Here is a 144,179-nt window from a genome sequence, read left to right on the forward strand (position 1 = left end):
CATCTAATATGAATTATCAACACATTTCCCAGAGTTATTTACAGTTATTCTCAGTTCTAACTAGAATTAAAGATGTGGCCTACTTTTATAGGCATTTCTAGCACTACTAACCATGCAAGAAAGTGTATTTGGGGGTGGCATCTGTGAAATCATACTAGTTGATTATTTCTTCTCTTGGTCTACAAAGTAATTGTCCAACTGAATAGTGACTTTGATGAGAGTCAGAAATTTTGTGTTCTCAGACAAATGACGTGAGATCTCCTTGACATCATGCAGTTACAATCTTCCTATTAGTTTGTCTCCTGCAAACTGGCTACCATCTCCTTGAGAAGAGCCACGTCATATGTAGACATTATTTTTATTTCCAAGAGCTAGAACTGAGGCTAGCATAAAGTATAATAATTACTATAGAAAAACACTCATTGGTGTTTCACTGTGAGCTGCACAGTTCAAAGCACATTACGCGTATTATCTCATTTAATCCTTAAGACAAACATTTGACATGGGCTTTGCCATTATCGCCCCTTCAGGGTGGAAAACAGCAATACCAAGTATGCAAGGCTATGAAAACTCATGGCTACAAAGAAGCCTCTCCCTGGAGTTGGGCAGTGCCACAACCCATGCAGAATTAGTAGCAGTCTTCTCAGTCAATGCTTTCAGAAACAAATACAATGGTCAACTGAATATTAGGCTTTCGAGGATTGACCACAAGATGGCAGAGTAGAAAGACATGAGCTGACTCCTTACAAAAACACCAAAATCACAACCAACTGCTGAACAACCATCAACAACAACAAAAACCTGCCGGAACCTACCAAAAAAATACCCTACATCCAAAGACGACGAAGAAGCCACAAGACAATAGGAGGGGTGCTGCTGCTGCTGCTGCTGCTAAGTCGCTTCAGTCGTGTCCGACTCTGTGCGACCCCATAGACGGCAGCCCACCAGGCTCCCCCGTCCCTGGGATTCTCCAGGCAAGAACACTGGAGTGGGTTGCCATTTCCTTCTCCAATGCATGAAGGTGAAAAGTGAAAGTGAAGTTGCTCAGTCGTGTCCGACTCTTCACGACCCCATAGGACTGCAGCCTATCAGGCTCCTCCAGTCACAATAAAATGAATACAGAGGATCAGATGGCTGGATGGCATCACTGACTCGATGGACGTGAGTCTGAGTGAACTCCAGGAGTTGGTGATGGACAGGGAGGCCTGGCGTGCTGCGATTCATGGGGTCGCAAAGAGTCAGACACGACTGAGCGACTGATCTGATCTGACCTGATCTGATCAGATGTATTGGCAATTTTGAAGAATATTTTTAGAGGTCTTGATGCCTTGAACCAAAGAACATGTTATAGACAAAGACAGCCATCTGCTTAGTGTCCTTCAAAACTTATTGTCCAGGTAACCATTTAATCTGACAGAAAATTGTCACTAGCATTGCTCTGATGACCATATGGTCTAATGAGAATGAGAAAACTAAAGGAGACTAATAGGACAGGCTGTTTGAAGTAAAGATAGGCCAGAAAACCTGAGAATATCATCAGTTACTCTACTACACACTCGAGGCTATTTTAGTGCTTGATTATTTCACAGAAAATCTTGCACATTTTTTTTAAAGTAATATCATATTAGAACAATTGAAAGTCAACCAATAGAACCATACATTACACAAATTCACAGCATTTATCCAAATTGATATTTTGTCCATGATCTCAGAATCAAAAGGATATTCGAATAATCCTGAGAGAAGTTATTAAAGTCTGCATTTCTCTTTTTTAAAGGAATTTGTATACTCTGTTGTGTGTGAATGCTGTTATTATCATCACTCTCCTATCTCATGGTAAATAGTAAGAGAAGGTCAATATAACAATAAGAGGTTTGAATGCAGAGGGAGGAAACAGGTCATGAAGAATTAGTAACTTAAAATGAGTTAGTGTGAATTAGGGATGGATTTACTGAATAGAAGTCAATAATAATCTCATATTCAAGGTCGTATTCTAGCTTCTACTAATGAACTAATCATGTTAGCACAAATGCAGCACAGTTCATAAACGATCACCAACATTTAGTTTTATCACAGATCTCAATCACCAAGGATGACATTAGGTGTATCTAAATAGATAATCAAAGAGATTTTCTGAGAGTGTTTATAGCACCTATGGGTTGCCAGAATGGGCATCATTTCAAATATTGTTTCAGAGAAATAGAATAACCCTGAACTTAGGGAGACACCTACAGGCACAGTTGATAAAATAAAATAAAAAGGAGGATCCGAGAGTCAGAAAACAATATTTAATCAGGAAAACCAAAATAATCTTCTTTGAAAATACTTTTGAATGCTGAGAACATTTTTTATAATAAGCACAAATTAGACAAGAATATCTTAGTAACAAATGTGTGTATATATATTATCTCTCAACTTCAGGCTAGTTATAAAAATCAAACTTTGTCAAATGGTCTAAAGCATGGTCCATAATTGTTGAAAATGGGTCAGGATTTATTGATTGGTAGAAATAACATTAGTTGCTGTCATCATCATCATCTTCATCATTTTTATTGAGTATCTATCAAATAGCAACAAGTTTATTTAGGTATTCCTCACTTTGGTAAGTTTTTTCCCCTATTTAAAATAAAAATAATTCTGGTAGAACAAACATGGTCTATGCTAGCATATTTACGCTTTAACATAGGCTTCCCTGGTGGCTCAGTCAGTAAAGAATCCACCTGCAATGCTGGAGACATGGGTTCAATCCCTGGGTTGGGAAAATTCTCTGGAGAAGGAAAAGGCAACCACGCCAGTATTCTTGCCTGGGAAATCCCATGGAGAGGAGTCTAGTGGGCAATAGTTCACGGGATCGCAGAGTCAGATATGACTTACCAACTAAACCACCAGCCACCAGGACCTGTTTTTTAAAAAGGATTGTTTAATAGTATAAAGTGGATAGGAATGTACAGATACTAGTGGAGGGTGGTAGTTACATCTAACATAGTCTTGTCTGTGAATATAGAACTGTTAACAACCCTCCCCCCTACCTCCATTACAAAACTCCCCACTCCCTGAAACAGAAATCAGAGGGGGAATTCATCCTTTGTTCATGTTACTTTATCTCTCCTGATTCCATGCAGGTTTTAATCAGAAAGTTTGAAGGTTTCCTCTTCAAACCTCTCCTCCGCTTGATATTACTACTATAATATTTATATAACACAAATTTCCATTAAATTGCAGGGAAAGAATTTAGACATCATTCTAAAGCCCGACACACTTCCAAAGAAAGAAAAGCTTCTAAAGCTCTGATATTGACCCAAAAAATCATTAGAAAACAAATCCTATAATTCAACCTTTTCCTAATGTTGACATTAGGTCTGTGTATCCAGTTGTGAAATCATTGCACATTAAAAAAGAGCCCACAAAAGAACAACTAAAATGAGTGATGGAACAGCAGATTCCACACAGCAAATACCTAAGGATCAAGAGCCTACCTTTTTTTTTTTTAGATAAAAGTCAGATTCTGTCAATTCAATATTCCAATATAAGATCATAGCCTCTCCATCTTTCCCATCTCCAAACAGCACCTAAGCAGATAAGCTTAGATACTTAGAATTTCTCTGGTATATTATTGTAACAGTCTCTTATCTCCAGTCTTACCTCCATTAAAAGGCATCCTTCACACAGCTGCTGTGCTAAAATTCAAATCTCATCAGATTATTTCCCTGGTAAAAATCCTTATATGATTATCTTTATCTTCAGGATAAAGTCTGAAACCCTTAACTGTACAAGCCGCTGTATGAGTTCAGCCCCTGCCTATCTTTCCAGTTGCATGCCTTAGCATTCATTCCTTTTAAAATAATAACCCTAACATTTATAAAACAGATGCCATATGCCAGGGTTATCCTAAATATTTTTAATGGTGGTAAAAACATACCACATAAGCACTTCCCAGGTAGCACTAGCGGTAAAGATCCCACCTATCAATGTGGGTTTGATCCCGGGGCTGGGAAGATCCCCTGGAGGAGGGCATGGCAACCCACTCCAGTATTCCTGCCTGGAAAACCCCAGGGAGAGAGGAGCCTGGTGGGCTACAGCCCATAGGGTCACAGAGTTGGACATGACTGAAGCAACTTAGCATGCAGCACACATACACAATATAAAGTTTACCATGTTAACCATTTTTAAGCATATATTTCTGTGGCTTTAAATACATTTATATTGTGCAATTATCACAATTCATCTCTGGAACTTTTTTATCTTCCCTAACTGAACCTCTATACTCATTAAACATTAATTCCCCATTCCCTGTTCTCTCCAGGCCCTAGCAAGTACCATTCTACTTTCTGGCTGTATGTATTTGACTCTTCTAGGTATAATACCTCATATAAGTGAAATTGGGCTTCCCAGGTGGCGCTAGTGGTAAAGAACCTGCCTGCCAATGCAGGAGATATAAGAGACACAGGTTCAATCCCTGGGTCGGGAAGATCCCTTGAAAGAGGGCATGGCAACCCACTCCAGTATTCTTGCCTGGAGAATCCCATGGACAGGGGAGCCTGGCAGGCTATAGTCCATAGAGTTGCAAAGATTTGGACAGGACTGAAGTGATTTAGCATGCATGCATACGTAAATGAAATCATTCAATATTTGTCCTTTTGTGACTGAAGTATTTCATTTAGCATAATGTTTTCAAGATTCATCTGCTATGTGTCAGAATTCCCTTTTTAAGGTTGAATAGTATTCTATTGTATGTATTTATCACATTTTGCTTATTCATTCATCTGTCAGTGGTCACTTGGTTGCTTCTACCTTTTGGCTCCTGTAAATAATGCTGCCATGAACATTAATACACACATATTAATGTACAAGTATCTGTTTGAGTCCCTGCTCTGAATTCTTTTGGATATATACCCAGAAGCAGAACTGCTGGGTGATATGGTAATTCTGTTTAATTTTTTTGAGCACTGTCATCTTCGATGGTGGTGGTTAGTTGCTAAGTTGTGTCTAACTCTTAGCAACCCCATGGACTGTAGCCCAACAGGCTCCTCTGTCCATGGGATTCTCCAGGCAAAAATACTGGAGTGATCTGCCATTTCCTCCTCCATAGTAGCTGCATAATTGTGCATCTCCCTCAGCAGTGTCAAAGAGCTCTGTGATAGTTAATTTTACATGTTAACTCAATGTGGTACCCAGATTAAACATTACTTCTAGGTGTGTCTGTGAGTGTGTTTCTAGATAAGATTAGCATTTGAGTTAGTGGACTTGGCAAAGTAGACTGCCCTCCCCAATGTGAGTAAGCACCATGAAATCTGCTAAAGGCCTGAACAAAAACAAAAGGTAGGGAAAGAAGGAATTCACCACTTTTTTCCCATCTTACTAATTTGAGCTGAGACATTGCATACACAATAGCCCTTCTACACTCTTAGCTCATATCATCATTCTGGAGGAAGTCATCCTAAGAGCCTAAGAACTTTCATTTTAGATCAAGAAGATCCACTCTCCTGGGTCTTAAGCCAAGCCCAGAAATAACAGGGTCACATGTTCATGTCTAAGATAAAAGCAAAGTCACCTAAAGAATTTCTGCCATTTCTTTTCTGCCTCCCCATTCCAACTTTGGGTCTGACTTAATACCTGTATCAAAGTAATTCTGGTAGAATTTGACTGAGGGCCACAATCACAATATATTCCCATCATAAATATTCCTACTATTTTTGCCAAGAATAGGTATAATTACTGTATTTACATATGGATTATATATTCTGGTTTTTAAGTCAGTTAAAACTAAATTAAAGAATATGACTAGTCAAGGCTATGGTTTTTCCAGTAGTCATGTATGCATGTGAGAGTTGGACTATAAAGAAAGCTGAGCGCCCAAGAATTGATGCTTTTGAACTGTGGTGTTGAGTAGACTCTTACGAGTCCCTTGGAGTGCAAGGAGATCCAACCAGTCCATCCTAAAGGAGATCAGTCCTGGGTGTTCACTGGAAGGACTGATGTTGAAGCTGAAACTCCAATACTTTGGCCACCTGATGTGAAGTGCTGACTCCTTGGAAAAGACCCTGATGCTAGGAAAGATTGAAGGTGGGAGGAGAAGGGGATGACAGAGGATGAGATGGTTGGATGGCATCACCGACTCAATGGACATGAGTCTGGGTGGACTCCGGGAGTTGGTGATGGACAGGGAGGCCCGGCATGCTGCGGTTCATGGGGTCGCAAAGAGTCGGACATGACTCAGCGACTAAACTGAACTACACTGAAAGAATAGGACTAGTCAGATTGCTTCAGGTATTGTTTAATTCTTAAAATAGAAAGTAAGCAGATTTATAAGAAATATTCCAAAGAAATATCACAACTGTTAAAAATAATACCTTTCTTTCAAGTGTCTGACAAAGTACTCAGCATGTATTACAGAGTTTTTAAGGATAATTTTAATTTTTAAAATTAAAATGAAACTATACACATACACATAGCATGACAGCATTCTTATAAGTCAGGTATTTTCATGTAAAGCTTTCAGGAAAGCACATATTAGGTGTTGAATAATTTGAAGAACATGGCCTCTTTGATCATTACTGAAAGAATAGATCAGAAAAAAGCTAACCCCAAAACAGGATGTTATATAGACTGTTGCTTCTTTTCCAAACACTTTTCAATATCATCAAGCACTTGAACGGCAGCCTTTGGAATTCGAGTCCCAGGACCAAATACATTGGAAACACCAACTTCAAACAGAAATTCATAATCCTGTTGAAAGAATTTATTTTATTAATAGAAGAGACAATATTTCTATTTCAAGAAAGTGAAACAAAAGGACAATGAATGCTGTCCTTTCTTCTTTATCCTCAGTGCCTCAAACTTTGTTATGTGATACACTACTGGCATTTGGGGCTGAAAAATCCTCCATGACTGGGCCTGCCTAACCCTGACCCTTACCCTCCAAGACATTAAAAGAATAAAAGACATTCTGCTCATTTTCCAAAACCTCAGTGTTTTGTTCGTGGTGGGAAGCTGCATGGTCCACCAGGTGAAAACTTCTGGACCCTACACCATATTACCTTACCTAAATTTTTACCACTTGCCATTATTTGTGTTAAATTCAGTATCACATTATAGGTTCAGATTTACAAGGCTACTTATTTCCTCCAAGGTGCTTTGTCTGCAGTTAGGGAATGGCAGTACTTTGAATTTGGCTTCATGCTGGAATTAGATTTTCTATAAATGAAAATTGTTGTTGTTGTTCAGTCACTCAGCTGTGTCCAACTCTTTGTGACCCCATGGGCTGCAGCACGTCAGGCTTCCCTATCCTTGACTATCTCCTGGAGTTTGTTCAAACTCATGTTAACTCATTTGAAAAAAATTCTCTGTTGTTGTTGCTGCTGTTTGTTTGTTTTAAAGACAAAGTTTGAGTGAAAAGATTCCCAGGGCACAAGTACTGTTCCAGGCTTTAGACTGTTTCAACATCAGAGTATTTGTAGCTATAATATCAAGTTGAGGAGATGCTTTAAAGCCCCAATCCTCATTCACTAGGGTGATCATATTTCCAGGACATCCTGGCTTGTGCTTTCTATTGCAATACCTTTTTTCCATGAGTTTTTTTTCTGTTGTTTTTTGTGGTTTTTTTTTTAGCTATAATGGACATTAGTTTCAGGTGTACAATCTAATGATTCAGTATGTGCATACACTGTAAGATGATCACCGTGGTAGATCTAGTTAACATCTATTACCATAAATAAGTAAAAAAATTTTGTGTGTGCACATATGAGTTCAGAACTTTTAAGATTTACTGAAAACCGTGTAACACTGTGAGCTCTTAGTAACTCTCTTCGTTTCTTAGTACTATGTCCTTAAGCGTTTCCCTGGTGGCTCAGTGGTAAAGAATCTCTCTGCCAATGCAAGAGACGTGGGTTCAATCCCTGGGTTGGGAAGATCTCTTGGAGAAGGAAATGGCAACCCACTCCAGTATTCCTGCCTGAGAAATCTCATGGACAGAGGAGCCTGGAAGTCTAAAGTCATGGGGTAGCAAAAGAATCGGACGCTACCTAGCAACCAAACAACAACAATGTCCTTAGTCCTTGGTCTCTAAGTTACTACTTAGTTACATACTACTTTCTTAGTAACTTTCAAATATGCAGTACAGTACTATTAACCCGAAGAAGGAAGTGGCACCCCACTCCAGTGCTCTTGCCTGGAAAATCCCATGAACGGAGGAGCCTGGAAGGCTGTAGTCCACGGGGTCGCTGAGGGTCGGACACGACTGAGCGACTTCACTTTCACTTTTCACTTTCACGCATTGGAGAAGGAAATGGCAACCCACTCCAGTGCTCTTGCCTGGAGAATCCCAGGGACGGGGAGCCTGGTGGGCTGCCGTCTATGGGGTCGCACAGAGTCGGACACGACTGAAGTGACTTAGTAGTACTATTAACCATGGTCACCACACTGTACATATATTCCCAGAACTTATTTATTTTATAACTGAAAGTCTGTAATTTTGGCCCCCTTTGCTCGTTTCACCCACCCTCTACCTGCTGCCTCTAGCAACTGTTCTTTCATATAAGATCATGCCGTATTTGTATTTCTCTGTCTGACTTATTTGACTTAGTATAAAGCCCTCAAGGTCCACCCACGTTGTCATAAATGGCAAGAATTCTTTTATGGCTGAATGATATTCCTCTGTGTATGTGTATGTGTCACATTTTCTTTACTTATTCATCCACTGATGGACATTTAGGTTATTTCCATGTCTTGGCTACTGTAAATAATGCTGCTATGAACATGGGAGGGGGTGAATATATATCAAGCTAGTGTTTTTGTTTTCTTCAGATAAATATCCAGCATTAGGATTGCTGGATCATATGTAGCTCTATTTTTAACTTTTTGAAAAATCTCTGTACTGTTCACCATAGTGGCTGCACCAATTTACATTCCCACCAACAGTGCATAAGAGTTCCCTTTTCTACATATCCTTGACAACACCTGTTATTTCTTGTCTTTTTTATGACAGCTATTCTAATAGATATGAGGTGATATCTCATTGTGGTTTTGATTTGCACATCCTTGATAATTAGTAATGCTGAGCATCTTTTCATGTACCTGTTGACCATTTGTCTTCTTTGAAAAAATGTCTATTCAGATTCTCTGCCCAGTTTTTAATTGAATTATTTGTTTTTGCAACACCCTTTTCAGTAGTATCCATTTTTCATTCTCAAAATTGATCACATGAGATGATAGATTACATGGTCATGCCAATTATCCCCTAACTACTTCTTTTCTGTCTCTATTATTTCCTTGTAATATTCTTATAATACTATAAGTCTGCATTGGCACTTTACATGTCTTATTGCTATAAGCTCCACAATGGCAATGGTTAAATCATTTTGATTAACAGCCATACATTAGTGCTCTCTAATTTAAAAGCTAAGAGACTTTCAGCTGAATAATAGCAACATTTTATATATTTACTGAAAACAAGTAATGAGAAAAATGCATGGGTGTTAACTGATATCATTATATTAAAAAAAGATGCCCATATTAACACACAAGTGTGTCATTATAAAAAATGATCCTTCGTCTTTAAACTCAAGAGGAAAAAGCATGGCAAACACCTACAGATGTTCTGCTACTGCTGCTGCTAAGTCGCGTCAGTCGTGTCCAACTCTGTGTGACCCCATAGACAGCAGCCCGCTAAGGCTCCTCTGTCCCTGGGATTCTCCAGGCAAGAATAATGGAGTGAGTTGCCATTTCCTTCTCCAATGCATGAAAGTGGAAAGTGAAAGGGAAGTCGCTCGGTTGTGCCCGACTCTTATCGACCTCATGGACTGCAGCCTACCAGGCTCCTCTGTCCATGGGATTTTCCAGGCAAGAGTACTGGAGTGAGGTGCCATTACCTTCTCCACAGATGTTCTAGGTAATTTAAATATCCAGAGACTTCTATGATATATACGTCTTGAAAGTGTCAGCCCCTTGTATTACAGGCCTGCATTTCTTCTCAATTTGTTTTTTTTAACATCAAAAACGTTTTGTATTTGGGGTATAACCAATTAAGAATGTTGTGGTAGCTTCAGATGAATAGCAAAGGGACTCAGCCATGCATATACATATATCCATTCTCCCCCCAAACCCCTACCATCCAGGCTGGCATAAATTTGTATTTCAATGCCACTACTTTGTACTGCCTAATTATTTTGAGTCTTACATTTTAATATCATGCCTAAGAGCTTAGGTATTAATATTATGGGCTCTAAAACTGCAATACAGATCAAGTGTTCCATAGTCAGACAGTAATAAAGAATTAAAGCCCTTTATATTCTCAAATAATAAACTATACTTATCAAAATAAGAGGCAAAGGTGCTAACAAAAATAGTTTTGTGTTGACTAATAAAAATTAAATAGTCACTCAGTCGTATCTGACTCTGTGACCCCATGGACTGTGCCCACCAGGCTCGTCTGTCCATGGAATTCTCAAGAATACTAGAGAGGGTAGGCATTCTCTTCTCCAGAAATACTAGAGTGGGTAGGCATTCTCTTCTCCAGGGGATCTTCCCCATCCAGGGACTAAACCTGGGTGGGTCTCCTGCACTGGAGGCAGATCCTTTACCATCTGAGCCACCAGGGAACAAAATCACTTTTGTGGTGACTATACCACATTAAGTACTGTGTTGTTAGAAAGAAGTAATATACAGCTGGGTTGCCAGTCCCACATTATAACCAACCTCACAAGCTCATACATATGTATTTTCTCATTTCATAAGTAGTATATACATTCATTATTTTATATTCTGAATTGTAACAGAAGGAGAAAAACTGAAAACATGGGCACAAGGTCACACTTCACTGACAGATTCCTGCTATATAATAGTGGGGTCTTTGTAGTACGTATGGTCATTTACTTAGGAGCAATCTCATTTATAGTTCTTGTAACTCAATATTTTTTCCATTCTCGGTAAAAACACAATTTGATATCATTAAAAACTGGATTGGAAATAGACCCAGGTTATATCTTAACTATTTTAACTGATTGGTAAGGTCATATATTTGGGTCGGGAAGATCCCCTGGAAAAGGGATAGGCTACCCACTCCAGTATTCACAGGCTTCCCTGGTGACTCAGATGGTGAAGAAATCTACCTGCAATGTGGGAGACCTGGGTTTGATCCCTGGGTTGGGAAGATCCCCGGAAGGAGGACATGGCAACTCACTCCAGTATTCTTGCCTGGAGAATCCCCATGGACAGAGGAGTCTGGTGGGCTACAGTCCATTGGGTCACAAAGAGTGGGACATGACTAAGCAACGAAGACCTCACAGCACAAGGTCATATATGGACAGAGTCCCTGTCTCCTTAATAAATTAATTAACATTATTGTTACCTAGCATCCATTTATCTTTTCCTAAGAGGATCCACATTCTTGTTCTAGAATCCACATCTCCATTCAGCCATAATTTTCAGGACAGGCTGATTCCATTTATTTCTGAATTAGGTGTTTTTGGCTCTCAGAAAACTATATCCCAATTGAATTAGCTTCATGAAAAGGGGGGTTTTATAGGACCATGTAACTGATACAGTGCTAAGTTAGGGCAGCATTCAGGGATGGGGATGTGGAGGAAAAGAACAAGGTAGCAACTCTGAAACAACAGAAGCTAGTGCTACAGACTGATCAACTAAGGGACTGACTCCACTGCCAGGACGAGGGGTGTTCACTCCTTCCCTGGGGAGGGCTGATATCCTCACTGTGTGTTCACCATTCTTCTCTATTCCCAGTTGTGAGATGTTATTACTTTCAGCCTGTTCCTTTTCCATCGGTGCTTACTGAATATGAAGAAGACAGATCTCTATCTAGGTGACTAATTTGTAGGGAGGCAACTCTCTCATAGAAGCATTATATATTATTAAATTATGCATACTGAGGGCTTCCCAGGTGATGCTAGTGGTGAAGAACCCGCCTGCCAATGCAGGTAGACCTAAGAGACGCAGGTTCGATCCCTGGGTCGGGAAGATTCCCTGAAGGAGGTAATGGCAACCACTCCAGTGTTCTTGCCTAGAGAATCCCATAGACAGAGGACGGACTACAGTCCATGGGGTCACAAAGAGTTGGACACGACTGAAGCAACTTAGCATGCATGCATGCATACTGAATTATAATACAGTCTAAAGAGAAAACAACATTGACCACTTTTATAGAATTTACTTAGTAGAAGCACTAGGAAATAATTTGGTTCAAATTTGGCTCTAACTCTGCAACACATTTTTAGAGAAAATATACAGTAAATTAAATAATTACATACAAACTACTGTTACTCAGCAGTCCCAGTACAGTACCAGAAAATGTAGGAGATGAAAATACCTGCGGTGGTATCACTCCCCCACACATGACAAGAATATCTGGCCGTCCAAGGGCGTTGAGTTCCTTGATGAGCTCAGGAACTAGGGTCTTGTGCCCAGCAGCGAGGGTGCTCACACCCACAGTGTGCACATCTGCATCCACAGCCTGCTGGGCCACCTCCCGGGGAGTCTGAACAGTTACAAAGTAAAGACGCAAATCATTATTAATCCCAAAAAGTGTTTCTAAAGTGTTACAACTACTTCGGTGGACATTCCAAAATTGTGCTCATTAAAAATCTTGATGTGAAGATAACTTCATATTTCACCATTCTCAAATACCACCTCATCCCATTGTTGTATAAACACCAGTGCTGTGTCTGCTTCCAGCTCTACCATTTACCAGTTAAGCTATATCAAGATGAAGTTCCCTGCAAAATCTTTAAGATAAAGGGGAGATATAGGCAAACTATATTATCTCGTCATCATAATTTTTTAAAAAATACATCTGTTGTCTTCATTACCAACATTAAAGAGAGGTAACATGTGATAGGATCTAAAGAATTAAAGACTGAACTTAAAATGCAACATAAAGAAGTGAACGTTAGGATTAAAACTGAATGAGAAGACAGAAGATGGTGGACTACGAAGCATCAGGACCTTGTTCTCCCATGGAAATATGAAATTAATGGTAATATATGGAGCAAAATAGGGCTTCCCTGGTGGCTCAGAGAGTAAAAGAATCTGCCTGCAATGCAGGAGATGCACATTCAATCCCTGGGTCAGGAAGATCTCCTGGAGAAGGGAATGGCTACTCACTCTAGTATTCTTGCCTGAAGAATTCCATGGACAGAGGAGCCAGGCAAGCTACAGTCCATGGGGTCAAAAAGAGTCAGACGCATCTGAGCAACTGACAATCTCATTTTCACTTCATGGAGCAAAATAACAGGAACTGTAGACATTAGTTAAGGAGCTATAGCAACCAGGGAAGTGCATAAACAAGAGAAGGGATGGTTCAGGTGAGGCCATGTCTCTTATTTATTATCTTAGTTTACTACTGGGATATAAAATTATAAAGGATGTTTTCAAACATTCAATTATGAATTAACAAAGATCATATCTCCTTTGTTATGAGTTCATCACATTGCTTTGATAATGTACATGAATTTAAATCATTTCATATTAAAAAAAGTATCTACATGTCTCTCATGGTACATATAATGTAAATCAAGACAATTGGGAAGGATAAGGCCATCTGAGAAACCACTGCATAATTATAAGCAGAAAAAATACTATAAAAATTTGTGAATTTTCTTGGAGTTTGGCAAGATTTTAAGACTCGTAGTTTTAGTGCAAAAACAAACGATTCTATACTCATGAATGGAACTACATTTAAGAAGATCCCAAGGAAAGTCATATAGTGGTAAAACCTTGAGTCTGCAAAAAATATTAACATGAAATTAAAACCTTTTAAAAATGTGCATATTCTTGCTATTCATTTCTTAAAGATAAGGCATTTAATTTAAGCATGATTTGTTACTCATATCATCCATGCTTCCAAAATTTATTAGATTAAAACTCCATTTGAATAATTCAGTTCCATGCCTTATGTTTATATAAGTCAAACTGGAAATTATCAAATGTTGCAATTTTAAAAACATCAAATCTATTATTTTTATTAAATCAGTCATCAGAGTACTACATGATTGTACCTTCAGCCACAGATAACTATAACTATTTTTAAAAATGATGCAGAATTATGGTAACAAAGCTGATGGTACTAAAAGACAAATTAAATTTTTAGAGATGGTATTTAATGGGGAAATGAACTTTCAATTATTTGTAAAATTCCTTTAGGTTCCAATGGCTGACAACAATTTTTAAAAATTATTTTATTTTATGAAAAAAACATTTCCTAAAAGCTAACCACTAAATATTTGCATTATATTTGATCGCTATTTAAAATAAGCAAACAAACTAAAGCAAAGAGATAGCAAATTGTGAGTAAGAAAGTAGAATGGAAAAGTATTCAACTTAGAAGACTGAAAGCAAACTAAATACATTGTATACGATTCATTTAATCTTAAATATAGTTGAGATTCTTAACAAAACTCACCTTAAATGTGTGAGACTCTAAACACATTTACATATTTATCTAGCAATACAGTTTAAGAACACATACCCAGAAGTCTGGGCTAACTCTTTATTGTGAGAATTTTTCCTAGCTTTTCTGAGTAATATCTTAAAATCCCAAATGGGAAACTCTAATGGGAGACTTAAAGGCTGGGTCTCTTGAGTAAGGTGCATTTCTTTCCCAGTAAAAATTCAATGAATACTCTGTAGTCTTCATTCCAGTTGGCCTATCTGCAGCATATAACAACAGGACTTGAAACTCCTCCCAACAGTTTTCAATACCTGAAAAAGAGGACCAATATCCACATCAAAACCAAGATCAGCAAATCCTGTAGCAATAACTTTGGCTCCTCTATCATGTCCATCTTGTCCCATTTTTGCCACAAGAAGACGAGGTCTGCGACCTTCACGTTCCATGAACTTCTCAACCCTAAGGAACATTTTAAAATATATTTTAAGGCTTAAGAGTCCTAAAAAAAAAAAAAGAAAAGACAGTTTAGTGTTAGCAGGTGTGAGTATCACTTCTAGAAAGAAACCTTCAGGACAGGAAGTCAGTAAAGAAATAGCATCACAGACCTTCAAGATTATGATGTTGTAGAAGAGTTATATTTAAGGGGCTAGCAAATAAAAATGAGAATAAAGGCATTAGATACCAAAAAATTAAATAAAATAAAATATAACAGTTATATAATAATTGCCCAAAGGTAAGATATAAAACTATAATTTATTTTCAGCGTATCTTTCAAGTTTATATAAAAACAACTAATCTGTTTATTCATATTTTATTAATATCTTGTTTTACATCAAGAACTCAATTAAAGCCTGAGTATGTTTACCATCTCCCACCCTAGAAGAAAATTTGAAAGACTCTAAGCCTGTAACACTGAGAACATCACAGTGAAGCAATATGAGAAAACAACTTTACAACTTCTTAAGACAGTCTCCAGAGTACAATATGCAGAAATAGTAAAATATTAACTAAAAAACGCCTTCAGAATTATTTATACATATACTTGACTCACTAGCTGTTTTGGACTGTCCATATCTCACTTACCACTCACAAGTGTGAACTCCTCCAAGTGGCCTCAATGTGATATGTTATGATAATGTATAATCAAAATAGTTTCTTGCTTAAGTCAATAAATGTACACCCCAGATGAAAAAGCACTAAGAAACAAATTTACTTTTGTTAAAAGAAAAAAACACGTGCCATTTTGATGACTTTCACCTTGGTTGTTCTGATATTTACCTCATATATGAGTAGAGACATAATTGTGGAAAATTTATTACAGAGGTTGAGAAAACCAATCATCAGAAAGGTACTACTCACACTACAGAAACATGATCAATTTATATTAATTCATATTTCCAACTCATGTTGGACCATGTTACTTACTATCAGTTCAGTAATGACTGATTTTAACTTATTCATAGATGGCAACCAAATATTTACTTTCAAATAGGAAAAGTAAAGATTTTATAATTATTTGAGTGATTAAACAATATAAATAAAATTTAAGCAAATATAAAAGTGTACCATCTTAAGGAGATTGAAATCTAAGTCCCTGGAGGATGTGAAGCAATATCAACATTAAACAAACATTTGCTTTAAATGAGAAACTCTTAAAGGGGACTATGGTCAAAGTTTCAAAATATTATTATAGTAAAGCTACAGATTAAGGAGCAAAGTATAAGTCAAATACCAATATTTTCCAGTTGTATGTGAGAAAATTAAGCCCACAGTAGGTACATGAGGATTGTGTTAACAGAAAAGATGACATTCTAGTTTAAGAAATCTCACACATTACCTTTTGATAGCAAATGCTATCTCTTTACTTTCTCCAAATTCCTGGCGATAGGCTCCACTCACCATACGGTCATTAGCTTTATGTTCACCAAATACCTTTTTCATGGCATATGTGATTTCTCCAACTGTACATCTAAAATATTAAATGGAGGTTCTGATAACATCACTATTTGGGATATAATATTTATCTTAATATTCAATATACTTAGACATATTTTATTACCTCTGTCAAAAATAGGCTGTCAAAAACCTAAATCTGAATGCTCTTTACCGCATTCATGACTGCATCTTTCCTCAGAATACTTATTTAAAAAAAATACTCTGGATGCCTTTATACAATGTGATCTCTTTCAACATTTGTCAACTGAAAAATGACCAAATGACCTAAAAACTACTAATAGACAAGTATCTAAAGATTACTGAGCAATTCAGTGCTTAGCAATATAAATAGGCAAAGAGCAATATTCCCAGTGAGATTTTTTTGACAAAAAGTAAATCTTTTATTAATAGCATATTCCATTTTTGTTTATTAATTCATTCAACATGTACTGAGTACCTAATATGGGGCAAGCACTGGCAAGTGCTAGGATATAGTGATAAATACAACCAAAAAAAAAAAAAAAAACGCTGGATGGCATCACTGACTCGATGGACGTGAGTCTGAGTGAACTCCGGGAGTTGGTGATGGACAGGGAGGCCTGGCGTGCTGCGATTCATGGGGTCGCAGAGAGTTGAACATGACTGAGCGACTGAAATGACTGACTGACTGACTAACTGACTGACCCTTGCAGAGCATATCATCCAGTCAGAATATACACACAGTACACTAACAAACAAATAAATTAATTTTATATGGTAATAAGTACTATGAAGACATTAAAATAGGAAAAATAGAATGAGGTGCTTGGGAAAGCTGTTTTAAAGCAGTTGAAGACATGAAGATACAGCTTTTGAACTAAGATCTAAATGATGAGAAAGAGAAACTCAAGGGAACATAAGAGGGAAAAGTGTTTGAAAAAGGAAATGCCAAATGAATGACTCTGAGAAGTAGGAAAATATATTTTATGGGCTAAAAATAGAAAGAAGGTAATTGGGGACACTAATAAAGGAAGCAGGATAAGACAAGGTCAGAGAAGTAGGCAAGAGTTACATTCAGCCGTCTTACAAGTCATAGTAAGATTAGGTTTTAATTTAAAAGAAATGGGAGAACATTGAAGGATTTTAAGCAGAGAAGTCTTCTTATTTCTTTTAAGAAATTAAAACTGAAAAACAAACAAAAAAGTAACATACTATTCATTCTATCCCTTAAGCAGCTGAAACAACTTAAAAGTTCATTATATTAATTATATTAAGCAATAAACAATAAAAGCAAAACCAATTTCTTTAGTGACTTTATCATATATTGGGAGAAAAGATTTTGCGGGTCACTTGCTTTTCTGCATGTTCTATAAGGCAAAGATGTCTACATAGTACATAGCTCAGAAAGAAAGAGATACTGTCCACCTTTGACAAAGGGCAGGTTTGCTTACTGTGAGCATAATAATGTCTTCCTATACTTGAGAGAACATCAAATTTGAACCTGTAAATCAGTGATATTACAAGAGCTTCAAATGTCCTGAGCCACAGGGAAATACAGCTATTAATATACTCCATGCAAAATGGATGAATGTTTTTAAAGCACAGATATTTAAAAAAAAAAAAAAAAACAAGAATTAATTTTATTTTGGTTTCCAATTATTTTCTTTGAGGTTCACATGGTTTATAGAATCAATCTCTTATTTAAGACTGATTCTGAAAAACTAAACTGGTCAACTTTTAGTATTTGGAAAACTTCCAACTTATATATCCTTTACCTTGCTCGAGTTGCATCTACAGCAAGAGCGAGAATATTCCCATCTCCACTGGCAGCACATGCAGTCAGAGCATCCAGACACCGTTCAGCCAAAGCCTGATCCCTACTGGATTTGACCTTACAGAAACAGGTAAGGAAAGGGACAGTTTGTGTGATTATAAAATAAAATAGAGATCAGATTATACACACACACACACACACACACACACATATACACATATATATACACACACGTTTCATATGGAAACTGTTCCAAAATCCTAACTTTAAAAGCAAAAGAAAAAAAAGAGAAAGAGATAACATATATCCTACATTTGGTATTCATTTCATTTATTCACTCCTTCAACGTTTAAGAACTTCCTAAAGTAATGCCAAATTCTGTCTAACACTGATAATTCAGAAACAAGCAGGGCAATAATAAACAATAGTGCTGACCCTCCCAAGTACTTAAGAGATCAAACTTAGAAATATCTTAGTTATATAATACTTTATTAGCTCTGGACCCAACCACATGCCTAAACAAAGTTACCTAAAATTCAACTTTTTAAAAGTTTTCACATCTGTATGAGTCTAAAATATGATGCTGCTTAAGTATGCAGGTCAGGAAGCAACAGTTAGAACTGGACATGGAACAACAGACTGGTTCCAAATAGGAAAAGGAGTTCGTCAAGGCTGTATATTGTCACCCTGTTTATTTCACTTATATGCAGAGTACATCATGAGAGACGCTGGACTGGAAGAAACACAAGCGGGAATCAAGATTGCCAGGAGAAATATCAATAACCTCAGATATGCAGATGACACCACCCTTATGGCAGAAAGTGAAGAGGAACTCAAAAGCCTCTTGATGAAAGTGAAAGTGGAGAGTGAAAAAGTTGGCTTAAGGCTCAACATTCAGAAAACGAAGATCATGGCATCCGGTCCCACCACTTCATGGGAAATAGATGGGGAAACAGTGGAAACAGTGTCAGACTTTATTTTTCTGGGCTCCAAAATCACTACAGATGGTGACTGCAGCCATGAAATTAAAAGACGCTTACTCCTTGGAAGGAAAGTTATGCCCAACCTAGATGGCATATTCGAAAGCAGAGACATTACTTTGCCAACAAAGGTCCGCCTAGTCAAGGCTATGGTTTTTCCTGTGGTCATGTATGGATATGAGAGTTGGACTGTGAAGAAGGCTGAGCACCGAAGAATTGATGCTTTTGCACTGTGGTGTTGGAGAAGACTCTTGAGAGTCCCTTGGACTGCAAGGAGATCCAACCAGTCCATTCTGAAGGAGATCAGCCCTGGGATTTCTTTGGAAGGAATGATGCTAAAGCTGAAACTCCAGTACTTTGGCCACCTCATGCGAAGAGTTGACTCACTGGAAAAGACTCTGATGCTGGGAGGGATTGGGGGCAGGAGGAGAAGGGGACGACAGAGGATGAGATGGCTGGATGGCATCACTGACTCGATGGACGTGAGTCTGAGTGAACTCTGGGAGTTGGTGATGGACAGGGAGGCCTGGCGTGCTGCGATTCATGGGGTCGCAAAGAGCTGGACACGACTGAGCGACTGATCTGATCTGATCTGAAGATGCCACTAAAATTTTAACATATTTATAAGCAGAGGGGGATTAGGAAATTCATATTAAAGGCAAAGAACAAACCACATCCATTATCATTACTGAATTTCTCTCTTATCTAAAAATAAGTTATATTATCATTTATGGTAACTGTGTGCCCTCAAGCTGTAAGTTTAAGAAAGTTTAAGTAAAAGAGAGGAAACAAGGAGTTTTCCAAATATAATAAATATTGAGACTTTTGTGGTCACTAGAAATATAATGCTACATCCTAAATAAAACTCTTTTTAAAAAAAGGCAAAAATGTGGGAGAGGAACAATAAACTCCTGAATGAGGGTATAAAAAGAAATAATATCATTAAACATCTGCCATTAACTCTAATAGAAAAAACAAATGGAAGATGAATGTTGTGCATATACTCTAACTGGACAAAGTCTATTAGATTCTTAAAAGAATACTTAAACTAAGGGGGGGAAAGTCCTATCTTAATCACAAGGATAGTAAACAGAGAAAATCATTAAGGAACTTCAACTTTCCCACCTTAGAAATAGCAGTGATTACTAAAGCCAGAGATTATGAGACAAAGTAGCTCCATATAATAGAAATATATAGTTACAACAATAAGAATTAATATGTTTTATCTATTTTAGTACTTTGTATACTTTGGTTCCTCTCAGTAAGAAACTGGAAATAAAAAATTATACCAGTACTCTAGTTTCAATCAAAATAAACATCTTTCATTCTAAATTATATCTTACTGAAACACTATTCAAATATATTTGAATTAAAAAAAAAAATGAAAGCAAATAATTATTTCATAGTAGTATCAGGAACACAAAAATAAATTACAGTGAGAAGACCTGGGTTCAAACATGGACTCTGAATTCAATCTTGTTTTCAACTTTGAGCTCAAATCAATAAATTATTGATTTGTTATTATTATGGAGCAGTTTCTAATAAGAACATACAAGTTTCACAGAGGCAGACATTATGATTAAAAGGGTGAATGTTTAATATCAACAGACTTAGATTTGAGTCTTGCTTAATTATTTATCCTGAGCAAGTTTCTCAATCTCCCTTATCTTTAGTTCCTTTCTCTCTAAAATGTTGGGAAATAATACATACCTCACATGGTTGTTGTAACAATAGAGCAGGACACATGAGGGCTTGGACAGCGCCCAGCATACCAAAAAAAACACTCAAATATGATACCTGTTATTACCTTCTTAAGTTTTTCAATCTGCTTATTACGCACTGAAGTATTATCAATTGCCAAAACATCCACAGATTCTTCTTTTTCCAACTGGTACTTATTTACTCCAACAATTACTTCAGAACCTGTCAATTTCCCAGAGGAAAATAATATGTATATTCTATTCACAAATAATTGTCTAACAGTAATGCTCTGATCACCACATACTTTTCTTATAAGTTTGATATTTTTAAGTAGTATTCTTAACTCCTAATAGACATCAATAAAGATCAGCAAATACCAATATGGAATAGGGGTAGAAGGGGAAAAGACAAGTATATATCAAAATATCTGAAAGGGAGGGCTTTTATTATTCTCTCAAACTTTCCCAGAGCTTCTGATAAACTCTCTTCTAACACTACAAAATTAAGACAGTAGCAGCAGCTACCATCTAAGATTTATAAGGTAGAAGACAAATGTGCAAGAGCTTTTCTGGTAGTTTAATTCCCTTACAGCCAACCACTTTTAAACAACAACAACAAAAAAGCCTTTAAAAATTCATAAATGATAAACTAGAATTACAAACTCTGCTTTATAATGCCTCCAAATATACTTTATACATGTTTTCCCATGTGTATCCAGGCATGCAAAAATACAACACAGAGATAGATACATATAGATTCATGAGAAACATTTTATCCAAGTTTCACTTATCCATAACTTTTGTTCTATTAACTATATGCGCTATCTTCAAATAGAAATTAATATTTCTTTTTAAATACTTCATTTCACATAAAACCTTTTCTACTTTGTCTTACCAGAATCTATTCTAGCTTGTCTTCGGGCAGCACATTCTTCAATTCGAAGCTTAGGTATTCCCTCCGCTACAGCTTTGGCCATTCCACCCATCTCCTCAATTTCATTAATGAGCTAATAAGAAAAATACATTAATAAAATTAGAAGAGAATATGAAAATATTTTAATAAATAGTACAAACATGTTATGCTATGTAAATACTAAAGTTAATAAAATTATAAATTATTTTAGTGGTAAATTTAATGTTTCTTGAGAAAAGAAGTAATAAGAGCATTGATTAGAAATTCTGCAGAGCTAACAATATTGTGTGATAGGTGGCTCAGACGGTAAAGAGTCTGTCTACAATCCAGGAGACCTGGGTTTAATCTCTGGGCCGGGAAGATTCCCTGGAGAAGGAAATGGCAACTCACTCTAGTACTCTTGCCTAGAAAATCACATGGATGGAGTAGCCTGGTGCAGGCTACTCCATCCATGGGGTCGCAAAGAGTCAGACATGACTGAGCGACTTCACTTCAGAAGAGCGTAAACCTTAAAAAGTTCTCATTACAAGCAAAACTATCTGTAACTATGTGTAGTAATGGATGTTAACCAAACTTATTCAGATAATTTTTTAACAATATATACAAATATTAAATCCTTACACTGTACACTTTAAACTAACACAATGTAAATATGCAAATTACATCAATTAAAAAGGACATTCTGTGTTTAAAATCATTTAAAAAGACAACAGAAGGGGAGAGACGACCTAAGATGGCGGAGGACGGGGAGGCCACTTGCTCCCCCACAAATTCATCAAAAGATCATTTGAACGCTGAGCAACTTCCACAGAACAACTTCTGAATGCTGGCAGAGGACACCAGGCACCCAGAAAGGCAGCCTGTTCTCTTCGAAAGGAGGCAGGACAAAATATAAAGGACAAAAAGTGAGACAAGAGTTAGGGACAGAGACCCGTCCTGGGGAGGTGGCGTGAAGGAGAAATTTCCAAACAGTAAGAAACTCTCTCACAGGTGGGTCTGTGGGGAGTTTTGGAATCTCAGAGGGCAACATAACAGGGAGAAGAAAAAAAAAGCCCACAGAATACACGCCTAACCGCAACTGCCAGTGGAGAAGTAGCCCAGACACTTGTATCTGCCACCAGCAAGTGGGGGCTGGACAGGGAGGCATGGGCTGCATAATTGGTGCTTAGGTTAAGGACAGGACATGAATGCCCTGAGGACAATCTGAGGGAGCTAACATGAGATAGCAACCCAAACTGTGGGATAGCCAGAGAGGAAAAAAAAAGAGAACTTTACTGCAAAAGGCTCTAACGTGCAGACTGGCCCGTTCACACAGCAAAGGATTGAGCGAATACCAAAGGATAGCTAGTCGGCTGCATACAGGCCCCTATCCCTTGCCGGAGGCAGAGAGGCAGGCCTGTGACAGCCTGAACCAAAAGGCAAGGGGCTGCTGCAATCTCGGCCCCAGAGACCGGCATTCTCCACCAAACTGTGAGCAGGCTCCCAGCTGCTAACCACATCTTCCTGGGATCCTGGAACAGTTGACATCGGCCAGGAGGGTCACAGCCTGAGATCAGCTCCCCAGGGAGACACCCGGCACACCTGAGATAATGCTCTCGTGGCGCACCCAGGAAACCAAGCAGCCAAGACCAGGGAGATGATTAAGACGCACAGCCCACCTGGGACAGTGCACTCACCAAGCACCTGGTCGCCTGATCTGCTCAGACCTGGGAAGGGCACAAAACGCATGCCTAACCAAGTCTGTGCACTTGCAGAGTACCCCAGAACCTGAGCAGCTTAGCCCTGGGAAGCACACACTGCCTTGAGCTGGAGCAAACCCAGTGTGGTCCATCCACAGCAAGCACTCCCCACACATGCCAGCGATGTCTGTTTGCAGTACCCTGCCTCCCCATAACACAACTGAACAAGTGAGCCTAAACAAGTGACCACCTTTGCACCCTTGTGTCAGGATGGAATTTAGACACTGAAGAAACTTGCAAACAGAGGAAGCCAAAATAAACAAGAGGGAACCACTCTGAAGTGACAGGTGAAACAGATTAAAACCCTGTCATTAACATTTACTAAGCACTGGAGGCAGCCTATAGAACTTGAGAACAAGTACAAGCTGGAACAAGGAACTATCTGAAACTGAAATGACCCCACACTGCTCTCAACAGCTCCAAAGAAATTCCTAGATATATTTTTACTATGATCACTTTTTAATTTTTTTAATTAAGTTATTAATTACTCCTCTAATTTTCATTTTTATAACCTACAATTACCTTGCAAAAAAATAAAAAGACCCTATTTTTAAAGCAAATTTCATATATATATATTTTATAACGATTGGTTTTGTATTTTTAATATGTATTTTTGAGAATCTAACCTCTACTCTAGAGTTTTAATCTTTGCTTTTTGGTATTTGTTATCAGTTTTGTACCTTTAAGAATCTAATCCTCAAAAAAAAAAAAGAATCTAATCTTCAGTACCCATTTTCACTTAGGGGTGTGATTACTGGCTTGATTGCTCTCTCCCCTTTTAACTCTACACCTTTTCTCCCCCAGGTCACCTCTATCTCCTCCGTTCCCCTTCTCTTCTCTACTTAACTCCATGAATCTCTCTAGGTGTTCTGGGCTGTGGAGAACACTTAGGGAACTGCTTACTGGCTAGATTGCTCTCTCCTCTTTTGACTCCCCCTTTCTCCTCCAGATCACCTCCATCTCCCTCCTCCCTCTTCTCTTCTCTATGTAACTCTGTGAATCTCTCCAGGTGCTCCAGACTGTGGAGAACACTTAGGGAACTGATTATTGGCTAGCTTGCTCTCTCCCCTTTTGACTCCCCCTTTCTCCTCCTGGTCACCTCTATCTCCCTCCTCCCTCCTCTCTTCTCCACGTAGCTCTGTGAATCTCTCTGGGTGTCCCTCACTGTGGAGAATTGTTTCACCATCAACGAAGATGTTTTATCATCTAGGATGTTTTATCATGTGCTGTATGGATAGAGACATCTTGAGGCTACTGTAAGAATAAGACTGAAAGCCAGAGGCAGGAGGCTTAAATCCAAAACTGACAACATCAGAGAACTTCCGACTCCAGGGAATACTAATAGACAAGAACTCACCCAAAAGCCTCCATACCTACACTGAAACCAAACTCCACCCAAGAGCCAACAATTCCAGAGCAAGACATACCACACTAATTCTCCAGCAATGCAGGAACATAGCCCTGAGCATTAATATACAGGCTGCCCAAAGTCACACCAAACCCATAGACACTCCAAAACTCACTACTGGACACTTCATTGCACTTCAGAGAGAAGAGATCCAGCTCCACCCACCAGAACACAGACACAAGCTCTCCTAACCAGGAAACCTTGACAAGCCACTAGTCCAACCCCACCCACAGGGAGCAGGCTCCACAATAAAAAGGAACCACACACTTCCAGCCTACAGAAAGGGCACCGCAAACACAGCAATCTAAACAAAATGAAAAGGCAGAGAAATATTCAGCAGGTAAAGGAACATGACAACTGCCCACCAAACCAAACCAAAGAGGAGACAGGGAGTCTACCTGAAAAATAATTCAGAATAATGATAGTAAAGATGATGGAAAGTCTTGAAAACAAAATGGAGTTACAGATAAACAGACTAGAGACAAGGATTGAGAAGATGCAAGAAATGTTTAACAAGGACCTAGAAGAAATAAAGAAGAGTCAATTGATAAGGAATAATGCAATAACTGAGATCAAAAGCAGTCTGGCGGGAACCAACAGTAGAATAACTGAGGCAGAAGATAGGATAAGTGAGGTGGAAGATACAATGTTGGAAATAAATGAAGGAGAGAGGGAAAAAGAAAAGAAGAATTAAAAGAAGTGAGAACAACCTCAGAGACCTCTGGGACAATGTTAAATGCCCCAGTATTCGAATCATAGGAGTCCCAGAAGAAATAGACAAAAAGAAAGGGCATGAGAAAATACCTGAGGAGATAATAGTTGAAAATGTCCCTAAAATGGCGAAGGAAATAGCCACCTAAGTCCAAGAAACCCATAGAGTCCCAAACAGGATAAACCCAAGGTGAAGCACCCCAAGACACACATTAATCAAACTAACGAAGATCAAACAGAAAGAGCAAATATTAAAAGCAGCAAAGGAAAAAAGCACAATAACACACAAGAGGATCCCCATAAGGATAACAGCTGATCTCTCAATAGAAACTCTTCAGGCCATAAGGGAATGGCAGGACATATTTAAAGTAATGAAAGAGAAAAATCTACAACCCAGATTACTATACTCAGCAATGATCCCATTCAAATATAAAGGAGAAATCAAAAGCTTTACAGACAAGCAAAAGCTGAGAGAATGCAGCACCACCAAACCAATTCTTCAACAAATGCTAAAGGACCTTCTCTAGACAGAAAACACAGAAAAGGATAAACTTGAACCCAAAACAACAAAGTAAATGGCAATGGGATCTACTTATCAATAATTACCTTGAACGTAAATGGGTTGAATGCCCCAACCAAAAGACAAAGACTGGCTGAATGGATACAAAAACAAGACCCCTATATATGCTGTCTACAAGAGACCCACCTGAAACCAAGGGACACATACAGACTGAAAGTGAAGGGCTGGAAAAAGATATTTAATGCAAATGGAGACCAAAAGAAAGCAGGAGTAGCAATACTCATATCAGATAAAACAGACTTTGAAATAAAGGCCATGAAAAGAAGGACACTACATAATGATCAAAGGATCAATCCAAGAAGATATAACAATTATAAATATATATGCATCCAACATAGGAGTACCTCAATATGTAAGGCAAATGTTAACAAGTATGAAAGAGGAAATTAACAGTAACACAATAATAATGGGAGACTATATCCCACTCACACTGAAGGATAGATCAACCAAACATAAAATGAGCAAGGAAACATAAACTTTAAATGATATAATGGGCCAGTTAGACCTAATTGATATCTATAGGACATTTCACCCCAAAACAATAAATTTCACCTTTTTCTCAAGTACACACAAAACATTCTCCAGTATAGACCACATCCTGGCCTATAAATCTAGCCTTGGTAAATTCAAAAAAATTGAAATCATTTCAAGCATCTTTTCTGATCACAATGTGGTAAGATTAGATATCAACTACAGGAAAAAAAAAAAAAAAACTATTAAAAATACAAACATATGGAGGCTAAACAACATGCTTCTGAATAACCAATAAATCACGGAAGAAATAAAAAAGGAAATCAAAATATGCATAGAAACAAACAAAAATGAAAACACGGCAACCCAAAACCTATGGGATTCAGTAAAAGCAGTGCTAAGGGGAAGGTTCATGGCAATACAAGCTTACTTCAAGAAACAAAAGAAAAATCAAATAAATAACCTAACTTTACACCTAAAGCAAATAGAAAAAGAAGAAATGAAGAACCCCAGGGTTAGTAGAAGGAAAGGAATCATAAAAATTAGAGCAGAAATAAATGAAAAAGAAACAAAGGAGGCTTTAGCAAAAATCAACAAAACTAAAAGCTGGTTCTTTGAAAAGATAAATAAAATAAACAAACCATTAGCCAGATTCATCAAGAAACAAAGGGAGAAGAATCAAATCAACAAAATTAGAAATGAAAATGGAGAAATCACAACAGACAACACAGAAATACAAAGGATCCTAAGAGACTACTATCACAACTATATGCCAATAAAATGGACAACTTGGAAGAAATGGACGAATTCTTAGAAAAGTAAAACCTTCCAAAACTGAACCAGGAAGAAACAGAAAATCTTAACAGACCCATCACAAATACGGAAATTGAAACTAATCAAAAATCTTCCAACAAACAAAAGCCCAGGACCAGATGGCTTCACAGGTGAATTCTACCAAAAATTTAAAGAAGAGCTAACACCCATCCTACTTAAACTCTTCCAGAAAATTGCAGAGAAAGATGAACTCCCAAACTCATTCTATGAGGCCACCATCACCCTAATACCAAAATCAGAAAAGATGCCACAAAAAAAGAAAACTATAGGCCAATATCACTGACGAAGATAGATGCAAAAATCCTCAACAAAATTCTAGCAAATAGAATCCAACAACATATTAAAAAGATCATACATCATGACCAAGTGGGCTTTATCCCAGGGATGCAAGGTTTCTTCAATATTTGCAAATCAATCAATGTGATACACCACATTAACAAATTGAAAGATAAAAACCATATGATTATCTCAATATATGCAGAGAAAGCCTTTGACAAAATTCAATACCCATTTATGATACAAAAAACTCTTCAGAAAGCAGGCATAGAAGGAACATACCTCAACATAATAAAAGCCATATATGATAAACCACAGCAAATATTATCCACAATGGTGAAAAACTGAAAGCATTTCCCCTCAAGTCAGGAACAAGACAAGGGTGCCCACTTTCACTACTATTCAACACAGTTTTGGAAGTCCTAGCTATAGCAATCAGAGAAGAAAAAGAAATAAAAGGAATCCAGATGGAAAAAAAAGAAGTAAAACTCTGTTTGCAGATGACATGATCCTCTACATAGAAAATCCTAAAGACACCACCAGAAAATTACTAGAGATAATCAATGAATATAGTAAAGTTGCAGGATATGAAATTAATACACAGAAATCCCTTGCACTCCTATACACTAACAATGAAAAAACAGAAAGAGAAATTAAGGAAACAATCCCATTCACCATTGCAATAAAAAGAATAAAATACTTAGGAATAAACCTACCTAAAGAAACAAAAGACCTATATATAAAAAACTACAAAACACTGATGAAAGAAATCAAAGATGACACAAATAGATGGAGAAATATACCATGTTCATGGATCAGAAGAATCAACATAATGAAAACGAGCATACTATCCAAAGCAATCTATCGATTCAGTGCAATCCCTATCAAGCTACCAATGGTATTTTTCACAGAACTAGAACAAATAATTTCACAATTTGTATGGAAATACAAAAAAAAATCTCAAATAGCCAAAGCAATTTTGAGAATGAAGAATGGAACTGGAGGAATCAACCTGCCTGACTTCAGGCTCTACTACAAAGCCACAGTCATCAAGATAGTATGGTACTGGCACAAAGACAGAAATATAGACCAATGGAACAAAATAGAAAGCCCAGAAATAAATCCACGCACCTATGGACACCTTATCTTTGACAAAGGAAGCAAAAACATACAATGGAGAAAAGATAATCTCTTTAACAAGTGGTGCTGGGAAAACTGGTCAACCACCTGTAAAAGAATGAAACTAGAACACTTTCTAACACCATACACAAAAATTAACTCAAAATGTTAAGTTAATTAACACAAAAATTAACTTAAAGACCTAAATGTAAGACCAGAAACTATAAAACTCCTAGAAGAAAACATAGGCAAAACACTCTCTGACATAAATCACAGGAAGATCCTCTATGACCCACCTCCCAAAGTAATGAAAATAAACGCAAAAATAAACAAATGAGACCTAATTAAACTTAAAAGCTTTTGCATAATGAAGGAAACTATAAGCAAGGTGAAAAGACAGCCTTCAGAATGGGAGAAAATAATAGCAAATGAAGCAACTGACAAGAACTAATCGCAAAAGCAGCTCATGCAGCTCAATACCAGAAAAATAAATGACCCAATCAAAAAATGGGCCAAAGAACTAAACAGATATTTGTCCAAAGAAGACATATAGATGGCTAACAAACACATGAAAAGATGCTCAACATCATTCCTTATCAGAGAAATGCAAATCAAAACCACAATGAGGTACCATCTCATGCCAGTCAGCAATGGCTGCTATCAAAGTCTACAAACAATAAACACTGGAGAGGGTGTGGAGAAAAGGGAACCCTCTTACACTGTTGGTGAGAATGCAAACTAGTACAGCCACTATGGAGAACAGTGTGGAGATTCCTTAAAAAACTGCAAACAGAACTGCCATACAACCCAGCCATCCTACTGCTGGGCATACACACTGAGGAAACCAGAACTGAAAGAGACACGTATACCCCAATGTTCATCGCAGCAATGTTTACAATAGCTAGGACATGGAAGCCAGACACGCCTGAAGCAACTTAGCATCAGCAGCAGCAGCAGCAGGACACGGAAGCAACCTAGATGTCCATCGGCAGACAAATGGTTAAGAAATCTGTGGTACATATACAAAATGGAATATTACTCAGCTATTAAAAAGAATGCATGTGAATCAGTTCTAATGAGGTGGATAAAACTGGAGCCTATTATACAGAGTGAAGTAAGTCAGAAAGAAAAACACCAATACAGTATTAGCATATACATATATGATATTTAGAAAGATGGTAACAATAACCCTATACGTGAGACAGCAAAAGAGACACAGATATAAAGAACAGACTTTTGGACCTTTTGGGAGAAGGAGAGGGTGGGATGATTTGAGAGAATAACATTGAAACATGTATATTACCATACGTGAAATAGATGACCAGTCCAAGTTTGATGTGTGAAACAGGGTACTCAAAGCTGGTGCACTGGGACAACCCAGAGAGATGGGATGGGGAAGGAGATGGGAGGGGGTTTAGGATGGGGACACATGTACAACAGTGGCTGAGTCATGTCAATGTATGGCAAAAACCACCACAATATTGTAATTAGCCTTCAATTAAAATAAATTAATTAATTTAAAAAACCAAAACAAAAACAAAATCAAGAAAACAACAAAACAAAAAAGACAACAAAGAACTAACAAGTCCATTTTGGAAAACACAACACCTCTCACTTGTTTTAGAAGCCAACTAAAGATAACACTAACTGTGTAGTCTTTAATTTTAGTTATATAAATAAAATCTCCTTGGTTACATAAATAAAGACTCTAAAAAACAATTTCAAAATGCCATTTTATTTTTGATTTGAGAAATAGAGTAATGATACAACTCTATCTTTACTGACATCAAGAAACATCTACACCTTCAATCACAGCCTCATATATACATGAGATAGTAGAAGATGGATGGTGGAATGGGATATGACTTTTCAGAAAGGAGCAAGGTCAAACTGGCTTTCCCCTGACGAATTTAAGAAAGAGAAACCTACACTAGATTCAACAGAAGCCGAGAATCTTTTAGGAAGCTAAAAAGATGGAAACTACTTGAGAGTTTGTAACTACCTTTTCCGTTTCTGTCAGGAAAACCAAAACTTACTAGACTAGAGAAGCACTGGACTGTGAAACCTCAAGTGCCGGAAGAGGCAAGGATAAGATGTGTATGAAACGAAACCCTGCATTCTGAATAAAACTCAAACAAAACGGTGCACTGAGGAAACAGTGACAACACAGGATATATGAGAAGACTCCAAAAGATATAATTATCCTCAGAAAAAGAAGAAGAGATTCTGTATTAATGAAACAAATAGTATGATATGCAAGCAGAAAAAGCAGGATATAAAAGTGACCTCTTAGAAATTAAAAACATATGTGAATTTTAAAGTATGTAAGTAGAAAGATAAAGCTGAGGACTCTTAAAAAAAAAAAAAAAAAACAGGAAAAAACCCCTCAAAGATGCATTATAAGAATGTCAGAACATGATCTCTAAAGTTCTAAAAAAGAGAAACCACAGAAAAATGACAGGAAAGAAATTACCAAAGAAATAATATATGACAATTTCCCAGAGCCAAGAAAACATGAAAAAGCGGCCAGGTGAAAAAATGTCCACCAAAGGTCAAGGACAATGTAGGGAAAAATACACATACCAAAGATATATCAATACAAAAATAAAGAAGAGATCCTAAAGCTTTCAGAAAGAAAGAGCCTGGGTGAGAATGACATCAGATTTCTGAGCAGAAATACTGGAAGCTGGAATAAAAAGTAGGTGAAAACTTACATATTTGCTTACAAACTCTCAAATGAAAAATTCCAAACCCAGACTATCAAATATGAAAGTAGAATAAAGACATTTCAAGCGTCCAAAGTTTCAAATAATTCATTTCCCATGCACCATTTTTAGGAGGTTCTCATAAGATGTGCTTCAGAACAACAAGGGATAATCAACAAAGAGACAGGACTCAGGATACAGATTCAACATAGCAGAGGTGAAAAGAATTCCCAGAGTAATGACAAAGGGAAGTCCAAGGATAGTAATGGTCCAGAGAGAAACCAGTCTAAATTGAATGAGAATTTAGGGGGCTTCAGGAAGGTTTTACACTGAGATATAATTATAATACATGAGTACTATGGTATGATGGGAAAGAAGGGGCAAGATCCAGCTAAAATACCACACCACCACACTAGCAGAGCAATAGATAAGGTCTAAAACGGACTGAGTCAGGACAAACAGTACACACGTGTAATTTTAAAATATGGAGACAGAAACAAACAAAAAATGTAGCTCACTCAAGGAAGCATGAAAACAAGCAAGTGGAGGACGAAGGACTGCTTATTTTATTATAGCCTTTTAACCTTAGTTGTTTTTATAACTCTTTGAATAATATAAATAAAAATATATTTTTAAATTAAATTTCAGTTCTAAATAAAGTCAAATCTAAAATTCCCCTTTTCTCTCACTTCATAAATTCTGATACAAATCTATAAATGATCTCATTTATAAATCAAAAATCTATAAATCTTCATAAATCTGTAAATCTTGACAGCAAAGTTTCAAAGAGGAGAAACTCACCTTCAAGGCAGCATCATAAATATCATTTGTGAGAGATTCCATCATATATGAACCTCCCCAAGGATCAGCCACTTTGGGAATCCCAGATTCTTCTTGAATAATGATTTGTGTGTTCCTGGCAATTCGAGCACTTTTCACAGTTGGCAAACCCAGGGCTTCATCAAAAGAATTTGTGTGCAAAGACTGAGTACCTCCAAACACTGCTGCCATTGCTTCTATTGTGGTACGAATGATGTTATTGTAAGGGTCCTAAAACATTTAGTAAAAAGCAAAACAAGCCAATTGATATATACTGCAGCTGTAAATGATGATACGATTAGGAGTGCCTGATGCATACTTTCTTTGCCAAAATCTGCCTTAGTCTTCAGACTATCAAATAAACAAATAAGGAAACAAACTAGACTTAGAATTAAGAGCCCAGGTGCCTAGTCTGTGCTTAAGCAATAAAACATTGCCTCTTATAATCATTTGAAATACTAAATATTTGTTGTGCTTATTTTTTATCACCTAAATAATCTTCTATATGAGCATCATGAATGCAATACATTGTCTACTTAGATTATTAATATCCTTCATCTCATAATTCACTATTTCCTAATTACCTTAAGTATCTACTCTAATGAGGTGGCCAAAACTGGTGATGATTTATTAATAAAACAGATAAAGAATGGACTATGAGACAGGAAATATGACTTCTAGTTTATTCTGTTCCTAACTGTGATCTTGGCAAGTCACTAGACCTTTCTGAACTTTAGTTTGCTGCTGCTGCTGCTAAGTCTCTTCAGTCGTGTCCGACTCTGTGCGACCCCATAGACAGCAGCCCACCAGGCTCCCCCGTCCCTGGGATTCTCCAGGCAAGAACACTGGAGTGGGTTGCCATTTCCTTCTCCAACGCATGAAAGTGAAAAGTGAAAGGGAAGTCACTCAGTCGTGTCCGACTCTTCACGACCCCATGGACTGCAGCCTACCAGGCTCCTCCGCCCATGGGATTTTCCAGGCAAGAGGACTGGAGTGGGTTGCCATTGCCTTCTCCAGAACTTTAGTTTACTTAGCTGTAAAAATGAGGGGATTAAGCAAAAAAGATTACTGAAATTCCTTCCAAAACTGAAATCTGTATTTTTCCATTTATAAGTACCTGAAGTCATATGTAATATGGATACTTCTAGTTTTTATTTGCTTTTAAATGTATAAAAGCAATGTAACTTTAAAGTTATAACTTATTTTTGATATATCAAAATAATTCAATATATTAAGAAAATGCATGTTAAAAAGATCACCACTATATAATTTTTTAATTAAGTGAAATGAAAATAGATTATCCAAGTGACAATAGTTTTTAAGTGGTTTATTTGCATGGATGCTTACTTAAACATATAACACATACATAAAAAGTATGTATAACACCAACTTTAATGAGGAAGTTTTGTGTTAAGAATTTTAATCATTAAAATTACTTAAGATGATATTAAATTATAACTGTACTTCTTCCTCATCATCACTTATTTTTTACTGTTAAAAAAGTAAAACACACAGCCATACAAGCTAAGATTTAAATGATTTTATATTGTTAACCACTAGAGGGAGCAAATTTTATTATAATTTGTATAAAACATTAAATATGCATTATGCTTCAGAAAAACTCAGAGAAGGCAATGGCACACCACTCCAGCACTCTTGCCTGGAAAATCCCATGAACGGAGGAGCCTGGTAGGCTGCAGTCCATGGGGTGATGAAGAGTTGGACACTACTGAGTGATTTCACTTTCACTTTCATGCATTGGAGAAGGAAATGGCAACCTACTCCAGTGTTCTTGCCTGGAGAATCCCAGGGACGGGGGAGCCTGGTGGGCTGCCGTCTATGGGGTCGCACAGAGTTGGACACGACTGAAACGACTTAGCAGCAGCAGCAGCATGATGTCTGCACAGGGAGGTGTCACCTTCTCAACTTTAGTCAGACACTTAACAAATTGTGACCAGTTTTTAGTTACTGCACTTTTTTTATTTAGCTAGCTGTGCTGGGTCTTATGGAGAAGGCAATGGCACCCCACTCCAGTATTCTTGCCTGGAAAATCATGGACAGAGGACCCTGGTAGGCTGCAGTCCATGGGGTTGCTAAGAGTTGGACACAACTGAGCGACTTCACTTTCACTTCAGAACAATTGTGATTTTCAAATATTAGCAGAAAAGTTCTTAAATGCATTTCTTGCCTAGGCCAAGTTGCTTAGAAGAAAATAAATGACTTCTTAAAATTCATACATACTTGCTCAGTAAGTGACCATCCTGACGTCTGACAATGTGCTCTTAGGAGAAGAGATTTAGAGTTTTTAGGCTGAAACATTTTCTCTATTAAGTGAGCCCAGAGTCTTCTCCCAGCTCTCATTTTTGCTATTTCCATATAAAAGTTCATTCCAATTCCCCAGAAGAAAGACAACCTAAAATAGTAATGTTAAGTCCAAAATCTGATTATAAAATGGAAAATAAAACTAAATGCATCACACAGACATACACAAAAGCTCAGATTTTAATTTCAAATAACTTAATTTGAATTAAAATCAAAGCATATATACTTCAATAACCTTAAACCTATAATAGAAGACTTGTCTTTTAAAAGAAAAAAGACAAATCTGTCTTGAAAATTATATTTACATTTTTGAATTATTTTTCAAAATGTGTCAGTTAATTATTTTCAGAATAGCAGAGAACGAAATTCCTCTAATTTACAAAGAAGTATGGCACCCCACTCCAGTACTTTTGCCTAGAAAATCCCATGGACGGACGAGCCTGGTAGGCTGCAGTCCATGGGGTCTCGAAGAGTAGGACACGACTGAGCGACTTCACTTTCACTTTTCACTTTCATGTACTGGAGAAGGCAATGGCACCCCGATCCAGTACTCTTGCCTGGAGAATCCCAGGGACGGGGAAGGCTGGTGGGCTGCTGTCTATGGGGTCACACAGAGTCGGACACGACTGAAGCGACTTAGCAGCAGCAGCAGCATGGTCAAGCTTAACTCTGCATTTTATTAATAATTATAAAGACTACTGGCTTATTCCCTAAAAGAATCTGGTATATTTATACACACAAATTCATTTTATCAATATATTTTGCTATACACTCATAAAATAGTCCTATAAACTTTTTAACGTTGAGGTAATATTTGAGTTTAATTTACTCACCTTGGTGCAAATTCATCAATGGTCAAGCCAGCTTGGAGTCCAGTTCTGCAGTACTCCAAACCATCTGCTATAGTATAGGCCAGTTCCAGAATGGCATCAGCCCCTGCTTCCTGCATATGGTATCCACTAATTGAAATTGAATTAAATTTTGGCATGTGCTATATAAAATAATAAAAAACACAACTTTAAATAAAAATATAAAAAAGGTTCTATTAAATTTATTTTGTATGAGACAATACTACTTGAAAATGATGTTCAATTCAGATATAATATTAACTGAAAATATTTAATGTTTAGTTACATTCATTTTTCAATTTAAATGGCTCATCCAATGAACCACAAAGGACTACATGTACCTGTTTTATTTCCTAGTGAAAAGGAATCATCAACCATTGATCAGCACCAAAAGTTAAACATTGAATTAGTTGGCTGAGATTAGGAATGTAACCTTTGGCTCAAGAACTGAATGATAACATCTTTAATTAGAAATTGATGCCTCTGACCTCATATGAGGTCCTAAGACTTCAAGTCTTTGGGCATATGTGCTGAAGATGTATAAATTTAATTATTGTTAACTAGTTATTAATTATCCGAACATGAATAAGTACACAGTGGGGGGAAAAAAGAAAACGATTCAGTGCTAGTACTGTATGTGAAAACTAAACAGGAAAAACGCATGACTTAAAATTCAAAGATTTCAGTTTGATTTACTATGACATTTAATGCTTAGGATATCTCAGACAGGTTCCTTCTATCACAATCACTAATCCACTATTCCCCTAAAATGTCATGTTAGATAGGGTACATATCACACAGGACCTGCAGAACCAAAAAAAAAAACAAAAACTATTATCCTTCCAAGAATTAATCAAAAATAAATAATAAATACTAAATCACAGACACTCATTACAGTGGGTTCAGAATATGAACTCAAGTCAGAGTACTCAAATTCTAGTCATATCACTTAACTAGCCAGGGGACTGTAAGCTAGTTTCTCAACCTTGTTATCCTGTGCCTTCCCAAAGTATAAAACAGATATCATAATTCTACCTTTCTCATGGAGTTGTAGGATTAAAAGAAATGACTCACCAAAACCACTTAGTATTATGCCTATATATAAAGTATTGAAAAAAAAGTTAGTTGTTGGTATGGTATGGATTATCTGTATTTTATACTTGCAAATACTTTTTATAACCAACAGCTCTTGAAAAAACGTTCATCACAAAGTAATAAGGGGACTGAATTACATGGCCTTGACAGACTACTTGAGTATACTTAGAGTTACAAAGAAAGCAGCAAGGAAACCAACAGGTGCTTCCCTACTGAGAGCAGTTTAATAGAATTTCTTTAAGAATAACAGAAATATTAGAATACCGGAATAGTATTCAGTCTTAAAAAGGAAGCAAATTCTGACACAAGCTACAATGTAGATGAACCTGAAGGACAGTATGCTAAGTGAAATAAGCCAGACACAAAAAGATACTCTATGATTCCACTTACAAGTACAAACAGAAAGTAGAATGGTATTTGCCAGGGGCCGAAGGGAGGGCAGAATGGAAAGTATTTAACAGACAGAGATTCACTTTTGCAAGATGAAAACAATCCTGGAGATAGATGATGGTGATGGTTACACAACAAAGTGAATGGAGTTAAAGCCACTGAATGGTTTATTTGGAAATGACTCAGATGGTAAATTTTATGTTATATGTGTCTTGCCACAAGTAAATTTTTTTAAAGGAATAACATAAAAGTTTACAAAGTACTTCAATATAACATATTTCATCAATATCTGAAACTAGCACATTTATCACTTACATGAAGAATTATATAAAGCAATCTTGAACTTGCAGGTGACATTAGAATCTTTCACAAGGTTAAAAGTCCAAGTCCATGATAGCAGATTGCTACTATCTACCCCAAGAACCATTCTCCACTTTCCTCTTGTATATGAACCATGCAGTCAGAGTGCCAATGTGTTCTACATTTCCAATCTCCTCTCTGTGTGTCCACTGAGATGTAAATAGAAGTTTGGTTTTTTCCTTCTGGAAGTTCACCTTTAACCAGAGGGGTGGAGTCCCTCTCCTCAAACAAAGTCCACCTCCCTACTTCCTTAATCATGAGTTGGCACACTAAAAATAGAGGAGAAAGCCAAATGAAAGGATACAGGAATCCTTATGGCTGTGGAGCTTCCATATAACCAAGACCTTGACAGCCTACCTTCCAACTTCTCTTAGATGAAAGAGAACTTCTCTTAGTATCTTCATTTACTTAAAGGTACTACTATTTGTGTGTGTGTTTGTCATATACTGCTCAACTAAATCCTCCTATGCATGTCTGTGAAATTGAAAAAGGTGATAGGCATGTATAATTCTAAACAATTCACATGGGCAGATGGAATCTATGAAAAAAAAAACAAAATGGAAAAGTGTAAAGGCTAAATATCAAATGAGAGTAGGCAATACTAGCAAGGGTACTGAGAGAATGGCAATTATAAGAAGTAAAGAGATTTAAATAAAAAACATTTGATGACATAATAATTTGCCCTTTACTGTGAAATAATGGTCTAATTTTAAGGTAGATAAGAAAAGAGCACTGTCACCAAAAAGTAAAGTGTGAATGACGGGGGAAAGTATAAATGAATTACTTAGAAGAAATGAAGCTTTATGTTTCCCTGTGGAAGGATTGCTGCTAATATAGAAATACTATAAGAACCTTCTTTTCCTACCACTCTGGGGAAAATGAACCTACTTCAGGGGTGAAATATTAGGGATCTTATTGTGGTTGCAGATACAAGTGATATCTTCTAATCCCGTTTTCTTGCAGAAACAAAGTTGCTATTTTGATTCTCATCTATCTGACACCAGTGTCTATTCACAATTCTGAAATCTGGAGAGAAATAAAGAAGTGTAAATAATGAGCCCTCCCTGATTCTAACAATTATCAGAGAATAAAAATTTTAACAATAAAGAAACTACAATAAAGGCCTACTGTTCAGACTCCTATAGGTAATGACAGACCATAAAACTAGTACATTAAAGACTAAAAAATAAAAACTAACAATATACATACAAACACAAATCCCACATCCTGACTATACTATAACTACTACTCAGACTCAATTACCAAATTCAAATTAGGTTATGGCATTTTATAAAAATTCCTACATTCTAAGAACTATAGTAAAACCTATAATAACAAAGGATACCTTTGCTGTATATTGGAAGATGTCAGCAATAATTTTCATGGATGGTTCTGGAGGAAAAATATAAGTATTTCTGACCATAAATTCCTTTAGTATATCATTTTGGATTGTACCAGTAAGTTTCTCTTTAGGTACGCCTTGCTCTTCTCCAGTTACTATAAAAGTTGCAAGAACTGGAATAACTGCTCCATTCATGGTCATGGAAACTGACATTTTTTCTAAAGGAATTCCATCAAAAAGAATTTTGGTGTCTTCCACAGTGTCAATAGCAACTCCAGCCATTCCAACATCACCACGAACTCGAGGGTTGTCTGAATCATAGCCACGATGTGTTGCCAGATCAAAGGCAACTGATAATCCTTGTTGACCAGCTAAATATATAAGGAAAAATAAGGTAGGATTAAACAGTCTGGCATCAAAGTAAACTGATTTTAACACTACTAAAAGTCCTGACTCATCTCATCACAGTCTACTTTGATAATAAACAATCTTTATGCTCAAAACAAACTTACATAAAGAGACTTTAGCTCCTAAGAGTCTGTTGTTTCCCATGTACTAAAAAACACACAAAGTGAATTCCAGACTTCACTATAATAAAGAATAGAAGGAATAAAACAGATTGATCTCATGTCCATCTGAGGATTTTTTTATCTTAACAATTCGTGATAGAAATATTTTTAAGATTCATGGGAAGATATGGCTGTTTATATACAGTTAACATTATTTAGTACTTGTATGCTCATTTAGTTTTGCTCTTGTCTTGGCCGTTGAAACTTAATGGGAAATAGAATTATAAAAACCACTCAAAAAACTAAAATCTGTACCACATTATTTGTTTATTCCTTTCTTTGGTCATCTCATAAACCATTTTCCCCTCCCACTCCTATCCTGACAGTTTTAATTAAAAGCTTTTCAAAGGCAAAGCCAATGTCTCAGAATTTTCTTCATATAACTTCACCTAATTCCTTTTATACAACGTGCATTTAGGTATTGTTTTCTTTCAAGAATTGAGCACTTTATTCCGGGTTATCTATTTTTTTGACCATGTAAATTGAAAAACATTTTTTCTTTGAGAGTATAGCCTTGACCTCTAGATTATAAAGTGATTATTAGCTCTATAGAGATTAACTAGCCTCCCTCCAAAAAGCCAAGATGAGGAAGTGTTATGTTTGACCATAAATACTACGTCTCAAATTAAAATCTCACCCTTGATATTGTCCTTATAGAACTTGTTGCTCTCTTCCACAGTACTGAAACCAGCATACTGGCGGATGGTCCAGGGCCTGAAAGTGTACATGGTGGGATACGGTCCGCGTGTGAACGGCTTCATGCCTGGAAGTTCTTCAGGGAAGTCCTTGGTATCCCGGCTGGAATATAAGGGCTTTATGGAGATCCCCTCTGGGGTGTGCCATATTAGTTCTTCTGGGTTTTTGCCTTTCAACTGCTTTTTAGCCAGGGCAGCCCATTCTGGATGAAGGGGCTGTTGCTGATGCAGAAGTCGTTGCCAGATAAGCCTGGAGCCTGATGACCCTTTCAGCTGCCTCAGGTGATTAGGTGAAAGCAAAAAAAGCCGAGTCTTAGCCCTCAACATGATGGAACATGGAACACGCCAAACAAGAACAAGAACTGACCTAGAAAAAGAAGCACAGTGCATATGTATTTGCAAGACTGGCAAAACAGGAGCTTACTGGTGAGAAAGAAAAAGAGAAAAAAGAGTATATGAGTATGATTTCATCTCTTCTCCTTTTCTGTTCCCTACACGTAATATTTTATAACTTTGGTCCCTCATGTCCACAACTACTATCATTGTTCTGGTCTAGTCCTCTTCCTCAAGAGCCTCTCCGGTGGTTGTGTTGACCAGGCTTAGGCCCCTCTCATCCATTCTGCACACTGACACCAATGCAGAGATGATCATGTCACACTTCTCTGAACATTTTCCAAAGATTTTCCATCATGTAGAGGATGCAGCATAGCCTCCTAATTAATTTTTCACTCAGAAGGTTTTTATTTAACATCTATATTATGACAGACATTGTACTGGATGCTGGAGAAAAAAGGGGTGAATAAAACAGACATTTAAGCCCCCTATGCCCTGATCCCTGCTTATCTTTCAGAATTACCTCTGCCTTTGACCCACTCCAGTACTCTTGCCTAGAAAATTCCATGGATGGAGGAGCCTGGTGGGCTACAGTCCATGGGGTCACAAAGAGTCAGACACAACTGAGTGACTTCACTTCACTTCTTTGACCTCTACACATTTTGTTTTCTAGAATTTCTGGATTACCTACAGTGCCCTGCATGTGTCAAAGTTCCGTGACTTGCCCCTGCTCTTCCATTGACCTAGAATGCACTACTTTGGCTAAGGCATAACCTCTGGTATGCAGGGCTTTCTATGTGACAGGTACTGTTTAAGGACTTCATGTAGAGCAGCAATTTTAATCCTCAAAACACCACCAAGAAATAGGAATTTATACTAATATTATCCCCATTTTACAGATGAGGAAACTCAGGCACAGAAGAGCTAGTATTTAATCCTGGAAAGCAAAGTATTTGACTAATACATTCACAGCCTGTCCTTGAAACTACAAGCTGGATTAAATGGCCTCTTCAGTATTCCATACCACAGAGCTCTGTTTCCCTCTTTATAAATCTACCATCTCCCACAGTTCAATAGATTAGAACACTGCTTTTTATGTTCATATAAGATATAGTTCTATGTTTTGTTTCATACAAAATATATGTATATAAAATTTCATATATATATATATATTCTCTTCTATTCCATAAACTGATCTAATATCAGAGCTATATATTCCTGATAATTACCCAGAGTCTTACACTACATAACTAAGTCCAATTTCATCATTTTACAGACGTAGAAATTAAAGTCCAAAGAAATACAGAAATAAAGTAGCTTATCAAAATTCCATACAGAAAAGCAGTACTGAAATTTCTGAATTATTTAATGCTTATCAGAGTCATACAGTCTCAACATGCAGAGCCTAGTATTTAAAAGGATTTTGAGTGGAAATTTTTATTAATATATTCATGATTCCCTACAATACATAAAACAAGTAAAGTGAGTTCAAAATTCTATTTTCCATACCATTTTTCATCTATCAATTTAGTGAATTTTAAACAAAAATAGGAATACCCAACATTTGTTAGGGAATTATAAAACAAAAAGGAATCCAATTGGTGGGAGTATTAACTGAGATAAACTATGTAAAAAAGCAAATTGGTAACATGCACAATCTCTGAATGATCATGCCATTCCACTGAGGATCATTACTCCTGGGAAAATTATTAGACAAAATACACATTCCCTAGTGGTTTTACTTATAGTTAGGAAAACTAAGAAACATTATCAATGAAGAAATAAATAAATTCAGTATTTAAAAATTATAGAATTTTATGTAGCTGTAAAAATATGTTTAGGAATTGGGCAAAACTAATCTTTGATGTCAGAAGAGTGGTTATGTGTGGTGACTAGTTAAGACAGGAAGAAAGAAAGGAGCTCTAGGGTGATGGTCTTGATCTGAATTCCTATTACATAGATGTGTTCAGTTTGTGGAAATTCATCAAATTTTACAAATATGATACGTGCATTTACCTATAAGTATATTATACATAACATATTATACATAAGTTAAAATGTAAAATGTTATGCATAGTGTCTTTAAAAAGGAGATAGGCTCAAGAAGCATTAAAAGATGTGTCCTAGGTAAAAATTGCAAATACAACAAAAACAATTCCTATTTTTTTAAACTAGTATGCCTTTTATTCTATTAAACTCGTGGAATCCTAGACCTCCATCTTCTTCTGAGCCATAAACTACAGGCACTAGCTTAAAAGGCCGATGAGAAGAAATAACTTATAACTGAACTACTAGGGTAGTAATGTTATAAAAAGTAATCTAATAAAATGGATAAAAAACAAGCTCCTACTGTATAGCATGTGGGACTATATTCAATATTCTGTGATAAACCATAATGAAAAGAACATGAAAAAATGTACATATATGTATAACTGAGAGGCTTCACTGTACAGCAGTAATTAACACTCAGGGTAACTCTAGTGGTAAAAAATCTGCCTGCCAATGCGGGAGACACAGAAATGTGGGTTTGATCCCTGGAGAAGGAAATGGAACCCACTCCAGTATTCTTGTCTGGGAAATCCCATGGACAGAGGAGCCTAGTGGGCAACAGTCCATGGCATCCCAAATAGTAGGATATGACTGAGCACACATGCAGAGTACACAGTAATTAACATAACATTGTAATTCAACTATACTTCAATAAAAAATACATTTTTAAAAAAGTAATCTGAAAACTGCCTGAGAGTACGTTGCAGAAGATAATATCACAATCATTTCATGCAAAGTGCAGGTTCAGTTCAGTCGCTTAGTCGTGTCCAACTCTTTGCGACCCCATGGACTACAGCACTCCAGGACTCCCTGTCCATCACCAACTCCCAGAGTTTACTCAAACTCATGTCCATTGAGTCAGTGATGCCATCCAATCTCATCCTCTGTCGTCTCCTTCTCCTCTGGCCTTCAATCTTTCCCAGCATCAGGGTCTCTTCAAATGAGTCAGTTCTTCGCAACAGGTGGCCAAAGTATTGAAATTTCAGATTCAGCATCAGTCCTTCCAATGAATATTCAGGACTGATTTCCCTTAGGATGGACTGGTTGGATCTCCTTGTTGTCCAAGGGACTCTCAAGAGTCTTCTCCAACACCACAGTTCAAAAGCATCAATTCTTCGATGCTCAGCTTTCTTTATAGTCCAACTCTCACATCCATACATGACTACTGGAAAAACCATTGCTTTGACTAGACAGACCTTTGTTGGCAAAGTAATGTCTTGCTTTTTAAAAGCTGTCTAGGTTGGTCATAACTTTTCTTCCAAGGAGCAAGCGTCTCTAAATTTCATGGCTGAAGTCACCATCTGCAGTGATTTTGGAGCCCAAAAAAATAAAGTCTGTCACTGTTTCCACTGTTGCCCCATCTATTTGTCATGAAGTGATGGGACTGAATGCCATGATCTTAGTTTTCTGAATGTTGAGCTTTAAGCCAACTTTTTCACTCTTCTCTTCCACTTTCATCAAGAGGCTCTTTAGTTCTTCTTCACTTTCTGCCTTAAGGGTGATATCATCTGCATATCTGTGGTTATTGATATTTCTCCCAGCAATCTTGATTCCAGCTTGTACTTCTTCCAGCCCAGTGTTTCTCATGATGTATTCTGCATATAAGTTAAATAAGCAGGGTGACAATATACAGCATCGACATACTCCTTTCCTGATTTGGAACCAGTCTGTTGTCCTATGTCCAGTTCTAACTGTTACTTCCTGACCTGCATATAGATTACTCAGGAGGCAGATCAGGTGGTCTGGTATTCCCATCTCTTGAAGAATTGTCCACCGTTTGTTGTGATCCACACAGTTAAAGGCTTTGGCATAGTCAATAAAGCAGAGGCAGATGTTTTTCTGGAACTCTCTTGCTTTTTCGATGATCCAGTGGATGTTGGCAATTTGATACCTGGCTCCTCTGCCTTTTCTCAATCCAGCTTGAATATATGGAAGTTCACAGTTCACATACTAAAGCCTGGCTTGGAGAATTTTGAGCATTACTTTGCATGCATGTGAGATGAGTGCAATTGTGCAGTAGTTTGAGCATTCTTTGGCATTGCCTTTCTTTGGGATTGGAATGAAAACTGACCTTTTCCAGTCCTGTGGCCACTGCTGAGTTTTCCAAATTTGCTGGCATATTGAGTGCAGCACTTTCACAGCATCATCTTTCAGGATTGGAATAGCTCAACTGGAATTCCATCACCTCCACTAGCTTTGTTCGTAGTGATGCTTTCTAAGGCCCACTTGACTTCACATTCCTGGATGTCTGGCTCTAAGTGAGTGATCACACCATTGTGGTTATCTGGGTCAAGAAGATCTGTTTTGTGTAGTTCTGTGTATTCTTGCCACCTCTTCTTAATATCTTCTGCTTCTGTTAGGTCCCTACCATTTCTGTCCTTTATTGTGCCCACCTTTGCATGAAATGTTTCCTTGGTATCTCTAATTTTCTTGAAGAGATCTCTAGTCTTTCCCATTCTATTGTTTTCCTCTATTTCTTTGCATTGATCACTTGAGGAAGGCTTTCTTATCTCTCCTTGCTATTCTTTGGAACTCTGCATTCAAATGAGTATATCTTTCCTTTTCTCCTTTGCCTTTAGCTTCTCTTCTTTTCATAGCTGTTTGTAAGCCCTCCTCAGACAACCATTTTGCATTTTTGCATTTCTTTTTTGGGGAGATGGTCTTGATCACTGTCTCCTGCACAATGTCACAAACCTCCGAACCTCCGGCCATAGTCCTTCAGGCAACTCTTTGTCTATCAGATCTAATCCCTTGAATCTATTTGTTACTTCCACTGTAAGGGATTTGATTTAGGTCATACCTGAATGGTCTAATGGTTTTCCCTACTTTCTTCAATTTAACTCTGAATTTGGCAATAAGGAGTTCATGATTTGAGCTACAGTCAGCTCCCGGTCTTGTTTTTGCTGACTGTATAGAGCTTCTCCATCTTTGGCTGCAAAGAATATAATCAACCTAATTTCAGTGTTGACCATCTGGTGATGTCCATGTGTAGAGTCATCCCTTATATTGTTGGAAGAGGGTGTTTGCTATGACCAGTGCGTTCTCTTGGCAAAACTCTGTTAGCCTTTGCCCTGCTTCATTCTGTACTCCAGGGCCAAATTTGCCCGTTACTCCAGGTATTTCTTGACTTCCTACTTTTGCATTCCAGTTCCCTATAATGAAAAGGACATCTTTTTGGGGTGTTAGTTCTAGAAGGTCTTATAGGTCTTCATAGAACCGTTCAGCTTCACCTTCTTCAGCTTATTGGTTGGAGCATAGACTTGGATCACTGTGATACTGAATGGTTTGCCTTGGAAACAAATAACAGATCATTTTGTCGTTTTTGAGATTGCATCCAAGTACTGAATTTCAGACTCTTTTGTTGACGATGATGGCTACTCCATTTCTTCTAAGGGATTCTTGCCCACAGTAGTAGATACAGTGGTCATCTGAGTTAAATTCACCCATTCCAGTCCATTTTAGTTCGCTGATTCCTAAAATGTTGATGTTCACTCTTGCCATCTCCTTTTTGACCACTTCCAATTTACAACCAGTCCATCCTAAAGGAAATCAGTCCTGGGTGTTCATTGGAAGGACTAATGCTAAAGCTGAAACTCCAATACGTTGGCCACCTCATGCGAAGAGTTGACTCATTGGAAAAGACCTTGATGCTAGGAAAGATTGAAGGCGGAAGGAGAAGGGGACAACAGAGGATGAGATGGCTGGATGGCATCACCGACTTGATGGACACGAGTTTGAGTAAACTCCGGGAGTTGGTGATGGACAGGGAGGCCTGGCATGCTGCAATTCATGGGGTCACAAGGAGTCGGACACGACTGAGTGGCTGAACCGAACAGAGATGAATTTACCTTGATTCATGGACCTAACATTCCAGGTTTCTATGCAATATTGCTCTTTACACTGTTGCAGGTAGAGCTTTACAAAATGCAGGTAGGGCTTTCCTAAACCTGGATAAATGATAGGAAACAGCCCTATGTAGGTGAGTTCCTGAAAATCGCATGGCAAATTGGTAAAGACTGGAAATAGACATCATTTTTAGATAAGAACACAACTTTGGCTGATGGAAACAGGATTTCTGAAATTTTCTCAAAAGATCCATCAACAGACACTTTAAGCAACCAAAGAAATAATATGCAAAGCAAATATAATAAGTTACAAGTGATTAAAATGTGTGAAAGAGCAACAGTGAAGCAACATTTGCCCTAATGATGAAGCAACATCTGCCACACCCTCAAAAAAATACGGGTAAAACACCTACATACAGTTCTGAATCAAATCCCTTTCAAATTTGTTTACACGGGATTCTACTTTAACAGCTAGCCGCCTCCAATGTTCGGCCAACTTAGGTGAGAGAGGACAACACAGAGCATGCAAATTAAATTTAGTATCAGCATAAATAAGTCTTTAAACATAAAATACTGGGAGAAAAATCAACAAGTGACTTAAAATTTAACACACACAAATATATTACTCAGAGTTTGGTGCGTATAAAAGATTGCTCTCTTTCCAGATAAAAACGAGAACAAGTTAGCAATTTACACTTTCGTGTACGTTTAGACCTGTCTTTCCACTTCTCCCCATCACCTACATCTGTACACTGAAAGAAACTTCCAATTCCGCCACCTCTCACAAAAAAAAAAAAAAAAAAAAAAAACCCTCACAACCACCGCGGCCTCGAAGGAGGCAGCTCTGGAGAGAGCATATCCCTCTAGAACCCTATAATCGCTCTCTGCCCAGAGGAACTCCGGGGTTCCTGGGTAACCAGGGAAGACGGCAATATGGCCTCTGGGACATTAAAAGCACCTTCTTTTCTGCAGTACCTCCGAACTTTCACGGACCTCACTGAAAGAGAGAGGACAGTGGAGCATCTAAACCTAAGAAGAGGGTAGAGCAGCGTGGGATCCCTTCTCAGCAGTAAAGAAGGAGGAAGTTGGGAGTTGGGAAGAGAGAAAGGACAACTTTCTCCGGGGACAACTAAGGGTGGGGAGGAGCCTGAAAAATGGAGGGATCTGAAAGGCAGACGTGCCTCAAGGTGCACGGTCTTACTCACGGGTCGGCCTGTCTCAGACCGAAGCCTTGGAAGAAGACGGCTGGACCTAGGCACCCCGAGCTCTGCAAATCAAAAGTCCCCAAAGCAGGGTCCAGGACCAAGCAAGTGCAAAGGCCAACGGGATGGGATGGGATGGGGGCGTCGGCCGACCGCCCTCTTTCCAACCAATCCCGTCACGCTCTCGTGGGCGCGCTCCTGATGACGTTGGGGGCGTGGACAGATGCCCGCCGCTCCCCCCAGGCGTTTCCGGTTTCTATGTGCTCACTTCCGGGCTTCCGCAGGTTTGGATGGTTTGGGCGCGAAATTCTCTGAGCACAGCTCCTGAAAGGATTCAAGGATCAGTTTTTGGTGAGTAGTCAAAGCGCTTCGCTCGCCGGTGGCTCCAGTTTGGGAGATAAGTTTTGCGGCCAACACGTTTGTGGCAAACTTGGCGGGTTGTGTTTGAGGAGTTTCAGGTGTTTCAAAAGGAGAGGGGGAGACCCGAACAGGTTTGCCTTTCGCAGCCAGGGATAAACAAAGTACTGTTTGATTCGCAAACAGGGAATGAAGCCACCCATGTTTCCACCCTCCCTTCCCCGAATCATCCTCATCTTCGTCCTGCTTCCTTACTCTTGCCCGCAGTCAGTCTTGGAGCGAAGTGCAGCGTTAGTGATGAGTGCCTTTGCGCCTTAAGGAAACTGCGGTTGGCAGCGTCGCTACCCCGAGGCATCAGTTGCAAAAAGTAAACACTGCGTATTTGCAAGTTTTGGCAGATGTCGTGTTCACCTATTGTACCTTAGAGAATTAGGTTGGTGGTTTCCACGAGTTTCAGCAAGCTGACAAAGAAAAACAAGACAACCTAGAATGCTTCCCTGTTTCCTACAGGGTAAAGAATACATTCTTTACTGCAGTACGTAGTCTGGCCGCAAACTACAGTTCGAGTCTTTCTTCTGCCCGTTGCCTCTGCACATGTCAAAGCCTCTCTGAATTTTCCCTGAACAGACTGACTTCTTTTGACCTGCCAATGGGCCTTTTTTCCTCTCAGCTACTTTACTTCCCTTTCTTCTGGCTAAATATTTCAAAGTGTAATTCATATACTATTTTTTTTCTCTGAGTACTGTATATCCCCCCATGCACACACCAGTTTGAGATATGCACTCGTCTAACATTTATTGCACTGTGTATAATTGACTATACACGGAAACTGTTTTCATATCTGTCTCTGCCTACTACCACTTGTGGTTGTTATTAGGTCACTAAGTCGTGACCATCCAATTCTTTGATGCCCCGTGGACTGCAGCACACCAGGCTCCCCTGTCCTTCACTGTCTCCTGGAGTTTGCTCAAATTTGTGTCTGTTGAGTCAGTGATGCTATCCAGCCGTCTCATCCTCTGCCTCCCCCTTCTTCTTTTGCCTTCAGTCTTGCCCAGCATCAGGGTCTTTTCCAGTGAATCAGCTCTTGACATCAGTTGGCCAAAGTACTGGAGCTTTAGCTTCAGCATCAGTCCTTCCAATGAATATTGGGGTTGATTTTCTTTAGCATTGACTGGTTTGACCTCCTTGCAGTTCAAGGGACTCTCAAAAGTCTTCTCCAACACCACAGTTCAAAAGCATCAATTCTAAAGAGCTCAACCTTTTTTATGGTCCAACTCTCACATCCATATGTGACTACCAGAAAAACCATAGCTTGACTGTATGGACCTTTGTCAGCAAAGTGATGTCTCTGCTTTTTAATAGGCTGTTTATCATAGCTTTTCTTCCAAGGAGCAAGCATCTTTTAATGTCGTGGCTGGAGACATCATCCTCAGTGATTTTGAAGCCCAAAAAAATAAAATCTGTCACTGCTTCCATTTTTTTCCCTCTGTTTGCCATAAAGTGATGGGACTGGAAGCCATGATCTTAGTTTTTTGTATGTTGAGTTTCAAACCAACTTTTTCACTCTCCTCTTTTATCCTCATCAGGAACCTCTTTAGTTTCTTTGCTATATGGCTTATTGCTTCAAGTATGTATCAATGAAAATAGAGCTTTCCAGATGGTCTGTGGTAAATGACCAATTTTTTTGTTATTGTTGCTTTAATTTTTAATCCGTCACCACAACTGCTACTTTTGTAAAATACAATAAAAAAAAATTACTAGTCAAATCCATGAAACATACAAGGAAGAACCCCAGTGTAAGCCATAAATTTGGGGTGATATGTATCATTGTTGGTTCATGGATTGTAGTAAATGCACCGCTCTGGTAAGGGATTAGATAGTAGGGAAGGTGGGGTGGATATATTCAAATTTTATATTCAAATTCTGCTTAGTTTCTCTAAAACTTATCTTAAAAAGTCTCTCTTTAAATGAATTACCAGAAAAATTAAACTTTAAAAAAATAAAGCCAGTTATTTTTTGACCAGACCGAACATTCTTAAAATTGTTGTCAAGTTGCTATAAAAGTTTCTAAATAAACATTTTTAATTTCTGTACTTAAAAGGACTGTAGCACTGAATTACATGTTATTGAATAAAGAATATCAAGAAAAATGATTAACAAAACCAAACTATAAATAAGTGCCAAATGAGAGAGACCATAAGAGCCTACAGACTTTTAGAGAGCAATGAGGGAAAGTGGTTAGGAAGGTTTTCAGAAGCAGATGGCCCACAGTCTGAGAGGAGGGTGGGCACAGACAAGAGAGTGGAGCTCAGGTAGAACTAGTGCATTATTCACAGTGTGTTCAGAAAATCAAGTCTAGCTGGAGAGGGAGATTCATTTGAGGAGTCGTGGGAGAGAAGTATGGAAAGCTTGGCAAGGCTAGGTTGTTGAGGACTGCAAATGTCATGGTAAAGAGTTTGGGTATTATGAGGTGGGTATTATTTAAGGGTTTTTATTTTTTTTAAAAAGAAATCACTTATTTTCTTACTGAATTTAGAATTGGAAACAGCTAGTAGGGTTGATTTTTTACTTTTCCATGCAGTATCAGCTGCAGCCTGTTGGCTCAGGTACATGCACGAGGCTGGCAAGTTGATGCTAGCTATTGGTTGGAAATTTAGCTGGGGCTTTTGGCTAGGTCCTCAGTTCCTCTCTATGTTGACTTTCCTCATAGAGTGTTAGCTGGGTTTCAAGAGCAAATATTCCAAGCAAGGGGTAGTGGCAGCTACTAATCTGTTCATGTTTGGCCGGGAAACTGGTACAGCATCATTTCCACCATATTCTACCACTTAAACTACTGCAGGGTCTATGAGATTTAAGACAAGGAGACATAGACTACACCTCTCAATAACAGGAGTGAGAAGGAATTTGTACCATTTTTAGTCTCCTGAATGGAATGGAATGAGGAGTAAATCTTTGCCCTCAATGGTTCCTTCACCTGGATGCTTTTCTCTAGTGAACAGCCTGAACTCCTGTACATGGCAGCCCTTCCAGGAGAGGTCCTGGAGCAAATATAGATTGGTTTCCAAGTAGGGGAAGTAAAGGGCATGAGTGTTCAGTTAAGAGAATTAGACATTTCAAGAATGAAGCAGAGGAGACTGGTATAGTATAAGGTACCACATTGTTCAAGAGCAGAGTAAAGTGTATTTTAGCTTCCACTGTGTTTTGTGAATGTGAGAGTTGGACCATAAAGAAGGCTGAGCACTGAAGTGTTGATGCTTTTGAACTGTGGTGTTGTAGAAGACTCTTGAGAGTCCCTTGGACTGCAGGGAGATCAAACCAGTCAATCCTAAAGGAAATCAATCCTGAATATTCATTGGAGAGACTGATGCTGAGTCTGAAGCTCTGATACTTTGATCACTTGATGCAAAGAGCTGACTCATTGTATAAGACCTGATACTGGGAAAGATTGAAGGTAGAAGGAGAAGGGCACAGCAGAGGACTAGATGCTTGGATGGCATCACCAACTCAATGGACATGAGTTTCAGCAAGCTCCGGGAGATGGTGAAGGACAGGGAAGCCTGGCGTTCTGCAGTCCATGGGGTCGCAAAGAGTCAGACACGACTGAGCAACTGAAGAACTGTATTTTGTAACTGATTTGATATGTAGTCCCTAAGTATAGTTCATGATCTTTCAGTTGATTCTTTCCCACCATTTTGAGGGTGGGGGGAAAGCTTGAACTTTTCCTTTTAAAATTTGAGGGAATAGATTTATTCAGAGTACCTTCTTTGTCTGTCTCTAAATCTGCATATATAACTGTGTTAATGTAATTAACTTTGAATTTTTAGAAAAGAAATTGTGACTGATTTATTTATATATCTAATTGTGTGTGTGTGTGTGTGTAATGTACATACCGCACATATTTGGGGGGGGGATGTGTGTGCATGTCCACATACTGTACCTAACTCTAAACTGTCTACTCCTTATGGTCTAATGCAGAAATGAGTATTTTATTCTTCTGTTTCTTTTAGCAGAGATGAGTTTGGTGTGAAGAATCTTTGTTATAATTCTTGCAACCTAGCAAGAATTATAGCCTAAATCCTTAAGAGGGAATTTACCACATGAATTTCTACAGTGTAGACTCATGGTATAATCCTACAAGTTACCTCCTCCCATCTTTGGCAAAAATCTGTCTGTGTGTGTGCTGAGTCACGTAGAATGATGAATCCGTTAAGCCTAAAGTAAGACCTAAATGTTACTCTGAGTTGACATAATCTGTGACCAGAAAAAAACAATTCAGCACTTTATATTTCCCTTTTCTTGGATTTCAGCATGGAGATAACATTATTGTATGGGGGAGTATAAAGAAATGTGAAAGTGGTTTTATATGACTTTTTAAGGCCATACAAATGGCAGAAATTTTTTAATGAAATTGAATTAGACATCTTTAATGAGAACCAGCATTATTTATTTTAAAATATGTTTAAATGCTTTAAAAACACACAATACTATCCCAAAACTTTCATTCTGATTTTTTAAAGGCAAACTTGGAACATTTATAGGTAGTCCTTTTAACAAAATATTTGTAATAAAACAAGTCTTAAGCATTTTTCTGTGTCCTTTTCATCTTTACAGATTTGAAAAACTGTTACATTTGTTCTGTTTAAATCAAGATGTCTAGCAAAGCAAATAATTCCAAGAAAAAGTCTCAACAGTTAAAAAGAAATCCAAAAAGAAAAACTGATGATGAAGAAGCAGAATTACCAGGGAAAAAGGTAATCATTCAGGACTTATTCAAAGAGTTTATCATTCAGGACTCTGGTAAAAATATCATCTGTTCTGTATAAAGGAGAATGTGAAGACTAAAGGTCAGCTTTACTACAAATTATATATATACTATATATATTATACTACAAATTCCATATATATGGTTATGTGGGAGCTGCTGCAACATGATTTATAAAAACTTGCAGATAAAGATTTTTTACTTCTTTTCTAAAATATTAATCAGAAAATTCTTTGGGGAAGATGCTATGGGACATCGCTAAGGTGTTCAAATGGGAATACTGGTAATAAAGTGTAATAAAGTGAATATGGCATTCATATATTAAAAGACAAGAGAATCTGTCAGTAGGTGGAAGAGATTTTTATTAACATAGAGAAAAATTAGTCAGAGAGGAATTAGCTTCTTCCTGCCATAATTTTGTCCCTCTCTTATAAAAGAAATAATCAGCATTTTTTTCTCTGTATTAGGTAATGCCTATATTTTTCTGTTTTGCAGGAAACGTATTTAACACTATTTCCCAGGCAAAATAAGTAATGATTTCTTTAAAACATTCTTTAGCACCATATGAAATTCTGTTATACATTATCACCATTGTTCAGAAGTTGCTTTAGTATATCCTCCACTTGTGATAAATGCACACCTTTTGCTGTAGAAATAGCAATATACTTTTTTTCATCTTTCCAGAAGGTGTATGAATTCCCTCCAACATGCATGACAAATCTATTGCAAAAGCAGTATCTTTTTATCTAGTGCTTAATTGTGCGTGCATGTTTGTGTGTTTTTCTCTCTAGGTTAGAAACACAGTGAAAAAAAATAAAAATCATCCAAAACATCTCTCTTCTGAAGGTATTTCTTTTCTATGTTTTGTTTCACCATATCTTTCTCAAGCTATACCTATTTATGAAAAAGTTCTCAGCATCTTGCTTATGAATTCTGCATAAGCGAAACATAGTAATAAATGGTAGCATTCTCATTTTTGCAAGAATACGTAGTGCTGGTTAGTCAGATACCTAGGTCAGCTAAAATTTTACTTGCCACCACTAGCAAAATACTGTGTGGGTTTCTAAATTGAAAGGAACTAGAGAAATTCAAAGTATACAACAGTCTGACTTACTCTGATTTGTGATATAGAGACACACCTACTGATTTCTCTTTGAGACAAATACCCTGTTCTGCTACCACTGTTTAGATTAGATTGGAGCTAAGTTTGTCTAGAGTAAATTAGTTTGGAGTGAACATCTTTACTTAAATATCACTTCATCATGGAAGAATTTTCTACCTCCTCACCCAGGAACAGGTTAGGTCCTCTGGTTTTGTACTTACATAATGAACAGTGTTTTTTCTTTTGTAATGCTTTGCATACCTGTAACTGTAATTATTTAATCTCCCTTCTCTCCAAAGTGAATTTTCATGTAAGCCAATAGTGTATCTCTTTTGTTTATTTATTACAAGCAGAACAATGTCAGTAACCTACCAGACACTCAGTATCTGTTCTTGGTTTAGTTAATTTCCTTTGTTCCAGTTGCCATCCAACATATGACAAAAAGCGTTTTCCTAGTCTTCTCAATAAGTCCTTTGCTGCTACTGCTGCTAAGTCACTTTAGTCGTGTCTGACTCTGTGCGACCCATAGACAGCAGCCCACCAGGCTTCCCCGTCCCTGGGATTCTCCAGGCAAGAACACTGGAGTGGGTTGCCATTTCCTTCTCCAATGCATGAAAGGGAAAAGTGAAAGTGAAGTCACTCAGTTGTGTCCGACTCTGTGCGACCCCATGGACTGCCGCCTACCAGGCTCCTCCATCCATGGGATTCTCCAGGCAAGAGTACTGGAGTGGGGTGCCATTGCCTTCTCCGAATAAGTCCTTTAATTCAGGTCATTTCTGAGAACCAGACTTTTATGCTGAATCCTAATAATTGCAGCTTGGTTCTTCATTTAAAATTGTCTTGGCATTTCTGTCTGCAGTATCAGCTAATAGTATTTAAGTTAACACAATAACAACATATTCAACACCTGGCATTTTATGACTATGCAGTAAAAAAAGAAATTAAACAGCTAATACAGCTTTATAGTATTGTGGTTCTCACAATTCCATTGGCTCTTTTTAGATAAACTTGTCCTTGAATAACTTTATAAATAAAAATATACACATTTCTAGATTAACCACAGTCTCTTCTTTGACCAGTGACAAGACAAACAAAGCATACTACTCTAAAACAGGTAAAGATAGCATCCAACAAGAGACAAACCTGGCAGCCTCTTTCGAAGAGTAGCAGAGAGCATTTGCAAACTATGATGGAATCTGTAGTAATGTGAGTATGAAATATTTTCCATTTCACTGTTTTCATTTCTACTTATGTTTCCTACAAACAGTATCCTTTTAAATATTGTTGTCTACTTTATGGTGATACGGTGTTTTTCTCTTTCGCGAGAAGGTTTTTTTAATGTCTTTTGATGGCCTTAGCCTTCAGTTAAAAAAAGCCTTTATTAATGTCAGAAACTTGGAATTTTATCGCTGAAATAAAAATGAAATCTACATGGCCTAATCTGCTGTCTGTAAACTTAAAACTTTTTTCTGTCAAAAGGGATACTTCAGGAAGAAGTTTGCTCAAATTGAACTTTATATGGAAGCAGTGCTAGCAGGAATACAGAGATAAGACTCGGGCATCAAGGCACTGAAATCCATGAGAAGAGGCATATAAATTAGTTACAATGATATAATGTGATAAAAAGAACTTAGATTATTCAATTCAGTTCAGTTGCTCAGTCGTGTATGACTCTTTGCAACCCCATGAACTGTAGCACACCAGGCCTCCCTGTCCATCACCAGCTCCCAGAGTTCACCCAAACCCATGTCCATCGAGTTGGTGATGCCATCCAGCCATCTCATTTTCTGTCATCCCCTTCTCCTCCTGCCCTCAATCCTTCCCAGCATCACGGTTTTTTCAAATGAGTCAGCTCTTCATATCAGGTGGTCAAAGTATTGGAGTTTCAGCTTCAACATCAGCCCTTCCAATGAACACCCAGGACTGATCTCCTTTAGGATGGACTAGTTGGATCTCCTTGCAGTCCAAGGGACTCTCAAGAGTCTTCTCCAACACCACAGTTCAAAAGCATCGATTCTTCGGCGCTTAGCTTTCTTTATAGTCCAATTCTCACATCCATACACGATCACTGGAAAAACCGTAGCCTTGACTAGATGGACCTTTGTAGGCAAAGCAATGTCTCTACTTTTCAATATGCTATCTAGGTTGGTCATAACTTTCCTTCCAAGGAGTAAGCATCCTTTAATTTCATGGCTGCAGTCACCATCTGCAGTGATTTTGAAGCCCAGAAAAATAAAGTCAGCCACTTTTTCCACTGTCTCCCAACTATTTGCCATGAAGTGATGGGACTGGATGCCATGATCTTAGTTTTCTGAATGTTGAGCTTTGAGCCAACTTTTTCACTCTCCTCTTTCATTTTCCTCAAGAGGCTCTTTAGTTCTTTTTCACTTTTTGCCATAAGGGTGGTGTTATCTGCATATCTTAGGTTATTGATATTTCTCCTGGCAACCTTAATTATAGCTTGTGCTTCCTCCAGCCCAGTGTTTCTGATGATTTACTCTACATATAAGTTAAATAAGCAGGGTGACAATATACAGCCTTGATGTACTCCTTTTCCTATTTGGAACCAGTCTGTTGTTCCATGTCCAGTTGTAACTGTTGCTTCCTGACCTGCATACAGATTTCTCAAGAGGCAGATCAGGTGGTCTGGTATTCCCATCTGTTTCAGAAGTTTCCACAGTTTATTGTGATCGACACAGTCAAAGGCTTTGGCATAGTCAATAAAGCAGAAATAGATGTTTTTCTGGAACTCTCTTGCTTTTTCCATGATCCAGGGGATGTTGGCAATTTGATCTCTGGTTCCTTGGCCTTGTCTAAAAACAGCTTGAACATCTGAAGTTCACGGTTCACATATTGCTGAAGCCTAGCTTGGAGAATTTGAAGCATTACTTTAATAGCATGTGAGATGAGTGCAAGTGTGAGGTAGTTTGAGCATTCTTTGGCATTGCCTTTCTTTGGGATTAGAATGAAAACTGACCTTTTTCAGTCCTGTGGCCACTGCTGAGTTTTCCAAATTTGCTGGCATATTGAGTGCAGCACTTTCACAGCATCATCTTTCAGGATTTGAAATAGCTCAACTGGAATTCCATCACCTCCACTAGCTTTGTTTGTAATGATGCTTCCTAAGGCCCACTTGACTTCTCATTCCAGGATGTCTGGCTCCGGGTGAGTGATCACACCATCGTGATTATCTTGGTTGTGAAGATCTTTTTTGTATAGTTCTTCTGTGTATTCTTGATACCTCTTCTTAATATCTTCTGCTTCTGTTAGGTCCATACCATTTCTGTCTTTATCGAGCCCATCTTTGCATGAAATGTTCCCTTGGTATCTCTAATTTTGTTGAAGAGATCTCTAGTCTTTCCCATTCTATTATTTTCCTCTATTTCTTTGCTTTGATCACTTGAGGAAAGCTTTCTTATCTCTCCTTGCTATTCTTTGGAACTCTGCATTCAAATGGGTATATCTTTCCTTTTCTCCTTTGCTTTTCACTTCCCTTCTTTTCACAGCTATTCGTAGGCCTCCTGAGACAGCCATTTTGCTTTTTTGCATTTCTTTTTCTTGAGGATGGTCTTGATCACTGTCTCCTGTATAGTGTCACAAACCTCTGTCCATAGTTCATCAGGCACTCTATCAGATCTAGTCCCTTAAATCTATTTCTCACTTCTACTATATAATCATAAGAGATTTGATTTAGACCATACCTGAATGGTCTAGTGGTTTTCCCTACTTTCTTCAATTTAACTCTGAATTTGGCAATAATGAATTCATGATCCAAGCCACGGTCAGCTCCCGGTCTTGTTTTTGCTGACTATATAGAGCTTCTCCATCTTTGGCTACAAAGAATGTAATCAATCTGATTTCGGTGTTGCCCATCTGGTAATGTCTATGTGTAGTGTCTTCTCTTGTGTTGTTGGAAGAGGGTGTTTGTTATGACCAGTGCATTCTCCTGGCAAAACTCTATTAGCCTTTGCCCTGCTTCATTCTGTACTCCCAGGCCAGATATGCCTATTACTCCAGGTGTATCTTGACTTCCTACTTTTGCATTCCAGTCCCCTATAATGAAAAGGACGTTTTTTGGGGGATGTTAGGTCTAGAAGGTCTTGTAGGTCTTCATAGAACCGTTCAGCTTCAGCTTCTTCAGCGTTACCGGTCGGGGCATAGACTTGGATTACCATGATATTGAATGGTTTGCTTGGAAACGAAGAGATCATTTTGTCATTTTTGAGATTGCATCCAAGTACTACATTTCGGACTCTTTTGTTGACTATGATGGCTACTCCATTTCTTCTAAGGGATTCCTGCTCACGGTAGTAGATATAATGGTCATGAGTTAAATTCACCCGTTCCAGTCCATCTTAGTTCACTTAGATTATTCCTCTGCTTTAAATGCCCTTGACATAAAATAAAGTGATTGCTTCTGCCTGGTTAGTAAGAAGGGGCACTTGAAAGAAATTAGAAAAAGTAAACAGATTATATTAGTAATTTTCAAACTAATATTTATTCAATCCCAATATTTATTCAATCCCTATTTTTTCTTTTCTAGATCAATTCTGAGTAACAGTATTAGAGAAAATAAACAAATTCAATATCATCTGAATTTCCTAAAGAAAAGGTAATATAGTCACACAATTAAAAAAAACAGTTGAAACATAATTGGTTAAAATCCAGTCTGTTCTTGTGTTACCAAAACAGATATTTATGGAATATAAAAGTTTTTTATTTGGGGTTTTCATTCTTTTGTTGTTGTCATTTTAAGAAGATGAATGGTTTGGGAATATGTATTCTACCCTAAGCTGCTGCTGCATGGAATTCTGGAGTGGGTTGCCATTTCCTTCTCCAGAGATCTTCCCAACCTAGCATCTTCCAAGTTAGTGTTTACCACAGGAACTCTTTATTTTGTAATTAGTCTCGTCTCTGCTTCTGTCTGCATGTTGTCTTCATTCTTTTAGACAAGTTGTCCTCAGTAGATTAGAACTGTATATATAGATATCTTCCTGTTTAGAAAGAGGCAAAAGAAAGCTCTTAGCCTCTTAGCTTCAGTTAGAATATTCTGGGTGATGGATTCTGATTGGCTTGGGTGATTTGCTTCTTGTACTGATTTTGTGACAAGAGCTGTTATGATTGATATAGATTGAATCATATATGCTTTTCCTTGTCATGAAACAATAGAGTTGCTAGTCAATAAAAATTAGCCACTACACTTTCTAAAGGAACATATTTTGGGGAATTCTGACTTATAGATATACAATGTTGTAAATGGTGCTTAGATGTTGTTGACATAGTATTATGATAGGTATATTGTAACATGATAAACACTGGTTATATTTTTAGTTTAATAAGATTTTGTAGAATAACCTACAAATTTAGAACATTTGGAATGGTAAATGACCTTTATGCAAAACAGGTTTGATAAAGTTTTAGAAAAAAACTGTTTATAAAGGGAATCTTTATTTTACTTAAACCAAACATTCAGACAGGTTTTGTTCTTATGGGCTAATGATGATTTGGGGAATAGCTGAAGTTTATCCTGACAGTTTAGTGAAAAGTATGATTGATAGAGTTTAAACAACCTACTTTTTTCTTTATAAAAATTAATATTTTGAGTAAGATACCTGGAAGACAAATCTTGGGTTCCACTATTCTTCTAATTGCCTGCAAATCTCAAGTAGTAGGATTTTTTTAGGATCCAGATACACTGTTACTAGACAGAAGGAACCAAATTTAGATTTTGCTTCTTGATTTCTTCCTCATGGAACTCAAGAATCAAACCTGGGAAAGCTGTATTGCTGTCTGCTGGAAGTGAGGTTAGTCATAAGATTTGAAGGGGATTTTTTTTTAGTTAGGAAAAAATCACTAGAGTAACTAATACAGGCATTCTCTTTTATTGGTCACATTCTGTGAAACAACTGAGATTTAAAGTTCAGAGTCATAGTTAAGACTAACAGAATAATGTTTCATCTCTTACCAGAAATTCACATTAAATGATAGACTTATGTACTGTAATAGTCCAGGAAACATATTCAGAAGATACAAGGAAATTTTTAGTATATTTTAAACTGTGTATAAATAATCAATTGTTAAATGTGTAAAATAGAAACTTTTCCTTTTATAAAGCAACCTAGGTACCCCATGATTTGTGGTAAATGTTAATCAATCAAAAGACTTAATGAGGATTTGTCAGGGCTTTTGGTGGGGTGGGGGGGGGCTTACTGCTAAGATTAGCTGCTGTTAATAAAAGAATATTTCAGCCTTTAGAAATATGAGGGAAAGAAAAAGGGGACTACAGTATTTTAAATCAGAAACAATACTAATGGTACTCAAAAATAAGCAGTTATGTTTTTATTCTGTCCCAAAGATTGCTGCAACTGTGTGAAACCCTGAAAGTCCCTCCCAAAAAGCTGCAAGATTTATCTCGTGTGTCAAGTCTACTGAAAATGGAAAGGGCACAGCACAGAGCTAATGAGGAAGGTCTGGCATCATTGCAGGTATGAAGTTTGAAAAGGGAATTCATTATTAGGGGAAAGGGGAAGAGATTTAATTTAAAGTTTTAAAAATTATGTAATTCTTCTAGTAACTAGTACTACATCTTGGACAAGGTTTTTTATTAACTTTTTTTTTTTTTAATCAAAGCAAAACCTTTCAATTTTGGTCCTCTAAAGTTAAGACTATGTCTAATATATTTGTAATTAAGTAGCAGCCTTATTTTTTTTATCAGACTTTAAATATAGTGAACTGTCTTATTTTTGATTAGCAAGTTATAGGAATTCATCACTAAATGCTATAGAATTTCAAAACATGAGTTTTTCTGTCCTTCAGTGCTATTTATTGACAAGAAGAACACAATCATCATCATTATTTTTATAATCATTATAGATAACATGTAAGAAGAGCCTTCTGTGTTCTTCTAGTCACTGTTCTAAGCACTTTTCAGTTATAGCCATTAATGACTTAAAGAGGCTTGCACTATATTTCATGTTTTATAAATGTGAAAAAGAGAAATATTGGCACTTTTAGCTGAACCTTAGACAAACTGCTCACAGCTGTGATGCAGTCCTATTAGTCCAACTTTAGGGCATGTGATTTTTTATCTTTATCCTGTGGAAGGTAGTGAGAGATAATATTTGCTGTTAGGATAAACAACAGGCTTTTAATTAGTGGATACTTTAGCAATTAAGAAAAGCAATCTTAAGGGGCTTATTAAATAATTACTAAAACTAAAACAGATTGGACCATATATCCCTTTGCTGTTTTGAAGTAGATTGTAGATCTGGTCTTTGTCAGCAGTTCAACTTTGTAAAGTAATAAGTCTGTTAATCTGTTACAAGGTGGTGGTAGTTTAAACAGGGGTTGCATCCCCAATGAGTCAGCATTCACAAATAGGTCATTCCAGCTTTTCCATGTGATTGAGAATAAAAATGGAAGGGTTTATTTTTAAGCAGCAGATCTACTTGTAGATCTATAAATTACAGATTTATAAATTTGTAATTTATATACTGTAAATATATTGTAAACTTAATATATTTTGTAAATTTATATATACTGTAAATTTACGTTGTTGTTGTTCAGTCGCCAAGTCATGTCTGACTCTTAGAGACCTCATGGACTGTAGCACGCCAGGCTTCCCTGTCCCTCACCATCTCCCGGAATTTGCCCGGTGATACCATCAACCATCTCATTCCTCTCCTTCTGCCTTCAGTCTTTCCCAGCACCACAGTCTTTTCCAGTGAGTCAGCTGTTTGCGTCAGACAGCCAAATACTGGAGCTTCAGTTTCAGCATCAGTCCCTCCAAAGAGTATTCAGGGTTGATTTCGTTTGATCTCCTTGCTTTCCAAGGGACTTTCAAGAGTCTTCTCCAACACCACAGTTCAAAAGCTCTGCCTTCTTTATTGCCCACTTTCACATCCATACATGACTACTGTAAATTTATAGAGTGGTATTTTTTAGTGGTTTTCTCACTTTCTTCATAGTGTGAGATTATATTTAACTTTCATTACAGTGTTACTTTGCAAGAGTATATTTCAGTACTGTCACTAGCTCCCCCACTTAATGAACAGTTGGGCAGCATAATATGGCTTTTTTTTTTTTAATTTCAGCTTTGTTTGAGATATAAGTAGCAAAATGGTAAGATATCTAAAGTGTACATCATGGTGATTTAATATATATATACATTGTGAAAGGATTTCCCCCATCTTATTAATTAATGCATCTGTCACCTCACTGTTTTGTTTTTTTTGGTAAGGACATTTAAGTTCTACTTTCAGTTATATAATACAGATTTCAGTTATATAATACATTGTTCTCCATGTTTTGTGTCAGATCCTGTGACCTTGTTTGGCCTAGTAAATTGAGCTCACAGACCTAGGGTTTTGGGTACTCAGGAATCAGCACCTTTCTGAAGGGTCAGATGATAAACATCTTGCTCTGTATAAGTCACATTGGTTTTCATTGCACGATCTTTTTTGTTTTTTTTTAACATCTTTTAGAAATGTAAAAATCATTCATAGCTCTTGAACCAATCAAAAACAGCCCATGAGCAGTTGCAGACCTCTGCAGGTACCCTTTCTAATGGTTTCTAGAAGCCATAATATATTTGTTAAGGAAGATTACTATAATTGACAGTAACAGCTCTGCTTTCAGTATTTGGAAAATGATGTTAAATGTAAATACCAACCATATTGCTCATCAGGATTTCAGAGTTATTACTTCATTACTTTCGTGTGGCTTCTGTGTGGCTTCTTTACTTGTTCCCTGATCCCCAGAGGCTGCCCTGTCCTTTGCTGTTGCTAGGACTAGATTTGAAAGCAATGCAGTATTTAATACCATTTAGAAACCCAGAAGCTGGCTAACTCCATATGTGGCCTGCAGTCAGTACACCCCTGGTATTCCCGTATTTATTTCATTCACTTATTTTCTCTTTTGCTTTCCTCAGTACGTTTTATGTTCTTTCTATGTGAGAAACTGCCACTCATTTTCTGTTATTATCTTTGCCCTAATGTTCAGCACTTCTTCTTTTGGCAAATGAAAATAGCACTCAGATGTTCCTAAATTAGAGTTTCTCTGCTATTACATACTGCTTAAGGAATGCTGCTATACCTGCTGCTGTGAATCCTTGGGTTCTGCTAAATTCACATAGGTCTTCCAGGATCTCTGATACCAGCAGCTTTAGTAAGTTTTTGAGGAAAGGTTCATGTACATCTTTGTTCCATTGGTAAATCAATCTCTAGGGAGACTTTTTTGAAAGAAAAATGAAAATTACCAGTTTCTTCCAGAAGTGTTTCAATATGTAAGATGTTTTTAAAAATGTTTGGGTTTCACTTAATAGTATATTTAATTTAAAAGATTAGCTTTCTCTTTCTGATGCAGGAAGAAATAGATAAAATGGTAGCGACCATAGAATCAATGACTGGGGATATTCACAGCCTAAAGAACAAAGTTCATGTTCTGACAAGTGAGGTAGAAGAAGAAGAAAAGAAGATAAAACAGGTAATTGTTCCAAAAAAAATAAAAACAGTTATTACTAGAATATGGATATAATTTTTCATTATTAGATTTTACCCAGACAGCTTTTGAGTGTAATAAGAGAAATCAACTTTTTGAAACAGTCTAGCTTTACAAAATAATCTATAGCTTTATTTTTCTACTTTAGATGTTTCAAATAGATAATGGGGTACTCTCTCTTCCTGAACTTTCTCAAAAGAGTCTCAGAGCACCCATCCTTCAGGTAAGTACTTACAGTTTACCATATTAATTGCATCACCAGTTATAAATTTCATATATGTAAAAACATTATATGCTACTTCTTTTAAACAAATGAAATCTATGATATACACTGTAAGGGAAAATTATGTTTCTCATATGATGGTATAGTTTGAACATCTCATGCTTGTCAGTTGCTGTATAACATCCCATTATATAGATGTGCCATAATATAATTTGTGGAGATTTTGGAAATAAATAATTTTTCTAGTACAGGTAATGCTATGTACACCTTTGTATATGCATTATTACACGTTTGTATAGTCAATGGCTGTAGGGTAGATTTCTGGAAGTAAATTCTGACAGTTGCTTTGTTTATGCTTCTAATAATTGCATGTAACCTTTCCTAAAATAGTATACTATGTCCTATTTGTAGTAGGCCGCACACTGATAACTTATCTTTTTTCAAAGGACCCCAATAGATACTGTAGTGTCATTGTTTACCCTAGTAGAAAGTCTGTATGTTTTCTCAAAAAGTAACAAAAATTTTCCTATCTAAAATCTACGTAGGGTGAGAGGAATGGGAATGGGCAGAGAGGAAACAGAATAATATAGATTTAAAAGAAGAATGGCAATTAGTTGATGATTGCAGTTGAGTGACTATATAAGATTATTATTATATCATTCTCTCTAAATAACATATCAATACATATAACATTTTTCATAGTGAAAGGTTAAAAACTAATTACATGGGTAAAGTCAAAAGGTACACACTTCCAGTTACTTATAAATAAGTAATGGGGAGGTAATGTATAAGCTGGTGACTAGAGTTAATACTGTATTGTATATTTGGAAGTTGCTAAGAAAGTAGATCTAAAAGTTCTCATCACAAGGAAAAAAAAATTTGTAACATGTTTGGTGATAGATGTTAACTAGACTTAACTGTGGTGATCATTTGCAGTGTATACAAATATCAAATCATTATGTTGTATGCCTGAATACATGTTCATGTATTCATATTGTATTCATGAATACATATTCATGAATAATGTTCATGTCAGTTACATATCAATAAAAAAAATAAAATTTAAAAAATGAATTATTCTATCATGCCCACAGGGAGAAATTCTGACGCTAATTCCAAATCAAAACAGTCTTCTGAAGGACTTGGAAGTTCTCCATAATTCATCCCAGATGAAGCACATGTTCACCTTCATTGAAGAAGTCTATAAAAGACTGGATGCCTCTTAAAGAGCTGTTTTTGTTTTTGTTTTTTTGTAGATTGTCCCATATTAATTTAATGTTTATGAACTTGTAAAAATATTAATCTATGTGATATTGCAGAGGCTGAGGCTTCTTCAGATACGCACTTTAAAATTAACCTCTATAGATCTACCGTTAGCATCTAATGTAGGCCTTAAAGACTGTTTTTATTAGTTCACCAGTCTAGGAACTCACATTTATGTTACTGTATCTCCAGTTATGTGCCCATAACCATAAAGTGAGAATAGCCACAATCTGATGGTTTTTAATGGTTGGATAGAGCTTGTTTATTGTTTAATGCAAAGCAAGTATGATACTATGATTTAATATATATAAATTGTTTATAGTGCCTAGCACATAAAAACATAAGCATTTGCTATCCTTATTGTTCTTTAGCTGATGACTTGCATTTTCTGTCTGGTCATGTGGAACTCGCAACATCCCCAAATGCCTTTGCTCTTTTACACAACACTCTAGAATTTTTGTGGCATCATTATCACTTGTCAGGTGTGTTTAACTTTAAAGGCAGCATGAAAGTTTTGTTTCTTTGTTTAGGTTAGTGAATAGATGCTGAAAATTTATTTTCTACTCTCATCAGAGCGTAACTTTACTTCACAAAATTGTTAAAAAGAAACCCAAGCTCATTTACTCCCTTAAAATAAATGCCAAAACAAACAACAACAACAAAAAATCCATTCTTTCTAAACCTTTCCTCATGATAATATGCATATACATGTGAAGAAATTATCACTTAAATACATTAAAAATCATTTTTAACCAATCACAGGATATCGTCTGGGTTGCTTTTAAGTATTTGTAGAATAAAATAACTCATTTAATTACCTTTCTGTCTAACCTAGGATGTTTAGTTAGTTAATTTAGAAGGTGCAATAATTCTGGTAATGCCCTCCAGGCTGAGACCACCAGGAAGACAGCTTGGGTTAAACAAGTTGGATTTAGTGCTCCCTGTAGTCATTGGGAACCTTGGACAGCTCAGCAAAAGGGTCAGAAGCGATATCCTCTTAGGAAATAATGGTCAGGAAGGACATTAATAGATTTTAAGGGAAGGAAGGTCTTCGAGAAAGGAAACCTGTAGTGCAGCATTTAAAGAGAACATGGTTGTATATGCTTTGGACGGTCTACTACGTGCTAGGAAAAGCAACCAAAAGAAAAAGATTTTACAAAATGTCTTAAAATTTCAAAAACCTGGGAAATAATCTTGTGTTTCTTAGAATGCTAGGAGAGCCCCAACTCACTGATTTTTGTCATTAGTCGTGATGTTTATAATAGTTTTTGGTGGGATGAAGGAGTTACTAAGTCTACTGTTCTGTCAGAATGTCTGTTTAACCGGTGATTGAAAGTCAACAAGAATTTCAGTTCACCATTGTTGCTAAGGGGTAGTTCTTTATCACACATAAACTGGTCATCAGTCAGTTCAGTTCAGTTCAGTCACTCAGTCGTGTCCGACTCTTTGCGACCCCATGAATCACAGCACTCCAGGCCTCCCTGTCTATCACCAACTCCCAGAATTCACCCAAAATCATGTCCATTGAGTCCGTGATGCCATCGAGCCATCTCATCCTCTGTCATCCCCTTCTCCTTCTGCCCCCAATCCCTCCCAGCATCAGAGTCTTTTCCAGTGAGTCAGCTCTTCGCATGAGATGGCCAAAGTACTGGAGTTTCAGCTTTAGAATCAGTCCTTCCAAAGAACACTCAGGACTGATCTCCTTTAGAATGGACTGGTTGTATCTCTTTGCAGTCCAAGGGACTCTCAAGAGTCTTCTCCATCACCACAGTTCAAAAGCATCAATTCTTCGACGCTCAGCCTTCTTCACAGTCCAACTCTCACATCCATACATGACCACAGGAAAAACCATAGCCTTGACTAGATTACCCTCTTATAGCTTAGAAATGGAGAAGGAAATGGCAACTCACTCCAGTATTCTTGGCTAGAGAATCCTGTGGACAGAGGAACCTGGTGGGCTGCCGTCCATGGTGTCGCACAGGGTCGGACATGACTGAGGCGACTTAGCATGCATGCATGCATTGGAGAAGGAAATGGCCACCCACTCCAGTATTCTTCCCTGGAGAATCCCAGGGACAGAGGAGCATGGTGGGCTGCGATCTATGGGGTCGCACAGGGCCAGACATGACTGAAGCTATTTTGCGTGCATGCATGCATAGCTTAAAAAAGTACATGATCTAATTTTGAGATATCTACAATATCTTCTGGCAGGTAGGCAAAATATACAGTATTTTCTTCAAAGGCTGAATTTTGGTGTGTACTCTTGTGAAGAATTTAAGAGTTAGTAACAGACCCAAGTAAAATTGAAATTCAGCTACACAAGGTCCCAGTAATGCAGATGGTCATCCTCTTGAAATATTATCTGTCTAAATTCTCACATACAAAGGCCATGCCAACTATGATACACGTTCTCTTCAGTGACTGATGAGTACCAATGGCAGAAACTTTAAATTCTAAAAGATAAATATTTTGGAACAAAGGATATATGGTATAAAAATATAGCCTGTGACAAAGATAGCATATCAAATAAAATGTAGAGAAAATATTCAGTAAATGATCTTGAAGAAACTAGCTAACTCCACTGGGGAGAGAGCTGGAGCACGGGTACATACGTACTAAGTCACTTCAGTTGTGTCTGACTGTGCAACATATGGACTGTAGCCCATCAGACTCCTCTGTCAAAGGATTCTTCAGGCAAGAATACCGGAGTGGTTTCCTTGCCCTCCTTCAGGGGATCTTCTCAACCCAGGGATCGAACGCATGTCTCTTTACATCCCCTGCATTGACGGGGGGGTCGGGGATTCTTTACCACTAGCACCACCTGGAAAGCCCAGGGGGTGGAGGGGTGGTGGTGGTAAATATTCCTACTTTATGACAGGATAGATTCAAAGTAAATAAAATTAAATGACAAAAATAGAAACTAAAAAGGATTTATGAATGAATAACTGATGTTAGTGTGTCTAAACCCCTATAGGCATACTCCTCTTATAGTACTTTATTGCATTTTGCAGATACTGCATTTTTTACAAACGTTTGTGGCCATCCTGTATCGAGCAATATTGATGCCATTTTCCGAATACCGTTATTTTTAAATTAAGGTGTCTACATTGTTTTTTAAGATATAATACTGTTGTACAGTTAATAGACTTATAGTATACTGCAAATGGAACTTTTATATTCGCTGTAAAGTAAATTGGTGTGACTTTGTGGTGAAATTTGCTTTATTGTAGTGATCTGGAACTGGGCTTGCAGAATCTATGAGTTATGCCTGTATTATGCACGGAGAAGACAATGGCACCCCACTCCAGTATTCTTGCCTGGAAAATCCCATGGGTGGAGGAGCCTGGTAGGCTGCAGTCCATGGGTTCGCTAAGAGTCAGACACGACTGAGCGACTTCACTTTTACTTTTCACTTTCCTGCATTGGAGAAGGAAATGGCAACCCACTCCAGTACTCTTGCCTGGAGAATCCCAGGGACGGGGGAGCCTGGTGGGCTACTGTCTTTGGGGTCGCACAGAGTCAGACACGACTGAAGTGACTTAGCGGCTTAGCAGCAGCTGTATTATACATATAAACAAAGATAAAACCATAAAGGAAAAAAAATCAGTAGATCACTACATAAGACTGAACTTTTTAAGATAAAATTTTTTTAAAAATAAGCCAAAGGGACAACACAGACTGAAAAATATCTGCAACATATATAAAACATAGTATTTTTAGTCATAAAGCTCTAAAATCCAGTAACAGGTTAAATACCAATAGGAAAATGGGCAATTCTCAAAGGAAATAAGTAGTCAATAAGTATCAATACTTGGAAGATTTTTCAACCTTAAAAATCATGTAAATGCAAATGAAGACAAAACTTTTCAACTATTGGGTTGGAAAAGATTGAAAAAGACTGAAAAGGAAAGTTGCCAAACATATAGGAAAATGGGTACCCAGTATTGCTGCTGAAGGAAGGAGGGCAAATGATGTCATTTGGTGGGGGCCAGGGGGAGTGCAACCTGTACAGATACGTTAACAGAAACACAGTTTACTGTCAGTCATTTAAAGTCATTATTTTATATTAATTCATCCATTCTTACAACTTTCAGTGGGGCATATGTTTAACAAACAGGTTTTGCCTAAATATGAGACACCTGCTCAGTGACCTAAAATTAAAGTATTTGCTTTCTTTTATTTGGTTGGATAGAATATCTTGGCATTGTTTGCTGAAAATAAATGCAGGTGCACCTGTCAAAATTAATACTTGAGTCATTCAAATTGGCGTGGTTTCCAAACAGAAGTCTCCTAAATCCTCTCAGATTTCATTCACTGTCAAGAAATATTCAGCTTTAAGGAAGAAAGAAGGAAAGCAAAAACAGAGAAATTCACAGTTCCCATGTGCACTGTATTCTTTCTAAAGTGACTGATAGATTTTTCTGTCCTAACTAGTTTTCTTCTTAAGAGTTGCTGCCCTTTCTTTCTGAGTAACTTCACTCTGTAGGACAGTCTCTGGGTCCATCCACATCTTTACAAATGACCCAATTTCGTTCCTTTTTGTGGTTGAGTGATATTCCATTGTATATATGTATGACATCTTCTTTACCCATTCTTCTGTTGATGGATGTTCAGATTGCTTCCATGTTCTGGCTATTGTAAATAGTAATGCAGTGAACTTTGGGGTGTGCTCTGTGGTGACCAAAATGGGAAGGAAATGCAGAAGAGAGGGGATATATGTATACATATACCTGATTGATTCAGTTTATCATACAGGAAAAACTAACAGAACATTGCAAAGCAACTATACCCTAATAAAAATTAAAACATCAAAAAGTTGCTGTCCTTGAATATATTTCTTGCCATTCACCACCACACAACCACTTTCATTAAAGTGGCTGCTGCTTGTAGAAACCATATCCAAACACTGGTCATATTTGTTAAAATTGGACAAAGAGGAACATAAAGGAGGGACATTTTCCAAATACAACAAAGTGGGAATTCCTTGGTAGTCCAGTGGTTAAGACTTGGTGCTTTCACAGCCGAGGGCCCAGATTCCATTCCACGTCTCAGGGGTTTAAGCTACCACAAGCTGCATGGCGAGGCCAAAAAATAAACAATAAAACTATTATTTTTTTTTAATGAACTTTTTCTTAACTAATAGAAACAAATGTGCCTTAAAATCAGTTTTAATCATTTCCACCCCTAAGGAGTTCCTTAAAATTAAGGTAGATTTTCAAATGGAATGAAAGCTATATAACAAAAATAACAGTGATAAAGTGGCTGATATTTATTGATCTGTACTGCATGCCAGGCACTGTTTTAAGCCCATTACATGTATACATGTATTTATACCAATATTGTCACCCTGTTTATTTAACTTATATGCAGAGCACACCATGAGAAATGCTGGACTGGAAGAAACACAAGCTGGAATCAAGATTGCCGGGAGAAATATCAATAATCTCAGATACGCAGATGACACCACCCTTATGGCAGAAAGTGAAGAGGAACTCAAAAGCCTCTTGATGAAAGTGAAAGTGAAGAGTGAAAAAGTTGGCTTAAAGCTCAATATTCAGAAAACGAAGATCATGGCTTCCGGTCCCATCACTTCATGGGAAATAGATGTGGAAACAGTGTCAGACTTTATTTTTCTGGGCTCCAAAATCACTGCAGATGGTGACTGCAGCCATGAAATTAAAAGACGCTTACTCCTTGGAAGGAAAGTTATGACCAACCTAGATAGCATATTAAAAAGCAGAGACATTACTTTGCCAACAAAGGTTTGTCTAGTCAAGGCTATGGTTTTTCCTGTGGTCATGTATGGATGTGAGAGTTGGACTGTGAAGAAAGCTGAGTGCTGAAGAATTGATGCTTTTGAACTGTGGTGTTGGAGAAGACTCTTGAGAGTCCCTTGGACTGCAAGGAGATCAGCCCTGGGATTTCTTTGGAAGGAATGATGCTAAAGCTGAAACTCCAGTACTTTGGCTACCTCGTGCGAAGAGTTGACTCATTGGAAAAGACTCTGATGCTGGGAGGGATTGGGGGCAAGAGGAGAAGGGGACAACAGAGGATGAAATGGCTGGATGGCATCACTGACTCGATGGATATGAGTCTGAGTGAACTCTGGGAGTTGGTGATGGACAGGAAGGCCTGGCGTGCTGCGATTCATGGGGTCGCAAAGAGTCAGACATGACTGAGTGACTGATCTGATTTAATGTGATCTGATGGGGATCAAACCCCATAGTAATCAGCATTATTCACATCCTGCATAATCTGAGGCAAAGGAAGCTAAGTAACTGAGATCACTCAAATAGTAAGTGATAGAGCTAGAACGTGAAAAAAATATATAATTTTGACTTCTTAGGAATTTGCTGATAAGCTACAAATAAAAGGTAGTTCTGAAGCTAGTGAGTGAATCCCAATACAGCAATGTACAAATATTTGATAATATGTATTATGAATTTGTTCAGTTGGATTTCTAGAAGAAAATCTTAAATTTACATTAGAAACCTTTTGCCCCCTTTTTTTCTTTTTTTCCTTTTAATTTCAAGAGTCAAAAGTTTAGGTTAGGGTGGGTCAGGGTTTCAGGATGGGGGGACACATGTGTACCCATGACTGATTTCATGTCAATGTATGGCAAGAACCATTACAATATTGTAAAGTAATTAGCCTCCAATTAATCTAAAAAAATTTATTTCACTTGGCAATGGATATATGGTAACCTATCATTCCACTGTAGAATTAAATGTATTTGAAAAAAATTTTCTTTACATCCAAATATATATATATATATATACACACATATATATATATTTACCCAAATTCTCACATTTTGTGGGATTTTATGATCAATGTTTCATTTTTATTTTTTTTTATCTTGTTTTACCCATTCTTGTTTCTGATTGCATCACTTAGCTTCTGCTTCAGATAACCTGCATTAAAATTTGTCTTTAATGTTCTACTTGTTTAATGACTGTACAGAAATAAAGTAAAAAAAAAAAAAGTTTAGATTAACTTGATGAACCTATTTCAGGTTTAATTATCTTCATCCAATGCAGTTTTCCTGGAAAAGATATATTTTTCCTTTTTAGCTATTTTTCCTATGGCAAAAAGCTACTATTCTAGTTAGTTCATATGTTTAATAGAGAGCAAAGAACTTTGTAAAAAGAATAGAAGTTTCTGTTCTGGAACATGTACTCTAAACCTGGGAAGACAGGTATATGTCCCTCCAAGTCCATAAATAACTTGGCCCCTGACTTTTTAAGGTTTTCTCTGATACTATACTTCATACCTAAATTGGTTTCTGTTCTATAACAGCTTCTGTTCATTTTTTAAAATCCATTTTCCTCGAATAATGTACAGGAAAGATTAGATTTATATAGGTCCCTTAGGACCATGCATGGGTATAGGTTGCCCTGGGTAACATTGTTTTTTAAAGTTATCAGTATAGTAGGATCAAAAATGCTCTTACTTTGACATCCAGGAATTGTCCTCTAAAACAATTTCCTCCGGTCACTTTCAACTACCAACTACCCATTGTATTACTTAAACCAACATCTTCAAATAAGAATGCCCTAACGTCTCTAGGTTTGATCTTGACCTTGTCAGACTTAAACATGGTAAACAGTATCCTCCCAAGCGACCACATTGACGTTCTCTCTCTAAACCACTGAGACATTCGTACTGTTTATTATCCTAAGGCTCAGGTATTGTGTGCTGAGATGCCCATGGTGCTTGAAATTGCAGCCAATGGAGCCAAGTAAATTCTGAATGAATTTTCATTTGAAAGACCAAGGCAAAGGAATTAAAATTCTCAAAAAACACTCTGTTCCATGAGGGGCCTCCTTAGAGATCACGCTCTTTCGGACTTGGAAGTTGAGAGCTGCAAAATAATTTTCTTCAGAATAGATAAAAATATATAAAGTCAGTACTGTCTTCCTATTGTATCCTATTTGTCTGGGTCCCATTCCTTTTTATTCTTTTCCATTGTATCCGATATGTCAGAAAGATAGGTTTTGTGTCTAGAAAACATCCATCTCTCAATCAAGATGAGTATTCAGTGCCTTTCACACCATAAAACTAAATGTGGTAGAAAGAGGAGGAATGAAAACACTCGTGGTGATTTTTTTCACCTGACGTCATAAACTCCTCCCTTCCTCCTGTTGTGGATACCCTGTCTTCCTCTTGCCCTCCTCTTTCCGCGTAGAACTAATTAGGGAAGATAGGGTTGAAGAATTAACCAGCCTTGGACGGAGAAGGAGACACTGCACTGCCACACAGTTTAAGACTTCAGTTGCAGACTGAACTCTCAACATTAGGTAAGCATTTATTCATTAAAACAACAAGTATCAAGTCACTGGTTATAACTACAAGCAGAAATGGGAGACATAGAAAGAGGAGAGATGAAATTCAACATTGTATAGGAAGACCAAACTATATTTAAGTTTACAGGAAAAGATAATTTCTTGCTGTTGTTTTGGGGTTTGGGGGTGCTTTTGTTTCTTTGCTCTCTTAAGTTTTGCTATGGAGGAAAAAAAGCCCTACAAAATATAAAAGTATTTGCATTTTGACATGGGCACACTAGAGAAACAGACAAGCCTAAACAGAAAACCTATCATCTGAAAAATAATCAGTATATTGGATTACAAGTACTGTAAAAAGTTCTTTATTTCCTCCTTAACAAACAAACATTCACTATTGTATTATAAATGGTGTGTGCTGTGCTAGCCGCTCAGTCATGTCCGACTCTTTGTGACCCCACGGACTGTAGCATCCCAGGATCCTCTGTCCATAGGATTCTCCAGGTAAGAATACTAGAGTGGGTTGCCATTCCCTTCTCCAGATCTTCCCAACCCAGGGATCAAACCCAGTCTCCCGCATTGCGGGCAGATTCTTTACCGTCTGAGCCACCAGGGAAGCCCATAAATGGCATATTACATCATAAAAACAGAGACCTTATGTTTTATTTATTGATAAGAATGAATTCTAGGAGCGTGTCATGCCTTCCTTGTCTGATTAATACTAATAACATATTTTAGCTGCTTGCTGTGTCCTGATGGGCACCTAAATGCCTTAAGAAACCTCAGTTCCTAAAACTTATGTGAGTATAATTATTTTCCTTGAGACAGTGACTCTGCTAGTGATAAAATTTTGGCTACAGGAGGTACAAACCTTTACTTTCCTATTCAAGAACAGGTGTTTATTCAGAAACAAACTCACAAACATAGAGAACAGACTTGTGATTGCCAAGAGGTGGCGGTGGGAGGGATGGATTGGTAGTTGGGGATTAGTAGATGCAAGCTATCGTATATAGAACAGATAAAAATCCTGCTGTATAGCACAGGGAACTATACTGAACATCCTGTGATAAACTATAGTGAAAAATACTGTACATATATGTATAATGAATCACTTTGCTGTACAGCAGAATTTAGCACATTATAAATCAACTATACTTCAATAAAATAATTTTTTAAAGAACATTTGCTTATTATAGGGAATTTATAATTGAGTCATGAGGATATAACATTCTGATCTTACACTTTTCAGAGTTAATAGTTGTCATTATGACTTTCTAATGGGATTCCAAATGTTAAAAAATATTTTATGAGACTATTTTTCATTCTCATTCTCTGAGAATTTCTGTTTTCTTTTTTGTGAGCCTTAAAATTTATCTTCGTCTTTAACAAAAGGAAGATCCTTATGAAATTTATCACTGTTTTCACTAAAGGATATTGTCTAGTGTTGTATATTAATTACAGCATCCTCGTTGTGTGAACCTATGGGAGAACTGTCTCTCTGATTTTAATGTCACCAATCTGTGACCCTGCAAAATTTGTGAATCAAAAGAGCTGCTTAGCCTAGAAAGACAAACTGAAGCCAGATCAAGGTAGGTTTTGATTATATAGAAGTTAGAGAACTGGACTTAATTTAGAAATGAATAAGTGAAATTTGAGCAAATGCTCTGGTAAAAAGTATAAGGATGATTTTATGGGCAGTCTGAATCATGTAACTAATCATGTTGATTTCTCTTTGTGTTAGCTGCTAGAAAGCTTAGAGTACGATACGGACCCATACCTGCAAGTATAGTTGATTTTCATTGTTCGTGGTAAGGTTCAAAAAGTCACCTGTCTTAATTATTTTTGAACCATTACTCCTAAGGAAAATTCAAGATTATTTTCCTGCAAGCCTCTGGTCACAAGGTTTTTATCGGCAGATCAATACATAACCTTGTTATACGTGTATTTTCATTTAGACACATTGCTTAATGTATCTTGTAGATTATCACTGAACATACAATCAAGAGCATTATAACCCATACCTAAAAGAAACTTATCCAATACGTGTTTTCTTTAGGAAGGCACATGACTGCCTTTTTGCACTTAGGAACACTAAACAGCACTTAAGCACTATGCCTGGGGGCCACTCTAAACAATGAAATGGCCAACAAAAAGCAAAAAATGCAAAAGAACTCGGCACTGGGACTTCCCTGGTGGTCCAATGGTTAAGATTCCATGCTTCCAATGCAGGGGGTTGCAGCTTCCATCCCTGGTGCGGGAACTAAATCCCAACTAAGACTAACTGGAAAAAAAAACAAAAAACAAAAAACAAAAAACGACACTAACTAGACGTATAAAGGACTTGTTTGCAGTAGGAGAGCTTGAGCAAGAAGTCAGCTTCTTCAGCTCCAACTGATTGAAAATGTGGGCATTCAGATCAGATCAGATCAGATCAGTCACTTAGTCATGTCGACTCCTTGCGACCCCATGAATCGCAGCACGCCAGGCCTCCCTGTCCATCACCAACTCCCGGAGTTCACTCAGACTCACGTCCATCGAGTCAGTGATGCTATCCAGCCATCTCATCCTCTGTCATCCCCTTCTCCTCCTGCCCCCAATCCCTCCCAGCATCAGAGTCTTTTCCAATGAAAGTATATTGGGCACCTACTGACCTGGGGAGTTTCTCTTTCAGTATCCTATCATTTTGCCTTTTCTTACTGTTCATGGGGTTCTCAAGGCAAGAATACTGAAGTGGTTTGCCATTCCCTTCTCCAGTGGACCACATTCTGTCAGATCTTTCCACCATGACCCGCCCATCTTGGGTTGCCCCACGGGCATGGCTTAGTTTCATTGAGTTAGACAAGGCTGTGGTCCTAGTGTGATTAGATTGACTAGATTTCTGTGAGTATGGTTTCAGTGTGTTTGCCCTCTGATGCCCTCTTGCAACACCTACCGTCTTACTTAGGTTTCTCTTACCTTGGGCGTGGGGTATCTCTTCACGGCTGCATTGGGAGACTCCAATTTTTCACTGCCCTGTCCATGCCCACAAATGACTTCAGGATCACTGTCAGTACGGATTTGAAGTTACAAATAAATTTTAACAAGTAGGTGAATTCACAAATATGAAACCCATGAATAAAGAGGATCAACCCTACATGCAAGACTGTACTCTATATGCCTTGCCTGCCTACTTCACTTGTAACTCCATACTTCTTTTGTATCTTTGTGTTTCCGGTAGCCTGAATTTTTATTTTATTTTAATTTTTTATGTGTTTTTCCTGTGTGTATAAGTGGTTTTGAATCCTTCGGGAAACAAACCAAGCAATTAATAAGCAAATCAGCTACAAATATTTAGAATTCCTCTTCTTTGCACTAGCGACCTTACTACATATTTGTATACAAAAAGATCTCTGAACATCAAACCTAGTGAGAGAAATATGATCAACTTCCTTTTAAAATCATTTCATTTTCTCGCAAAAGACACTGAATTAGAAATAGTGAATGTGTTTAACCTAAGGATTTACTAAGAACTTAAGATTGCATTTAGAGATGAGGTGAGTGAATGAAAAGTCAAGCAGATACAAGGATGAGATAGTGGCTATACTTCTTGCTCTGTTCAACCTCAACTCTGAAAACTTCCTCTTTTCAGTTTCTAATATTGGCTCAGACTACGAGTATTAAGGCCCAGAAGCCTGATTTGCTGACTGCATTGAAGTGAAGTGAAGTGAAATGAATTGGCTCAGTCGTATCCGACTCTTTGAGACCCCATGGACTGCAGCCTACCAGGCTCCTCTGTCCATGCGATTTTCCAGGCAATAGTACTGGAGTGGATTCTCATTTCCTTCTCCAGGGGATCTTCCCAACCCAGGGATCAAACCCAGGTCTCCCGCATTGCAGGCAGACGCTTTACCGTCTGAGCCACCAGGGAAGTCTAATCCTTCATATCTCTTCCGACTCTTGCTGGGAATGCAAACACTTCAGACATACCACTCAGTGGACTGGAGCCCAGGGGGCTGGACTATAAGAAACATGCTTCTTAGAAGTTCAGACTCACATAAACTATATGACAGAGTTTTATGACAATGGATTTTAAATAAATCCACAATCATACATTCTGAGTATCTCATAGCCACACAGAGATGCCACATAGAGAAGTCAAGTAGCTTTCTCTGTCTGGAAAATGTAAAGACATAATCCAGCAGAAGCCCAGGTTCTCAATGTTTATTTATCTTTGCATCCAAGTGCCTGGCTGCTCAGGGTAGGGAACAAGAATAAGTTGGATAAGCTCTATCACACTATTTTTAAATTTTAAAAATTAAAATTAAAAATTTTTTTTTCTCTAATTCAGTCAAGACCTGACTGTAAATATGGGGGGTGGGAAATTTCTTGGAAACAAAAAGCCATGGGACAGAGCCCTCAAAATCTACAAAATGCAATTATATAAGAATGCATGGAGTTGCATACATTACGTTTAGGCCCTTTACATCTCTTAATTTTATCGGACTAAAATGAGCCTCAGCCTTTGCTCACATCTGATTCATCTTTAAGCTAGGTATTTCTCTCCTCTTAACCACCTGACCCACTCAAGTTTTTCTCTTGTCTTTGCCCCACATTGTGAAAAGAAGTTTCCCTACTTAACCTAAGACTTTCCTCTGAGCTTCATACCATGCATTCAACAACTACTTTCAGTGACCCTTACTGTATGCCAGGCCCTGTGGTAGGTGCTGGGGATACAGTGGAGCACAGAGCAGACATGGGCCTTTCTTCATGCAGCTCACAGGCTACTTAAGACAGGCTTATACCAAAGAAAACACAAATAAATATAAAGTTACAACTGCTGGCATGTCCTGAAGGAAGAATTCAGAGTACAGTGAACATGTGTAATGGAGGGCTTAACCCAGTGTAGACACTCACATCTCCCCAGGATCCAGTTTTGTGAACTTCCCATTTCCAGTGGTTCTGATTGACACATTCCAGGGCCTCCTTCTCTCTTTCTTTCTTCCCTCTTCAGGGGAAGTTGGCATTCAGAATTAATCTTAAAAAGGAACAATGGTACAGATGAGCCTGTTTGCAGGGCAGGACTAGTGACCCAAAGGTAGAAAAAAGACATGGGGACACAGTGCGGGGAAGGGAAGGATGAGATGATTTGGAAGATTAGGATTGACACATATACACTGTGCTGTGCTTAGTTGCTCAGTGGTGTCTGACTCTTTGTGACCCCATGGACTGTAGGCCGCCAGGCTCCTCTGTCTCTGGGGATTTTTTAGGCAAGAATACTGGAGTGGGTTGCCATGCCCTCCCTCAGAGGATCTTCCCAACCCAGGGATTGAACCCAGATCTCCCACATTGCAGGCAAATGCTTTACCATCTGAGCCACCAGGGAAGCCCAAGAATACTGGGATGGGTAGCCTATCCCTTCTCCAGGGGATCTTCCTGACCTAAGAATAGAACTGGGGTCTCCTGCAGTTGCAGGCGGATTCTTTACCAGCTGAGCTACCAGAGAAGCCCAACATATATACACTACCATATGTAAATAGATAACTACTGGGAACCTGAGGTAGGGCAGAGGGAGCTCAGCTTGGTGCTGTGTGACGACCCAAATGGGTGCGATTGAGGGGGTGGGTGGGAGGTCCAAGAGGGAGGGGATAATGTATACATACAGCTGATTCACTTCATTATATGGCAGAAGCTAACACAACATTGTAAACCAATTACACTCTAATTAAAAAAAAAAAAAGAATTACACCCTTATCCCTATGCAGTGAGGCTACTGGGGAGACTGACAAGCCCCATACCCAACCCTTGCAAGGTGACTGGCTGCTCTGGCTTTGTCCTGGAGCGCCACATCCCTGTCTCCAATGGCACTAACATCATCCCAGCCCCTGTATCTAAGAAGTTACTGACAATAGCTTGAACTGGTGACTTTCTGTACCTCTGCCAGGGGCTGTACTGCCTCCATGGGCAACTTTCCCTTTTTTTTTTTTTTTTTTTGGATGCACTTGCTGAGTCATATTTATCTGACCAAAGATTGAACCCATGTCCTTGGCAGTGAAAGCAGGGAGTCCTAACCACTAAATAACTTTTGATGCCATTTCCAAGACCTACAGCTAGCTCACTCCTGAAAGAGATGGTATTCACCAAGTCTTCATATTAGGAATTCACCGACCATCTTAAGACCCACACTAGACTTTCTCTGCAGAAGACCCGGGCTCCAGTTGTAGCCACCACATCATTTTATATGAGAAAAAATGAATGAAGCCCAGTTTAAACAAACAAACAAACGAACCAAAAAGACAAACAAAAAGCTTCAAGGATCTTTCTGGGTAGATTTAAATATTAACAGACAAAAATTAAATACATCCTTTCATGTTTTTAAATAGGTGTGGAGTTACTAGCTCTCCACTCTCCAGAGAAGATGCAGGTTCTTAACTGTTCTACCAAATTACTGCTCCTGGAAAAAATGCTGAAGAGTCACTTTCCTGAATCACTCAAGGTATGAAACATTGAGTTCTATCTTCATTTTATTAATCTGTGAAATAACATCAGACTTATAGCTGTTTCCCAAATTTTCCTAATGGTAAGACCCTGGGAATACTGGGTAAACATAGTTTCCCAATCCTCTCCTTCTAGAGACTGATTCAATGGATCGGGGATACAATGCAGTTAGTTATATTTTTGAGAGTCTTGCTAGATACCTTCTAGGAAAATTCATGCTGTGCTGGACTGGACTATTTATGAAATAAATTTCAGTTCTAAATTTTATTAAATGGCAGAAGGGACTTCTAAATTCAGATTAGTTGACTTGGCCTGAATAATTTTTTTTAAATATCTTTCACATTATCTCATTTGAGCTTCAAAAACACCTAATCAATCCCCCTCTAAAATTAATTCCTCTGTAATATTAAAACCTCTGAATAGGCATATATTTATATTAAAATTTTATAGATAATATTACTAAATAACTTCCCCATTTCCAGGTGCTAGAATTCAGATTTAAATCCAGATTATCACGTTTCAAATTGAGTGTTTTTTTGGAAATGCTTGCCTCTCACAGCACCATCTGAAGTAAGAATTAAGGAAATGAACCGTATAGGCACAGATAGATGCCTTTCTGAGAAATCTCCTCTTTCATAGCTGCTGAGCTCTTTGCTCCTGATTTCTTATTTCTCCTACCCTGAGTCTTTTTATCCCTAAATCTCTTTATCCTCCTTTAATGATTTCTTTGTTATATAATGCCTGGCTTTGTTCTTTGACCATAGTTTCAAAATACCCTTTAAGTAAACACTAAGTCCTTTAGTGAATAAAAAAGATAAAGAAAAGATAGTCTCAGTTGTTTCCTCTTCCTCCATCCACTGGAATTTATAGCTGCGTATTTTATAATCTCACTTTAGGCTTAAAATTTAGTTTAGTCACTCAGTTGTGTCTGACTCTGCGACCCTGTGGATTGTAGGCTACCAGGCTCCTCTGTCCACAGGATTTTCCAGGCAAGAGTACTGGAGTGGGTTGCCATTTCCTTCTCTAGAGGATCTTCCCGACCCAGGGATCGAACCCAGGTCTCCCACATTGTAGGCAGACACTTTACTGTCTGAGCCACCAGGGAAGTCTTTAGGCTTAAGTGTTTAAATAACCTTTCAGATTTCCTTCACACGCTCTACCTGCTCATTCCTCTAGCATTTTTACTCCCTCCTAGCCACTTTGCATCCCCTCTGAACACTCACTCTTTGGATGAATAAATTATTGAAAGGATTTGTTTGTTTTCTTATTGGAGGACAATTGCTTTACAATGTTGTGCTGGTGTCTGCCATACAACAACACGAACCAGTCATAATATAGACTGATTCTATATTATATAGACTGATTCTTTAGCGGCCCTCTCTGTAAAGTCTTCCTCCCCCATCCCATCCCACACCTCTAGGTTGTCACAGAGCACCAATCTGGGCTCCCTGTGTTATATTGCAGCTTCCCTTTAATTATCTGTTTTACACATGATAACATATATATGTCAATGCTAGTTTCTCAATTTATCTCACCCTCTCCTTCCCCCTGTGGTTTCAACCAATGCCAAAGCTTTCAGTTGGTTCTGATCTTTTACAAACTAGTTATTTTTTCAGAATCTGAATGTTGTAAAGAGGTCTCTTTTTTCTTCTAAACTTGTGAACATTTCAATCATGTTTAAGTTACATTCTTGAATACAGATTATGCTTTCCTCATGTGAAACCATTTTAATAAGTGTATTACTCTGTACACGTAAGATCATCAATTCCAGAATTTAATCTTGAAGAGAACAAGCATGACCCTTCCAGGTTACTTTAGTTTGTGGATTTTCACTAAGTGTGATCCATGTTGCTCATTAGTATTAGACTACATTTGGAAAGATATAGTCTATGCGAAAATTTGAGTGAGGTCTCAGTTTGGGTAAGACAGAGGAGAGTTGGATCATCTTCTAGGCATTGAGATGAGGTGAGTGATTTGAATTAAGATAGTGATAAAGGAGGTAAAATGTAGGCTCCAAAGCCCTTACTATTTAACTTTTTCATTGAAGTATAACACTAGCAGGAGTTTGCCAAGTGATGCTAGTGGTAAAGGAACTGCCAGCCAACGCAGGAGACATAAGAGACACTGGGTTGGGAAGATCCCCTGGAGGATTTCTTCACTCCTGGAGAATCCCATGGACAGAGGAGCCTGGAGAGCTATGTCCATAGGGTCACAAAGAGTCAGATAGGACTGAAGCAACTTGGCACACACCCACATAACACTAGAAAGTGCACAAAACATAATGATACAGCTCAGTGAATTTTCTCAGAGTGAATATCTATGTAACTTCTACTCCATTCAAGAAAGAACAGTACATCAAACGCCATTCTTCCCCCACTCCATACTCTTTTCCCGTCAATATCTTTCCCTGCTCTCCCACAGTAACCACTATCAATTTCTAAAGTCATCATTTAATTCTGCCTGTCTTTGAATGTAACATAAATGGGATCACACAGTAAGTATCTCTTTGAACTTAGCTTCTTTGGCTGGACAAGCTCGATACCATGTTGCTCTTTTGTAATCCATGGTAGGAATATGCCACAATTTATTTATTTATTCCACTGTTGCTGGATATTGTTTCCAGTTTCTGTCTACAGTATTACAAAAACGCTGCTGTGAACACTGGCCTATAGCTTAGCTCTTGTCCTTACCACTACAACTTTGTCTTCTCTAGAAGCACAGAGATAACATATTAAAGTTGCTTTGTGGGACAGATATCTTTGATTCTTAGTGGAAAAAAAATGTGAAAAATCACAGAACAGAATTCTAACGATAATTCAGTATTGTTTAGTCAATAAGAATTTGGTCAGCTCTGTCAGACTCCATGGATATAACAGTGAATAAGACATAGTTACAACTCTCAGGGAATGCTTATACAGACCTGCTCTATCAAATCTAAAATGCAGGGTATGCTTTTTGGCTTTTCTCTGGGGGATAGTATCTCAGTCTCAAGAGATATTTAATTGTAATTCAGGGTTAAAAGAGTAGTTGTACTTCACATATGATTTTAAGATAGTGTAGTAAACTTCAAAAGCAGCTGCACATCAAAATTATCCATAGAACTTTTAAAAGGCATATGAACTCTAAATCTACATATCAGACACTGATTCATTAAGTATTACTGACCTATGTTCCAAGTCCCTGTCTGGTAAGCCTTTTGATTTGGTACCTCTCACCATTGTGCTAAAAAAAACACTAAGTTTTGGGAACATTTTCATAGACTGTCATAGACATTTTAACAGTTTCCATGTGCACTGATGAAATAACAAGGGAGAAGTCTATATGTGTGTGGGTTATGAATATATGTGTGTATATTTATAATTTCCCCTCATGGCCATAACTTTGCAGTAGTACAAGAAATGAAAAGAGCAATAAGCATCTGAAATGGTTAATAATACGACTAGCTTTTCCTCTGGGTTCTCTGCCTCAGGTTTATGGAGCAGTCATGAACATAAATCGTGGGAATCCCTTTCAAAAGGAAGTGGTGTTGGATTCATGGCCTGACTTCAAAGCCATCATCACACGGCGGCAGAAAGAGGTACAGTTTTAAAAGGCAAAAAGAATTGGTACCAACTGAAATGAAAGATGAAGTAAAGGGGAAATCGTAACCACCATAGCTTAACAAGCTCACCATTAGCTTCTAATTTGACTGGCTTTGGAGTATCAGACATATGGAAACCTCCAGTATAAATGTGTTCACTAGGATGATTTCTCTAGTGTTTGATAATCCCTAGAAGCATGAAGCAGATACACTTACACACTAGCTTTCTCACTGGGTTGATGATTCCTTATGATCATTGACTTTGGTCATATGGATAAATATGAAAGAAGATTGAAAAAGACAGCATCCTCCCCATTCTGCCTCTGAGACAAAGGAGAGGCTCACGTGATCAAAGGTGGTGTGCTTTATGTGTTTGTGATCATGTCTTCTGTCCTAGGCTGAGACAGACAACTTGGACCATTATACTAATGCCTATGCTGTGTTCTACAAAGATGTCAATGCTTACCGACAGCTGTTGGAAGAACATGGTGTTATCAACTGGGACCAAGTCTTTCAAATACAGGGTGAGTCAAGTATAAGACACTAGACAGGCGTTTTTTTTTTCTTCTTTTTGTCATATCTCTCAGATATATAAATATGACACGCTTTCCACACATATAAGCACACATATGTACAAATACACTTACATACATTTTATATATTAACAGCTTATGTATTACAGTCTTATAGCAATACTTTTTTTGAATTATTTTTACTGAGGTTTGGATTAGGCTGTTTTTAAGCGATTTTTTTTTTTCTTTCAAAAAATGGTATCACTGAATATCACAGAATATTTCTCCTATTACTTCTAACCCTTTCCTGTCATAATCTTTTAAAGTAAATCTAATTTAAGTCTAAGCCAATAGGTAAGCCTTTCTTCTTTCTACAGCAAATGATTCTTGAAAAAGATAATCAACTGGTCTGCACAGGATAAACTGAAATGATTTTATAAGGAAAGAGTATATGTGGGCTCCAAGGAGATAACTGCATAGCCATCAACGCTTCTGGAAGAACTTTAGGCCAAGACTGAAACAGATTAAGACTTTTGATTATTTGGATGGATAGCTTTGGCTTCAATGTATCACTTGCTCTCTCAACTTTTTATAATGATTGGGAGTTGATATAGGCAATGAAGTTACTGTGCGTAGCTCTTCCAGTGAAATGAGTTCCTTGATCATTTGACAAGAAGGTAGGAACCCCCATTTAGATATATAAATTCTGGTAATTTTTATCAGCCAGAAGTAGCTGAAGCCCTCTACAAGAAAAGTTTCTGTCCACCTATAATGATTTATGTAAATTCATAATCTAAAAACTTGGAATGTTGTGTATATATATATATAAAATCCCCTGGCAAATGCTCAAAAAGAGTTTATAGAGGCAGTTCTAAACTCTCTCACACATTTACAGATTTACCCCTGTTAAGCTGGTTAGAAGTGAGGCATAATTCAACCACTTGCTTATCTAATTAATTCAGAAAAATCTCACCAGGATTACTTTAATATGGATATGAGTATATCTCCCCCTTGATGTGAAAAGTCATGGCAGTAACTGGATGGATTTTGGTATTATTGCTTAATATCCTCAAATCCCCTGAATTTATCATCCCTCTGATTGCCAATACTTTTTTTTAGAAGGCTGAGCTATTAGTTGTGAGTTACACTCATTTTAATTGATAGTCATCTTTCCTGAGGGTTTGGTGGGGAGAGATGTGAATTATAGCACCTAGTATAGCTGGAATGGTAAAACCCCTCATTTACCAGGAGACCTGGGTTCAATCCCTGGGTTGGCAATCCACTCCAGTACTATTGCCTGGAAAATCCCATGGACAGAGGAGCCTGGTAGGCTACAGTCCATGCGGTCTCAAAGAGTTGGACACAACTGAGCAATTTCACTTTCACCGTGTAGAGCAATACCGGCTCTTGACTTCTGATGTGGTCTCAACTGTAGGTTTCTGTGGTAAGAACTGTAATCTCTTTAGGACACTGAATAACTTCTAAGAAGTCATCAGGGTCTTTACTATTGTTATTCAGAGAACCTAAAAAGGTGCCATTTCTATAACATCTCTAAATCATGAGCCTCCCTAAAAGCCTATCAGCTACATATAAATAGCCTTTTACCTACTTCTTAAGTGCAGGCTAGGTCAAAACTACTAGTTGGGTTGGTGGATACATCAGGATTTAGGCAGTGAAGCTGCTTCAGTACTGGGTGTTTAGAGCAAGAACACACCCTGCATAGGAATGCCTTTGTCATTTTTAATCTAAGAACCATCCATAACAATGTTAAATCAGGGTTAATCCTCTAATGGACTCAGAGGAGCCAAACTCCTTGTGTTTGCCATATACAGGAAACAAAAACATGCATAATTGCCCAGACAGGCCCTGCTTGCTGCTCACTGCTAGTTGCATGGACGAGAGAGCTTGTCTATATATATGAGCACCAGCCTGAAAGTTTCAAAGGCCTGCTCACTGGTAACTATGAACCAAAAAACTGTCCCAAGTTCTGGCTTATTCAGTTAGCAACCCTTCCCCTTCTAAGGAGGTGGAGTGCTCAATAGCAGAACGAGAAGTGGAGATTCCTTTCTCAAGGAGAAAGGAGAAAATCATTTGTTAAAAATGATACCCTCTCAACAGATAGAAGGACATGATCCACAGCACTATGGAGAGATGAGCGGCAAAATCTAAACAACAAATCCTGTTGTTTGGTGATTAGAGGGCCCTAACCATCAGGATTCTCCAACAAAAGAAGTTTTTAAAGTAGGGAGAGAGGAGTTTAGCGGGAATTGAAAGAAGGTCTGTTTATGAAAAGACTCACAAGACAAAAAGTAGGCAAAATCAAACTACAGTGTTTAAGGATGCAGGCTTAGATAATAAAACTGTAAAGAAAACAAGAAAATGGTTATCTTAAAAATTATTATAATGATTATTTTTGGAAGAGAGAGAAGGAATTGTGATTAAAAGATTGGGAGAGTGATACATAGAAGGGAGCTCATCAAATTCTATTCTGTGGCTTCAGAAGTAGTCAAAATGTATGTAATTATTTCTAATTAAACTGTCCCTTTTATGCAGTTTTTGTTACCTGTTACATCTGAAAAGTCTAAAAGGTTTTGTTTCAATGTTAGGATGACCTTTAGAAAGAATTGACTCAGTCTAACTTAGAAGAAAAAAATTCTGTTGGAACTACCATCCACACCTCGAGTCAGCACGGCTCACTACCACTTAGATGTAATTCAGTGTTTTAATATGGAGTGCTAGCTACAGCATCTATGATTTTAATAGCATTATCTTAAGACTTGCTTATCTTTTCTTAGACTTAACTCCCTGATGGAGAAGCCGAGGCTCAGAGCGCAGTCTATGTTCACCAGGACCTGCCATTCATGTTTTCTTCAAGAGAAAGTGATTTCCTAGGAGAAGGAAACAAGCAATTAGATATGAAAGGAAGTGGGAAAGTCAATTTCCAGAGCATTCAAGCAATCAGCAGCCAGAATGGAAAGGACAGAGCAGATTAGGATTTGGAGAAGCAGACAGTCAGTTCTAAGTAAACAAGCACCTTGTCATGCTGTAATTACTATCAGAACAGAGACCATGCCATTCTTGTGTCCTGATCTGAAGCTATGCCCAGCACAGTACTTTACTTACAACAAGTACTGAATAAAGGTTTATAGAGAATACAATATAGCTACCACAAATGAGTAAGTGCTGGGTAAGTTAAGTTCAGAATAAACCTCACCAGTCTAAGTTTATATATTGACGTTGCTGTGATGGGTGTTTAGGCAGGAGACTGAAAGACAGTCTTTAAAGTAAGATTGCCCTGCCAAATAAATTGAAGCTCTTTCACACTTCCAGAGCATCCCTTTACCCTCAGGGGCTTAAGATCAATCTGAGAAGTCAGGAAAATAAAAAGTTCCCATAAAGCATTACAAATTCTTAAGGGATAGTCCCATCAGAAATTCCCATGGAAGATCATGATCAACATGGAAATTTGAAAATCTCATACAAGACTTGAAAATCAGACAAAGGAGTAGCTCTGATAACATATGTATGAATACAAAGTGGTTAGGATAATACAAGGTGGGAAGCTGGTGGTATTGATGATACCAAGTATAGAAATCCTAAAACAAATTTCCTTTTGTCATTTTCAGATAAAGTGTCCACATTTTTTTTTTCATTGTGTGTTTCCACATACAGGGCTGCAGAGTGAATTATATGATGTTTCCAAAGCTGTTGCTGACTCAAAGCAGGTGGATGTAAAGCTAGCTTCCTTCAAGGCCGCTTGCTTACCTCCGATTTCAACTGTAGACACCAGTTTCTTGTATGTAAACCAAGCTTCTTCTGGGGGAGAACTTATGCTATGGCAGTACAAACTGCAGTACCTGGAGTACTTAATACCATTAAGGAATATTGGATTTAGGTGACTGAATCTAAATGTGTGTATGTGTTTACTCTTTTCCTTTTTGCTGTGCTTGACTGCTCATAATTTCCTGCAAAATCAAATCTGTGTCTCTCTCCATAGTAATTAACTATGGACAGTTTTTTCACAGAATACACAAAAAAGTCATTTCTTGGGCATCCTCCTCCTTCAAATAATTCTAAATAACTTCTGCTGTCTGCACCCAAGGTGGTTATAATTGTTTTTTGTTGTTTCAGGGATGAAGGTGTTTAACTGACTTATGTGTCTTCTATTCCAGGCACTAAATGTTTTCAAGTTTTAAATACATTGCCTCTTGAATCCTTTCCACAACCCTATAAAGCAGTACCATTATTATTCCCTTTTTGACCAGAATTGAAATAACACACAGGAGCAAACTATAGAGCCAGAAACAATCAAAAGAAGTCTAATTCCAGGATCCAGCCCTTCAGAACATGTGTTAGTTTATATCTGCATTCTTTTACTTTGTGGTCCCTGATCTGTCATGCTCTAGTTACTTTCCATTTTGCCTTACCTTTCTCTGTGTGTGTGTGTGTGTGTGTGTGTGTGTGTTAGTCGCTCAGTGTGTCTGACTCTTTGCAACCCCGTGGACTCTAGCCTGCCAGCCTCCTCTGTCCATGGGATTCTCCAGGCAAGAATAGTGGAGAGAGTTGCCGGTTTCTTCTCCAGGTTACCTTTCTGAGCCTCAATCAATTCTTCCTAAAAACTGGTGTATAATATCCTCTTTGTATGTTTCTTGTACGCAAATGAAACTTGATACCTGGAAAGTAACCACTTCAGTGAATGTTACTTTCTCCACTTCTGTGGTGTATGTTGAAGTAATTATTGAGCAAAACAAGACTAAACCTAGAAAAGAAGGGACACTTTAAGTCACATAAAGCAACTGGATTTTATTACTTTTTCAGTCATGAAAATTTTCAAACACAAGAGTTGAGAAACTAGTGTAATTAACCTCCAAAACCAAAATACTTAAAAAAAAAATCTTAAACCCCTGCCTCTTTCAATCACAAAATAATGCAGTTCTCAATTTTGTTTGTCCTTTGTTCAATTCCAACTGTAACCTTTTCAACAATACATTTTCCTATTAATTGAATTTAAAAAATATAACCAAGCTTGTGCTCATTAAATATACATGTATATTTTTAAAATGTACAAAAAGTACAAGATTTATTAGGAATCTTTTATCCAGACCTCTACCCTTCCCACCCCCTGATTTATTCTAAAGGAAATATCTTATATATTATTCCATTATACTTAAATATTATACCTCCAAAAGAATTATTATTATTATTATTGGCCAGGCCTCATGGCTTGTGGGATCTTATTAATCCCTGGTGGTTCAGATGGTAAAGAATCCACCTGCAATGTGGGAAACCTGGGTTCGATCCCTGGGTTGGGAGATCCCCTGGAGGAGTGCATGGCAACCCACTCCAGTATTCTTGCCTGGAGAATCCCCATGGACAGAGGAGCCTGGTGGTCTACAGTCCATGTGGTCACAAAGAATCAGACATGACTGAGCAACTAAGCATAGCATAGTATGGCTTGTGGGATCTTATTAATAGCTCCTCCATCAGGCATCAAACCCTGGCCCCAAAAGTGAACACACTGAATTCACTCAGGGAATTCCCAAGAATTTTTTTTTTAAAGTGCTATAGTAACATCACCTCTGTGTCAGGGGTCCCCCAGACCACCCACAAGTTCAGTGATTGGCTAAGAGGACTCACAGGACTCAACATATTTAGTCGTGGCTATGACTAATTATAATGAAAAGATACAAAGCAAAATCAGCACAGGGGAAAAAGGTGCCTTGGCAAAGTCCAGAGGAAACCAGGCACAAGCTTCCCAGAGGCCTCCCTGAGCAGAGTCACGCAGTATGCGTTTGATTCCCAGCAATGAGTTGTGACAACACATAAGATTTTTTTACTGGAGGTACCCTCTGCCAAGCACGCACCAATTTCCTAGACTCCCAGGAGGAAAACAGGTGTTCAGCATAAATTACATCGCTTGTACAAAGAGGCCAAGCTAACCACTCTTACCAATTCTGAGAATGGCAGGACTCCCCCAGAAATCCAAATTACTAGACACTTAGCCAAAGGCCAACCTGGCAAGCAGGTTCTCTAAAAACAGTGGCCTCGAGCCTGCTTTGTTAGCTCTTTCCTTAAAATTTTGTGAACATTATTTCCTAAATATAAAATGACCTGTTAGTAGTCACATTTCTCCAATAATCAAAACTTTGAGCACCTTATTTGTTTTGAATAAGCACCTGGTTATTATATGCAACTGGTTAACATCTCTCTTAAGTTTCTTTTGACAGACAGGTACCCCTTTCATCTTTTTTTATTTCTTATGTTATTTTTGGTTGAAAAAAAAAAAATCACGCTATTTGTCCTTTAGAGTTTCCCACAGTCTGTCCAATTCAATAGACATGAGTTTGAGCAAATTCCAGGAGATAGTAAAGGACAGGGAGGCCTGATATGCTGCAGTCCATGCGGTTGCAAAGAGCCGCTCACGACTGAGCTACTCAACAGCAAGTCTGTTTGCTGTCGTATCCCTGAGATGTTATTTAAAATTTTCTTCAATCCCCCGTCAGACTTTTTTAAATCAAATTTTTACTTGAATTGTTCCTTTCTGCGTAGGAAGTTAGACAATTTGTCTTTAAAACCTAAATCATTATCCAAATTTGTACACTTTATTTTGGATACCCACCCTTCACAGGTCATTGTCTCGAACGTCCCTCCTGAAACACACGGTTTAGTGTTTTTATTTATAGTGACATCACTACCCGAAGCTTCCTTGACTTTGTTTGAAAGTTTATTTTCGAGAATTAAATGAAAAAATCCTGTTAAGCCAGTTATTGCTTGCATTTATTTATATTCTTTCCCTCTGCTTAGTGGTTAGGCGAATGGCCCAGCTCCAGGTCTCACAGAATACCTGAAATATGAGCTAACATTGCATGACCACTAATAAAAGAAAACACAAACTTTTACTTCATAAAGAGGGACATGGTACAGGACCTCCCTGGTGGTCCAGTGGCTAAGACTTCATGCTCCCAGTTCAGGGTGCCCAGGTTCAATCCCTGCTCAGGAACTAGATCTCACCTGCTGCAACTGAAAGATCCAACATGCTGAAACTAAGACCTGGAGCAGTCAAACAAATATTTTAAAAAAGGACATAGTGAGAAAGACATCAGTAGCCTCTTAACTGGGGATGATCTTTGGATATTGATAACTTCAAGCACGAAAGAAAATTCAAAACACAACCAGCCCCCAGAGACTTGCAACTAAGTAACCTGTCTCAGTTCTTAGAAACTGCAATAATTTCTGTCCTTTTTTTTTTTTAATCTTAATGCCCATGGATCTTGAAATCTTTTTCCAGAATGTTTAGGGAAAGGTCTGAAAGCTAGCATTTCTTAAGCACCTACAAATGCCTAGAACATTATGCACTTTATATTTATTTTGTGGACATGGTTGCATAAATGTAGGAGTCCTATCCTAAAACATTTATTATTATCAAGAAAAAGATTAGAGGCTCAAGTATCTGGACTTGTTCAAGGCCTCAGAGAGGGTGTCAGCAGACTCAGGACTTAATAAGAACAAGTCTGAGGTTTGTTTTCCAGAAAAATGAAATCCTTGCCTTCATCTATTCTGAAGACAATAACAAGTGGGCATAAAATTTGAAGGAAAGACTTAGACTCAATATAATGAGTGTTTCATCCTGTTAGAAATGAAATCCTAAAAGATGTTTGTAAGTGGTAAGTTATGGATTCTTATTTATTGAAAATATTCTAGTATTTGCTAGGCACTATCTCCAGGATGCTTTCTCAGTTTGAATCAATGTAAAAAGAGAAGTAGTTGGGGAATTCCCTGGAGGTCTGGTGGTTGGGATGGGGTGCTTTCACTGCTGGGGCCAGGTTTGATCCCTGGTGGGAGAACTTAGGATCCCCCAAGGTTTGAAGTGAATAAAAAAGAAATACTTGTTTGTCATCTTATGATCCCAAGTTCATATTTCTTCCCATGTCATTTTCTTCAAGAATGAATTCTTCCGTACAACTAACCTACCTGAGTATTGCTGATGTTGACTTACTCAACCAGACTTGGTCTCGGGGCGGCAATGAACAATGTCGCCGGTACATCGCCAACCTCATCTCCTGCTTCCCCAGTGTGTGTGTCCGTGATGATAAGGGGAACCCCATGTCTTGGTCTATGACGGACCAGTTTGCCACCATGTGCCATGGCTACACCATGCCTGAGCATCGCAGGAAAGGTTATAATCGGCTGGTGATCCTCATGTTGGCCAGAAAGTTGCAAAGCCGGGGATTCCCCTGTCAAGGCAACATCCTGGATGACAACACTACATCCATTAACCTCACAAAGAGCATCCACAGTGACTTCTTGCCTTGTCGGTTCCATAGGCTGATTCTCACCCCTCCAGCTTTCTCTGGGCAAGTTCACCCCTAGCCCATTGGAACTCCAGGAGTTCTCTTCCTTTTTCTGAATATACACACACTCCTTAGCTGCCAATGAGGGAAAAATTAAAACTAGAATCAGGGGGACTTTAAATTGTTGAAAAAGGCCAGAAGACAAACAGGCTTAGGCTGGGAAGCCCTAACTCTCCCTGTCTCAAATTTCTATGGTAGTGATGATACAGGTCAGAAACAGCTGTGACTAGAAACAGGATAACTATCTTCCTTTAGGATCCACTGCAGGAAGAAGGTTCTAAAGCCATCAGTCTTAGCACAGGAGCAGAAATGACTGCATGAGAACAAATGACTAACATGGGAGTACCTGGATACTGCATTATTATTTCCCTTGGGCTTATGCCCGCTTTTCTACAACCACACCGGCGTCCTACAACCATAAATAACCCTCTCCTGTGCCTGCCACTGCTCTGTCTCCCCAAACCTCTTCCTACCACCCGTGGCTCAGGATCTCTGTAGACTATCCTGCCTTCCCCCCTCCCCGCTTTAATTCCTGTCTCTCCTCTAGCCTATAGTTCTTCCCTGGGAATGTTTAAATGTAGTGGTTCTCACATTTTAGTGCACTTCAGAATCACCTGGAGGGCAGGTTGCAACAAAGCTAGCTGAGTCTCTCCCCACAGCCCCTGATTCAGTTAAGTTTGAGGATGGGTTTGAGGTCGAGCCTGAAAATTTGTACTTCCAGCAAGTTTTCATTTCTCAGTTGCCTTGGATGGAGGAATAAACACACAAGCATTTTAAAAGCTAGAAGCAGATGCTATCAGCATAAGACTGGACACTGCCTATCACCTATTCCAGCCCCCTTGTTCATTATCAGCTTTCTCATGAAAAACTAAGAGGCCTGTTTATGTAGGTGTGCATTTGGTATGCAAATATAAACATACATACACATATATTTTCACTTCTTTCTTACTTCTGTATGCATACGTAATACTCAGAGAATTGTGGTAAGATAATAAACTTTAGTTTATTCTCATTACATATGAATATTTGTGGACAAAAGAAAACAAATGACTTCTTCAAGATTATATAACCGGTGCTAGAGGTTGAGCCCAAATGGTGTTATGTTGATTTCAAGCTTTTCACTAGACCATGTATCTTTTTAGGAAATGTAAAAGAAATTTAAATGATTAATAAAATCAACATCTCCTTCGTCTTTTATTCTTGTCAGTATTTTTTTTTTTTAATTTGGGTTCCAATTGCTTCTGTCTGTGTATCTTTCAAGGACAGTAAAGGAAGAGATAAACATCACAGGCTGTGTTCTTCTATCTGCAATAAAAGCTGACACAAACAATGGTTGGATTTGTCTAGTCTGGATAAAGTTGACTTAGCCATATAGAAAATATATGGCTTATATGGTTTCTTATTGTGCAGAGGTCACACAAATCTCAACTACAAAGATAAGAGGAAATCTAAATTTTAGGTGTTTATTCTGAGAAACATAATGGAGAAGGAAATGGCAGCCCAGTCAAGTACTCTTGCCTGGAAAATCCCATGGACAGAGGAGCCTGGTAGGCTACCGTCCATGGGGTCACAAAGAGTCAGACACGACTGGGTGACTTCACTTTCACTTTTCTGAGAAAAAAGTTTAGTCTGAAGGAGAGCTTCAGTTATAATGAAAACAATTCCTTGGGAGTGAATATATGCTTAGGTCATCCTGAGCCAATGGTTACCTAGAGACTTATCCTTGGGGCTGGAGGGACGAGTTCTAAGGAACTGGAGTCCATAAGTCTCTCAGGAGAATGTGGTCTAATTTTCGCCCCAGGGACATGCAGTATCTATAGCACTAATGAACAGAGAGTTACTCCCACCTGGTATATGGTCTCATTAATACAGCCTTGTGCCTTATTTCTTACTAATGATAATGTGCCTACTGTTTACTTAACACTTAACTGCATGCTGATAATTGTGCCAAATTTTATATATGCTTATGTGTAATAAACATATGTGTGTGTTTATTTTATTATGGGGAGTCTGGCTCCGGGGTTTAATGACTCGTTAAGATTTATGGAGATTTTAAGTCATGATCAGAGCCTGGTTTGTCAGATTCTGAAGCCTGTACTTTTTTTGTGTGTGTGGCCATGACAGGTTTTAGTAGCAGCATGTGAGATCGGGTTTCCCAACCAGGGATTGAACCTGTGCCCCCTGCTTTGGAAGCATGGAGTCTTAACCATTGGACCACCAGGGAAGTCCCATGAGGCCTGGACTTTCAATTATTATTGGCCTCTTGAGCAGCTTGGAACTCTTTGGGGACTCAGTAGAGACAACATCCTCAGCTACTGTGAGATGTGTGCTTGTCTGCTCAGGGTGCTGACTGGGTTTTGCAATTGTCTTTGCATTGAGTGAGGATAAGAGTTCTCTCTGCATCAGACCCACTGAGAAGAAATACAGAGGAGGAACGGGTGAATTAAGTCTGCTCAAACTTTGGGAGCAGGATAAGACAGGGCAGTTCAGAAGACATTTACACATCCTCTAGAACAGAATCTCATCCAACAACACAAGCTTTGTTTCTACTCACTTTGCAATTCTGTCACAAATTTTTGTTTGGTGATTTAAATTTTGACAAAAACATGAAAGAACTATAAATTACCTGTCTTTCAGTTGTCTGTGATAATACCTAGTTTTCCCTTACTGCATTAAACTCTAATGTAACTGAGCAGGACCCCATGGGGCCTTTGCGGGGAGGGCAACAGGCCTTTCCCCACATCCTCTACTTTAGCTCCTCTCTGAAGTACCTTGATAACAGTACTTGCTGTACATTTCCTGAGTTGTTTTGCAGATATGAAACCACTCCCCTCCCTTACCAAATGGAAGATGTTAACTACAAACAACTGTGAGTACACAGCTCCAGGCCTCCTAGAGCCTAAGGATTGATGTTAACCCATGTGACACCACCCTGTTCCCTCACCATCAGCCAATCAAAGAATTGTGCACGAGCTGACCCTGCAACCCACCCCACTTCACCTTGCTTTTCAAAGTGTTTTGCTGAAACACTTCAGGGAGTTGGGACCTTTTTAAGGTATGAACCACCTTGCATGGCCCTGCAGTAAGCTTTTCTCTCCTACAAACTCCCACATGTCAATTTGTTTGATCTCACTAGGAGCAGAGGAAAATTAAAACTGAAAGTAAAACACAACTGATGGAATCACACCGCACCACCTTCAAAGATGATTTCTCCCTTCTAGCTGGGATGTTAGCATTGAAATTATTTTGTGCTGTGCTGTGCTTAGTCTTGTCCAACTCTTCATGCCCCCATGGACTGCAGCCTGCAAGGCTCCTCTGTCCATGGTGTTCTCCAGGCAAGAATACTGCAATGGGTAGCCATTCCCTTCCCCAGGGGATCTTCCCAACCCAGGGATTGAGCCCAGGTCCCCTGCAGTGCAGGATTCTTTCGGACAGAGCTGCCAGGGAAGCCCTAAAAAAAAAAATACAGTCTAACTAGCATCAACAGCCTAGTACCCTTTCCCCAGGTTTCTAGTCACCCATGTTTTTCAATCTCTGGCAGAAATATTGGCTCCAACTATAAAACCCAATTGCTAACAGCACTTTACTTTTTCTGACCTTACTGTACCTGGCAATGAGAGGAAAAGGAGACGGAAGCCACTCCCAGCCTCTCCTTTTTTCCTTTAGCCCCTCCAGCCTCAGCAGTGCTGGCGGCATGTATGTTCCCAACCCTGTTCCAAGTTTATTTACTTCTTGAGTGAACTTTTGCTCACTCCCCCTTATTCAGGCTCTTGTGATTTTAAAAGTTACAAACAAGAATAGCTAACATTAACTTACCCTTCTTACTAATTGATGTGGAGCTTTCTCTCCCTCTAACAGATCTATGCATTTACAAGGCTGCTTGAGTATACAGTACTCAATTGAAAACTGTTGCTGCTGCTGCTGCCGCTAAGTCGCTTCAGTCGTGTCCGACTCTGTGCGACCCCATAGACGGCAGCCCACCAGGCTGCCCCATCCCTGGGATTCTCCAGGCAAGAACACTGCAGTGGGTTGCCATTTCCTTCTCCAATGCATGAAAGTGAAAAGTCAAAGTGAAGTCGCTCAATCGTGTCCGACTCCTAGTGACCTCATGGACTGCAGCCTACCAGGCTCCTCCATCCATGGGATTTTCCAGGCAAGAATTCTGGAGTGGGGTGCCATTGAAAACTGTTATAAGGCATTAATTGCAATAGGACTGTCAGACATTAGTTAGTACCATGCAGTTACTGCACTGAACACTAGGTGTCAGATTTTAGTTCTAGATTATTTCTCAAAGAGCTAGCACTTGTTTCTATTTCTTTAGAATTTTTTTACATTTTGGACTATTTCCTTTCAGCAGATTCCTGGGACTAGGAACATGGAAAATAAATATACAAAAATAACAATCAGATCAGTCGCTCAGTCGTGTCTGACTCTTTGCGACCCCATGAATCACAGCACGCCAGGCCTCCCTGTCCATCACCAACTCCCGGAGTTCACTGAGACTCATGTCCATCGAGTCAGTGATGCCATCCAGCCATCTCACCCTCTGTCGTCCCCTTCTCCTCCTGCCTCCAATCCCTCCCAGCATCAGAGTCTTTTCCAATGAGTCAACTCTTCGCATGAGGTGGCCAAAGTACTGGAGTTTCAGCTTTAGCATCATTCCTTCCAAAGAAATCCCAGGGCTGATCTCCTTGCAGTCCAAGGGACTCTCAAGAGTCTTCTCCAACACCACAGTTCAAAAGCATCAATTCTTCAGTGCTCAGCCTTCTTCACAGTCCAACTCTCACATCCATACATGACCACAGGAAAAACCATAGCCTTGACTAGACAGACCTTTGTTGGCAAAGTAATGTCTCTGCTTTTGAAAAATAACAATACGAATTTTGAAAAAATAGGTTAAAAGGGGAGATTAACCCCACTAATATTAAAACATATTATAAAACTCATGTAAAGTGTAGTAATGGTACATAATTATGCACAACAATGAGTTGGGGTGGGAAGGGGAATGCTCAGAAATTAACAAGTACGTAAGAAAGCTTAAAATAAGATCAAAGTGACATCTCAAGTCACTCAGATAAAGATGGAATTTTAAATAAGTGTCAGTGAGGCAAATGGCAGAAAGTGAAGAGGAACTAAAAAGCCTCTTGATGAAAGTGAAAGTGGAGAGTGAAGAAGTTGGCTTAAAGCTCAACATTCAGAAAACGAAGATCATGGCATCCGGTCCCATCACTTCATGGGAAATAGACGGGGAAACAGTGGAAACAGTGTCAGCCTTTATTTTTCTGGGCTCCAAAATCACTACAGATGGTGACTGCAGCCATGAAATTAAAAGACGCTTACTCCTTGGAAGGAAAGTTATGATCAACCTAGATAGCATATTCAAAAGCAGAGACATTATTTTGCCAACAAAGGTTTGTCAGTCAAGGCTATGGTTTTTCCTATGGTCATGTATGGATGTGAGAATTGGACTGTGAAGAAGGCTGAGCACCGAAGAATTGATGCTTTTGCACTGTGGTGTTGGAGAAGACTCTTGAGAGTCCCTTGGACTGCAAGGAGATCCAACCAGTCCATTCTGAAGGAGATCAGCCCTGGGATTTCTTTGGAAGGAATGATGCTAAAGCTGAAACTCCAGTACTTTGGCCACCTCATGCGAAGAGTTGACTCATTGGAAAAACTCTGATGCTGGGAGGGATTGGAGGCAGGAGGAGAAGGGGACGACAGAGGGTGAGATGGCTGGATGGCATCACTGACTCGATGGACACAAGTCTCAGTGAACTCCGGGAGTTGGTGATGGACAGGGAGGCCTGGTGTGCTGCGATTCATGGGGTCTCGAAGAGTCGGACACGACTGAGCAACTGATCTGATCTGAGGCAAATGGATAGCAATCTGAAAAAAAAGTAAAATAAAGTTGTACTCATTCTTCATATCTATACAAGAGTAAATTCCAAACTGATCCAAGATACAAATAAATAAATAAATAAGTCATACAAATACTAGAAGAAAACATTGGTTGGTTCCTTTATTATCCAGATAAAAGAAAAATCTTTCCAAATTCAGAAGTAATAAAACTGTTAAGTTGGATAAATAAAATACATATGTATATGTGCGTGTGTGTGATTCCTCAATGGCAAAAGACCAAATCTAATGTCAAAATACAAATTACAAACTAGGAGAAACTATTTGCAATTTATATTACAAATAGAAAATTATTTTCAGTAAAATATAAAGAGCCCTTAACAGTGAGAGGAAAAAGTACTCAAACCCAATAGAAAAATGAGCAAAAGGCATGATTAATTTACAGAAAAACAAAACGGTCCTAATGCTTTTTTGTTCAGTTGCTCAGTCATGTCCGACTCTTTGTGACTCCATGAAGTGCAGCACACCAGGCCTCCCTGTCCTTCACTATCTCCCAGAATTTGCTTTAACTCATGGCCATTGAGTCGATGTTACCATCCAACCCTCTCATCCTCTGTCGCTCCCTTCTCCTCATGCCCCCGATCTTTCCCAGCAATGGGGTCTTTTCCAGTGAATTGGCTCTTCGCATCAGGCAGCCAAAGGATTGGAGCTTAAGCTTTAGCACTAGTCCTTCCAATGAATATTCAGGCTTGATTTCCTTTAGGATTAACTGGTTTGATCTCCTTGCTGTCCAAGGGACTCTCAAGAGTCTTGTCCAGCATCACAGTTCAAAAGCATCAATTCATCAGTGCTCAGCTTTCTTTATGGTCCAGCTCTCATATCCATACACTATTACTGGAAAAACCATAGCCTTGACTATACGAAAAAGATGCTTAACTTCACATAAATGAAAAATGCAATTAAACTATCATGTGATATCTTTTCCTACCTATCAGATTGGCAAAAATAAAAAAAATATTGAGAACACAGATTTGAAGTTATAAAAAATAGGCATATTCATAAACTGATAGTAGGGGTGCTGCTGCTGCTGCTAAGTCGCTTCAGTCGTGTCTGACTCTGTGCGACCCCATAGACGGCAGCCCACCAGGCTCTCCTGTCCCTGGGATTCTCCAGGCAAGAACACTGGAGTGGGTTGCCATTTCCTTCTCCAATGCATGAAAGTGAAAAGTGAAAGTAAAGTCACTCAGTTGTGTCTGACTCTTCACGACCCCATGGACTGCAGCCTACCAGGCTCCTCCATCCATAGGATTTTCCAGGCAAGAGTACTGGAGTGGGATGCCATTGCCTTCTCCGGACAGTAGGGGTAGGAAAGCTGTAACTCCACTGAGGGGAATTCAGTAACATCTAATAAAACACATGTGCATTTCTACGATTCAACTTCCAGAAATTTAGACTGAGGATTCCTCCAGAAATCTAAAGCCAGTGTTTGCACTGGGTTATTCACTCCCATATTATTCTTCGTAATATCAAGCTTTTAGAGACAACCTAAATTTCCATCCTTCAAAGTCAATTTGAATGAATTATGAGACATCTACACAATGAAGTGTTTGTAATCATGAGGAAGTGCTCTGTGATATAACCTGAGGTAATTTCCATGATATGTTTTTAAATGGAAAAAGAAAACTACGTGTACAAAAGTCTTTAAGAAAGAATGAGAGAATTAGTGTGATCTCTGCTAATTTTTCTTACTTTTGCTAACAAAAATACAGGAAAATTAAATCAGAAACTAATTTTTAAATGACTTGTAAACGGTGGAGGAAGGCATTGCAGAGTCAAACAGTGCTATGTGACTGAACACAAGTAGTGGAGTTAAGGATGGGAGTAAGACTTCCGGAATATACCCCATTCATATTGTTTTGACTTTTGAACAATGTATGAAACTGGGTACGTGTGTGTGTTAGTTGCACAGTCGTGTCTGACTCTTTTCAACCCCATGCACTGCAGCTTACCAGGTTCCTCTGTCCCTGGAATTCTCCAGACAAGAATACTGGAGTGAGTTGTCATTCCCTTCTCCAGGAGATCTTCCCAAAGCAGGGATTGAACCCCGGATTTCCTGTATTGTAGGCAGATTCTTTACCATCTGAGTCACCAGGGAAACCCCCATAAAACTGAGATTAAAGATACAATCTTTTAATTGTGTTGACTGAAAGGGCAACAAGTGACCATACTCAATGATAATCCCTGATTGTCAGATCTTTGTAAATATCTTTCAGGGAGACTAGAGCTCTTAGAGAAAAAGGCTGAAGAACAGGAAAAAGGGAAGGAGAAAAAGAAAGAATACCTTGAGCCAGAAAAAATGATATCCTCAAGACTAATTTATGCAGCTAGTAGATGGCAGGGATAGGAATTATATACAGGGAGTTTAGCTCCATCAGTCTCTCCCAAATTCTGCACTGTATCACAATAGAAAGGAAGGAAGGAACTGCTTAAAAGACAAAAAAAAAAAAAAAAAATAGGAGGAGAAAGGGCAGAGGAGAGGTAAAAGAGACACAAAGCGTAGTCAGAGGAAAGCAGGAAAGGGTACATATCAGAAGTTTTAAACTGCAGGAGGGCTAAATCCTATGCCTTTCTTAATGAATTTATGGCATTGAAAATGACATGATTGGCCTTAATAAAAGAGGTGAGAAAGAAGGGGTAGTAGAGAAAAGAAACTCATTAATTCACCCATATTGACTGAAAAATTGAGTTGAGTTGATCAACTCAACTTACTATACCATTCTACCCAAGCCCTGCCCTGGAGGGGTGAATTATGAAGTATGAATAAGAGATAATGAGGGATTATTACTAACAGTTTCTCTGAGTTCCTGGACATTCCAGGTCAACTCGTTTCAGACTTGGTTAACGAGAGACTCAGTGTTTTCTATCCATTCTTGATATAACGTAGCACATTATAACAGATATTTGGGGAATGACATCTCTCCAGGTGTAAAATATGACTGAGGATTTTTACAACTGTTATATCCCTTACCTGATTACTTGCACATTGGTTAATAAAATAACAATTGCCCCATTAAAAATGTTTGACTATAAATGAATCATGATTGGATACATTAAATCATCACCTTTATTTTACTAATCTAAGTAATTATTTTATTTTAAATATTTCATAAATATTGATTCACCCATATTGAGTCAAAATTGAATTATCTCTGGAATAATACTACAGGCTGCCATAGGTGGCTTGGTAGTAAAGAATCCACCTACCAGTGCCAGAGACACAAGAGATCCTTGGGGCTGAGAAAATCCCCTGGAGGAGGAAATGGCAACCTACTCCAATATTCTTGCCTGGAGAATCCCATGGATGGAGGAGCCTGGTGGGCTACAGTCCATGGGATCGCAAAGAGTCAGACACAGCTTAGCAACTGAGCATGCATACACTGTTGAACAGGTCAAATTTTGTTTACGCTCAAGATGAATGTAGGGTATAGAACATTGGTTCTTTAATATCATCATAAAATGCCAATTCAATTACTAATAACACAATTTCCTGTTTAATAAATTGTTTATTCACACTCAATAATAGAGCCTGGTCTTAAATCCTAATCTTTGACAGGAGAGGATGATGATGAATATACTTTAAAACTTTGGATAATGTAGGCAGCTGACAATGAATTATAGTTTAAAAATCCCCTTTAAACAGCTACTACTTAGAGTGCTACATGCATCATCTCCTGCAGCTAACTGGTGCACCTAGCATTCTTTGTCTTTTCAAAGTGCCAAGCAGACGTCTTTTAAGGGTCACCACCTCTCTATTGGGCTTCCCTGACAACTCAGCTGGTAAAGAATCCGCCTGCAGTGTGGGAGACCTGGGTTCGATCCCTGGGATGAGAAGATCCCCGGGAGAAGGGAACAGCTACCCACTTCCAGTATCCTGGCCTAGAGAATTCCATGGACTGTATAGTCTACAGGGTCGCAAAAAGCTGGACATAACCTAGAGACTTTCACTTTCTTTCTCCTCGCTACAGAGTGAAAAGACAATGTGTTTAAATGTTTCATTCAAAACACATCATGCATATATAGCAAATTAGTCTCAGGGCCACATGTTAGGTAAACTAAGTCTCTTTTCTCCTAGGAACACAATTTTTGGTAATACAAAATACAAAAAAAACAAAGATTGCTTTTTTTTTTTTAATTGCCTTCAGTTTCTATTTTATTTCAGACCTCTGGGCGAAACTGCTTGATATCCCCAAAATTGCCATGTTCCCCCTCTTCCTCTTTTTCCCTTCAGTTTACAGCTAGTAACATTAGCTCCTTTATTCTAAAATTATAAGTCTGGTACTTATTCTCTGGCTCTAGGCTTTTGCACCTTTCCTTTAGGACTTCATTAAAAAACAGTTTGAAGAGTTCCCTGGTGGCTCAGTGATTAGTATTCAACACTTTCATTGCCAAGGGGCTGGGTTCAACCCCTGGTCAGGGAAATGAGATCCTGTAAGTCACACAGAGTGATCAAAAATAGAAAAACAGACAAATAAACAAATGAAAACAAAAGCATGCTTTGGGTTCCCAGTTCTAAAAAAGTCAATAATTACTTTTTAAAAATAAATTTAAAATATTTTGCAAGTGTCATAGTTTTCCAAGTGCTCCTAGAAGAATGGTCTCATCTGTTCTCCACCACAACCCCGGGAAGCACACAGGACAGGTGTAAATAACATCTTGCAGATGAGAACATGGGCTTGGCGACATTGGGAGACTTGCTCAAGATAACATGGCCCATCGAAGTCTCCTGACAGTCCAGTGTAGGTTTTCTTTGCACAGTCTGAGTTGTCCGAGTCATGAGAATATTAGTTGTCAAAGGAAATATGGTTAGAATCTCTTCTAAAAGGCTCGTGGTTTTCAAGGTCCATTCATAATCAGACTGGGTTTTATTTATACACGATAACCTCACCCTGGTCTCAAATCTCATTCTGTGTTCATTTAGGTGGCTTGTTTCTTCTTTTATTTATTCATTCAACCGTAAACAGTGACAGGCTGGAGTAGGATTATGAAAATATTTTATGTCATGTCTAAGAGTCTGACTTTATTTTTGAGGCTGTGAGGATTGGAGATGGAGGGACAGACACACACACACAAAACAACACTTGGTTAAATATTAGACATGTACAGTGGGTGTAGCCTCTTAGGGAAAGGAAAGATATTAGAATTGTCAGTTATGCTAACCCTTGAGATAAGGAACACTTGAAAGAGGGGACTGATTTAAAAGAATAAATGATGAGCTCAAGTTTAGACATTTGGGGTTTAGAGTGAGTTGGCTGAAAAAAAAAAACAACACAGAACCTAAAAGATGAGAGTCATGTTTTATTCAGTGGACGTTCTTAGAACTTCAAGTCTGGGAGATAGCATCTCAAATACATTGAAAGACTGCCCTAAAGAGGAAGGGGGAAGCCAGGACATATAGGAGTTTTTTGCAACATAATCAGGTAGTTGAAACATCAAAAATTACTGTTAATAAAAGAAAACTGAATGTCTCAAGTGAAGGAATTTAGTGCTTTTCTACGTTTGGGAAGATGTAAGAGTCTGGGCTCACTTCAGTCATTCCTTTGATATGCTCCTCAGCTATCTAGGGCCAGTATCCTGTATTTTCTCATCCTGAATTTTCTCAGGTGCACAGTCTGATGTGGCTGTAGCAGCTGACTGCTAGATGAGCTTGGAAATGGGCAGCTCCTCTGTTTGTATCCTGAATTCCCTTAGGGCTTACCATCCAGGTGGCTCTAATGTGATGGTTTGCAATATCCTTTGTTTACTGACATGGCAAGCAATATTTTAGTTGTCAAGTGACAATGAAAAGAAGTGTCAAATAAAAATAGAACAGAATAATTTTTCACTAGGTTAGGCTATGATAAGAAACAACTCCCAAATTTTATTGGTTTGCTATAACAAAAGTTTGTTTCTTGCTTAGAATATGTATCAGCTGCTGCAGTTCTGTTCGAGACTACCTAGATCTGTGCCGTGTACTTTGTTCATTCCCAGATCACAGCCAAGATGGCAGCTATGATGGGGAAATGCCATGGGTCAATCTTACAGTGACTCTTCCTTTCTGCTCAGATGCCTCCAATGACACAACTGTTTAAGCTGAAGCAAGTCACATGGCCAAAGTAACATCAACATTGGTGGGGTGGAGGAGTCTATTCCCATAAGGAGTATTGCAAGTCACATGCTACAGAAGCTGGCTGGTATGACTCTCTTTCAAGATGAGGAAGTAAATAATTTGAGACAATAATACAATGTACTACTTCAAGTCTGGAAATAAGCATCATGGTCTATAATAGAGATTTAAACGAGCAAATCATCAGAGTACAGGTTGCAACTGAAGCCATGGGAATGGATGAAATCATGGAAAGTATTTTAGACTTGAGAGAAGAGAAATGTCAAAGACAAAACTATTCTCTACATTTGCCTCCATATTCACCATCGCACCATTGCTCATAATGTTTTATTCAGAATACCCTCCCTATCTGTCATTCCCATATCCAAATTCTGTTTATAGCAGTTAGTTATAAATTATAGTTATAATTTATGTTATGTAGTTATAATTACATAAAAATATATACTTATAATAGATAATTATAGTTATAATTAGCAAAATTTTTATAAACTTCTTAACAACACCCTGTCTTCTTTTCTGGAATGCTGACCTATCTCTATGGTACAGTTTTGTTGCGTGGTAAATCCAGTTGTTTGCTTTTCCATTACAGAAGCCAAGGGCTTCTTCGCATCTTTTCTTTTATGGTCCCATATTGTCATTGGATAGGCAGGTTGCATAAACTCAGCCAGGTGGATATTTCTGAGCGGGAAGTTGACTCCTCAGTAAGTGCCATAGGGGCAAAATTAGGGTTAGGGTTAGGGTTAGAAGTTGACTCCTCAGGAAGTACCATAGGGGAAAGTTCATACAATCCAGCAAAGAAAACTTTTCCTATTGTATCAACTCCCTATTCCCCCAGCAACAATTTTGATCTCTACGCATTTTAAAGTCTAGTATTCTCACTTTCCCAACGAATCTGTCAGCTCCTAATATCTTTAGGACAAAGTCTATTTTCCTTAGAGTTCGTTGTTGTTTGGTCGCTAAGTCATGTCTGACTCTTTATGACCCCTTGGACTGTGGCATGTCAGGCTTCCCAGTCTTTCACTATCTCCACGAGTTTGCTCAAACTCATGTTCATAGTGTCAATGATGCCATCTGACCATCTCATCCTATGTCGCCCTCTTCTCTCCTGGCCCTCAATCTTTCCCAGCACCAGGGGCTTTTCGAATGAGTTGGCTCTTTGCATCTGGTGGATATTCATAAGGGAAGTAAATGGGTTTAGTTTGTCAGCACCCCTTATCAGGCTTTTATGTACTTTAAGATACTAAAGCCCAGCAGACACCACTTTCCTGAAGGCAAGCAGCCTATTTTTTTGTTTTATATTCTTTTTAGACATTCTCTCACTGAGGTTTAATTTATTTGACATTTCCTCTTAATATTCTTTTATGCATTAATACACAACTTCTTGACATCTAGAAATTCAGGTATTATGTGATGGGTGAGTCAGCTTCACTCCTCAGCAAATAGATTTTCCCTGTTCCCCATCCCCACTGTAATCCCTCATCCAATCCCCATCCGCAAGAAAACTTAACATCTATAAATCTTGTGGTTTACATTATACTTCCCTCAGAATACAGATACCTTCTTCGAATTCTCCCAATATTCCTGCAAGGAAGGAAAACACAGTGTTCTTATTGCCACTTGAAAGCAGAAAATTAAAAAAAAGTCCTAGAGTTTATCTCTGGTCTAGAGTATTATCTTTGGTAAGGTTTCTCATAATGTTGGAGAAGGCAATGGCACCCCACTCCAGTACTCTTGCCTGGAAAATCCCATGGACGGAGGAGCCTGGTAGGCTGAAGATCATAGGGTCAGGAAGAGTCAGACACGACTGAGCAACTTCACTTTCACTTTTCCCTTTCATTCATTGGAGAAGGAAATGGCAACCCACTCTAGTGTTCTTGCCTGGAGAATCCCAGGGACGGGGGAGCCTGGTGGGCCGCCGTCTATGGGGTCGCACAGAGTCGGACACGACTGAATCGACTTAGCAGTAGCAGCAGTAGCTCATACTGTTGTTCATGAACCACTAGCATGAGGCTTGCTGAGGGTCTTGGTAAGAATCCACATTCTAAGTCCTTCCCCAAATAGAATCCTTGAGAGTAGGGAAGGCATTAACCTGCAGTTGATTTTCACGTACATTAAAGTTAACTTAATAAATATCTCCTATTTTTGGACAGAGGATTCAATGTATGTAACTCATGTAAAGAATAAAACTCCAAGAGGGCAAGCAGTTGTTTCCTCCATGTCCCCATCACCTAAAACAGTGGCTGACATTTAGTATAAGCTCAGTGATTACTGGTTAAGCAAATGAATGGAATGAAAAGAACATGAAGTCACAGGTTTAAAACAGGAAAATAATTTATTAATAAAATGGGATCAAGCCTTTAAACTTGTGGGAATCCTGACTCTACTGTTTATTGGTGCTTGATTTTTAACCTCCTTGTGCTTCAAAGTTCTCAAGGAAACTATGGGAATAGTGCGACTTCCTTAGTTCGTTGTGAAGAATAAATGAGTTTAAATATATAGAGTGTCTAAAACACTCAAAAACTTCAGTTAACTGTAATTTAGCAGTAACTGGCCCCAGGTCAGGCATCAAATCAGCCAGGTATGATTCAGGTTTTCTTACTCCTTGTACATTTTTTTTTTAATGACTTGGCAGATCTCAGAAGGTCCTCTCTTTCCAAAATATGTCTTTCACCATACTACTTGGTCCTTCAAATACAGGTAGGAATTTCCACCATTGCAGTCATTTACCTAAAGCAGACAGGAAAACAGTTAGCACTTTCTAATAAAGCAAGCACCTGGAAACAAAGAACTGGAAATCAGAAACTAAGTTTTTTTTTTTTTTTCTGTTAGCTAGCTCTCCACCATTAGCCTTTAGCAAAGTTAAGCTGTCAGAGGATCTTGTTGTGGTTGTTCAGTGGCTGTCATGTCAGACTCTTTGCGACCCCATGGACTTCACCAAGCCAGGTTCCCCTGTCCTTCACTGTCTCTCAGAGTTTGCTCAGATTCATGTCCATTGAATCAGTGATGCTATCTAACCATCTCATTCTCTGCCGCCCCCTCCTCCTGCCTTCAGTCTTTCCTAGCATCAGGGTCTTTTCCTGTGAGTCCACTCTTCACGTCAGGGGGCAAGTATTGGCACTTCAACATCAGTCCTTCTAATGAATGTTCAGGCTCGATTTCCTTTAGGATTGTCTGGTTTGATCTCCTTGTTGTCCAAGCGACTGTCTTCTCCAGCATTCCAATTCAGAGAGCCTGTTAATAATTAGATTCTGAAAGTCTATCCAGAGATTCATATACATGTATTTTAATTTGGGGGGTTAAAGAGAAGAATGTGTGTGTTGCGCGGCCGGGGGCGGGGAGGAGGAGGTAGGGGAGTAGTGAAATGTGAAACTTTAAAAATGAACACAAAATTTTAAATCCTGAAATTCTTTTAGCGGTTTGGTTTTATTTATTTCCATTTGATCAAAGGCACTAATGCCCCTTCCTGGAACAAGCAAGATCATAACCAAAACGAAAGACCAGTGTGAGCACTGTGAATATGGCCAAAAGCCATTTCTCAAAGGGTTCCACATTTCTAGCTACGTTCGATAAGCTTGGCAACCTGGTGGGGTGGGTTCGGAGTCAAGGAAACTTTTATCAGAAGACCTTGATTAAATTAGTGGCTTTTTGTTTTTACTTCCTTGTTCCTTCACTCCAAGGAGAGTCCTTGGAAAGAAGGCATACTTTGTGCTTGGCATTTCGAGGAGGAAGTAGGGGTGTGTGTGCAGTCCAAGTGTCTACCGTATCTGGAGACAAACGGAGATGGGCTGGAAATTAGTATAGAGCAGAGAAGAAAGAGGGGAGAGACTCGGAAATGAGACCACAGCTGCAGGGCTAAGAAGACGATGAGCGATCCGAGGTGGGGGAGGGGAGGCTGTGTCGGGTGTGGAAGGGGCGGGATTGGGCGGGGGGTGTTTGGGAGGGGAGACTTTTCGCCTTTAAAGGTCCGGAGTGACGGAGAGCGTGGGCGCAATACCGTAGCGGGCGTGGCCAGTCCGAGTCCCGGGAGGCGGGGCGCGCGAGACCACGCCCACGGCCATCTGTCCCGCGCTTTCTGGAGCTCGGCTTGGCGTTCGCTGCAAAATTCCGTGGAAGAACCACCGGATGAATGGCCCTCATACTGGAATGGGGGCCCCGGGTCCCCGCGGGGCTCCAGATCTCGCAGACTCGCCCCGCAGCGAGCAACGCTGCCAGCAGTTTGCGCTCGAGGCGGGGCGCTGGGCTCCCTCGGCCCCAGGTGCCCGGAATCTCTCGGCGGCGGAATCGAGCCGCAGGCAGGGCGGTGCCCACGAGGACCGCGAGGTGGGGGAGAATGCGGACTGTGATTCCTGGGTCCGAGATAAAGTGCTCTTTCTTTTGCACCCGGAGAGGTGGTTGGGGACTAAGGGGGACGCCGCGCCGGAAGAGGTGGCCGATGAGGAGGACCTTTTCAAAGCGCAAGGACAAGACCGGGAACCCAACTGCTCTTCTCCTCTCTTTCCACGGAAAATTCGAATTTCTGGCAGCCGTGTAGACGCTCCCTCTCGAGCTCCCAAACCCCTGCTCGTGCGGGTCTTGGATTATGAGGTGACACAAGAAGTCCTGGAGGTCGCATGGGCGAAGGGTAGCATGACCACGCTGACAGAGGAGCGCTCCATGACCGCGGTTACTTTCCGCACCAACAGGGAGTGAGACGCGTTGCGGGGCGTCAGGATCCCTGGAGAACCCCGCGCTCTCGGCACAAAGAGAAGCACCCGTGTCCACGTAGAGAGGATCGTTTCACGAACCTGATGCCCGGACAAGATTCAGTGGGCTAGAGGAGCCCGAGGAATGTTCCGGGACGGTGAAGCAGCGCTTATCAAGAAAATGCGCTTCCGGAAACTCCATCCTGTGATTAACAAAACAGCAAGAACCTTTTAAGAGTCTGGCAGTGCTCTCCTGGAAGGCACAGGGCACCCAGTGAAGACTGAACTGTAAGCAACAAATACCTCCTTACTGTGCGGTCTGCGGACCTTAGAAGAGGGAAAGAGATATATTTTCAAATTTGTAGAACGCGGGAATTTTAAAATAAGAAAATCTATTGTTAATCTTATTTTGCAATTCCTTTCCATTGGTCACTTTTCTGCCTCCGCCCCCTTTCTCTGTGAGACCTGAAAACAGAAGGGAAGTTTGAGGTTGGCTCTCTGCCAAGGGGTGGAGGTGGGAATATTTGGGGAGAGAGGTTTGTTTTAAAACTGAAATAGAAAGTAAAAAGAAATGGGAAAATAAAATGAAAAAGCAGTTAGTAAACAAAATCTCTTTTTGTTACTCTGCTGATGTGCACATCTTTCTACTTGTTTTCTTTTTTTCACATTTAAGTGTTAGGGCTTCCTCTATGCAGGAGACCAGAGGTCGATCCGTGGGTCGGGACGATCTCTTGGAGAAGGAAATGGCAACCCACTCTAGTATTCTTGCCTGGAGAATCCCAGGACAGAGGAGCCTGGCGGGCTGCAATCCATGGGGTCGCAAAGAGTCAAACACGACTGAGCGACTAACACAAGTGTTGAGAAGAAAAGAGGCGCTAGGAAAAGAAGGGGGGAAAACGGAAGGCAGAACTTTGAAAGTGAAATGCCTTTTAAAAAGACTTAACCCCAAACTTCCCTCGTGGCTCAGACCATAAAGCGTCTGTCTACAATGTGGGAGACCGGGGTTTGATCCCTGGGTCGGGAAGATCCGCTGGAGAAGAAGGAAATGGCAATCCACTCCAGTACTATTGCCTGGAAAATCCCATGGACAGAGAAGCCTGGTAGGCTACAGCCCATGGGGTCACAAAGAGTCGGACACGATTGAGCAATTTCACTTCACTTCACTTTTAACCCCAAAGTATCTAATTTAGTTCAGTAAAAATGCCATTAATATGAAAAATTTAGTTATTTTAATGTTTGGAATACTGCAGATAAAGGTAGATAGAAATGTATAATTTGCCATAAAATGACCATATCTTACTCAGAGTTTCTTATTAAGATTTGTAGTCGAGACCGAATCAAAAATACATCTCTCTTGATGCTGTTGGGGAAAAAAATTTCTTTTGATGCTATTGAAACAAGTCATTTTTACTATTATTATTTTTAAAATTTTTTGTTAAACACCATCTTTATTAACTCTAGTAGTGGGGCCTGGTTTGAAGGTGTGTGAGGAGCAAAGCACCCCCTCTAGAGATGATCTGATGAACTGAAGGAGTATCTGGTTACTGCAGGAATTAATGAAACAAATGGGGACTCTGACTCTTGAGGAGTAAACTATTGAACATGGCCCCCTCCCAGACTCCTCTTTTGCCCCTTATTTTCAATTTAGAGCTTGACAGACCTTCAGATGTGGTCTGATCCACCTTTTGCCAGACAAGACAGGTAAGATACGTCCCTGTTTCACAGATGAGCCAACCTAGACCTGGAGGTCAAGTGGTCACACAGCTAGTTACTGCATATGCTTATTAAGTAGATAATATGATCTGGTCATCTCTCTTGTAAAAGTTTGGGGATGGCCTTTTGGACTTAGTTCTAGGGAGTCAGAGATGAGTGAGGGCAGCCTGGGTTTTCTGACTCATGTTTATGAGAAATACTAAGATCACCTTGGTGTTCCTGAGTCTGGCCAGGCCTGTAGCCTGGAGACTCACTACTAGCAGTTCTCAGGCCAGTGTGAGCCTCACTTGAGTGGAATTAAGTATCTTAAGAGCTCATCTGTGCTCAAAATTGCTTGGTAGGTCAAAAAAGTAATACAGACTCCATGAAATGAATTATCTTTTTACCTAACAACCCTGCCTGGCTCCAATGTGAGTTTTAACTTAGCAGGCAAATTTCAGATCTGAGTTAACAAGTTGTTGAGAGTCAACTTGTGCCCCACATGGTTTAGCTTTGAATCTAGACAAGAAAAGTTGCTTTTTTGTTTTTTTGTCTGCATGACATGCAGGATCTTAGTTCTCCAATCTGGGATCAAACCTGTGCCCTCAGCAGTGAAAACGCTGAGTCCTAACCATTGGATCTCCAGGGAATTCTCGAAAAGCCTCTTTAAAGTTGACCCAAAACAGTAGTATCTTTCCCTTGCCTTCTCTATGGAGCAAACTCAGGAGCTGAACTACTTGGGTTCGAAATCACTCCACCTCTAACTAACCGTGAGCGTTAGGGCAAGTGCTTCTCCTCTCTGTGCCTCTGGGTCCTTAATTGTTAAATAAGAATAATAAATAGTATCAACCTCACAGGGTTTTTTCCTAGGATTAAGTTAGATGAAAAATATTTTGAACAGTGCTTGGCATATAGTAAATGCTCAAGGTTAACGATTATTATTGTTTTTCTTATTGTTTAGTTCACTTTAGGCTTTTGTTTAATAAAAAGCGTCAGAAGGCACACACACAAAAAAATGCATAGATCCTAAATGAGTGGTTTTTATGGACTTTTTTCTGCATTCTTGGAAGAAGAGGTTTATTTCTAGCTTTTCCCAACGTTTAATAGATCAGTAAATACATTCCTTAAATTCCTTAGTAATAGCCCCCCTTCTCCCCAGCTTGTGATAAGATTGATCCTAAGTCTAAGAGGCCTAAGTTGCCCTGCGCTTCACAGCCTTTGAAGAGGATTCACAGACTGCTTGATTCTCTGGCAGCTACGAGCTTGCAGTACTTTCTTTAGAACCTGTCAGGTTAGTCTATCTGCCCTCTGGGATTTGAAATCTGGCACCCTTGTCATCTCGGAAAAGCAGAATAAGAGAATTTTCATTTCATCTCCTTTCTTTCAAAAATGTATGTACTCTAGTCAGCCAAATTCTTTTAATCCAAATGTTTGGGTTAATTTCCTTTCCTTTAAGTCAAAATTATTTTTAAGGCATTTATCAACCTCCCTGCCAACTGCCTACAATATGCTTATAGATTTTCTTTTAAAAGCTGTCTCCCTGATGTAGAAAGTCATAAGTTGAAGTCCTGTTGGGTTTGCTTCACAGGTGTTCCTGATCCCTGAGCAGAACCCTGTCGTGGACAGAAGCTGAGGAATCTCCCAGTTAACAGTGTCCTGGGAGTGAAGCCAGACAGAAGCTTGGGCATCCTCAATGCCAACTTGACTTAAAGCCAAGTCTCTGAGAATGACTGGGTCTTGGATCTTTGGTCTAACTTCCACCTCACCAAAAATGGGTCATCTACAGCTGTCTTATGTGGATGAATCACAGCAACGACTTCGGAAGCCAGCTGACCACTCAAGTGGCCAAAGACATATGACAGCCACGTAACTGCCATGGATCAAGCAAGTGTCAGCCTGTTTTAACCTTTGTCCACAGTCTCCGTCAACTTTGAGAGTCATTACACTCCACTTGCTGATCTTATTCTTGTTGGTCATCACTAGCACTTGATGTGCCTTTTTGCTTAAAAAAAAAAAAAAGAGAAAGGATAAAGAGAAAAAGCTCTCTGTCAACAGAAAAAGTTACTTTCATTGCAAAAAAATTTAAGGAAATGTTAGTTTGTGAGGAAAAAGAAACATGAAATTAAACAAAAACTCACCCGCGACCCCAGATCTCTTTTAATATTTGGTATGTTTCCAGTCTGGTTTTATGTATTTGGTTTTTTAATGTATGTATATATGTGCATATAAATATATAATTTTTCTGAGCATAAACTATATAAAATCTGGGTATTGTCTTCATATTAACAAATGCATGCTGCTGCTGCTGCTAAGTCGCTTCAGTCATGTCCAACAATGTGCAACCCCACAGACGGCAGCCCACTAGGCTCCCCCGTCCCTGGGATTCTCCAGGCAAGAACACTGGAGTGGGTTGCCATTTCCTTCTCCAATGCATGAAAGGGAAAAGGGAAAGTGAAGTCGCTCAGTCATGTGCGACTCTTAGCAACCCCATGGACTGCAGCCTACCAGACTCTTCCGTCCATGGGATTTTCCAGGCAAGAGTGCTGGAGTGGGTTGCCAGTGCCTTCTCCAAACAAATGCATGCTGCTGCTGCTGCTAAGTCGATTCAGTTGTGTCCGACTCTGTGCGACCCCATAGACGGCAGCCCACCAGGCTCCCCCATCCCTGGGATTCTCCAGGCAAGAACACTGGAGTGGGTTGCCATTTCCTTCTCCAAAACAAATGCATACTAGGATCCTATTCAAGGTATGGTCTGTGAACCAGCAACTTGGACATCCTGAAGGACGGGTTTTTAAGAAATCCAGAATTCTAGGCCCAACTCTTAAGTCTGTTGAATCAGATTTCTCATTTTGTCAAGATCCCTGGGTGATTCATATTAAAGCTTGACAGGTATTGACATATATGCTATATTTACTACTGTATCCTATTTTGTCACTTACAAAAACTGAAAAAAAAATTATTTTTTATATATTCCTCAGTAATTGTTAACAATGTTGTGGAAATAACACTGTAGAATTATGAAAACATTTAGAGATTACAAAAGAGTGAAATATGTATTGCTGTGTGAATTGGCAAAGAGATCTCTAAAAAGTTTTGTCTTTTTTTTTTAAGCCTTATTATTCTAAGGTTTTCCTAATGAAAGACTGATTGGTTATTGAAGGTCAAACTATTTCAGAAATGTGATTCTTTTATTGTCTAATAATGTGAAACAATACTTAAAAATCTCCCTAAGGGAAGTGGGGCAGGAAGTCTTTAAAGAAAGCCCAATTACAACACTTAACAGGCTGAGTCAGGACTTGCCAGCCACTAGCAATGGATTGGGAGGGGGTGGGGGGAAGGTGGAGCCTGAATTTGAATCAACTGATTCAGATAAGAAAACAAAGGCTGTGACTCTTGAACACCCTGATATTCTTATAACTGTGGTCAGTACTTTGCTCTTTAATTAGGGAGGGTGAATCTTTATAACTTTGTTTCTGTAGATGAAGATAAGGAAAGAAACAATCCAGTTTACTTTGGAAAGAGTAGGGGATTATAATCAGTTATTAGGCACAATGTAGCTAATAGTTAACAAAACATAAGACTTGGTTAGTTTCAAAGCAGGGAATTAATTTAAATTCAAACTTAGATTTCTAAGATCCAATGAGTACTTTCAGGAGGCTGCAGCCTTAAGAAATACAACAGAGGCTGTTCATTCAGAGCTTGGTCATAGAAAGGGAGTCAGCTAATATCACCTGTACAGGACAGGGGAGCGAAGGCAGGCATGGTAGAGGGAAACTTTTATAGTGACCAAGATGATGTTAATTTTATTCTCAGCTCAAGCTAAACTTCAGGTTTTTTCCTGACTATAGCTTCTGAGCGCCTTTTCCTTAGATCATTTTAACTGAAAGTGGGATCAGGCTGCTGGCCACTCAAATGCCAATTCCAAAGCAAGGTTTGTGGGAAGGACAGATTGCCTTATTTTAGATGCTGGCCCACTGACAACTCCAGCGGGCTAGAGCTTTTATAGACAGAGGGTGGTGGCTACGTGTAGAAACAGCACCATCAGCTCTGACAGTCATCTTGAAATTGGTCATCGGTGGTCTGACTCGTGTCATCGTGATTAAGTACAGTTAATCTTCAGTTCCAGAGTCATTTTGTTTCCTTGAGGCCAGTACTTGGAACTGTGGCAGCTTAAGTCATGGCTACAGTCTAGTCATCATGTAGTTAGCTTCTGCCTGGTGGGGATTTCAGTATCTGCAACACTGCTCACAGGATATAGCTCAGAATATTATCTATAACCGTCAAAAAGCAACTAAAAGTCCTTAACTTCGCTTAGTATTAATAGCTAAACTATTATTGTTTTGTCCTGCTTTTCTTTGCTTCTGTGTTTTCCCAGTTCTCTGATTAAACTTGTTCTTTGGTTCAAGTTTTTCCACAGACAAAAGGCAAGTGGAGAATGTCAGCGGGAAGACCATAGGATCTTGCAGCCATTTCAGCATTACTTGAGAAAACTTGGAATTGTAAATTTCTTTCTCTGCCCCTTTGAGATATAAATCTCCTAACCTCTTGCCAGTTTTACAACCCAGGAGCAGGACTGTCTGTCTCAAGGACCAGAAGCAATTCCTTTGAAATATAATCTAGAAAGATGAGGGCCCCAAGTCCTAGTTTCTGCAAGGGAGTCAGGACCCAGCTTCAAAATTTCAGAGACCAACTAACCTCAGTGCTTAAAAACTCACTTTTTGTTTCAGAGGACTTGAGGTCAGTTTCTCAAACCAGTGGTGTTTACTAAGACTATTTTTCTGTCTTATTTTTTTTTATTATCACATGTGATCTGACTATTGTCCATTTATAGTGTTCATCACTCATCTTGAAGACAGAAACTAGAAGACTCAGTTTCAGAATTCTGGAAGGTCCAGTCACAGAATTCTTTTTTTGGAGAAAATCACATTATAATTCTTAGAATCCAGCATTGTGAGGAGTTTCTTTATGGAGTGAACTATATTCTGGCATAGTTCAGCCCTGACTGTTGACACCCAAAATGCTGTATAACGGATTAGTGCCACCTTAAGAGAGTAAAATAAGAACTGCACAGCGTCCGTGTAGGCAGAGGGCAAATCCATTGATCGATCACTGAGGCTATTAAGTGCACAAGCCTAGTCCTAAGGCTGATTTGTTGGACAAATCTGCCCCAAGCTCAGAACCCTGAATGTTAAAGCTGATTTGCGTGCCTGTTAGATAATCCTTAGGCATATGTCTCACTTCTAAAAAATCTTGTGACTTTGAGTTTATTTTGAAAGCCTGCTGGGTCCATGAAAAAGTAGGTACAAATGAATACCCTGAATTCAGCTTACTTGGGAGGGAGACAAGGAGGTATATAGGGCACCAGAGGATTTTTAAACCAAAGGACTTTAAGGGAAGACTTGTGAACACAGACACCCTGCGTAAAGATTCCCTGACCACTGATGTCCGCATTTCAGAAAGAAGCCATCTGCCAGCCTATGGACTTCCCAAGCCAGCCTCAACATTGACTAAGATTCCAGAGGTTATATAGGCTCAGGCTTTACAATCTTTCCATCCCAACATCCCAACTGGATGGGAAAATGTACAAACTTAACAAGTAAAGTAATCTTAAAATGTAAGAGTAGAAGAAAGGAGGTTCTGTGACCTGTATTCAGTGACAGAGTTATCTTCAGGCGATGAGCGGGGTTTATCCCAGGAGTGAAAAGTAAGCAGTACATCATCTTCAGAGATCTAAAAATAATGACAACGCTGACTAAAAGCCTATCGGCTTTTTTATTATCACTATAGGCTTAGTAATAAAATACTTGTCTCTGAAGAAACCTATTGTTAATCTAAATTGTAAAAAAATTCCTGTGATTACTGTTTAAAGTTGAACAATTTAGACGTAAGCCTCCAATGAGCATATCTTTATTTTCCTTTACTGTTTTTTTCTGTGTGAAGATAATATAAGAACTCTCAGTGTTGTGCCCCAATCAATCTCTTTCTCCCTCTCTCTCTCAACCACATGTATACATATACACACACATCCTCTCTCTCTCACACACACACACAGAATAAGCTACATGCATTCATTTAGACAGTAAGTCCCTAAGACTTCAGAATCTTACTCACTTGGAATGCACTTTGTGTCTCCAACCCCTATATATTCCTGTATTTCAACAGTAGAGTCAGTATAAGTTTGTAACACAGGAGTTGTGGTGACTAAGAAAGAGAACTCGAGTTACTTCAGTTCTGATATTATCTGTGATTTATGTACAAAACTTTAGATAGGGAAACAGTGAAATGTAATATTTTTTGTTCAATAAGTGCAAATTTAGTTCACCCATGAATGGTTTTATTGGATTTGGGTAATTAACATGAAATTATTTATTGATTTTTTAAAGAATGAATCAGGAAAACATTCCATGAGTGGTATAATTTAGTAGTTTCTGGTTTTTTTTGTAGACATTTCTACTAAATATAAAAACTAGACAGTTGTATTAAAGTGTATTAGCTGCTTGACAGTTCTTCATATATAATAATTATATCAGACTCACCAAAGGATCAAAATTGTTTACTGTATGATTACTATTGAATATCATTTTTCATATTAATGTTAAAAATCATCTGCTTCTGGTGTCACATTCACTAAGTATCCCTCTGCCAATATGTAGTCATAAAGTCATAAAAATGGGGAACTGAAAGGATTGGAATTAGAACTCAAATTCCTGATTTTGAATCAAAGCTATTTCTGTTGATCTCTGTAAAAGAAAGCAGTCCATGAATTAATTTTGACTTTAGATTTAGAATTAACTATATATTATTGAACACCAATTATGTATTATGGGCAAGTCAGAAAATGCAGCTGTCTCTTGAATATGCTTAAACAAATTAAAATTAGCAAGCCCCATTTTTTTTTTTTTTATCATTTAGTTCCACTGGGAAGCCAAGGTACCTGAGTATTCCCCAGTCTGACTCATCCTTTCTTTTTAAATTATTATTTATTTTTGGCTGCTCTGGGTCTTTGCTGCTGCACACAGGCTTTCTCCAGTTGTGGTGAGTGGAGGCTGCTGTCCAGTTGCGGTGCGTGGGCCCCTCACTGTGGCGACTTCTCTCGTGTTGGAACACAGGGTCTAGGATACGGCTCAGTAGTTGTGGTACAAGGGCTTAGTTGCTGTACAGCACCTGGGATCTTCCCGGACCAGGGATCAAACCCGTGTCCCCTGCATAGGCAGGTGGATTCTTAACCACTGAACCACCAGGAAAGCCCCCCATCTGACTCATTCTAAAAAGGGTTTGTGGAGAATGCTGGATTGGGGGTGACCAAGGCCTTAGTACTTTTCTCTCCTTGATTAACCTTAAGCAGGCTAGTTTCTGACTCTAGACCTTAACCTCCCTTTTCCTTAGAGAATTTACTTGAGAACACTTTTAATTATGAATTATTTCTCAGCCCCTTTAAAATGTAAATATTTTTCAAAATCTCTTGCCAGTTTTACAATACAGGGATGTCTCAAGGACATGGGAGACATCCCGTGGAAATATAACCTCTAAGGAACTTAGTGTCCCTATCTCCCAGGCTCTGAGGGCAAGTAGGAGCCTAACTTCTGTTGGTAAAAATGAGCAAACACAGATCTAGAATCAGAGAATAATATTTGCAAATGAAAGAATAATTCAGTGTGCAGGACACATTGACCACACTCCGCACTCCAGGACTTTTCTACTAGCTCACAGTTTAGTTCAGTCCCTTAGTTGTATCTGACTCTTTGAGACCCCATGGATTGCAGCATGTCGGGCTTCCCTGTCCATTACCGACTCCTGGATCTTGCTCAAACTCACGCTCATTGAGCTGGTGATGCCATCCAACCATCTCATCTTCTGTCATCCCCTTCTCCCCCTGCCTTCAATCTTTCCCAGCATCAGGATCTTTTCCAATGAGTCAGCTCTTCGCATCAGGTGGCCAAAGTATTGGAGTTTCAGCTTCAGCATCAGTCCTTCCAATGAATATTCAGGACTGATTTCCTTTAGGATTAACTGGTTTGATCTTGCAAGTCCAAGGGACTCTCAAGAGTTTTCTCCAACACCACAGTTCAAAAGCATCAATTCTTTGGTGGTTAGCCTTCTTTATGGCCCAACTCTATTGGAAAAACCATAGCTTTGACTAGATGAACCTTTGTCAACAAAGTAATGTCTCTGCTTTTTAATATGCTGTCTAGGTTGGTCATAGCTTTTCTTCTAAGGGGCAAGCGTCTTTTAATTTCATGGCTGCAGTCACCATCTGTGGTGATTTTGGAGCCCAAGAAAATAAAGTCTGTGACTGTTTCCATTGTTTCCCCATCTATTTGCCATGAAGTGATGGGACTAGATACCATGGTCTTAATTTTTTGAATGTTGAATTTTAAGCCAGCATTTACACTCTCCCTTTTAACTTTCAGGAGGTTCTTTAGTTCCTCTTCGCTTTCTGCCATAAGGGTGGTGTCATCTGCATATCTGAAGTTATTGATATTTCTCCTGGCAGTCTTGATTCCAGCTTGTGCTTCATCCAGCCCAGCATTTTGCATAACTCTGCATATAAGTTAAATAAGCAGGGTGACAATATACAGCTTTGACATACTGCTTTTCCAATTTGTAACCAATCTGTTGTTCTATGTCCAGTTCTAACTGTAGGTTCTTGATTTGCATACAGGTTTCTCAGGAGGCAGGTAAGGTGGTCTGGTATTCCCATCTCTTGAAGAATTTTCCACAGTTTGTTGTGATTCACACAGTCAAAGGCTTTAGCATAGTCAATGAAGCAGAAGTGGATGTTTTTCTGGAATTTTCTTGCTTTTTTGAAGATCCAACAGATGTTGGCAATTTGATTTCTAGTTCCTCTGCCTTTTCTGAATCCAGTTTGAACATCTGGAAATTCACAGTTCAAATACTGTTGAAGGCTAGCTTGGAGAATTTTGAGCATTACTTGGCCAGTGTGTGAGATGAGTGCAATTGTGCAGTAGCTTGAACATTCTTTGGCATTGCCTTTTTTGGGGATTGGAATGGAAACTGACCTTTTCCAGTCCTGTGGCCACTACTGAGTTTTTTCCAAATTTGCTGGCATATTGAGTGCAGCACTTTAACAGCATCATCTTTTAGGATTTGAAATAGCTCAGCTGGAATACTATCACCTCAACTAGCTTTGTTCATAGTGATGCCTTCTAAGGCTCACTTGACTTTGCACTCCAGGATGTTTGGCTCTAGGTGAGTGATCACACGATTGTGGTTATCTGGGTCATTAAGATCTTTTTTTGTATAGTTCTGTGTATTCTTGCTACTTCTTCTTAATATCTTCTGCTTCTGTTAGGTCCATAATGTTTTTGTCCTTTATTGTGCCCATCTTTTCATGAATATTCCCTTGCTATCTCTAATTTTCTTGAAGAAGTCTCTAGTCTTTCCCATTCTATTGTTTTCCTCTATTTCTTTGCATTGATCACTTAGGAAGGCTTTCTTATCTCTCCTTGCTATTCTTTGGAACTCTGTATTCAGAAGGATATATCTTCCCTTTTCTCATTTGCCTTTTGCTTCTCTTCTTTTCTCAGCTACCTGTAAGGCCTTCTCAGACAACCATTTGCCTTTTTGCACTCCTTTTTCTTGGGGATGATTTTGATCACTGCCTCCTGTACAATGTTATGAACCTCCATCCATAGTTCTTCAGGCACTCTGTTTATCAGATCTAATCCCTTAAACCCACTAGCTCACGTTAGCACTTAAAAACCTTTGCCTCCCTTGTTTCAGTTGAATTGAGCTCAGACTAAATTCTGGCCTCTCTCTCCTATTGCAATAGCTTTAAATAAAACCTTCTTTTACTGTTTAACCCTGTCCAGTGCAATTTTGGCTTTGATAGGAATCAGATAAGAGCAGGGGAGAATCATTTATATTGATATTAGGGACATCCATTTGATTTGTAAAGGCTAAAGATGCTTTGTGTCTCACGGGAACTGACAATGATTTCTTTATTCTGCTCATAGGTCCCTTGGGTATGACTTTACTGGGACTCAGAGCACTGAACATAGAGAAGGGGGGTGGTCTTCAAGTTCCAGTTATGTCAGAAGCAGGAACCTCATTTTCTGACCTCAGCAAATTGGTCATACTCACAAGCAATGATCTGTTATTAGTCATCCTATATTGACTGAACCAATGAATGAAGCCAATATCTTATGTTTAATGGGACCCTCGCTTAAGAGTTAAATTTTCTTCACTGCAGTTTTAAAGATATTCATGAGCATTCTAGACAAAGCATTATACAGCACCCCCTCCCCTGCACCAACCAATTAAAACTGCACCCCCTGCCCTGCCCCAAGCAATTAGAGCTAGTAATACATAGATGTCTCATATGCCTTGGAGGAAAAGGACAGTTTCTCGGACTAAAGGGCAAAACCTTATGGCACTAGTAGGTTCTATTTGTCAAATGTTGTGTTGATGTGTACTGTCTTGGAGAATGGCAGTAAGGAGGTTTTTGCTGCAGAGATTAACAGAGGAACCCAATATGACTTAACACCAGAGGCCTCTGGGATGATGTGACTGCCTGCTGAAGCAGTGAAGGACTCGGCAGAGTACACAGCTGTCAAGGTGCAGAACAGAGCAGTCAGTGCAAAGGACCACAAAATAACAGAGAACTGGGACAGTAGCTGGCACGCAGACCCTGGCTCGGGGCAGAGCACGTATCTTGTGAGGCATTGGTTGGATGACGACACCAGTATCCCAGGTTGGGTCCAAGTCCAGATGGGAGACCCCAGGGGGTGGCTGGAAGGTGAACTTCTGCAGGAGACTCATGAAGAAAAGCAAAAGCTCCATCTTGGCCAGTGACTCCCCAGCACACTAGAGAGGGGACCTAGAGAGGTGGATGGTAGTGAAGGGTTATAAGACAGATCAAAAATCTGAAAAAATGGTGTGGACAAAGAGGGAAACCATCCATGTGTGATTTCTTCTCCTTCAGAATGTGTGAGTCAGTCAACCTCTTGTGAGTTTTATAGGCTCTGTCTGCTAGTTGAAGCATTGGAAATAGAAAATTAATAGAGCTCCCCTGAGGGAGACAATTTTAAGGTTTTAATGTGAAACAGGTTATAACAGGTAAAACCAAGTATGTGATGAGAACCCATAGGAAAGTGAGCTAAAGGAGGTCTCACCTTCGTATGACATCTTTGTATCTAAGTTCTGGTACACATGGAGAGAAGTGAGCCAGGCACACAGGGAAGATGAGTCAGGTGTGGTGATTCATTGGAGGGTGGGAAGAAACAGGACTCTGACTAGAACGCCAAGCATGAGGTCACGAGTCTCAGACCTGAGACTGCATGTATGACTAGAAACTAGATCATGCTAAGGCACTTGAAGAAGAGTATTTGGCTAGTACTATTTTTAAAATATGGATTATTGGGGGAAATGTCAAGATGTTTAAAAACTGGAATAAGTTCGTATAGCACTATAGCACAACAAACTATACTCAAATGTTGTAATAACCTATCAGATCAGATCAGTCGCTCAGTCGTGTCCGACTCTTTGCGACCCCATGAATCGCAGCACGCCAGGCCTCCCTGTCCATCACCAACTCCCGGAGTTCACTCAGACTCACGTCCATCGAGTCAGTGATGCCATCCAGCCATCTCATCCTCTGTCGTACCCTTCTCCTCCTGCCCCAAATCCCTCCCAGCATCAGAGTCTCTTCCAATGAGTCAACTCTTCATATGAGGTGGCCAAAGTACTGGAGTTTCAGCTTAACCTATAAGGGAAAAGTATCTGAAAAAGAATAGATATATGTATATATTTAACTGAATCATAGTTCTGTACACTTAAAACTAACATAACATTGTAAATCAACTATACTGCAAAAAAAGAAAGAAGAAATTCTAAAAGAAACACTGGTATTTGCACAATTAAAGTAAGGCTTTTTATAGATGAAATGGATTTACCTGTGGTTGCCCTGCTCAACTTTCTCTTCAAATTCCCAAGGCTCTGTGCTAGCCTTAGCCACAAGGAATCTTCTAGGATTCCATAAGAAAATGTCATTCCAATGCCCAATGTCCTACAGCCAACTGAAAGCTGGGGGAGAACTTTTCCATATTTCTGAAGTTTAGTGCCACGTGGCAAATTACAGAACCTTAGCCCTGGCCTTGAGCCAGGGCCAAATATCTCCAGATTTTTTGAATCACCTTTCTAAAGTAAGATGCCTTACCTACTGAAAAGGATATGAAAGCTTCCTTCTTGATAAACTTCTCGATAGAGTCAAGGAAATGCTCAGGGTTAAAGGTGGCTGGGTTTTCCCACTGTGTTTGATCTCAAAGTACAGAGGTCAACAAAAAGATGACCTCAGTGCCCTAGACATAAAAGTGTTATTAATGACAAAGATGAAATTCCTTCCTAAAAAGGTGGCTCTTAGAGACATACGATGACTCAGTTGGCAATTTTAGAGAAGCAGTGTATTCTAGAAGGAACAGGAAGTAGAGAAGGGGGAGATGGCATTTGAGATTGAGGTAGGTTGCAGTCCATGGGGTCGCTAAGAGTCGGACACGACTGAGCAACTTCACTTTCACTTTTCACTTTCATGCATTGGAGAAGGAAATGGCAACCCACTCCAGTGTTCTTGCCTGGAGAATCCCAGGGACAGAGGAGCCTTGTAGGAGGCTGTCTATGGGGTCGCACAGAGTCGGACACAACTGAAGCAACTTAGCAGCAGCAGCAGCAGCAGCAGGGTATTCATATACTCTAACAAATTTTCATCTGGTACCTGCTGAAAAACACAAACCTTGGATTCAGAACTAGGAACAAACTCTGACTTAACAATGTATCTGCGGTGTGATAACAGCATGTTATTTAACTTTTGATAAATTCATGTGATGGGAGTTTAAAAGTCCTCATTTGGTGACTGTGAGCCTTCCTGGTGGGTTTGGGGGTGCCAAAAGGCTTGATCTTTTATCTCCAGAGACTGTGACAGCAGACATACTAAATTTAATAAGCCCATCAAAACAAATCCTCAAAAATAAGCCACCCCAACTTCCTCAGCTATGACATAAAAATTAATCATACATTATAAAGTCACACTGAGCAAATATCACCTACTGTGTATGTAGACATTCCGTTACCTCTGGTTGAATGGCTGGGGTGAGGGGAGACCGGGAGGGAGGGAAGAAGAAGGAAGGATGGAGGGACCAGAGGGAGGGCAGAGATTGCCTGACAGCTCATCTCAGCACTTCTGTGATTTTGAGCAGCATTCTGATGTTCTTTCCCTCTCCCCTCATCCCCTTCTTAAACCCTTACCTTTGGAATATAGTTCTTTTTAAATATAGTATTTGTGGTGGTTGCTCGGGGTAAGCCTGTGGGCAGGATATCAGCAAATCTCTGCACTTCGAGAATGACAGCATCTGTGTACGGCATTTGAGTTCAGTGTGCCATTTAAGGCTGGGTGGACCCCATGACTTTGGCAATCTCATCATGGACCTTTTCTGGATAAAAGAGAGAATGGTTAGGGTCCGTGGTGGGAGAGGTTGTTGGAACAGTCTCTCCACTTTCTTTAAATATGAAAGTCAAACCCAAGTACTCTTGAGTTCTGACTCATCTTTACCCCACCCCCAGTCCTCTATTCCTAGACTCCTCTGGGGACCCGTCAGATCATCTCAGGATGTTTAGAGAGCAAATCTGCTTTCTTTTATCACAAGGAGACTAAAGGTACAAACTCTCCTCAAGGGTACAAATTAAAGGTATCCAGGATGGCTCTAGAATTCTGCATTGTCCAATCCAACAGATTTCTGCTTCCTCTCCTTCAGACAATGCCCTGAATCTTAGGAGACTTACTCTGGATCTCAGGATATCGTGACATGAACAGAATCCCCCAGCACAGAGTGGAAACCATGCTCTCTGTACCTGCTGCAAACAGATTATTAACAAGTACCACCAAAGTATCATCATTGAAATAATCAGTAGATGTGTCTCTCCTGAAAGAGGAAAAGGAATAATTAATGATGAAATAATTTTATCTGGATAATCATCACAACCTCACGAATTTAAAGAATAAAACCTTGCATTCTTCACTTAATTGAATGGAAATTTTTTGAGACCGTCGTGCAGAATTTTAGGATAAAGCACATCCCAGATACTAATAAAAAATAAGTAATTCTAAAAACTGGGAAAGTCTGTTTCTCATTTAGGAAGATTGGGAATAAGTTTTTAACTGAGTGATTAGAATATTACTGGCACTGTTTCTTTAAAACAAGATTAAACGATCTCTCGAGTTTGTCAATTGAAACATATTTTTCAAGATTGCAAAGAAAAGAGAATATTAATTCCACATGATAACATATCTGAGGTCTTCCATATATATCTTGTTTTCTTCAGAGAGTGATATGAAAAGAAGTGGAAAATATGTGAGAATGCAAAATGTAATAAGTAATGTTTTTTGTAGTGTACAAATCTATTATTATTAACTTGAGTCCTGTTATCTTTCTTCTCTGAAAGAAGTATTTTTCCTGAAGATGCTGTTAACTAAATCAAATAATAAATAATATGCTAAAGTGACCCCTGAAGAAAATGCCATTACCTCCTGCTGTCTGACCAAAAAGGCATCAGTTAAGCTTCTTGGATCATTTTTGTCAAGTTTATGATGGTGATGGAGGAAAGTCATCCTTATAAAGGAAAATAATTCATCTTTATTCCTGAGTATATTCTTATAAGTTTTTAGGAGGAACCTCAAAACAGGAAACGTATTGAAAAGCTCAGAGAATAAAAAACAACAAAGTAAATTAAATATACATATGTAATGCTTGGGATAATGGGAATGACACCATTATTTCTACAAGCATTATAGAGATAGCATCTCCTATAGACTTAGATTTTATCTCAATTAACAGTGGCAGATTGGACTAGACAACAGGATTTCGTTTATCAGAATTCGGTTAACATATAATGAATATTGATATGACTTACAATAAATTCTGTGTACCCAAAGTATTTTGCATGTTACACTTCTGGTCATAGATGTATGTACTTAGAGTTTAGATATAAAAGCAATATTGGCTTTATGGTCAGAGTTATAAATCTAAGTGTTTTGCTTGCAAAATCCCAGGTGATTCCAAGTCAAACTATTCTGGTTCAATGTGGTATACTAAGGTCGGTCTAGTCAAAGCTATGCCTTTTCCGGTAGTCATGTACAGATGTGAGAATTGGACCATGAAAAAGGCTGAGTACTAAAGAATTGATGCTTTCAAATTGTGGTGCTGGAGGAGACTCTTGAGAGTCTCTTGGACTACAAGGAGATCAAACCAGTCAATCCTAAAAGGAAATCAGTCCTGAATATTCATTGGAAAGACTGATGCTGAAGCGGAAACTCTAATACTTTGGCCACCAAACATTCTAAGAGCTGACTCATTGGAAAAGAGCCTGTTGCTGGGAAAGACTGAGGGCAGGAAGAGAAAGGGACAACAGAGGATAAGGTAGATAGTAGCATCACAGACTCAACAGATACAAGTTTGAGCAAGCTCTGGGATAGAGAATGACAAGGAAGCCAGGGGTGGTGCAGTCCATGGGGTCACAAAGAGTCGGACACGGCTTAGTGACTGAACAACAACAAATTTATGACTATCGTTCCGTTGAAGGATCAGAATAATTCTTTTTAAAATTTGCACCAGGATGACTGTCCACAAGTCTCAGAGAAATATCACTTAAGTCCAATATTCCCTGACCCTTAAAAAGTTCACTGTTTGTTAAATTTAGTATTTATCAGTGTATTCATTTTCTGAGAGACACACTTTATATGTTTGGTCAGGTTCACAAAGGGGTTCCTAACCCCTGCAAGTGACTTAATAAAACCAGAGATAAAAGATCAAAGTTAAAATTAGTCCTCATTGTTGTCCAACCCAGTGTTCTCTAGCACTTGTGTTCAGAGCAAATCTGCATTTTTATGTTGAGTCTAAATTTCAAAGTGAAATAATATGGTCGATTGTCCATGGTATTATTAAAAAGGAGAACTAATGGACAAGGCTCTTTTTTCATATGTTCTATAAGATAGCAACTGAATCTGTAAATGTGAAAAATTGGATTGCAGAACAATTGTGCATTGACATGGCTCAGAATAAATATTAAGGTTTTATTTAGTGCTTTATAATTTTTGTGATAACTAACAGTCCTCTTCTGTTAAAATTCACTTTCCTGAGTGGATTCCACTGAGTGCTCCTTGCTCATTCATGGCTTATCCACATTCCATGCATAACTAGTAGGACAGATTGAAGATGGTCAAGATGGTAAGAATCTACTAAAGCCATATAATAAGCTGTTTATTGGTGTAATTCACAATCCCTACATCATAGGATACTTGATGCAGTAATCTGTGATGGGAGACTGATCAGATCTCTTAACCAAGCAGGTTAATACTCAATGTTTCAGAAAAGGTATATTTTTGAAATGGTGATTCTCTAATAAGTACTTTTTCATGGTCTCTTAAACAGTCAGGGGCACCTTAGAGGAAGTAAAAGTGAATAAGAAGGATACAGGTACTGCAGTTGGAGGACTAACAATAGGTTTCACACTTTGATCTATCAAGGTTAAGAGTCTTAGGAATGGGGTATTTTGGTAGTCAAACCCTTTCCCAAGCAACACAGACACGTTGATGTTAGCCACAGAAGCGTTCGTTAGTGTTTTGACCTTTTCAAAGGGCTTTCCTGCAAGAGAATTTATCAATCAGATTGGGAATACAGGTGGCCGATTCTCAAAAGTTTGCTTTAGGCCACTTCACTTTCACAAAAGATCTACATTATTTGTTTTGTAAACCAAAAGAAATCTGAAGCTGATTTTTGCTTTTACAAAAAAAAAAAAAAGCAAAAATCCTTAAGTGGGGTTTCTGTTGTTTTGTTGATTTTGTTTTTTGCAGCAAACCCTTGAAAAGGCAGCTGGAACATGGACTGAGTGACGCCACCAAGCGTCTTCCTGAAGAACTACACTCAGCATCAAGCTGCCATAGCTTTGAACTGTGTCTGTGAGCATCTGTGCTTTGTCTCGATATGTTCTTTGCATCCCTTATTAAGATGAATCTCAAGGTATTTGCTTCTTCATTTTATGCCATTCTAGCTTATGAAAGACTTAGTAGGAACGGTCTACTTTTGGGTGGTAGGAGAAAACTGTATGCACAGAATATTAAACCAATTCCAGACTGATTGGGATAGACTGTCAAAGGAAGGATTTCATAGAGAAAAGGGATTATTGGTGATCATGCCCTACAAGGAGAGGTGAGACTACACTGGACCTTGAAAAATACCCAGAATTTGGTTAAAAGATTGCCACAAGGAAAACTAAAAATGTATGTCAAAGGAAAGCTGCTTTGACTCAAACAAGTTAGAATGGGCCAGGTGAGGGGCATTTCAGTGTGGGTGAACACATGTGTGTAGGAGTTTTAATGCATATTTTCTGGGGAAATATTTCAACCTTCTAGGCTGCATTCAATTTTAAAAGTTTAAAATAGGATATCTAGATGGTTGAAATGATCGTATTTTAAAGAACTTCATCCCGAGCAATTCCTTGTTTTAGCCTCTTCTGCTACTGGGTTCTATTTTTGTCAATATCACTGAAAACTGTTCAGAGTATTAAACATGTACCAGCAGATGTGTATTTATTTTCAAGTGAAGCGCATTCTAGTGGCTAAGATTCACTTTTAGCATTAGCACCTACCTTAAATGTAAAGCCGAAGGGGAAATTCTTATAGAGAATATGTTTTCTTCTTCATATACAAACAGAAGGGCTTATGGGCTGCTGTGTATACATAGCCTTGAGAAATTAATGTCTGTTAGGAGCCTAGCACTAGAGAAGGAATAGTGGTTTTTCTGAATGTACTTTCTCCAAACTCCCAAGAGCCTCTGCTAAATGGACAGGGACTGCTAATTTAGCATGTGGGTCCCCAAGGCTTCTGATTCTCCTCTGCATTCATCTCAGGGTCATCTACCTTTGATAACTTCTCTCCGTATTCGTTTTGGCATCAGTGATGATAATATTCAAATGGACTCATTTTTAATAAGAAATGAGCTCAGTTTCTTAAGGAAATGACAAAACGCTTGACATGAAAATGAGTTTTTGGATTATTTATCCCCTCATATTGATAAAAGTAACCTGGAATTATCTCTACATTGTTTAAAGGGATCAGAAACATACCTGTAATTGAGAGACTGTTCCAGATTAAAGAAGGCAGAAGACATAATGACTGAATGCCATATGTGAGCCAGGATTTGTTGAGAACATGAGTGATGAAATTTGAATAAATTCTTCAGATTAATTAATGATTCCATGTTAATGTTAATTTTATGATTTTGAAAAAATGGGACTTTGGAAATAGATGGGAATGTCTGCTTATTTTGAGAAAATACATGAATATATTTAAGAATAAAGGGACAGCATTTCTGCAGAATATCTCAAACAATTCAAAAAAGAGGGAGAGAAAAAAATAACAAAGGTAACAGGACAGCATTAGGGACTTTTGGAGAAGACTAGAAAGATATGGTTAATTATTTGTATATTCTTGGAATTTTTTTTACAAGTCTGAAATAGTGTCAAAATAAATAATTAAAAGTATACCTTTCGTTGACTTCTTTCTCATAAAAAATAAGATTTTTTTTTTATCCTACACACCTTTGTCAGTCTCAAAGTTCCTTATAAGATGCTGGCTTTCCCCTATAATGGTGTCTTCTAGGGCCTTCTTGCCCATTCCAAAGTTCCGTGAAGTTGTCAAGGTGAATCTTATAATTTTCGAAGTGTCACTATGAGAGAAGAAAATTCCTTGTAATAAGGAAAACATTCTTATTTCCTCAAAGCTTTTAAAATCTAATTTCCAAGGATAAATAAAAACTAAAAAGAATTAAATTCTCTCTATTGAAAGTAAGGGCAGAAGTTTCTCTTTCTCTTGGAGTATTTACTGTAGGAAACTTTGTAAGTACTTCCTCCTCTCTTTAAATTGTATATTCAGCGTTTTGAAAACTACATAGGTCTTTTGGTCAGCTTTATGACCTAGAATGTCTTTCTCAGTGACCTGGGAGCCATTTCTTTGGAACATAAACATCAGTATCTCTGAAAGGAGAGGAAACTCACTTTGGTGACTGGCAAGACTCTAAGTTGCAAAACTACCTCCTGTGAAAAAGATATGAGAAATTTATTTTTCCTGTGTATAAAGCCAGCTAATACAGATGGTCACCCCAATTACCCAGTGAATCTAAGATGAACTCTGTGTGTTGCTAAGAGCAAGACAACAGGCCAAAAATGGAGTCAGTTATGCTAAGCCTCAAGTCACCAAATGGTGAGTTAATTATAGTTTAGTTGTCCCGTAAGTGGAACCATAAAACCAGTTAATCAGGAACTACCTGATCACGCTAGTTAGGTCATCTGCCTGATAGACCCCTACTATCCCCTAAAGGAAAATAACTTTAAAATAACCCTATTTTTTTGCCCAGTATAATTTCCTTGTTCCTTCTCCCTTCTGACTATAAAAGTCTTTCACTTTGTACAGCTTCTCGATGTTCCTTCCTTGCTTCTAGAATGGATGCTGGCAGATTCAAGTTGATTTTTGCTTAAATAAACTCAAAATGTTTAGTATGCTTCAGTTTATCTTTTAGTAGTGACAAATGGTAATATGCCTCAGTTTATCTTTTAACAGTGACTGTCAAATCCTCTTACTTGAGGACTAATACTTTTAACAGTGCTGTCAAATCCTCTTACTTGAACACTAATTCTCTTTTATCTTAATAACATTTTTTTAACAGGTTGTATCTGCTTGGTTATATAAAATGGTGAGATATCTTTCTGTTTTTGCAATTTCTTAGCAGATTATGTGATGCACACCACTTTCTGGTTTAATGCAGTTCAGTAATAAAATTGTTTTCTTTCTCTACTACCTATGTGGAGAGAAGGATTTCTGGATTTGGAGATTTTTTTTTAAATTCTATTTCTCCAACAGATAATTCTATAAGCAGTTATTGAGTATGTACGCTATGCTTGCATCATGCTAGATGTGATTAAGAGATTGCTGCTACTGCTAAGTCACTTCAGTCGTGTCTGACTCTGTGCAACCCCATAGATGGCAGCCCACCAGGCTCCCCCGTCCCTGGGATTCTCCAGGAGAGAACACTGGAATGGGTTGCCATCTCCTTCTCAGATTAAGAGATTGGTGAACAATAAAAAACAAAGTCTCTGTTGCTGGGGAAACATAGAGACGAGTAGACAGAAGACTACCCAAAGAAAAAGTCACAACCAAAGGTTGTAAGCAAGCTTCCACATTACTGCTATACATACCTAATCTGTGCTGCTACTGCTAAGTCACTTCAGTCGTGTCCAGCTCTGTGTGACCCCATAGACGGCAGCCCACCAGGCTCCCCCATCCCTAGAATTCTCCAGGCAAAAACACTGGAATGGGCTGCCATCTCCTTCTCCAGATTAAGAGATTGGTGAACAATAAAAAACAAAGTCTCTTTTGCTGGGGAAACATACAGACGAGTAGACAGAAGACTGACTACCCAAACAAAAAGTAACAACCAAAGATTGTAAGCAAGCTTCCACATTACTGCTATGCATACCTAATCTGTATATAGCACCTATTCGTAGTTTCTAGAGACACATGTTGTGGCATATAGTAGATGTGCAGTCAATATTTATCGACTAAACAGGCATGTGAATTTGTGCATGTCAAAAGGAAATAATAAACATACGAGAGAAATTTCTTACAAGAGTTGGAGCATATGATAACTTTTAGAAAATTAAAGAAAGAGAGGGTTGCTAAGGTTGACCGCATCTTTACTTGGTGGAGTTTGTGGGATGGTGGCATTATTCCTTTGGCTCAGATCCCAGCCCCAGACCTTCCTCTGTATGCATTTTTCTTCTTTTTCTAGGGAAGCTTAAGAGATATGGAAGGAATTGCTGAGTTTGACTGATAGCCAAAATTAGGAAATTAGCATAGACTTAAGTCACCCTGCTACTGCTAAGTTGCTTCAGTCGTGTCCAACTCTGTGCGACCCTATAGACGGCAGCCCACCAGGCTCCTCTGTCCCTGGGATTCTCCAGGGAAGAATACTGGAGTGGGTTGCCGTTTCCTTCTCCAGTGCATGAAAGTGAAAAGTGAAAGTGAAGTCAGTCGCTCAGTAGTGTCCGACTCCCAGTGACCCCATGGACTGCAGCCTACCAGGCTCTTCCATCCATGGGATTCTCCAGGCAAGAGTACTGGAGTGGGGTGCCATTGCCGTCTCTGTAAGTCACCCTATGTGTTAGCAATGGGGTAGAACCAACTTTGCTATTCTCAATACAAAATCTAAAAGAAAAAGATAAATATTTGCAGAGTTGCTTTGCTACCTCATGTCAGGGTATGCCTTCCTTTGAAAGACCTTGGGTGAAGGTTCGATTCTGTTCACATTCAGTTCTTATATTAATAAAATGTTAATCTGTCTATGGATACTGTACTACATAAAACTCATCAAATATGACTCTTTAAACTGTCTCACCTGTATATTTAAGTGTTCACATTTTAGAATACAGAATGGCTATGAGGTTACTGCTATTCTCTAAAAGATAGAGGGACTTCTGTGGTCCTTTAATACTCTAATACTGGAAGGTATCTGGATTTAATAAGACATTTAGCAAAGAGCCACATGAGCAAGGTATAGCTTTATCAGGGTGAAAATATGAATAACATTAATTTAGCACCACGAGTAATTGAACTTCTTTTAAATACTAGTCCCAAAGTCCTAAATATATTTAAGATGAAGAAATAAACACTCTAAAATGGTTCAATGGTAACAAAAATATTGAAGTTTTCTTTTGCTTAGTCAAAATTGGTATAAGAATGCGTAGACCCATTTCAATAGTTTTGGACTACTAGACTGGTGGAAAGTAGTCATTTTCCTCTTTGAATAATGTTTTCTATGACCAGTTAGGTCACTTAAAAAAAAACAAAAACAAAAACTCTGCTTGATTCTTAGAATAAATGATTTGTTTGAGGAAAAAGAATACTAGCTCTTTTTTGACTTAAAACAACAGCAATATGTTCTTTCACAGTTCTAGAAGCCAGAAGCCCAAAACAAGGTGTTGGCAGGGCCAGGCTCCCTCTGTGATTTGTCAGGAACCCTATTTTAACTCTCCTGAGCGCTTGTGTGGCTTTACTAGCTTTAATATTGATAAAAATCAAAGCAATTTTATATATAACCATGAAGTCAGCCAACACTATTTGAGGTATTGTAGAAAAGAGCAGAGATGCCAGAAGCAAGAGACAGGAAGCTGTTCCAAATTTCTAGAAGGAAAAAGAGAAGGTGAATCCTGGAATCTACAGACTAAGAATCTCGAATGCTTCCCAATGCTGATTTTATGAGACATTCATGACAATTCCAAGCATAAGAAATGTCCCAAAGGCTTATAAGTGAGGGAAAATGTCATTAAATAAAATTAAACAGGCTTTGGTGTTTTTCTCAGAAGCTTTAATTTGCTAATAAAGACAAACCCATGCGTCCGAAGAGGATTCAATCTCTAACACGTAGGATTTCTCAAATTCCCTGATGCTGCCTCTTCACAGAGAATATCTACTAACATCTCATGGAATTAGTGTTTTAAGGACAAGAATGTGGGAAATACTTTTTAAAAAGATCATTGCATTAAAATGGCTCAGTGGTATTTACTCGGAGCCAGTATTTGTTTATTAAAAATAATGGTCAAAGTAACATCATTTCCATTTTTAAAGAGTTATTAAGTTAGTGTTAACAAGTTAAAGTGTTAGTCTTAAACAGCTCATCTAATAACTGAGTTATTCTTGTTTAGTTGATAAGTCATGTCTGACTCTTGTGACCCTATGGACTGTAGCCCGCCAGGCCTGTCTGTCCATGAGATTTTCCAGGCAAGAATACTGGAGTGGGTTGCCATTTTCTTCTCCAAGGGAATTTCCTGACCCAGGGATGGAATCTGCATCTCCTGCATTGGCAGGTGGATTCCTTACCACTGAGCCACCAGGGAAGCAAGAAGGTCATTAGATAAATGAAATTCCATAAAAGTAGAATATCTGGAATTTATCAAGGCATTTAAGAAAGATTCACATGAACAAGATGCAACAACTTTATCCAGGTAAAAATACGTTTCAGTATATTTACAACACTAAGTGTTGGCACCCCACTCCAGTACTTTTGCCTGGAAAATCCCATGGACGGAGGAGCCTGGTAGGCTGCAGTCCATGGGGTCGAGAAGAGTCGGACACGACTGAGCAACTTCACTTTCACTTTTCACTTTCATGCATTGGAGAAGGAAATGGCAACCCACTCCAGTGTTCTTGCCTGGAGAATCCCAGGGACAGAGGAGCCTGGTGGGCTGCCGTCTATGGGGTCACACAGAGTCGGACATGACTGAAGCGAATCAGCAGCGGTAACAGCAGCAGCAAGTGTATTGTTTAATGAGTCTATGCAGTCATTAGATTGTGACCTCTTTAAGTGGGTGGTTTCTGTTCTCTATCATTGCATTTCCCTGGTATCGTATTTTTCAGCAAGTAGCTAGCTACTAATTAACTCATTTACTAAAATTAGTTATTATATATAATAAGAATAAAACCATAAATTATAAATTTTCTTTGGAGTAAATCCTATTTGTGTAATGTATATATGCTGATGAAGGAAAAATTGCATCATGAAAGAAATTATGCAAGAGAATACAGGGAAACTGACTTAATAGTTTTAACCACAAGGATATATTTTAAGTTTAGAGTTTAATACCTTTTCCTTCAAAAAGTCTTTCAGATATAGGCACATGAAACCATTCCCCAAATTGATCAGTGTGATTAACCAGCACATCTTTCACCGTTTCATATCCAGAGAACCGCCACCTTCCTTGGCCCTATTTGGATGCTATAAATGGAGCCATATTTCTGGGAGAGCTTAGATGTTTAAGAAAAAGAAAAGCAACTAAAGCATTGTGCTATAGTAACAAGTGAACTGGTTCTCAATATTTGGTAATTTAACTTCAACACACTAACCAGTTTTATGACCTTATTAAACCAGACTACAGTGCTAGTTTATAAAGATACTCCTGTGGTTACTTATACCTGCTTCAGCCTTATTTACAGTATTATCAATCTTCTATGGACCATCCTTATGCTCCATTTTGTTTGAGCTTTCATAGTAACAGTGCCCTAATATTGTGAAATTGATGTATAGCTTCTCCCTAATATATATAAATTGGTAGTTTAAATTATTTTATATTTAAAATTTATTTGGCTGCACAAGGTCTTAAATGTAGCACACGAGATCTTTGATATTCATTTTGGCATGAGGAATCTTTCCTTGTAGCATTCAAACTTTTCATTGGGGCATGTAGGCTCTAGTTCCCTGACCTGAGATCCAACCTGGACCCCCTTCTTTAGGAGCATGAAGACTTAGCCACTGGACCACCAGGAAAGTCCTGCTCCCTAGTATATTTTGTTGGGTCTCAGAAAATGCCCATCCAGGGTTCTAGAGAGGCAAAACATTTCCTGACTACCACACTGACCTGACTTACCTGACAACCATACTCATGCCCTGTCTTTTGTGGGATGCTATGACCACAGAAAACCAAATTAATTCTTTGTTTTCCACATAACACTTCTTACTCAAAAAATTCCATTTTCTTTGATAATGAAAAATAGTAAGAACCAATATTTGTTTCCTCTTTAACTTTATTCCCAGCACCATTATTTACTTCTATGCATATTACCAACCTGAGAAGTAGATCTTATCATCATCCTTGCTGTATAGGCAAGGTATTGTGGCCAAGAAGTCACACAGCTAGTAAGGGACAAAGTTCAGCAAACAATATGTTTGTACTTGCTGGGACAGAACCTGTCGTCCTAACTGGACTAAGGTTCAAGTAGGAAATGAGATGGAGACTGCTAATGTTCTTTAAGATACTTGATTTTAGAAAACAACTTTAGGATTGTGACAGGAATTGCAGGAGGGCGCTACAATTTAGGAAGATAATGTAAATTAAGATAAATCTTATAAGGAAGTGAAAATTTAAATAAATATGAAAATTTGAGACTGTGAGGACAGAGTCCTTCAGGTAAGGACCACTGTGTATTAAGAGGATAAGAGGATATGGGGAGCCCAGCCTGGTGCTCTAATGATCTAGATGGGTGGGATGCAGGGAGAGGAGGGAGGCTCAATAGGGAAGGGATATATACATAATGATGACGGATGAGCATAGTTGTATGGCAGAAACCAACTCAGCATTGTAAAACAATTTTCCAGCAGTTAAAAGAAAAAAAGAGGATATGGCATGTTTCCAGCAAAGAACAAAACGTAGGTAAATTTTAAGGAAGAAAAATGGTAGACAGCAGAGGGAGAGGTGGGGAGAAGACATTTCATAGGTGAAATGAGCACAGAGCAATAGTACAGCGGTGGGAGTGAGAAAAAAAATGGAAGACTAAGTAGTACAGAGATTAGGCTGGTTAATACGTAAGCAAAGACAGGGATGTTGAGGAAACAAATGTGATTGGGGTATATGGAATTAGATGAAGGACTTTATTGAAAGAAATTGTTCTGAGGAATTAACCTTTGTGTTATGTGACCTTTGAATGTAGGAGAAAAAGCCATAAAGTCATTTTATAAGATTAAAAAACTCAAGTCCTAGTTCTTTAGTTAGTAAATAAAGTCAATTGTTTTGAGTTCAGTTCAGTTCAGTTTAGTCACTCAGTCATGTCTGACTCTTTGCGACCCCATGGACTGTAGCATGCCAGGCTTCCCTGTCCATCACCAACTTCCGGAATTTACTCAAACTCATGTCCTTTGAGTCGCTGATGCCATCCAACCACCTCATCCTCTGTCATCCCCTTCTCCTCTCACCTTCAATCTTTCCCAGCATCAGGATCTTTTCAAATGAGTTAGTTCTTTGCATCAGGTGGCCAAACTATTGGAGTTTCAGCTTCAGCATCAATTCTTCCAGTGAACATTCAGGACTGACCTCCTTTAGGATGGACTGGTTAGATCTCCTTGCAGTCCAAGGGACTCTCAAGAGTTCTCCAACACCACAGTGCAAAAGCATCAATTCTTTGGTGCTCAATCTTTATAGTCCAACTCATATCCATACATGACTACTGGAAAAACCATAGCCTTGACTAGAAGGACCTTTGTTTTGAGTTACACATACGTAAAACTGAGATAAAAATAACTCCCTATTTTCCTCCTAGAGTGATTGTACAAAATGAGTGGAATCCTTGCAGTCATTGTAAAATAAAAACTGAAATACAATCTGGTATTATTATTAAGTTGCCCATTGAGGTAAAGTACTGTTCTTATCTTCAATATATGTTGTGTGAGGATTTTCAATCTAGGAAGTTATAGAATATAGCAGAATTCAATTTTGATTATCTGCCCTTTAGAACTTAAAAATTGAAATTGACAGACAAACACCAACTATAAATTTCCTCCCTTCCTCCCTTCTTCTTTCTTTCCTTCCATCTTACCCCACAGTCAAGAACTATAAAATCTGTGAAGTGAAAATTGGAGAAAATTGTTCAAGCATTTGATCTAGCCCTGTAATTTTAAACATGAGGAAACAGAGGCCAACTTCTTACATAAATTCTCACAGCTAATTAATGCAAGCTCAAAACTAAATCCCAAGTCTCAGTTTCTGGGGCCATGCAAGCTCTTGGTTGTATCTTTTGTGCATACTGTTTTGAGTAATTAACTAAAAGTCTCTATGATCACAGATCAGTTCCTTCATAGTAGGGAGTGTATGAAATATGTAGATTGAAATAGTTGAGATAGAAGTTCTGTGTCATAAATATTTTAGGATAAAAATGTCACCTTAAATAATAGAAATATATTGACTAATATTTTTACATATACAAATTTAAAAAAAAAACTAAAAACTAAAGCAGCTCTATTAATTTTGAATCTAATTACCTCATTATATATTATATGAAGCAGTTTTAAATACATACAAGCTAGTAAACCCACAAAAGTAAAATGAGGAAATTATAAACATGAAATGAAAAATTATTTATTTCTGTACCTCCAGCATGGTTTGATATGGCCTCTTCAAATTAAGGATATGTAGATTTCCAATAATTGGTAAAGGTCTGGGAACTGGAGGAAAATGTTGCTTGGAAGCTTTGGTCATGACGATTTTAATATTTAAGATAAAAATAAGAATCAGGCTGAGAATTGGAAGTATGAAAGAAGATTCAAATCCACTCATAATCTTTAAGTAGAAGTATTATTTTAAAAAATAGAAATCTTTGTTATTGCAACTAGACAGAATCAGCAGCAGCTGTCAGCGCAAATCACAAATATAAGGTTGCTGTAAAACAAAAAAAAATTTTTTTTTAAGTGTTTCTGTGTCCCGGAAGCGGTAATTTTGAATCCATGCTATGACTTTAACCCTTGTTTTTCTTGTTCATTATTATAATCATACATAGGAGAACTCTGCCACCTCTGTCTGACTCAAACTAAAGTGTCTTTGTTTAGCTCACAGGGAGACAACGGGACCCTGCCCACCTGTGAATGACAGTAAGGAAAAGAAACTAACATAGCCTGCTGCCTGCGGCTTGCCAGATATTTGCAAGAATTAAAAGTTCTTTTTACTTTGTTTCCTCACGTCTCCCCATCCTGATCCATAAAAGAACCTGACATCCAGGTCCTGACAAGATGGTTATTTTGAGACTTTAGTCTGCCATCTTCTTGGTCAGCTGGCTCTCTGAATAAAGTCATATTCCTTTCTCAACACCTTGTCTCTCAGATTCGTTGGCTTATCATGTGGCAAGCAGAGTGAGCTTGACTCTGTAACAAATTTGGCTTAGCCAGCCAGGAGCCTTGCTGTTTGTGGGTAATGGGCTTAGACCAAGGAGTACTGCGGTAAGACCCTAAGCAGCTGGTGGGACCATTTTTGTGCTAAGGATCTTTCCTTCAAGATTCCCTGAAGTGACACTGGCTTGCCAGTGCTTAGCAGTTGAGACAAGGAACCAAAAAAACTACAAGTCAACAAACTCGATTTTGTTCATAGGGTAAGCCTACCCAATTCAATAGCTGGTTCAGCTGGTTCGTTTGTAGCTTTCTGTGTCCTCTTGTGTTGCGAGTTCACAGACTTGATTTTGTAGGGTAAATTGCTCTGGTGGCACACCAGGAACATATTTCCCCCACAATTTGGGCTTTTCCTTTATGGGACAAGCCAGTTTGTTAGACAAGCCTCCTTGTTGGAGGGGGAGGAGTTGCTGAACTCTACCTGAATGGAAACCAGGTCACTGGGGACCTAGTTCTTGTGGGGTGAGGTACCTAGTTGGAATGAGTTCATTTGTTTTGTAGGGTAAATTTATTTACCTGAGTTGGGGGCCAGTTCACTGGTGCATTGATGCAATCTGTTTGTGCCATTTTTTTTGAAATTTGCCTATGTCTTTTGTGTTTTGGTGTTATCAAACTTATAAAAATGGGAAATATTTCATCTATCCTGAAGGAAAGCTTTTTGAGGCCCATATTAATTATGTTAAGATCAGAAGAGCAATGGCCCCTGAATGACTCACAGTTTTACAATCTTGCTTTTAGAAACCCTTTGCAAAGGAGAGGAACACTCTGATAAAGAATAGGCCTTGGGGGCTCCCTTGAACTTTAGACATCCAATTATAATTTCCTCTATAGGAGCCCTGGATAACTTTGACCGTGGAGAACTTTAGCTTCAGTTTGGGAATCTCTCCCAAGGAAGGAAAACTGCAACCACCTGGAGAAACGTCACAGGCTTAGATGGGATTCAGAGTCCCGTTTGAGACAATCTTGCCATTTGGTTTTTGGATTTCTGGGCATCTCTGAGCCATTTACTTCTTTTTCTGGTGACTTCCTGCTAGCGTGGTTCTGTTTGGTTTGTCTACTTTTTTGGTAACAGACAGACCTCTTGTACTTACTGCTCCATCTAAAATGAGAAGTACTTTCTGTAAGGTTCCTCCTGGCTGCTACCTTCCTAGCAGGAGGCCTTCTCCCCTAGGCTAAAGAAGAAGGGGTGAAGCTTTCCAACAGGGGTGGATGGGTGTGTCACTCCTTAGGTTTCATTGGGGTGGTCACCCAGTTCTTTGGGGGAGAAAGGAGGAAAACAAAGTCATTCTAGGAAGAACTTGCTTATATCTTTGAGATATAAAAGTCTGATCTGGTCTATCTCTGCTACCTTTTGTAATGCAAATTTTAAAATGGGAAAAATAAAAATTGTCTTATCCAAAACAAATAGACATCATGAATGCTTTTTCTACAAATATTTAGCTGTCTAGTCGAGAGAGCTTGATTTGTTCCATTTGTGAGAAACCCAATTTTTAATCCAACCTCTTTTGTAAACTGATGGGTTTTATATTGCTGTACCTGATTCAGGACTGAAATCTTGAAAGAACTGAGTCCTTACTGTGTGTATGTCTGTACATGTCTTTATCTTTTGATGCCATTGCCAAAGTTGATCTGTAAAGGAGCTCTATTTAATTGGCTTAAACAAAATTTAGCGCTTATAAATCAAACAATTCTAAATACAAGAGAAATTAAGGTAAATAAATTTCAGGTTCATGTGAAATGGGAAATAGTCAATATTAAATTAGTACCTGGTATTAATGTTTAAGTTAACTAATCTGATAGGCATGTCTTGAGTTATCAACTTTAAATATAATATTAAGTACAATACTTTCATTGTGCCTAGGTTTTGTTGTTGTTCAGTCACTCAGTCGTGTCTGACTATTTGTGACCCCATGGACTGCAGCACACCAGGCTTCCCTGTCCTTCACCATCTCCCGGAGCTTGCTCAAACTCATGTCCATTGTCTCAGTGATGCCATCCAACCATCTCATCCTCTGTTGTCCCCTTCTCCTCCTGTCTTCAATCTTTCCCAGCATCAGGGTCTTTTTCAATGAGTCAACTCTTAGAACATCAGGTGGCCAAAGTATAGGAGCTTCAGCTTTAGCATCAGTCCTTCCAATGAATATTAAGGGTTGATTTCCTTTAGGATTGCCTGGTTTGATCTCCTTGCAGTCCAAGGGACTCTCAAGAGTTTTCTCCAGCACCACAGTTCAAAAGCATCAATTCTTTGATGCTCAGCCTTCTTTATGGTCCAACTCTCATGTCCATGCCTTAAGTTTAATATGCCTAGGTTTAATACAAGCTAAATAAGCAAATTTGTCAGTAAGGAAAGTAACTCAATGTAAAGAAACATTTGAGAAAAGAAAGTACAAATGAGATTAGAGGAGTTTTTGAGTAAACCTTTGTTTACTATGAAATATATGTTTTAGGACCTCTCCAGATATTCTACAATTTAAAAGTTAATATAAATTAAGTAATGAAAGGTTTATGGAAAATGGACTCCAAAATGGGTTTGGTATATGATCAGTCAGGATTGACTAAGTTTAAAACAAGTTTAATTGAGTAAATGAAGCTTTAAGCTGGTAAATTTGGCTTTTCTCTCTGGTAAAAGACAAGTTTTCTGAAGCTGCTAAACTGACTTTGATAACAGATTTTAAGTTTATTTACCTTTTAAGTATTCTGTATTTACCTTTGAAGTCTCTTATTGTCACTTTGGGGAAGTTTCACAGGAATCTATGGTCCTGTTGTATTTTAAAATGTTTTTTGGTGTTCCTTTGACAAAGCTTCCCAAATCAAATTATAATAAAGTTCCTTTGACTTCTAGCTAACTTTGGGGTGTTTTAGAAGTCCCCTGAGTCACCCCAAAGGGAGATACTAAGCTAATTAGGTTCACTTGGTATATGAAACTGTAAGGGAGGTGTTGTGAAATGAGTAACCAATTTTAAGTTATATTATGTGATAAATGGTACAGATAATCTAGAGATTATATGGAGTCCTTAATAATCTGGTGTTAAGATGATTAAGATTAGAGAATTCTACTCCTGGTAGAATATCATCCCTCATAATTCCAGTTATTTTCTGAAAGTGTTGTATGTCACGGCAGTAACAGGATGGCTTTGTCAATTGCATTGTAATCATTGTCTATTTTAAGTCTTTTGTAGACAGTTACAGTTTCACTCTAATATTGCAAAAATGTCTCCTTTTCAAGATTTATAAAAAGGACTTTGGGATAAATGAAAGTTTCTGACTTTCAGACCACATGCAGAACTGAGTAAGAAATTGAAGAATTCTAATGAGAAATCTGATGACTTCATAAAGCTGTTAACCAAAAAAAATATGGTGGTAATTTTTATGGTTTCTGTATAAAAGGATTACTGGTTTAAACCTGTGTTTTCCAAATGTAATGAAAACCTTCTTAAATTAATTATGACAATATAACTTGGTAAATTGTACCTTTTGTAAGCAAAATTAAAATATTTATCTTTTTCTCTCTACCTGGTTGATCTTGCCAGTAACATATGCTTATCTGAAAGATTAAGCCATGCATGTCTAAAACACACAACCAGTACAGTGAAACTGCAAATAGCTCATTCAAGCAGTTCTGCCTCCTCTGGACTCCCAATTATTGTGACTAGATGAAAACCATTATACCAATCATAGATTATGTTTATTCTTTGTCTTCAAATCATGCTTTGTGTCTCCCTGCTGCACTATGTCATTGTCAGTGTTACTGACTGCATTGCTTATATTCTGTCTAATTTATAAGATTGTTATCTCTTGTAGTAATCAATGTGTAAATCAAGCCTCCAACAAAACTTCTGTGGCTAAACGTTTTAAGAAAATGATCGTAATAGTGTGATTCTGGTATGGGAAGAAGCAACGAGGGAAAATGTCTCCTGGATTATATTAATAGTTAGACAGAATCCAGAGAATTTTAATTATTGATAGGGATTTGTCCAAAACTTAACACCTGGAGTGACATATCAAGAATGTTTGCCTTGTCTGGGATGAACCTCCCAGTACCATGGGACAAAAGTTGGTCATGAAATGTCTCCCAAACATTTTGGTCCAACATATTGGTCAAATCCATAACCAAGAGGGGAGCCCTGAGAAACGAATCAGCAATTACAGCACTTCAACATGAACCAGTGAGCCCCAAGGAAGGGGAATCAGACTGTAGTTGTTGCAGGAAGGGGGACCCCTTCCAGGGTCCGAAACTGGGCTCTTGTCTAACACTCGGAAATGAATTGTCCGAGGAGATGCATGGGCTGACAAAGCAAGAGATTTTATTGGGAAAGGGAGCCCGGGAGAGAGCAGTAGGGTAAGGGAACCCAGGAGAACAGCTCTGCTGTTCTGCTGTTCATTATTCTCCTAATAGTGAATCCCGAGGAAACGCTGAAAATACAGGATTATAGGTCTCAGACAGCTGAAGTACATACCAAAGAAGTCATTTTAATGAGCCCTGACTCCTGCATCTTCCCATAAGTAGAAAAACACTAAATTTCTTAAGTTGATAAGCTGCCTCTTGGGTTTGAAGTTAAATATTTCTAAGTCTACAGGTGTAAAGTGGACACTTTTCAAAGAGGAACTAAAAGAAGACAAATCTTAACGTTTGAAATACGGGCACCTATGGCAGACACTCCCAGAAAGATCCATTTGACAAGCAGAATTGTCATCACCCCCACAAGTTTATGGGATGGATGTTGACAGTGGGGAATGGTAACCAGGAAGGGTTAAAGTTGATTCCCTGCTGTGACTTTAACTTTTATTTTGCCTTTTGTTATTATAACCATACATAATGGCCTGCCTCATACCATATGTATGGTTATATATACATATGGTTATGTATATAACCATACATAACCCTGCCCCCTCTGCCTGACCCTGAAACTAAAGTGCCTTTGTTTAGCCCACAATGTGACCCTGCCCACCTGTGACTGTCTATAAGGAAAAGATTCTAACACATCCCCCTGCCTGAGGCTTGTCATTCTAGGAGATAATTGCAAGAATTAAATGGTCTTTTTACTTTTTTTTCTCACCTCCACCCCCCACCCCCTGCCCCTTCTCTGATCCACAAAAAAAACCCTGATATCCAGGTCCTGACAAGATGGTCATTTTGAGGTGTTTGCCATCTTCTCTGTCAGCTTGCTCTCTGAATAAAGTCATATTCCTTGCCTTAACACCTTGTCTCTCGGATTCATTGGCTTGTCATGTGGTGAGCAGAGTGAGTTTGGACTTGGTAACGGTGCTAATAATATTTGAGCTATACTATAGTCAACTGTCTAGTTTTACAATTACCCTGAATTAAGCCCTAAAGCCTGGAGGGATTTTCTTTTCATATAAAACAGGGATTCTTGGAGAAGGAAATGGCAATCCACTCCTGTATTCTTGCCCAGAACATCCGATGGACAGAGAAGCGTGGCAGGCTACTGTCCATGGGGTTGAAAAGAGTTGAACACTAAGTTGGACAACTAAGTTAAGTTCAGTCACTCAGGCGTGTCTGACTCTTTGTGACCCCATGGACTGCAGCATGCCAGGCTTCCCTGTCCATCACCAACTCCCAGAGCTCGCTCAAACTCATGTCCATTGAGTCAGTGATGCCATCCAACCATCTCATCCTCTGTCTTCTCCTTTTCTTCCTGCCTTCAATCATGCCCACCATCAGGGTCTTTTCCAATGAGTCAGTTCTTCCCATCAGGTGGCCAAAGTATTGGAACTTCAGCTTCAGCATCAGTCCTTCCAATGAATATTCAGGACTGATTTCCTTTAGGATTGACTGGTTTGATCTCCTTGCAGTCCAAGGGAATCTCAAGAGTTTTCTCCAACACCACAGTGCAAAAGGATCAATTCTTCAGGCTCAGCTTTCTTTATAGTCCAACTCTCACATCCATACATGACTACTGGAAAAATAGCTTTGACTAGACAGAACTTTGTTGGCAAAATAATGTCTCTGTTTTTTAATATGTTGTCTAGGTTGGTCATAGTTTTTCTTCCAAGAAGCAAGCATCTTTTAATTTCGTGGCTGCAGTCACCATTTGCAGTGATTTTGGAGCGAGAGAAAATAAAGTATCTCACAATTTCCATTGTTTGCCCATCTATTTGCCATGAAATCATGGGACTGGATGCCATGATCTTTCTTTTTTGAATGTTGAGTTTTAAGCCAGCTTTTTTACTCTCCTCTTTCACTTTCATCAAGAGACTCTTTAGTT

At 38.6% G+C, this 144,179-nt stretch overlaps 4 protein-coding genes across 6 annotated transcripts; 3 read left to right on the forward strand and 1 right to left on the reverse strand.

Annotated features, from left to right (window-relative positions):
- Nucleotides 1–6,258: 6,258 nt before the first annotated feature.
- Nucleotides 6,259–47,572, reverse strand: MMUT (methylmalonyl-CoA mutase). Of its 3 annotated transcripts, none has more exons than XM_027524096.1 (13): nucleotides 47,371–47,572; nucleotides 39,905–40,329; nucleotides 38,702–39,069; nucleotides 35,497–35,654; nucleotides 34,583–34,754; nucleotides 32,324–32,572; nucleotides 21,662–21,773; nucleotides 20,874–20,989; nucleotides 18,088–18,203; nucleotides 16,236–16,367; nucleotides 14,710–14,857; nucleotides 12,320–12,487; nucleotides 6,259–6,726 (listed from the first exon to the last, which is right to left on the reverse strand). In XM_027524096.1, exons 2-13 carry the CDS (start codon nucleotides 40,287–40,289, stop codon nucleotides 6,598–6,600), a joined length of 2,253 nt encoding a protein of 750 aa, XP_027379897.1. In that variant the 5' UTR covers nucleotides 40,290–40,329; nucleotides 47,371–47,572; the 3' UTR covers nucleotides 6,259–6,597. The 3 variants fall into 3 exon arrangements, with proteins under 3 accessions (XP_027379897.1, XP_027379896.1, XP_027379898.1); XM_027524095.1 differs by having other exon boundaries at nucleotides 47,395–47,571; XM_027524097.1 differs by having other exon boundaries at nucleotides 47,391–47,546.
- Nucleotides 47,573–47,642: 70 nt separating this feature from the next.
- CENPQ (centromere protein Q) lies at nucleotides 47,643–65,355 on the forward strand. Its single transcript, XM_027524969.1, has 9 exons — nucleotides 47,643–47,742; nucleotides 52,360–52,499; nucleotides 53,302–53,356; nucleotides 54,692–54,818; nucleotides 58,156–58,224; nucleotides 59,968–60,097; nucleotides 62,976–63,095; nucleotides 63,259–63,333; nucleotides 64,428–65,355. The coding sequence occupies exons 2-9, from the start codon at nucleotides 52,398–52,400 to the stop codon at nucleotides 64,557–64,559; spliced, it is 810 nt and encodes a 269-aa protein (XP_027380770.1). The 5' UTR covers nucleotides 47,643–47,742; nucleotides 52,360–52,397; the 3' UTR covers nucleotides 64,560–65,355.
- Nucleotides 65,356–72,849: 7,494 nt separating this feature from the next.
- On the forward strand, nucleotides 72,850–92,992 carry GLYATL3 (glycine-N-acyltransferase like 3). Its single transcript, XM_027524992.1, has 6 exons — nucleotides 72,850–72,896; nucleotides 79,238–79,350; nucleotides 82,822–82,929; nucleotides 83,330–83,456; nucleotides 87,117–87,240; nucleotides 91,388–92,992. Exons 2-6 carry the CDS (start codon nucleotides 79,273–79,275, stop codon nucleotides 91,812–91,814), a joined length of 864 nt encoding a protein of 287 aa, XP_027380793.1. The 5' UTR covers nucleotides 72,850–72,896; nucleotides 79,238–79,272; the 3' UTR covers nucleotides 91,815–92,992.
- A 14,803-nt stretch (nucleotides 92,993–107,795) lies between these two features.
- On the forward strand, nucleotides 107,796–112,207 carry C23H6orf141 (chromosome 23 C6orf141 homolog). Its single transcript, XM_027525022.1, has 2 exons — nucleotides 107,796–108,784; nucleotides 111,777–112,207. Exon 1 carries the CDS (start codon nucleotides 107,937–107,939, stop codon nucleotides 108,501–108,503), a length of 567 nt encoding a protein of 188 aa, XP_027380823.1. The 5' UTR covers nucleotides 107,796–107,936; the 3' UTR covers nucleotides 108,504–108,784; nucleotides 111,777–112,207.
- The last annotated feature ends 31,972 nt before the right edge of the window (nucleotides 112,208–144,179 follow it).

The sequence above is a fragment of the Bos indicus x Bos taurus genome, chromosome 23 (genome assembly GCF_003369695.1).
Source record: "Bos indicus x Bos taurus breed Angus x Brahman F1 hybrid chromosome 23, Bos_hybrid_MaternalHap_v2.0, whole genome shotgun sequence".
Lineage (NCBI taxonomy): Eukaryota > Metazoa > Chordata > Mammalia > Artiodactyla > Bovidae > Bos > Bos indicus x Bos taurus.

Coding starts and splice junctions, on each gene's coding strand:
- GLYATL3 (XM_027524992.1), top strand. CDS start 79,273: ATGCAGGTTCTTAACTGTTCTACCAAATTACTGCTCCTGGAAAAAATG. Junction 79,351..82,821: donor ACTTTCCTGAATCACTCAAG/GTATGAAACATT, acceptor TCTCTGCCTCAG/GTTTATGGAGCAGTCATGAA. Junction 82,930..83,329: donor TCACACGGCGGCAGAAAGAG/GTACAGTTTTAA, acceptor CTTCTGTCCTAG/GCTGAGACAGACAACTTGGA.
- MMUT (XM_027524096.1), bottom strand. CDS start 40,289: ATGTTGAGGGCTAAGACTCGGCTTTTTTTGCTTTCACCTAATCACCTG. Junction 20,990..21,661: donor ACAAGCTAGAATAGATTCTG/GTAAGACAAAGT, acceptor GGAAATTGACAG/GTTCTGAAGTAATTGTTGGA. Junction 18,204..20,873: donor AGATTGAAAAACTTAAGAAG/GTAATAACAGGT, acceptor TGTTTCTGTAAG/GTCAAATCCAGTAGGGATCA.
- C23H6orf141 (XM_027525022.1), top strand. CDS start 107,937: ATGAATGGCCCTCATACTGGAATGGGGGCCCCGGGTCCCCGCGGGGCT.
- CENPQ (XM_027524969.1), top strand. CDS start 52,398: ATGTCTAGCAAAGCAAATAATTCCAAGAAAAAGTCTCAACAGTTAAAA. Junction 60,098..62,975: donor AAGGTCTGGCATCATTGCAG/GTATGAAGTTTG, acceptor TTTCTGATGCAG/GAAGAAATAGATAAAATGGT. Junction 63,096..63,258: donor AAGAAAAGAAGATAAAACAG/GTAATTGTTCCA, acceptor TTTCTACTTTAG/ATGTTTCAAATAGATAATGG.